The following is a 144179-nucleotide window of genomic DNA, read 5'->3' on the forward strand; positions in this document are numbered from 1 at the left end:
GAATCAAACAAAGGAGAAATAATAGAAAGATGCTTTTTTTTTTAAAGAGCCGAAATCCCACTTGAGGGACAATTCCAACAACCCATTTAGTGGAACTACGTGATACTATAGGACGCACAGGGACCCACTACTAGGACACGGTGGCTAGCTGGGTGGACAAGCGAAGAAACAAGGATGTTTGAGACTCACCAAGGACGAGAATGTGCCGTTCCAGGAATGCTGGGCTGCAAAGGGCTTGTTCAGCCTTTAGGATACCAATCTGTAGAGAGGGGCTACAGCCCATGCAGTAACGTTTGACATTTCCTTTGGCTTTTGGGGACTCATTTCTGTTTCTTAGTTTCCTTATTATTGTTATATAAATAAGGGGCAACAGGGCTTAGAACATTAAACGAGATCACAGGATCACAGAAACAAAACTACATGCTGTCTCTGATGCACGGAGCCTAGTCTATGACACACGTACATGTATAAACAAGTATAGAGCTGGGCACAGAACAGCACTACAGAATAGAGCACGAGACGGAGCATATTAGGGAGCGAGGAAGGACTGAAGGCTGGAGGTAATGAGCTCAGGCTGTGAAAGAGGTTGTAAAGCTGATGGGCTTTCTAGTTCTAACTCGGTCCTGGATTTCTTGCTTTGGGTGGTGGATAAGTACATAAAAATGTATCCAATCGCAAAGGTATAAAATCCAATATTCGGCTCCGCAGCTTCTGTTCCAAGCAGTTGCTCTAACTGTGTAGGAGCTGATTGAGGTGCATCGTCTTGGGCCTGGTTAATTTCTCGGTATGTGATTTTCTTTCCCCACTTGCAATGCTTTTTTATAATAAAGCCCAAAATAAAAATAAAAATAAAATAAAATAAAAACCGGATTAGTAATAGCCCCTGACTTATTCCCTCAACCCACTTCGGAGCATTTACCAGCTATTAACTGAGGAACAGCACGAGCTACTATTCTCGTGAGGTTGCCTTCCAACAGTGGGCACCTGTGTTAACTATTTGAGATAATTCAAAATACGTACACCAAATGTAGCTAGTCTCTTTTCATCAGGCATGGGAAACATGGTAAGTTTGGAAACAGGAAAAAAAAAAGAGTGCGATGCTTTAGAAAAATGTATTTGTTGGAATTTTTTTTTTAATTATCTAAAGTGATTGTGATCAGAGAAAACGGACCAGTTATGACTTTGGTCATTCGTATGGCCTCCTATTATTCTGCCCAAATTAAGCACAATTTTAAAATCCTATCTTTGGATTGCCTGGGATTCTGATGGCTTGCTTTTGTGTGATCTACCAATGCTGTAAAAGAATCTTACAGTGAACTTCCGCTTGGCAGTGCAGGCAGAATAGATGATAAGTATTGTAAGGGCCACATTATATCTCACCAATCACCTCAGCTCTATCTACTCATAGATACCTAGAATCCAGTGTGGTCTGGGCATTGCTCCTCAAGCGAAATCATTTTTCAAATCTGAGAGTTCACAGCTACTAGTCGGGAAGAAAAAAAACAATGTACAAGCATGTTCTTGGAAAGCGGCAGGCAACCTAATATGGACGTTCTACGGAGAAACAGCTAACTGTTCAAAAGACTCCGAGCCAGGGACAAGGGGTTGACGTTCACGAACGGGGGGAGAAATTTGCTGTATGTGGAAGGAAGGAGGAACGGTGGTGTTATTTACTAATAGTAACAGCAACTTCTTCACCGCGGGCGCTTTCCGCGTGTCAGTCTCTGTACCATTCTACGAGGGTTAACTGGTAATCCTAACAACAGGACAAGGAAAGGGTATGGCTGCAGCCCTTGCTTTGTAGACGAGGCAATCAGTGGCCAGTTATTAAGTCACTTGCCAACGGCAGCCTGGCCTCAGAGTAACGAGAAGTTATCCCAGCGCTGCTCTCACGGCCGGCCATGCTATCTGCCTGCAGCATACACTTGTTTCTCTTAGCACCATTTAGAACGAATGCCGTTTACCACAAAATCAAAGGAAAGGTAGGGGCTCACAGAGACTGAGGCACAAACCAAAGAGCATGCATGGACCGCACCTAGGGCCACAACACATGTAACTGATGGGCAGCTTGGTCTTCATGTGGGTCTCCTAGCCAGTGGGGCGGGAGGTGGGGGGCGGGCTGTCCCTGATATGGACTCTGTTACCTGCGTTTGGATCACTTGTCGCAACCTGGGCTGCTTTGTCTGGCCTCAGTGGGTTGCAGGGAGGTGGGGGGGGGGCCCACCTTTCTGAAGAGAAGGGGATGGGGGAAAGGTAAAGAGGGAGAGAGGGGCACTGGGAGGAGAGGGAGGGGGGCTACAATCGGGATGTAAAAATGAATAAATAAATACATTTAACAAAATTTTAAAACAGAAAAAAAAAACACAAACAACTTTCCACCCTGTTCCTATCTATTGAGGTTGCTCAGGCACTGTCTCCTGAGTGTTGTGAGCACAAAGGGTATAATATCTTTACTTCCACCTTTGGTCATGAGTCAGGGAGGTAAAAAGCTTTGTTGCTAAATTCACAAATCTCAGGAAGTTCCTGAAACATTTATGATTTACAAGGTCTCTCCTCAGGCAGCAAACACGTTCTGAGAAAAAGGGGACTCTATAAACCAGCCAAGTTGCCTGCAAGTCTGTTCGCTCATGTCCCTCCAGAAAACGTCACACAACAGATAGAAAATGAGGAATGCACCTGTGTGATTACTTAACCATTGAGGAAGTAATGACCTCGTGATTTTCAGTTACTTGCTTATTGACAATCATCCTTTCTGAAAGACAAAGGTCACAAAAATCAGTGTTCACCATATTCAGTATCTATGTGTCTTTTATTTGTATTATTTGAAATACAAGATAAGCCACAAACACTGCTGGGGCCCTGGGCATCTTTCATTTCTGACTTTAGCCTCTGCAATCACCTCTGCAATGAAGGAAGACAGCTGTCTCCTTTGAAGCCGCTTCATTTACGTTCATTTGCGATGTCAGCCATATGAATCTAACGTGTGTTTTATTCACCTCATCCCTTACAGCAACACAGAGGAAAGGAATTGCGGTCTCACTGGGGCCCAACTAAGGTTAGGAGTCTTGGCCAACGTCACAGGGCAGAAATAGAATTATCTGAAGGTTTGAGTGTTCCTTGGAATCCTGTCCCTTCCACAGGCTGCACTGGTATGAAAACATCACAGTTCCCACTCAGTTCCTGCCCATTCCAGAGCTGTCCAGACTCCAGGCACCATCTCTGATGAGCCGATATATCTATGAGCTTCCAATTTAGTAAGAAAGGAAAGATCCAGGAGCAGAACTCAAGTGCACCAGACAATAGCATCCTTTCATTCTGGCTCAGAGCCTACTCCCACTTCCTGGGCAGCTGCATCCTCGCTCTTTCTCTGTGTTTAATCTGAAGTGAGGTATTTTATTTTCTGAGTTGTGGTTTGTTTGGGAATAGAAAGCAATGGAAAGGTCTATCTGAAAAACTTTCCATAGAGAGACCAAAGGAGCTTGTACGAATAAACATTCTTAGTTGTTAACTTAAAACTTCAGGTATGGGGGACTCTGGGCAGGCAGTTTGAAGCCATTTATTTTCATCAAACCGCTGATCCAAATATTCTGTAAGTCTTTGCTACATCTTTAAACAGATCTTTCTCAACCACACGTAGAGAAAGCGACAGGAAAAAAAAAATCATGGATGAGCTTCGGAGGAACCGTGATGGAGACTGACAGGCCCCCTCACACACGTGGCTCTCATCTGGCCACTCGTCTCCTTCACTGACAGACGCCTTTGACATGAGAGATGTCTTGGCTGGTGGCGAGCAGCTGCCAGGCAAGCTTCCAAGTGGTTACCTGCCTTGCTCCAGTGAGCACTTTGAAATATTTACATCTATACGCTAATAAAACTAGACAGGGCAACGCACCCAGGCACATTATAAAGCCATGGGAATACTGTCATTGTACTCAGAGAATAGCAACAGTGTGCTGCTGAGCACATCTTCTCCTCAGCAGTCATGCTGCACGGATGCTCATGGGTATCAGGTTTGTCCCTGGAGCTTCACCTTAAGATGGTCTCGATGCCCTGTAACGTCACGCACACAGGCCCATGTGGGAGAGAAACTGAGTCTCTGTGAGAAGTGCCTCGATTGATTACCAGGATGATCAAGGACCTTCAAGAAGCCCTGGCCTAGAGATGACTCACTTTGGGCTTCTATTTCTCCCATCATCTATTGGACCGGCTCTTGGTGTCTTGAGTCTCTGTGGTAGACTAGGATTATCCAAGGACCAAACAAGAAGGCAGGCGGTAAATAGGAAAAACGTTGGCTTCAAAGTCAAATTCCATGTCCACTGGTTGTGTTGCCCCTAGCGTCTTGCCTGTGGGTGGCCTCACATGAGCTGCGCGGGTTGTAGTAGGTGTCTGTCCAGTCAGACTATGGAGATCCCCTCACTAGCTAAACATTTGTTTCTTCCTTCTCCTCTCAGGGAAGTCTTACACTCCCCTTTTGATGGTAATTTAGATTTGATTAGGGGTATTGTACTCCCTAAGTCTCTCTGTATTGGGAGCCCACCAAGAACAGTAATCAGACCCTTGCTTCCGGTCCCTGAGGTAAATGGCTGTTTTCATTTCCTTTGCCTGGAGCATAAAGAGGCTGTCTCTGGAAATGGCTGGCTGTACAGTGCTTGAATATTGCCATGGCACACTTAGGGTTTAGTCCCTCACTGTGGAGGTTTGAAGAGTCACTGAGGGAATTAAACCAGCTTTATGTTTAAGGACCACCGTCTTGAACGAGGCAGGGTGAGGAGAGTAAGAAACGATTCGAGGAGGCCTTTGCACTAGGTCAGCTGAAATTACAGAACTCCTTAACAGGAGGAGGGGTGGATATTAACGCCAAGAAGAGTAGGCAAGGTCATTTAAAATGTAAATAAATATTGAATCAGAGATTGATTAAACAGAAAGCAGAGAGAGAAAAAGAGAAATCAATGGTGTATCCATAATGGACAGGCGCTTGGGTTATTTGTCAGTTAATGAGCATCTCGTACATGCTAGTGTATCGGATTGGCTTTTGTTTTTATTATAGTCACTAGCCAGTGTATTGAAATAGTCTCAAATTACACATGAACTTGATTTCATTTGTACAAAGGTAGCAGAGGATTCTTTGGGCGTAATTTTGCTCCTAAAATCTTTTGTCTAGTCATATCACTGAACTCACAGATGGTAACTTTTATGGCAATCATCCTGCAGACTCAAGAATTACTACAAAAAGGGAAGCTTAAATTACGATTGTTTCCAAACATCACAAACCGTTATGAATACCAATTTTAAGAAGTAATGAAGTTGGCTTAATATTATGTTCATAGATATTTAAAGATTCATCAGCATTAATCTTGCAGTGGTTTTATTTATTTTATTTTATTTTATTTTATTTTTTGGTAGCATATGGTCTGTTTCCAAGCTCTCAAAAGGCCTTAAAAACCTGATAGACCTGCACTGTCAGCCATGTCTGGCCTGACACACCAGACCTGACAGAAGGACCACTGAGAAAGAATAAATGGAAATACGGTGTGGCGGTTTGAGTAGCTTTGGGCCCCACAGATTTGTGTGTTAGAATGCTTGATCATAGGGAGTGGCTCTAGTAAGAGGTGTGGCCTTGATGGAGGAGGTGAATCACTATGTAGGCGGGCTTTGAGGTCTCCTGTGCTCAGGCTCCGCCCACTGAGGAAGGGAGTCTCCTCCTGGCTGCCTTTGGATCAAGATGTAGACCCCCTCAGCTCCTTCTCCAGCCATGTCTGCCTACAGGCTGCCATGCGTCCTGCCATGCTGATAACTGGCTGAACTTTTGAAACTGTAAGGGAGCCACAATTAAAATGTTTTCTTTTATAAGAGTTGCTGTGGTCATGGTGTCTCTTCACAGCAATGAAATCCTAACTAAGACCCTGGGGTCATGGCATATATGATACTGTGGACAAGAGATGGCAGTTTCCTCAGTATCTACAGCTTGCCTCCCAGCCTCTCTCAGCCTCAACCAGGATAATTTATAAGACAACAACATATATAGTAAATTTCATAACATCACTCTGTTCTCCTTACTTGTAGGTAAATTTGAACTGTGTTGTGTCTCACTGTTTTGGATGAAAGGCTCTGTGCATTAATGACTATCCTATGGGGGAAACGGCAATATTTCAAAAAGTCTGTAAACATTGCCCTTTTAGGGTAGTATATTTTGATCCAGAAAAGACATTAAATTCATATAATTGAAATAACAAAAATGAAAGAGAATTGGCATGTCCAAAGTCACACATCAGCTATGAACATCACCAAGGGATCACTTTCAGGAATGTTCTAACTCTGAATGACGCTGGTGGCTGCATGTGACAGGTGATGGGATAGGTGAGTGACATTTAGTCATGTGGCCTAGAATCTTGCTGAAAGCTCAAACAGCATTCAGAGGGTCATACTCTGATCTCACTTGTAAAGGCAAAGCCTTCAGAACTCCAAGAGCAAGTCAGAAAGACAAATGCCCAAAACAATCTAACAAACACTTGGTTAACTACTACCAGTGCTGCCCCACACTCTGCTGCATCAAGAATTTGGATGAGGGATGCTGCTTAGGGCTGGTGGGCACTTTTTCACCATGGCTGTTGGCATGGTCTCTACTCAGTATCAACGTTATGGCTCTGTCGATTTTTTTAGTACAAAGATGCCCACTACGCCATTAAGATTATGAACTAGTTCAAACTCTGTGGGAAGCTAATATACCTATTTACCTCCATAGCAAAACAAAACACCAAACCATAGATGCAGAGGCCAACATCTCCACTGGGATTCTGGATCCAAATACTGATGAAAAAAGCTCCTTTCAGATGGTTCAAGTTTATCATTTATTCATTTGTGTGATGATTTGGGATCATCTTATAAGGGCTCAAGATCATGTGGGATCCTAGCACTGCGACACCAAAGGTTATGCCTGTTGTAATTGTGTTATAGCTGATGCCTCGAATACAGCTGTTGAGGCAGGGGTAGGTAGTACTTCTATAACCAACCTACCACTGCATCTTACATTCTCAAGGACGCTAAGGGTGAGTATCTGGACTTAGCAGCTGATTAGCTTTTGGAAGTCCAGCACCAGTTGTCCCATACTCACCAATTTCATCCGCTGTTTGCAGATGCGTTTTCTGCCCCAGCCTCAAACCGATGGTATCACTGTTAGGATCTGAGCTTTCTCCACCAAGTATTGTAGTAAATTTAAAAAGTCTAAAAGTGTTTATTGTAAAATTAGCCTGTAACGGTTACAGTGGTATTATCTAACCTGCTATTATAATCAATAAAGACACAGGCACCTGTTGTGTTTTAGAATAGTCTTATTTAACTTGGGAGTGGGCAGAATTAACCCTGTAAACCATCCTACTCGCTTCCCATCCCCCACCCCTGGCCATCTGCTTTAACCGTTCCTATCTGGGCAACTTCCCATCCATAATGCTAAATACATGTTTACGTTATTCATCTGAGCCACTTCTTTCCATGAGTTCCTCCTCCTGGCTCTTTCCCATCCCACCGCGAATCTGTTCCTTCTCTGACCCCTCCCCCACCCAGGTGTGTAGGCATTTATTCAGCCGTTAAGGGATAACTCAGAGGCAAGGATGACAAACATCATTTTGGGGTATGTGAGTGTCTGCTCCTTAAAGACACTCAGTGGGGGGAAAATAATTAGCAACCAAATACAAAGCGTCAGACCATGCTGCTACAAAGTATACTTACTTCCTCACTCGTCACTTTCAGTACTGCCCCCTGGAGGCCTCTCAGCAGAGATACCCTGAGTCATGCCCCCACCATCTATTCCTTCTGGGCTAGAGGACATGGTCTCTAGCAGCAGGAACCCCAGGCACTGGGCGGGCATCCTTGTCATAGACATCAACACACTTGCTCATTTCAACCAAGAGGCATGGCCCATTCAGAATGTCTCAGATGCAACTGGTCTACCCTGGTCCTCATGGCTTAGATAACCTCATGCCTCTGGGTTCTAAGAAGCAGTCTCCACTATATCCACTACCCTCAGAAATGCCTCGTCCAATTGGACCTACTCCAATACGCACTCCACCAGGGCCTCCATTTGCATCTTCTTGGGTCATCCAAGTCTCTTGCCTCCACATGGTGTGCTTGGGCTTCCTGCGTTGAAACGCCCTCTGGGAAATACTGGACCTTCGCAATTCTATTCGTACAGTTAGAGTGGGGCTCACTCTTCATCCCACCTAGCCATCCCTCTTCATGACCCACTATGGGACCCTCTTTCCTAATCAATTGTCACCTGATGCTCTATCATCTCTATTTCATCGGCCAATCTGAGTTTCTGTAGTTTCTTGGAGCTAATGTTATCAACTTCTCTCAGATCCTCCTACACATTTTGATAATTTTTTTCCGGAGTATATTTTCTTTCTGTCTCTCTTTTTGTCTCTCCCTCTGTCTCTTTCTCTCTGTCTCTCTGTCTTTCTCTGTCTCTGTCTCTCTCTGTTTCTCTCTCTCTCTCTTTCTCTTTGTCTCTCTTTCTGTCTCTGTCTCTCTCTTTCTCTCTGTCTCTGTCTCTCTGTCTGTCTCTGTCTGTCTGTCTGTCTGTCTGTCTGTCTGTCTGTCTCTCTCTCTGTCTCTCTCTCTCTCTCTCTCTCTCTCTCTCTCTCTCTCTCTCTCTCCCTCCCTCCTGCCAAAAAGGACACACAAAACTCACAGCTTTGGAATGATGGGCTGCAGCTCCTTCCAATTCCCCGGGTGCTAACATCAACACAAAACCAAAGCTTTGAGGGATGCTTCTGGAATGTTGCTGAGCTCTACAGAAATCTGCAGCTTGTGCAAGCAAGATCCCACGGGCAACTCCAGGTGTGAGCAGGCTATCCCTCTGGCAACACGGGTTAGGAGGTGGTGAATAACACACACGTTTGTCCTGGGATGATCTCATGACCGTCTGATTTGTTTCTCTCAGTGTTGAAATTGTGCACGAAGCAATAGCCTGAGTGCCTCACAGTCCCACGCTAATTACGTGATTTCAGGTCCAGATGCCAAGCTTTTCTCAGCCAGTTAGCAGCTAGACGCAGCAGGCAGGACAGCAGGCAGCAGCAATGAATTGTACGGCCATTCTTTATTGTTTTTATCTGGGTGAATGAGATGACAATGCCAAAGAGCAGTGGCTATGTGGACTAAAGGAGTCCAACATAAAAGAGAAAAATACCAACTAAAGCAGACCAAGTTAGGTAACAAATATCATCCCATAAATTATACCTTTGATTGCTTCATTTTCAACTGTTAAAAAATTGTGTTCAGGCCAGCCTTTAATCCCAGCACTCAGGAGGCAGGGGCAGGCGGATTGTTATGAGTTTCAGGACAGCCAAGGCTACACAGAGAAACCCTGTCTCGAAAAAAAAAAATGTGTTCAGGTCATATTCTCGAAACATTAAAAGATTATATAGCTTGGCATTTATTCTTTTAAATGGGAAAATTTAAAGGTTGTATAAGAATCATTTATTTGTTTTATGTTTTAAATAAGCTAGTTTCCACCAAGGCCAAGATGTTCAAAATTTTCACAGAAAATTTCACTCTTGCATTGACTGGAGGTTGGGGTAGGGGTGGGGGTGGGGGTAGCATATTATTCACCAATCTGCCCTACACACTTCATAAGTCAAAGCCTCACACTGTGTTAAGTTAGAAAGAAAGAAAAAAAGGAGGAAGGAAAGGAAGGAAGGAAGGAAGGAAGGAAGGAAGGAAGGAAAGAAAGAAAGGAAGAAAGAAAGAAAGAAAGAAAGAAAGAAAGAAAGAAAGAAAGTCCAAATGTACTTTGGCATTTTTCTTTTTTTACTACCCCATATCTGACAGATGTCAGAGTGCATAATGTAGACATGTTGCTGAGTATCTGGGCTTATCCATTTCAATTAGGTCAGAATTATTAATATTTAAATCAGTTTCTGTCTATGAAGAATCATATAAGGAAAAAGTATGTGAATAATAACTCATGTATACACACACACAGAAAAAAAATGAGAATATTTTATCCCTTCTACCATAGTTTACACGGAAACTCGGCTTTATCAGTGCCTGCTATTTTCTTATTTAAAATCAGCTAGAAATATAGACTTTGTAGAAATATAAGAACTTTTTTTATGTGTGCTGACTTTATGTACCTCTTAAAGACTAGGAATATAACATTGATGAATGCAGTTATGCATGAAGAATTCCACATGAGTAGACAGACTATACCTAAGAACTGACTACCGTGGTGAGGAAGTACTGCCAGGAGATCCATCAGTCTAGTGTAGACTTGTGTTACTGTTTGCTTCTCTCTCTCTCTCTCTCTCTCTCTCTCTCTCTCTCTCTCTCTCTCTCTCTCTCCCTGCTCTAAGGCACATGTAATTATCTACGTGGAGTAGAAGACTGATGACAAGTGTCAACCGACCTCCTTTTACCTGAGCAGCTAGTGAGTAACATCTTGGCAGGAAAAGAAGTGGCATGTCTCCATTCTCGTCTTTGTCGCCTGTACCTTGGCTGTCCTCAGACGCTGGGTCCCCAGGCTCCTTCCAGACTTTGTCCTTTAATTTCAGTGCTTTCCTCTGATTTGTTCCAACCAAAGCTGTCTTTAGAACTTCTCTCTCGAGGACGAGCCTGTTGCAACAACCCCCCACCTCCCCCACCCCCGCCAAAGAAAATCATCCTCCACTACATTTTTATTGTGATTATTTATTTGAAAATTGACCACGTTTTAATACCACACAGAGCCGAACCTAATGGGTTGCACATTACATATTTTAGGGTTCCAGAAATTATTACAGTAGTTTCTAGATAGTTTGTTCTAGTTCTAGTTTGTTAAATGGAACACACACACACACACACACACACACACACACACACACACACACACTATGCCTATCCATAACATGCTGTGTGGTCTGTCTCTAATCGCTTTTATTACAATTTGCAAAATGAATTAATTAATAAGTATAGCCTGAGAAATATTTTAGCTACACAAATATTTGAAAAATTCATTGATATTTAATATATTTGAGGAAAGGGTACTTCGGAGAAATTTTGAATCTCTAAAACTCTACTATGCCCATCCCTTTGCTGAATAACTTTTGAGCACTAAGATAGAGGGATCAGTTCTCTCGTAAATTACAGAGCATCCCTAAGCTCTATAAACCACGATAATTAATATTACCTGTGATTAACATGATAATGATGGTAATAATAAGGCGTATGGCACTTAGTCTCTTCAAAAAGTGACCCTGATAATTAATTATGGCTAGATATCTACCATTAACACAAAGAAGAGCTCTGCACTATAGAACGGTTTCAAAAAGAGTCCTGATTGTAACAATATCCGGTAAATATAATTTAAATGTATTGCTTAAAATGAGTTAGTGCCATGCAAAGGCTTGTAAAGTCCTAAAACATTCACTTTTTACATATGCGTCTCACACTTTAGTTTTAGTCCTTCCCACTTCAAAAGTCCTTCACATATTGGTTAGAAAAAAACGTTAAGATAAATAAATAAATAAACAAACAAACAAAACGTGCCTTCCTCAAGAAGCTGGCTGTAACACATGACCAAAACCAGGCATTGAAAATAAAAAGGCCTCAAACTTGGAGCTTGAAAAGCATAGGCAGAATGGTCTTAAAACTTCTCTTTCCTTGAAATTACAGAAGGCACAGCTTTCCCTCCTCCCCCCTTTCCTTTCCCCCCTCCTCCCCTCCCCTCCTCCTCCTCCTGCTCCTTTTTAACCTGCAGACCATCAGCTTGATTTACAGCAATGACTTTAAGCACAGGTCTTTCTCATGCATGCAGTTCAGAATTTTCAGAGCTCAAAAGTATCCTTCATCTTTGCTCTCCTTTTTCTGTACCGACTTCCATCTCTCTTTTGTTCCTTCCTCTAGGTTTGACCTGGCATGTTCAATCAAGGCCACTTCTAAGTGTTTCCTAGTTGGCTTAGGTAAAAGAAAAGGCATCCCCGCTTGTGTGCCCAAGATTTACTCCGATGGGCCACACTGCTACAGTTCAGGGGGGGCCCTAGTAAAGTCTCGGCAGCAACTGCCAACACCCTTGAAATATCAATACAGTAAACTAGCAGGCATCAAAGGGATCCCTAAATCACACCGAGGACAGTTTTACTACCCATAAAGTAGAAAACCCACGAAGAAGAGAGGCAGCCTGGCTTTGCTGTTTATTGGCCAGGTGGAACTGATTAAAGATGTGAGAATCTGCGGCACCAATAATCATTGGCTTCTTATGTTCAACACAGAAAGGGTTTCACATAGCCTGGCAACAGCAGAGCATCGGGACGCAAGAGACGCAAGCTAGCGGCCATCTACACTCAGAACTGGGCTAGACAGCCTGGCTCAGAGAAAATAATATTAGAGCAGGGAATGGAGCAGACAGAAATCCGCTCTCAGAAACCACAGCCCAAGATCACAGCTTCTTTGCAAGCAGACGCCGAGATGACCCCGAGTGAATTTGGCAAGTGCCGTATTAAAATAGACCTGGGAAGCTTATGGCCAGGTCTGGATCTATTTGAAGTCCTCTTTATGACGGAGGTCAAAATATTGCCTTCCCTGCAGGAGATGGTTTCGTCTATGGCTCCTGCACCAGATGTCGGAGGGAAAAGACACTGCTGAAGAGTAACGCGCAGAGAAGTTTGACCCGGAGACACTCTGTCTCCAATCTCTGATCAGAGGGAAATAACTCTACCTTAAAATCCCGAAGTTGCTGCGATTCAGGAAGATGTAACATATGGTTAGGATTTATGACATGAATATTTATGACCTTGAAGGAGATACTGAGGCAGTATGGCTTTACATGTGTTTGCAGCATATTTTTGAATAGTCTAGCAGGGAGATGATGGTTTAATCCCAGGCCTTGCAAAGCAGAAGAAGCAGGTAGATCTCTGAATTCAAGGCCAGCCTGGTCTACATAGTGAGTTGAAAAATAGCCAGAGCTGCACAGAGAAACCAAAAACCAAATCAAACTATACAGATAGTCTAAGTAACAGTTACCTGCTCTGTTCCCTGTCATCCATTGTGCAATTCAGAAACACCAAGGGAAAGTGATGCCAAACCCCCACATCTTTACCATAAATTCATAGTTGCTGAAGGCTGATAATTCCAATAAGCTTTCCAGAGAACTTAGTATCTTTTCATAAAATAATAAGGAAATTAATATATGGGAAAAATAAGACAAATTTATAAAAATCAGAGTTTGCTTTTAATTAAATAGTTCAGCCTCTTTTTTGATTAAAAAGCTTTCCCCAAGATGTTTTATTATACACTTTTCAAAACTCAGTTAATTTCAAATGATAATCTATTAAAAACTTTAGACTATAGATCATTAATTATAAGTGATTATCAAAGGAAGTCATCTTTGGCCTTGAATATATAAAGCATAATTTAGTTTTTAAAATGTGCTACTTTTACTAAGAGAAACCACACTGCAATTTTTAAAAAAGAGAAATATGAACAAATAATAAGTATAGAGAAAAGCACACACTTGTAAATTACACATCAGACACCAATAAGATAACTATAAGGAACACAGCAAGAAAGACGTAGCGCTTAGATTTAACCTATTATTATAAATAGATACTGCACAAAAATGAAAAAAATTAAAGCCAAATTAAAGGTATTAGTGAATATGAGAGCTGTTTCTCCTCCAGTGCTTCCATGATTGCTTAGACCACACAGGGTGCCAGTAACCCAGGATAGCTGAGAATAGGGTCCAGTGAGAAATCATTAACTGATATCGCGAGGGAGCATTTTGTGAGACTTCTTCTTTTAAGTTTTATAGTTTAAGTTATATAGTTTTTGAGTGTGAACTTTGTAGCAGACAACAGTGTGTCACGATGTCAAAACTTTGGACACGACCCGTTAGAGTAACTCTTCGTAATTCTGGGCATCGAAGGAATGCTATACAGGAAAGCCAGAGAGTCTGGGCATTGGGCTTAGTCTCAATGATAAAAGTGGGTGTGGTTTGAGTAAGAATGGCCCCCATAGGCTTGAATGTTTGGTCGTTAGGGAGCGGCACTACTTGGAGGGATTAGAGGTGGCATCTTGCTGAAGTAGGTGTGGCCTTGTTGGAGAAGACATAAGGTAGACCCGGTGTCTCTCTCTCTCTCTCTCTTCTTGCTGCCTATGGATCAGGATGTAGAACTCTCAGGTACTTTTCCAGTACCATGTCTGCTTACGTGCTGCCATGTTTCCTGCCATGAGGATAATGGAATAATCCTCTGACACTGTAAGCCAGCCTCAAGTAAATGTTTTCCCGTGGAAGAGTTGCCATGGTTACAATGTCTCTTCACAGCAAGAGAACACTGACTGAGACAGAAGTTGGTGCCAGGAGGCGGGTATTTTATTGACAGGCCTGACCATGTTTTTGTTTTTGCTTTTTGGTGGTATGTGGATTTTGGATTTTTTTTTTTTTTTTGCATTAGCAAGGCAATTGAATGCTTTAAAGTGGGGTTTAGTGAGCAATTCCCCTAGAAGCAGGGAAGACAGTAGTGCTGAGAGCAAGTAGAATGAAAAAATGATGGCCTGGCTCAAGAGGTTTCAGAGAAGATCTGTAAATGGCAAAGAAATCATTCTTATATTATTTTGGCAAAGAATGTGGCTGGTTGGGTTTTTTTTTTTTGTTGTTCGTCTGTTTTTTTGTTTTTTGTTTTTGCCCTTGTCTGAAAAGTCTGCCTGAGGCTACATGGAATAGCTTTGGATTAATGGTGTTGGCAGAGGAGATTTCAAACTGCTTTGTATTGACTGTGTCATATGGTTATTAGTGGTTTACTCTTATGCAGATCTATACTGAAAATCACACTGAAAAAATATGCTGATCAAGGTAAAATATGAAATGTACAGTGTGAGAAGTAAAGGCACACCAGGAAGTGTAGTGGGGCTAAGTCCAGTGCTCAAGGAGATAAAACCTTTAAAGAAGAACCTGATGCTAAATGGTATAAAGGGAGTGTTAGCCTCACAGCAAGACCCCACCCAAATAAGCTTCCAACTTATGCAGAAGAATTAAAAAAAACGTATGTCAGTGTATGATGACCTTTAATCCTTTAATCGTCACTGCACTCAGGAGGCAGAGGCAGGTGGATCTCTGAGTTCAAGACCAGCCTGGTCTACAGAAGAAGTTTCAGAACAGCTAAGCTTAGGCAGTGAAGGAAATCATCAACCCCAGAAAGCTGGTGAAAATGTATTTGAATGAGGGGGCTATGCTCTAGTCCCGGCAAGCAGAAGAACTTGGCAGTTTTGACCACATAGTTCTGGCTTTAGAGTCAAGGATACAAGAAAGGGGTTGTGAAATCCTCCATCCACCGCCAAGGACAGCTACTGAGGCCAGGTGTACGTCCGCATGGAGGCCCAAGGGTGAAACCTGAATTAAGCTTGTGAAGTTGTGGAGATTAACCCTGGATTGCCCTGGAGATGCCAAGATGTTGGAGATACCAGAGTTGTGGGATATCTATCAAGAGTTGCTGCTAACGGGGAATGAAATCAGCCCAAGAAAGAGACATGTGTTAGGGTCAACAAAGCTGGAGGCAGTTGGAGATCTGAAGAGCACTTGGACATCAGACATAGAGATACATCGTTTGGCTGGATCAATATTTCCTCCCTATGTTTTATTTATTTAGTTTGGAACGGTAATGTATATACCCTGTGCCATGATATGTTGGAAGTATGTGATCTGCTCTTTCATTCTGATTTTATGGCTGATTACAGTTACGAGATTGCCATGAGTCTCAGAAAAGACTTTGGGCTTTTAAACAGGGTTGAGACTGTGATAGACTTTTGAAATTGGACAGGATGTACTTTTTTTTTTTTTTTTGAGACTCAACGATGTTGTTTTGGGGATAATTGTGGAAGGAATTTGAAATGTTGGCCAAGAAAAGCCATTGAGTTTTGAAAGCTCAGTGAGTTCTCTAAAAGCTGAGAATATAAGAATGTTGAGAGCAGAGTAGAGAGAACAGAGGCCTGGCTGGTGATGCTCCAGAGAGACGCAAAGGCTCTACCAGGCCTTTTCTATGAGAAGGATGTGGTTCTTATTAGCTGGAGCTGAAGAATCAGCTGTGGCTTAAAACAAAACAAAAAACAAACAATCAAACAAACAAAAGACAAAAACAAAAGGAAAAACCAAAGAAAAACAAAAATCAGATCCACTGAAGTTCCTTTGTTGGGACATTTGATGCCGAGGTGAAATCTTCTAGGAAGTGTTAGCACTAGAGGCCAAACTAGTTAGCGCTATGTTCCAGAGCTAGTCAAGGTTGTAAGGTTGGGACCTCATGCTGGCATCTGAACGTGGTAGTGCAAAAGGCACCTAGGAAGTTTTGAAGACACGAAGTGATCATGAAAAGAACAGCTGAGGCTTGGCACCATGAGAGGCCAAGACAGGCCCCTGGAGAAGATGCGGCTTCAGCCCAAGTTGAAACCGCAGGATTGAAGAAGTCGTAGAGAGAAGTTGAAAGGAGCCTAGGAGAGGCTATTAGTGACCATGCCGCCCAGCTGCAGCAGCTACCCCAGCATTTCGGAGATGCCAGTACCATGGGACAAGCGCCAACAAGAGCAGCAGCGGTGGAGCGGGGCCCGTGGGCTGAGAAGACAAACTGCATGCTGTAGAAGAAGCCAGAGAAGTAACCCAGTCGCTCTGGAGGGACACACAGATTCATGAGTGAATCCCAGACATTGGACAGACTTATTTACACTGCCGGAGTTCGCTTTTGCTTTATTCGGATTGTGGCTATGCCCTTGAAGGGTGTATTTAAAGGAAGTTGAAAGCATTTAGCTTACTTTTGTTTTTTTTTTTTACAGTGGCACACAGCTGAGAGACTTTGAACTTTTAAAAGGAGTTTTGATTTTTGAAAACTATGGAATATTTTAAAGAGACTGAATTTTTAATGTGTTTGAATTGGTAAAGACTGTGAGACTTTTAAAGTAAACATGGTTTTAATGGAGGTCTTCGGGATGACTGAGAAAGGAAAGGTTGTGGTTTAACAATGGTTGTGCTGGCGTGTCAAATTTAGGAGGGGGTCATTTGTGCTGGGTAGTTTTACATCAACTTGACACAAACAAATCACCTGAGAGGTGGAACCTCAATTAAGAAATGCCCCCATGAATAGGGCTTCCTCAAGACCCAGCTATTCCACTCCTTGGAATATACCCAGAGGATGTACTACTACACAACAGGGACATATGCTCAACCATGTTCATAGCTGCCTTATTCATAATAGCCAGAACTTGGAAACAACCTACGTGCCCCTCTATAGAAGAATGGATAAAGAAACTGTGGTACATTTACACTATGGAATACTACTCAGCTATTAAAAACAAGGAATTTCCAAAATTTGTGGACAAATGGATTGAACTAGAAATTGTCATAATGAGTGAGTTCACACAGAAGCAAAAAGAGCTAAATGGTATATACTCACTTATATCGAGACACTAGTCCAAGGTGTACGTCCCCATGAAAAACTGTACCTACCAGAATAGTGGGTAAGAGGGGAGGATATCCTATTGAAACTTTAGGTGTGAGAAGCCTGGGAGAAAGAGGAAATGGAAGGACCCAGTGGGTCCTGGAAAACTACAGGCGAGTCTGGGCCCTGGGGCCCTCCGCAAACTGGGGCAACAGCCAAGGAAAAAATAGGCAGTAAAAACCTTGAACCCCTACCCGGACTAGCCGATGGACATTCTCCACTGTTGAGTGGAGAAGGAGATCTAACTTTCACACAAACTCTGGTGCCCCATATTTGAACATGTCCCTTGGACGGAGATGCCTGGTGGCACTCAGAGGAAAGATAAGAGGTCACCAAGGAGAGACTTGATACCGTATGAGCATATTCAGGGGGAGGAGGTCCCCCTCAGACACAGACTTAGGGGAGGGGAGGGGAGTAGGGGGGAAGTGGGAGGAAGGGAGGAGTGGGAGGATACATGGGATGGGCTAACAACTGAGATGTAATATGTATAAATTAATAAAAATGTATTTAAAAAAAAAGAAAAAAAAAGAAATGCCCCCATAAGATCAGACTATAGGGAACTTCTTAGTTAGGGATTCATGGGAGTGTGCCCAGCCCATGGTGGGTGGGGCCATCTCTGAGATGATGATCCTGGGTTCTATAAAAATGCTGCCTAAGCAAGCCATGTGGAGCAAGCCAATGAGCAGCACCCCTCCATGGCCTCTGCATCAGCTCCTGCCTCCAGGTCCCTGTACTGCTTGAATTCCTGCCCTCACTACTTTTGATGATGAGCTGTTACAACAGAACTGTGAGCAAAATAAACCCTTTCCTCCCCAGATTGCTTTTGGTTATGGTGTCTCATCCGAGCAATAGTAACCCTAACTAACAAAAGCCCTAAATCTGGCTTAATGTTTAGAGTAAAGTTTCACAATGCCTAAATCTGTCTGCTTGATGAGCATGCTCACCCTGAAGGACTAAGACATTTCTAGAAGACAGTGGCTTCTGGTCATATTTTATTTTCTCACTCTCTACACATACACAAAATTAGGTGGAGATGTGTCCATTATGCTGTGGTCTTCAGGAAATGCAGGGATGAGTTGGCCATCGACAAATAGTGTCAAACTGTCTTCCATGGCAGCCTGATGGCTTCTAAGGCATATTTAAACTTGAAAATGGTGTTGGAGGGAAGTCACTTCTCAGAGTATCTTATGGATTTTATTCATGCCTTAGAACAGTAAACAAGTTGGGTTTTTTTTTTTAAGGTTTTAAAAATATCTTTCCATCCTGGGGCTAAGACTATAACTCAGTGTTAGAACACATCTTTAGGACTGTAAGGCCCTGTTCAATTCCCAGTGCAAGCAAGCAAACAAGAAAAGATTTCTCAGCTGGTATAGTGAGACTGATCCAAATGTCACGGTTCTTAGGAGATTGTGTCAGGAAGGTTGTAAGTTTGAAGCCAGCCTATGCTACACAAGTTCCATGCCAGCTGAGTAACAGAGAGACTTTATCTCAAAACAAAACAAAAACCCCATAACTCTTTCTCTATGTTGTAATTTTTCAATTATCTCATAACCCCAAAACTTCATTCTCAGTTACTGAGTTTAGAAAGAAAACTTTCTGTATGTGTCAAGCAAATTATAAACCTCCAAGAGTCATGGATCATGAGGCCAAACAACAGCACAGGAGCCAATCTCCCATGGAAAAACAGAATAGTGTTTGCCATGTCAAAGTCTGCCTGGATTATGAATCCAAGCATGGACAAAGCCCTGCAGAGGCACACTGCCAGCACACAGAACTCTGAACACCTGACCACTTTGATCTCAATGAGGTCAGTTCCATGGTACCTGCCCAACAGTGACCCAGTGACCTCCAAGGAGTTGTGATTCTCAAGGCTCTGGCAGCTATCTGCTTGCAGATACATGTTCAGGCCCCAGATCCCTTCCCAGAGCACCTGGGTATGTTCCTAGCTTGTTTAATGAGCACAAGCCTTCAGGAGAGTCTCACCAAACAACAGGTGCATTTCTGCCTCCATGCGCAACCCAGTGTACTTTCTAGGAGATTCTAGAAGCTCCTCTGCCCCTTAAAAGGTTCAAATTCCTGAGTAGAGATGAGAGGATGTGGGGAAACCTAATTTTTCTAACCAAATGGTTAAATTAAAGTTAATTTTAATTTTGAAAAAGGTGAGGGGCAATCTCGTTGAAAAGTGGGTGGATGGCATGTGTTACTCTTGACTGCTAGTATTCATTTCTGCCCTACACAAGGTAACCTTGGAAATTAATATTTGCCCTAGGAAGTTAAAGGCCAGCAGCTGAAAGACTATATTTGCACATGTATAGTTGACATAAGGAACATGTTCTATTTTAGGTAAGCATGTACATACTTCAGCTTTTGGAAGATTTGAGACCGCTCCGGCCTTTGCTGTCGGTGCACACAGGACAACAGGGTTGCCCCACCCGCATTTGCAGCCACCAGAAATTGGCACAGAAACACCCTTGGTGAGCTGTGACTTAGGCAAATGAAGCCACTGGCCCTTCCACAGATCAGCCCTGGTGGTAAGAGCTCATGTCCCTGAGGCCCTTACACTAGTAAGAAACTTTAAAGGCACTGGCATCTCATAAGCACCGTTGCTCAGAGTCTTTACAAAGGCTAAAGACTCCAGACACTGAGCTGAGGCAGACCCTGATTGATTTTGGTGAGCCTTAAAGCTCAGCTTTTCTCCTCCTAATTGCACTTCATACTGAATTATTTTCTTTACACTCTCCCCTGTGCTCCCACCCTAAACCTTCTCTTTTAAAGACAAATCCACTTCCACACGCAGCATGGGAGCAGCACAGGAAGGACTTGAACTGTCCTCAGCATTGCTGTTTTCTCCTGATTGCTATGAACCAGCCCAGTGAACTTTGTTGCTCCCCAACCTTTGACTTCTTCCTGGTTGTGAAATGGGATGGTTACAGGTGTAGCAAGGCCGAGAGCTGGGCACTCAAATGACGGAGGCTATCTCCAGAGCAGCTCTCCTTATTTGACTTCTTTGTCATTTGACTGCTAGCCTCCCTCCCCTATGGCCAGACAGACATAACAAGGCAGCTAGTAGTCTTAAGGTTAAACACTGGCTTTGGATTTGTAAGGAAAGAAAATACAGTACAGCATCATGTTTTATTTTGAAAAGAAATTCATATATACTGGTAAACATAAGCAAACATTGCAACTTGAATCTTTAATCTTGTCCTTATATTTTAAAAAGGACTCAAGAATTCAATGAAACAAACTTTTTGAGGAGGCCTAATTTGTGCAAATCATCCCACTGGGTATCATGGAAAGAATGGGAAGATAGACAGAGCTCGCTTGATGCTTCTTAAAGATGGGGTACAACCACGAGGCCACGTGAGCACACCAGGGTACTATGTACTCCACTGAGGACACTGGTCCTTTACAGGGCACCACTGTACCATGAGCACAAGCACACAGAAGCACAGATGGACACACACACACACACACACAAACACACACACACACACACACAGAGGGACTATTAACCCGTGTGTAAAATTGCCCACAATTATCATAGTAAAGGCCTTGTGGCATATATTACTAAACAAGGAGGCTAAGTCATTTGGTCACAAAGCAAGTAAGCTAGGAGGTGACGGGTCAAGGCTTTGACGTTTAGACTTGGTGGGTGCCAAAGTCTGTGCTCTTTCTGTAGATCATACAGTCATTGGTACTGTGATCCAGAAGTCCAAGGCAGGTAAGGGAGATGGCGTTGCAGACTAAAACAGAAAGCAAAAGAGAAAGTAGCCACTTTCTGAAAATGGGAGAATTGGTGATATTTAGGATATTTCAAGGTACACGTTACCACATTTTAACCTCCTCTGATTCTGTCACAGATCTTAGAGACTAACGATCTGTGACTCCTCTGGGTCACACCTAAGAAAAGATGACCCTCCAAATTCTACAGATGCTCATCGGCCCCTCTCAATGGCTTAAATGATTTTTCAAACTCTAGTGTAATTAAGAAACCCTTCAAGGGGCTGGAGAGATGGTTCAGGGGTTAAGAGCACTGGCTGCTCCTCTAAAGGACCCGGGTTCGATTCCCAGCACCTACATGCATCTCACAGCTGTCTGTAACTCTAGTTTCGTGGGGATACGCATATGCATACAGACCAAATACCCATGCTGAAAAAGAAAATAAAGGATCTGGGACTTAAGTTTTGGTGGGTGGATGTATGTGATATTTCGTGTACAAAAATACTAAGTAGCACAGTGAGTAACCTGATCCTCATCAACCTCATAAGGGATTGACAGCCTCAGCCATTGAACGGAATCCTTTTTCACACTTTCAGTCTGGCCCTCGAATAAACAAGAGAGGCCCCCAACATTTTCTCCAACAAATCTAACTATAGGCTAACAGAGAAGTTAGGTGTTGAAGCAATTATCTGGACAATTCAGGGCACCCAGCTATGAAGAGGACACGGAGCCTAGACAGAGCTCAGTGTGGACCCTGGGTTCAAACACACCTAAGGATGTCATGTGTGGCTCAGCCACTCAAGCCTTCGTGTTTCTTCAGTGGAGACATCACAGCACGGCTGCTCACCTAGCTGCCCACAATTATTTCACCTGAATAACTAGTCATATGCAGACTCTTTCCAGTAATTGCAACTGCCTGATTAGCTTAATACCGGAATAAACACTAGGGCATTTAAGGTATCTGAGAGTTACTAAGGCCTGAGATCATTGTCTGCACTGATTAAAGCTATGAACTCTGACTCTTGGTCCCTTCACCCCCACCCCCACCCCGAGAGGTTGCCAAGCTAAAGGCACATTGATGTGCACCCACGTATGTGTCCTTCAGTAGCCCAGGACTCTGGGAATCACACTGGATGCTCCCAAAGTTCCATCTACCCACGAAGCACATAACACTGCCGGGAGTTTTTATGTGCAGGTGTGCTTTTTCCTTTCTGTCTTCCACCCTTCCTTTCCTTCTCCCTCTCTTCCTGTTTTGTTTATGGTTTATTTTAGAGTTAAGTTTCTATTGATTTTCCTATAAAGATGTATTAAAGATATTAGTTTATAACTTTGTTGCAACTTTTTCATGCCTTTTTTATAATGGTGGAAAGTACAAAAGCAAGCCAGTTTCATTTTTCAAAATAGAGCTCTACGACAACTTTTCAAATAATTTGAAAATGCTACATTTATTGGCGATCAAATTTTGACCTATGAGCGGGCCATTTCCAGAATAGTTTGTTACATGTTTTGATATCCAGTTAAGACATATGTCTCCTTTTCTTCTACATCTCTTAAAGATGGGCCATTTCTTGGATATTTCTATGGCATGATAGGTCCAGTTTGCCAGTTTGTCTCAAAGGCAATTTTGAAACTATAACATGGAAAGCATGATCTTAAGAACTAATTTTGGGAGAATTCAGAACCTTTTTATGACTGAGTCTTCAGAAACATGTGTCTCTGTTTATTTCAACAGGCTTTTCTATTCTTTTATAAAGCTTACTTTAATTACTATTCATTTATTTTTCCATATGAATACAATAACACTATTGAAACCTGGTAGACTATCTCCTGCTATTACCCATTACTACTTTTCAAACTCCTCCTGACTGCTTAATAAGTACTACTTGGTACAATTTTCTATAGCCCTAAAATAAGAAACCATAGAATACATGCTCAGCATGCTTGAGGCCTTGAGTTAAATCTCCAACACTCCAAATAAGTGAATATATACGATAAAAAGCATTTTGACAGAGTTTTTTTGAAAACTCCAAGTATATCAATAAGGAGGGGGAGAAGAATGTTCTAGCCAAAGAAAGACTGAGCAGAAGTCAAGAAGATAACTCTACTCAGTGCACATGAAGACCCAGCCATGCAGTCTGGACCACAGGTCTGGGGTGGGAGGTAGTGAAAGCCAGGTGGTCAGAGACTAGAGATGAAAGGTCAGGTCAACTCATAAGGAGTTTATATACACCACAGGGTCTGACCACGGTGTGTTTACTTACCTACATGGTGGGTACAAAGTTAATCTAGAATTTCACCATTATCATAAAGTCATCAAGCGTTACAGATGTGATTTCAGAAGTGGAAACCCATAGCATAGGCATGAGTTAGACATTTGCTGGTAGGTTGCCACTGCTCTGGGTTAAGAAAAATAGCCCAGGCAGGATGGGTAAAGTCAGATGGGAGCCACGTTGGATTAACAATGAATCTAGTTGTGTGCAGATGCTTTTCTTTTAATTGTAGAAAATTAGGAAATTAAATGCCCATGCTCACAAATAAATACCATTCAAAGCAGCAAATGCACGTTATTTTGAGAGAGGCAAGGACAAGTAAAGGAAGAGCCATGGATGTGTCGGGGACAGTGGCCAGTATCAAGTATGCCAAATAACACGCAGCCCTTATTTAGTTCACCTTTCTGGAAACTTGAGACTATTATTTCTCCCTAACCCTCCCCCCTCCCATCTCCTGCTGCCAGACGCACCTTGTCCTAAAGAACTGGACAGCAGCAGCAGTTGCAGTGTTAGGAACAGATGTCATGAAGGACACTCTCCTATCACAATGGGAGACAGAGAGTTCAGTATCACTAATGTCAATGATGCAGCAGAGACAGGTGGCAGTTTAAGGCCATTTTTCTTGTAAACCCAACCCAACGTGATATCTATCTATCTATCTATCTATCTATCTATCTATCATCTATCTATCATCTATCTATCTATCATCTATCTATCTATCCATCCATCCATCTATCATCTATCTGTATACCTGTCATTTATCTATCCATCCACTGATCTGTCATCAATCTATTTATCTAACATCTGCCTATCTATATATAATCTATTTATCGTCTATCATCTATACATGTTTATCTATTATCCATCTATCCATCTGTCTGTCTATCTATCTATCTGTCTACCTACCACCTACCTAGCCCACCTCACAGGTTTTAACACTGTAGCATCCCTTAGCCTTGAACTCATCATCCTGTCTCTGCCTGCCAAGTACTGGGTCCTTGCTGAAGACTGGGGACAGGCCAGTTGACCCGATATCAACAGGGGACGGTGGAGGAACAGAAGCCTAATTTTGTATTAAAGGTGATAAGATACAGAGCATGGGGGGAATCCCAGTAGCAGGACTCAACAGGACTCTTGCTAAACATGGGCTTTACACGGTGTATACATACGATCCGTGAAAGAAACTTAAAGCTAGTTAACGGTGGTTGTCACACACCTAAAACAAGGCCCCCTCCTTTGTTTTGAGAAGCCATAGGCACAGACTGGCCTCTGCTGGAAGGCAGTGCATGAAGGGTCCCTTCTGGGAGGAGGGAGGCACTTGTTGCTGCTGCCTCCTTGGCACGCTGTAGTACATCTCAGATCGCAGGCCTTCCAAGGTCCCCAGATAACAATGGTGGCCAGAGAAGAGTTTAGCCATCTTAGGCTTAGACTGGACCTTCCTTACGCAGGATGACTTTCTTGGGAACCTTCAAAGAGAACTGTTACCAAGAGCAGCAAAACAAACAAATAAACAAACCCAGCTGCAACCTGAGACACGGGTTTGCCTAACTCAGGACACCTGCCCACCTTCTGCTTACATGGTCAGTCCATCCGAGAAGCCCACAGCACAGCGTACTGCAGGCCAAGTCAGCTCTGCAACTGAAGCTTAGCTTTGGAATTTCCTGTATTTCTGTTTCAATTAGAATTCCTTTTCCTTTTTTTTTAAAAAAAAATTCTTTATAAAAAGAGCTGAAGTCGCAGCGGGGGGAGGTGGTGTTTGGGGATCAGAGAGGTATAAAGGAAAGAAGACAGTAAAAGAAAGCAGAGAAACTGAAGAAGTATTCAAAAAATAAATAAAAATAAAAAATAAAAACCCTGCTTCAGTTCCTGCCCTTGGCAGAGAGGGGAATGGATGGGCAGGTGAGGAAGTGAGTAGCTTCATTGGTTCACTGTGGAGATAACTTTACCAGGGGCTGGAGAGACGGTGGGTAGGCAGTCAGGAATGTTTCCTGCTCTGAGAACCAATACCTGGAGGCCACCACTCCAACTCCTAGACAGCTGATGGCCTCTGAGGGCACCCATACTCACTCACATGGAGGATAGCTGCTTCTCTCTCTCTCTCTCTCTCTCTCTCTCTCTCTCTCTCTCTCTCTCTCTCTGTTTCTCTCTCTCTCTCTCTCTCTCTCTCTCTCTCTCTCCCTCTCCCTCTCTCTCTCTCTCACACACACACACACACACACAGACACACAGACACACACACACAGACACACACACACACACACACACACACACACCACACACATACATACAAATAAACTACTATGTGCATATCCTGTGTTAAAGATGCGTATCTTTATGCTATCGAGTCACGTACCTTAAATATATACACTGAAGTTTGTTTTTCAAAGGAAGACTTTCAAAGCTCACCTAGAAATGAAGGGAATAAAGGCCTCACCCTGAGGATGAAATGTGTTAAGGACACACTGAAGCAACACCAGCATTCCGAGAAGGTATAAGCCCTGTATGCATGTAGCCAACAGGAGGAAACAAATGCTTTCATGGGGCTGTGTCACCATTCATCACGATTAACTTGTCAGGACGGCGGTCTTAGCCACTCTTTAGCTATGCTTGTGCTAATAAAGATCAATTGGATCCTACAAAAGCAAGAATTTGACTACGCTACATTTTTGCAAAGAACAAAAAGGGGCTGGAGCGATGGCTCAGTGATTAAGAGCACTGACTGTTCTTCCCGGGGTCCCAGGTTTGACCCCCCCCACCCCCACCCCAAACCCATCCGGTGGCTCATAATCTCCTGCGACTCCAGTCCCAGGGGATCTAATGCCCTCTTCTGATCTCCAAGGGTACTGCACACAGGTGGTGCACAGGCACTCATGTGGAGAAGACAGCCATACACACACAACAATAAAAGGACTTTTAAAAAGAAGAGAGAGATGGAGAGGGAAGGATGGAAGGAATGCTTTGGGTTACATCACACACACAGTCTATGAGCTCTGACTCCCATTTTATAGTTGATGGACAAACTTCTCCAAACTTCCTTCATTCGTGTGTGCGTTTTGTCTGCTGCTTTGGATTACCGAGCGGTCCATGAGTACCCTCCGACTCTGTGAAGGAGAACCCCTCATAGTGTAATTTCGGATTTAAAAAAAATGATACAACTCTTAAGGATCCATCTTTTTAAGCAATGACAAAGCCTTATTGAGAAGATGCTGCAATCTGACCGTAGCTTACTTTCTCTCCTTTGGAAGTTGTTTTTCACAATATCCAGGTAAAAAGAGGTATATCTGAAATCGCTGGCCACGCCTAGCCACACCTGGACAACAGGCATTTTCCTGTGTATGGCTCTGTGGTTTTAAGTTTGCCACTTGGTATATTAAGTTGCCTGGAACCAGCTCCTATGAGCCGATAGTGCGTATTTTGTCTCATTCCCAGTCTGCAACAATTGGCCTGATATAGGTGTGGTTGTATCATGGGCTTGGGCAGATGACACATACCAGAGCTCACACCTCCAGGTAGCAGTGGATAAGTACCTCCCATATAACTAGATATGGCTCATATGGACATTTGCTTTGTGGTGGTTAAGAAGTATTTTTTTTTAAACCTGTGTTTTTCTATTTCTGTGTTGATTAGCACCACTCTGACTTTGAAAGTAACCACAAGAAAAAAAATCCACATTTTTTTTGAACATGGATTATTACCAGTCATTAGAACTATTAACACCATATAGGAGGGGTTTTTTTAGCTATAATCTTTCTCCCCTGTCCCTTTTGAGATTAAAGTCTCACTTTGGTTTGCTTGTTTGTTTGTTGTTCTGTTTTGTTTCCCCCACCCCCCTTTGGTTTTCTCTGTGTAGCCCTGGCTATCCTGGAACTCACTCTATAGACCAGGCTGGGCTAGAGCTCAGAGATCCCCCTGCCTCTGCCTCCCATGTGCTGGGACTAAAGGTGTGCTCCACCACACTCAGCTTTGCATCCTCCATTTTTTTTTTTTAAGTACAATTAACTTTTAAATGGGATTGATCTCAGACTAGAACGCAATGTGAAATGACAGCTGTGTTTATTCAGGACACACCTGGCCCAGCGCGAAGTTCCACTGCACTCTCAGCAAAGTGGGACGCACGATGACCCTGCCATTAGTGACCTTGAAAGGGCATCTCATGCTGTACTTTCAGGGCTTAGTGAAAATCCAACAGGGGTCATGAGAAGCAGCAGGATGAAGGCCGTAAGAGGATGCTCTAGTCAGGGTGACATGCTGCTCCTCCTTCTCTGGTCAGCAAGGGTAACAAAGGTCCCAGTTCTGTTGAGCAGGTACCACCCACTCAGACCGAGTTGGTAGACTCTTCTTTAACTATAAGAGCAAAACTGTCAACAAACCTCCCTGAAGAAGCCGAGAGCTTGGAAAACCACAGATCATGGACCTGAGCCTGCTTCTGTGAAGAAATCCTTCCCAGACATTATGTCACTTTATTTTTCTTTCAATGCTGCTTATGAGCAGGTCTTCAGCTGCAGGAAACGTGTTGATTATACGTATCACAATGCAACTGCCTTTCAACGCGTTGTAACTTTCGTGCCAGCGAAATAGCTGAGAACATCTTGGGCAGGTAGAGAGTTTTAGTCATCTAATTACATACATATTCCTCTATGACGTCATTTTCTAGTACAAATAGAATCAGCTCCCATATTAAAACTATTCTTTCTCTTGGGATCAGAGGTGTGATTTTACTAAAAACAAACAAACAAACAAACAAACAAAAACCAAACACACACACACAACAAACAAACAAAAAAACCTCAACAACAACTAAAAAAAGTGTGAGCTTCCAAACAGCGATAAAACTTTTTAAGATTTTTATAAGCTACTTATACAAACTGGAAAAAAGATGGTCAAGCATTCTCTGAATTGTTAGCAAAATTATCAGAATATAGTTGTGAACTGTATGTTAGCAATACTTCACAGTTTTATTAACGGAAAGAATGAACTTTCTAAAAGACCTGTAAAACTTACGATCAGAAATGATGTGTAATGTTCGCAAGTAAGCCAGGCATGGTGACTTGGTCCTGTAATTCTAGCATGTGGGAGGTCGAAGTAAAAACCGTCAGAAGATCCAGGCCGGTCTGTATTACACAACGAACGCCAGACCAGCCTGGCTTACATAAAACCCTGTCTCAACTAAACAAACAAACAAAACCCAGCAAAATAATGAATAGCAATAAAGATTACTTGGACCATACACATGGTAAATCCCTGAAATTCTAGGATTAAACCAGGCATTCTAATTTTTAAAAGTACCTTCTGTCTCACCAGTCTTTCTGAGATGCATACTCAGCTTTTCAATATGGGACTTGTAGCATTCCACTTGTGCCTCCGTTTCACCCAAGGAATTTTAACACATCTCAGATGAGCTAGTGCGTTCACCATAATCATTGCTTATAATTTCATAACAACACAATTATTTTAAAAAAATATTTATGTTAAATCCAGAACTGGATTTTCTGGGCCTAGAGAAATGAAGGCAAAAATAAATTATTTCACATATTCAAATCTAAGTCCCCCGTTAGACTCAGGTTGATAGTTTCAAACTAGATTGCTTTCCACTTATCTACATGTCAATTTAATTTTTAGAAACAAGAGAAAACTGCAAGTGCAGCCCCGCTGCTTCAATTACCCGTTACAAACATTTGCTTATAGCTGCCCCTTCCCAGACCAAGACACTGGGGGACATCCCAGTACTACAGAGAGTTCACAGACTTGGAATTCAGCTCCTATCCAAGAAAGGTCTTTCTAAAGTGTGTGTGTGTGGGGGGGGGTTACCATTCAGAGAGTGGTTATAATAAGACTTTGGCAGCTCCCCAAATCCAGTATTCATCTTGGAAGGTGCACCACCTCTCTGTATTCTTTTCTACAGCTGATGATTAGTTTGAGCCTTTCAGAGTTGGAGGGTGTGTAGAAGATCTGGCCCTGGGCAGGGATGCTGCCAACATTTTATAGTCCTCAGCTCTTGCCACAGGAAATACGTCTCCAGGACTCATAGCTCTAGTCCAAACATAAAAAAATACATCAGCTAAACTGAAAATGGAAGAAACCCTACAAAACAGTAGATACTACTTTTGAAATGTGACAGGCTGGATGTGGTGGCTCATGCACGCCATTAATCTCAGAACTCAAGGAGGCAGAGGCAGGCGGATCGCTGTGAGTTCAAGGCCAGCCTGGTCTACAAAGTGAGTCTTGGACAGCCAGGGCTACACAGAGAAACCCTGTCTCAGGGAAAGAGAAAGAAAGAAAGAAAGAAAGAAAGAAAGAAAGAAAGAAGAGAAAGAAGGAGAGAGAGGGAGGGAGGAAGGGAGGGAGGGAGGGAGGGAGGGAGGAAGGGAGGGAGGGAGGGAGGGAAGGCTGATGGGCTCTGTCTGGATGTAGTTCCAAGGTGGAACACTTGCCTTGTTGATGTTCCCCAAATTCGTGATGGACCCTAGTGCTCCATGTAGCAGTATTAGGAGGCAGAGTATTTAGAGGATACTTAGATCTTGAAATTCCTTCAGAATAAGATTAGGGCTCGCACAGAACAAGCCCCCTCTCTGTCCACTCTGCGATGAACAGCCTTTACCTGGTGCCTTGATCTCCGACTTCCCACTCTCTCAAACCGTGACCAATAAATTTCCATTATTTTAAACTATCTAGTGAAAAGTACTTTGTTATAGCAACCTGAACAGACTGTGCTGGAAAATATGACAAAACCCAGTGTTTTCACTGTGATAAATATACCATAAAATATTCGCAAGTGTGAGTTTTCAACTTTAGTCTGTTCCACACCTATTTAGCACCTAATCATCATCATTTAGTTGAGAGGCCAGATAAGAATAGGGCTCTGACTCTTATTTTGATTCTACCTTCTGCTACTCAGAAACCAAGACAATTTTCTTCCCCTATGAAATGCCATGACAACAGCCACAGCATCTATGTACAGTAGCTGTTAGCTACCTATTGACTGTCCACAGAAGGCATAGAAACTAACTTAGCTAATGTCCCAGCAGCCACTTTAACAGCAGTCCACAAAGCTGGCTGAGGATCAAAATCAATTGGAGAGCTTTTGAGAAACATAAATTCCCAGGCCCTGATGCATTTTTTTACAAAGCTCCCTAGGGGATTTAGATGTGCAGCCATATTTGGAACCCATGGCTTTTTGGTATTCAGAGACTCGCCAGGGGGGAGTTCTTTCCACAATGTTCCTTGAAAGTCAAGAATTTAAGCTTCTGAATAAAGGACGAATAGATTCTTTATAACAGGTAACGTTACACAAGCTTTTGCCGTCCCTGAGGGAGCATTGGAAAAGGGGACATTTGAGTGTTATTTAAGGGAAGGTAGAGCTGCAGAAACTTAATCTCCTAGAAAATCCTGACCTCTATTATATATTTATATATTCTCATTGTAGTCACCAGGTCTTTAATCCCCTACTTTCATTTTTCAGTCTACTAGAGCCAGGAACATGCCCTTTCATTTAGCTTGAGTTTGCTCATTCAATTACTTAGCTGTCATTTTTTTTCAGAAAATAGTCATGGCAAATTTGAGCCCAGGTGAAAAGGCTGCCCAAGATTTTGCCCAGGTAGAAAAAGCTTCCCAAGACTGTGCCCAAGTGGGAAAAGCTTCCAAGACTGTGCCCAGGTGGGAAAGGCTGCCCAAGACTGTGCCCAGGTGGGAAAGGCTGCCCAAGAAAGGAGGCACTGAGAAAACACTAGGAGGAGACAAGGAATGCAGGCGGACATTACATAGTGTTTTAAAGTGTCATCCTAGGGTTAGACTTATTGTTTAATAAAATCTCTGTGCGTCTCTCTCTGTCTCTGTCTCTGTCTCTGTCTCTGTCTCTGTCTGTCTGTCTGTCTGTCTGTCTGTCTGTCTCTCTCTCTCTCTCTCTCTCTGTGTGTGTGTGTGTGTGTGTGTGTGTGTGTGTGTGTGTGTGTGTGTATAATTGCCTACCTTTTGAAGAACAGGAAAAGACATTGAACAAAATGGAGACTCTAAAAACTCTACCTGAGAAAGAGAAGAAAGTGTGTGTGTGTGTGTGTAGAACACCTCAGGGCAGGGCTTGAGGATGGGATTGCTGAGGACATCATGAAAGACAGAAGAGCAGCACTAAAGGCCAGCAAGATGGCTCAGCCAGGAAAAGCACTTTCTGCCAAGCGTGTTGACATGAGTCCCACCCCAGGACCCACATGATGGAAGGGAAGAACTGCATCCCTCTTATTACCTTCTCACCTCCATGTGTGTACTGTGACATATGTATATACATGTACACACACACACACTCACACACACACACACACACAGACACACACAGAGAAAGGAGAGAGACAGAGACAGAGACAGAGACACAGAGACACAGAGACACAGAGAGAACTAGTAAAAATGGTCCACTAAAATATTTTTTAAAAATTTTTTTTCAGTATCTGAGACGCCTGCCACCAAGATGTCAGGTGCGGTCCAGTCACATCTTCAGGGCTGGATTCTGCTTCCACAGCAAAAGCATTTGTGGTGGTTCGTCTTGACTTCACAACGCACCTGGACATTCCCATATTTGTAATAACTGCTCCTTAGGAGCCACACTTTATTTTCTGTTCTTTTATTGTTGGGTTACAAAGATGTCAATAAGAATTATGATTAAAAACAACATTTCACACAGAGCCTTGTAAGCACCTGCATGTGCTCTGCCATCCCTTGGCCCACTTTCTCTTCTCGCTGCGTTTCCCTAAAAGCTTCTCTGAGGACACAGCTTAGTCACAATCAATGGGCAACTCTGATGTGGATTAAGTCCAGGAGTTTCACACAAAGATAAGGCAGTAATCTATGAATGAGCAAAGGTCAGGCCTGAGTCAGAGAATGGCTTCCCCACGGCTGAGCCTGCTGCTGCCTCTCATCACATCATAAAAGCCTCGAGAATATAGGTACACCTTCCTGTTAGCTGACTTTTAAAGGCTTGGAGTTTCGTGTGTAGACACATTTTCTTCTCAAAGTGAATTGGTACTCATTTTAGTTGAGAAAAGTTTGACATTAAGATGTCCTTGGAGCAAACAGAAATTCTATCCCTAGAAAGCCACCCTGAGAAAGCGATACTGACATTTACATAAATCTAAATCTGCTATAGCAGTATTGTCCTCTCAAAAACCTACAATGAGTGTAAACATCTGACTTATGGTAGGAAATAGCCAAACTGCTTAAAAGGAATCACACTTACGATGAAGCATTGACGTGGGAGATCCTTACAAATTCGTGGAAAGGGAAGAAAGCTGCACTGCTTCTAAAGTATGATTTAAATATTAATGATGTGGCAGTGGATGTGGCAGTGGAAGATACATTGGCTTTTTACATGTAGGCGCTCCTGGGCTGGCTTCGTTCTGTGTCTTAGTCATTTGGACAGTAAGAGGGTCATGCATAATACTCTTTGCTGTGAATGCTTATATAAAGCACAATGTATTATTTCTGTCATGGTCCTTGGTAGGTGCTGGCTGCTTTCATAATTATTTCACCATTGTTTTACTACGCTGCTGTAGCTCCATGTTTATGTTGCTCTGATAGTACTGCCTTTTTAAAAGTAAGATTTACTTTGTTAATACTTGTTTCGATTATTTTATTCTTTTATGTAAATGGTGGTTTTGCCTGTATCTTTGTCTGAGCACCTCTTTTTTTGCTTAGTGCCATCGGAGGTCAGAAGAGGACTTGTCAGAACTGGAGTCACATCCAGTTCTGAGCTGCCACGTGGCTGCTGGGAATTGAACTCAGGTCCTCTGAACGAGCAGCCAGTATTCTTAACTCATGAATTATCTATCCAGCTCCAGTATGGACATTTTTTAAAACACAGAAGAAATGAAGTCCCAGGTGTTCACAGGAAGGAGTTACCTGTGCGAGGTGGGTTTGATATGAGACTGTTGCTTTCTGGTTGTACCTTTCCGTGTCTTTTAAGCAACTCAGCATTAGTACGAGCAGTACTTTTCAATTCAGTGAGAGAAAAAAAATAAAACCACCCAATGAAAACACAGGCTACGTCTCACAGTGACAACTTTCAAACCTTGAAACTCAAAACTTATTTGCAAGAGCATCATCCATCCACAGCAAATAAAAAGCACACGCCTCAGGCCAACCTCCACCCTATGCGTGTGACTTCTGAGACAGGGCTTCAACTGCTCAGAGTAAGAAAGGTCCCCCCCCCCAAAACTACTAAGCTATAGTCCAAGCCTACTCAGGCCCACTTACGTGTCCACTTCATTGACACACTTTATTTCAGCTGGGTACTGGATGCTTTATTCAGCTCTACTCTTGCATTAAAAAAAAAAATACCACTTACAAGAAAGAAAAGGATCTCCAGGATTGAATAGGACTGCTTGCTCTGAAACAGAATGCCATTGTCTCAGGCTTAACCCTGTAGGGTTATCACCACAGACAGGAGCTGGCAAAGCATCATGGGAGTCAGAGAGAGGCAGGGACACATCTTAATTTGTTTTACAAGCTGCCCCCCCCCCCAAGAGTGTAAATAAGACCCGATAAGAACTATAAGCTTTCCAAATCTCTGATTTTTTTTTTTTTAATGGTCCCCTCACTTCAACCACCTAACGCTCTCCAAAAAGCTCAAATTTCTACCCTGGGAATCCCATGCCATGTTTAATTGAACTGACACAGGCAGACCCTCCACTTCTAAAGGAAGCTTAGAGGTTCAATTTCAAAAGAATCTTCATATGTTTTATATTTAAATTTATAAAAACTAAAACTAGCCAGCCTCTGGGACAAATGACATACCAGTTCTGAACTGAGTTTGTTGGGGTTTGGTTTTGTTCCTCGTTGCTTTACGTGTTGCCCAGGACATGGTTTGTTGGTCCATGCAATGTAGAAGTTGAAGAAGCCCTTCAGACTAATTCTCTTGACAGAGGGGATAATTACAAAATGAGCCAATTACAGCTGGTTTAGAAGATGACAGTTGAGGCAGGCAGAAACGAGATTTCATTCGCTGGGCAGCCAGATCCCCTCACACAAGCAGATAGTAAGGCTTTAAGACAGCCCAGATTATATCACTCACGATCATGGAGCCCCGCTGCTGCTTGCTGCCAGATGACAAAGGATGCAGTGATTTTTAAAGAAAAAGAAGGGAAGGAAAGAAATGACATGTTTGTTTGCTGTACCTTGTCAGCTGCCTGCCATGTTATTCTGGGTCTGCCTAGGAGCCCACAGGCTCTCGCTCCATTGTGCTGTTCATGGTCCCCACGACCCTAAGTATGTTGCTTTAACACTCTGACCCTTATTTGTATTGCATTAAAAAAAATAGAATTATCAGCAGGATTTATACAGAATAATTTAAAATATGTCAATGAAATGAACTCTTTTCTCTATTGTTGTCTTACGGATTGAGATTAAAACGGCTAAATCATGGCCCACGCCACCCACCGAAAAGAAACAAAAGAGAGAAAATATACCTTAAATGGATTTTGTTGCCAAAGTCAGAGGATATCTCAGACGATCTGACTTAAAGTCTAAGCTCCATGGAATTTTACTCTGGGGGCCTCATGGCAAATGTCCAATAGTCTGCACTGCCAGAGGATAAAGAAAAAGTAGGCTGGATTTCAAAGCCAAGAGGGCAGGCAAGCCAACGCCGAGGAATCGATCTGCAAAGGCTACCCCACACATGGGTAACTCCCGGAGCTAGCTCACAGGCGAAAGGAGTAAGGATTTATTAATTCGAGGAATGCTAATTATTTTTGTGGACTAACGCCAGAGCAGTTAAAACACAGATTTAAGTTTGTAGAGGGGGTTGAGGGAGACTGCTTTAGTGGGTGTTTACAAAGCCCTTCTGTGAGGTCTCCACAGCACAGCCGGGTGCCCCCCCCAAAGTCTTCCTGAGGACCTGCTTTAACCGGTTAGCTACAGTGTGAGGTATTTTTAACCATCTTTCTTTTCTGTCTTGTTTTCCATGCTCTAAAGACACAGCATGAACCTGGTAAGTGAGATGCTGGTGGCCTTGAGACTGTCGTCTATATCGTTGCCAGTCCCTCAACTCTTTCAGCCTACTTCACTTTAGGTCCTATCTCTCTTCCAAGGACGCTCCCCTCAGGCAGATCAATGGCCACCTCTCAGTCCTTATTCAGGCCCTGGCTTGGCGTTTATGCTGTTTGACCTACTGTTTCCAAGACATAGGACCCCTGCCCCCACCACCCCACTACGGTCTCTACCGCATTGGTCTTACCACCTGATCTTACTAACGCATGAGCGCTTTTCACAGCCACCTTCCGCCTGACCATTTCTCTCCGGCTGAACCACAGGGACTTGACCTATAAAATCTAGGCCCAGAGATTTCCCTCAGCATGATTGTTCTCTGTATTCCATGAATAAACTTCATGAACTCACCACCCTCACCATTCTGACCACCGCCTGAAACCGGGGCCTCGCGTCTTTTACTTCCCTTATCCTGAAAAATGTCAGGCTTACACTTAAGTAGTTTTCACTTTTCATTTCAACATGCCTATATCATAACTATAGCATAAAGGTGCCATGGGCTGCATATGCCAGTTAATATTCCTGGTTTTTTTCCCCATGATACCACATGGATGTTACATTATTACTTCATGGCAGCAACAATGAACAATTTCCCTAAAATGAGTTATTTTAGGAAAACTTTGATGCCGAGTCCTTACTGAACCCCCAAGGCAACAGGGGAGGTAATAAGTACCCAGAAATTTCCATTTGGAATGTTAAAGGATAGTGCCATAGCTGTTCTAAACAGTAACGAGCAACACTTCCTATCACGTGCCCGTTATGCCGTGGGCCACTCAGAGGGCGCAGGCACTGTCAGAAGGCCTTTCACTCACCCTGACCAGCAACAAGATCAGCATCTGTGTACACGAGAGCCCGGGATCCAATCTCTCAACAGAATCCCCTCTACCTAGAGTCATTTAAAGTCTTCCCTCACCACAGAACCACACCAGAAAGGCTTAAAAGTTCCATTCTCAGGAGCTGATAAAGTGTTAGCCTAGCATGCACTAAGGCCCGGGCTTCATCTCCGATATGCTGTAAGTAAAATGTCATGATCCAACTCTGTACTCCCACAGCTTAGGCGGTGGAAATATATATATATATATAGTCTTTTTTCTCATTGTTTACTTAGATTGACATCAGAAACCTAAATAACAATGAATGAAAAAACTGTAACTGGAAGGAATCAAACTACTCCCTCTCCAGAAAGAGCAAAAAAGACTCACTGCATCTCAGAAAAGCTACACTTCATGTTCTGTGAAACGCAGTGTAGCCACGGGCAACAGGTGAGCTTGAGCGCTCATCAGTCACTATTATTGAAATGTTACAAAAATGGCACCCAACAGATAAGCTTCTTGATCAGCTTGAGAAAATATCCAAAGAGATTTTCTAAGTTTTCAGGGAGAAGAAAGGTCATTTTTGTTTCTTTTTAGATTTTTCTCTTGAGATATTTCTAAAGCCCATCTCTTACGGCAGCCATGTACAGCCCCAAGCATCAAACAGTAGAACTCAAAAGCCAAGTAAAACTGAGTTCGAGTCGCCATAAAATATAATCAGTAACTGAAAGCCAATATTTCAAGTTTCACCTTGAAGAGTCTATGTGTTTTTTATCCCAAGGCAAGGCATAGTTTAAAATAATCCCCACTCACATTGTTAAGATTTGGCTTTACCTTCTATCTAGTAAATGGGGCTGGAAGGTTTTGCCCTCTATAAAAAATAATTCAGGAAATTCAGCCATTCTCTATTCAGTTTGAAGCTGATAAGGCTGTTGTTGATTTAAATTACTCCCCCCTAAGCAAGAATGTTGCTATTTCTTTCTTTCTTTTTCAGGAGCTCTTGATTTCCTTCCTTTTGTTCATTCTGGTATTTCCCCCTCCCTAAGTTTTATACACACGGGGAGGGGAGAAGGTAGGGAGAGATTCACATTAAACGCACCCAACCTTTCAGCTTCAACCCCTTTTTCTGCTGCAGATGACTAAGCATAAGACATAGATATTCAATACTTACCTCTGCTGGGAACAGATGCCCAAACACAGGAGTGGGAGACACAGGAAGCAAAGAGAAGTTAGGCAGCTGACCACACTTCTACTTGTAAGAATGTTACCATCTGGTGAAGAAAATAGTCAAGAAAAGTCATAGTGTTTGTTTAAAGGTTAGTCATCTGCAAGCCTGTTAAATTGTTGTGGGTTTTGTTACCTCTGTGTGTGCTAAGCAACATTGTAAGCATGTTGAAGCCATTGAGTACCAGGGAGACCCTTAGCTTGGTGGATGGGATGCTTCAAAAAGTCCATACCAGGCTGCTTCTTCTTCTTCTTCTCCTTCTCCTTCTCCTTCTCCTTCTCCTTCTCCTTCTCCTTCTCCTTCTCCTTCTCCTTCTCCTTCTCCTTCTTCTTCTTCTTCTTCTTCTTCTTCTTCTCCTTCTGCTTCTCCTCCTCCTCCTCCTTTTTCTTTTTCCTGCTACCTGTAGATCAGGATGTAGAACTCTCAGCTCCTTCTCAAGCACCATGTTGGCCTGCACGCTGCCATGCTTCCCACTATGATAACAACTGGCTAAACCATGGAAACTGTAAGCCAGCCCCAATTTAAATGTTTACTTTCATAAGAGTTGACTTGGTCATGGTATCGCTTCACAGCAATAGAACTAAGACATGCCCACTGCAAAGACTGGGAGGTGAGCCTTGGCAACAATTGCCAAGTTGCTGAAGGTGATCTGGGACTTGAAAGCAAGCTCTTATGTGCCACTGATGCATTCTCCCTACCTTTCCTTGCTCTAGGCAGCTTCTAAATGCACGACAACAGACATTTTGTCAATATTTGCCAAATAATGGGAGTAGGATCTATTCTTTCATAATTTCTTTACAGTAAAATATACTGTCCAGTTCTCCTTTGTGATTTCTATGACAGAATTTAGTTTTTTTCTTCCATTTTGTATTTGTTTCACTAAATATGAACACAATGTTGATCGCTGGATCTAAAAAGTGTCATGTGGCTCTGGACCATGGAGCATACTCCCTTGTTTCTTTTTCGGATATCAAAGAAATGGGAATCACACCAACTTCAAGCTAATAATTTCTTTAGCACAAACAGAACACATATCAGAAAAGAAAACACAGACGCAGAACAACAGTCTGTGAAGTGGTCCAGCTATGCCACTCCTAAGTAAATGCTTGAAGGACTCTTCAGCCAGCACAGCAAAGACATAGGTGCACACCACGTTTATTGCCGTACTAGTCAGGATATCTGAGATAAGGTGTCGGCATAGATATCCTACTTCTTAGGTTAAGAATCTGTGCATGTTTCTGAAAATACCCACACATCACATTTCAGATATGACATTCAGGCTGATGGTTACCCTCTCAGGGATTTCTGCCCCCCCCCCTTGTCTCGTTTTGTTCATTTCAAACACGCACCCACACATAGCCCTTGAGCGGGCAAGGCGTGCTGGGCACTTAGGTTCATTGACTGTAGGTTCGGCTTTAGAGCTGTAGATAATCAGCTTGGAAAGAGCCTCTGTGTTGTCTCAAAATTAGCAGGGAAGAGACAGCAAATGCCTCATCCACATGAGCTCTCAAGCCATCAGCCACTGTGGGTAACTGCTTTCTCCCCATGTTCCTTCCTGACCCAAGGGGGTCCACACTGCCATAAGTCCAGCAGGCACTCGGGGGGGAAGTGCGGCCAAGCAGGACCCAGAGAGATGCCCGGCGCGCAGCCTGCAGGAGCTACATCTGCACATGATGGCTGAAAGATTCAGACTAGAAGAAGTGATTTCATAGCGTGCTGAACACAGCTCTTTACTTCCTGGTGCCAATTGCTGTTGTCTTTCCCCTGCCTGGGAAAATTTCTCTCTTCAGTGAAAATTCAACAGTGACTCATGAAGACCCCACAAGGAGAGAACTGAGCTCCATGGTGGAGAACACCTGGGAAGAAGGCCACCCGGGGCTGTTCTCCTGCAGAGTGGGTCTGCTGGGCACGCAGCCATTCGCTCCACCCGGCCATCTCTGACCCAGGTTACTGTAAAGCTAATGATTTGCTTTAATCCAACCCAAATAAGAGCAGGCAATGTTTTAAAACTTTTAATGAAAAAAAAATGTATTCCTACCTTTGACCCGGGCTATTTTTTCTTCAAATATTTAAAAGTCAAACACACAGTAAGCCCATGCTTTTATTTCAAACCAGGAAACCACCCTCACTGTATTTGATCACCAACACACCCCGCCCCCTTAGTTTAATTTTCAGGCTGGCTTATCATACATCATGCATTGGACTTGCAACCAGATGTGATGGTAACAGGCAAGAATTCAGGATTTATTTGTTAACTGGAAAACACATAAAGTCTTGGCTTTGTGGGTCAATGGCTTTTCTGTATCCATTTTTCAAGAAGAGTTAAAGTTTTAGCAGGGCTGATAAAAGCGGGAGTCGTCTTTGTGAAACACATTGCCCACAGCTGTGATGAAGCAGCCATCACGGAACAGTCACAGCCCTGTGTACTACACCTCTGCGACATCGTTGCTGCAGTTTAAATAGAATTCACATGTGGGAAGCAGTGGCTTCCAAATTAAAAGTAACCTCCAACTGATGTTGAAGGTAAGGAAGGAAGGAAAGCGGCGGTCACACAATTGTGTGTGTGTGTGTGTGTGTGTGTGTGTGTGTCTATGAAGTCACTCTCTAAGATGGTCTGTGTGATGCCAGGCTTTGCCTCTGTGCTGTCCTGAAAACAGTACTCAAATCGATGGTCGTTTGCTCAGGTTTCTTTTCCTCCCTGTCTTTTTGTATATTTCAGAGCACGTGCCCATACACAGGTAAGTCCACAGCTCTTGAGCAAGCAGGACTTGTCGGACATGAGGTATTAATAAGAAGACACTTTCCCTAGAGTCCAAAGCACCTTTGCTTTTCTGAGGCAAGAGGTCTTGTTCTGTGAGGCCGTTTTCACTGGGAATGGTAGTGCGCTCCGGCAGTGCCAGCACACACAAGGCTGAGACAGGGACTGTGACCTTGGGGTCACGGGCTGTGTAGTGAGAGTATGTATCAAAACAGGAAGAAAAAGGTTTTCTGGGCGCTGGAGAGATGGCTCACAGGTTAAGAGCACTAGCTGCTCTTCCAGGGCCCTGAGTTCAATTCCCAGCAACCACATGGTGGCTCACGGCCATCTATAATGAGATCTGGTGCCCTCTTCTTGTGATCAGGTGTACATGCAGACACAACATTGTATACATAATAAATACATCTTAAAAAAAAAAAAGGTTTCCTGCTTGAAAATATGAGAGTAAGAAGCACCTGGGCCTTCCATCCTTGGCTGCTGTCCACTGAGTATATGGTGGAGTTATAAAGACAGAGCCCAGAACGCGGGTGGCCGCAGACCAGAGGTGCTCAATCGGTAAGAAGGACGGTGGAGTTGGAAACAGGTACAGGATGCCTGTTGGATGCCTGTTGTTTTCCCTCTGGTATCGATTTGTCCCGTGACAACCTGCAAGTTACCGCGTGGTGCATCCTTCTGTAGGACAGAATTAACTTTCTGTTTATTTTCAGGATAAAATAAACCCCAAGCTGATTTTCAATGAATCAGAACAAGATTGTATTTGCCTTCCTTCTTCAAACCGAAAGGCAGAGTTTTGTTTGGATGTGAGACTATGGCTAAAGAAAAGATGAGGTCTGGGCAAGACCACCCGTGCTTTAGAGCACCCACGCATGCCTGCGGGACTGGCCCGCCTTGATTTGAGGCCAGAACTCCTGTGTTCACCAAGACATTCACTAAAGACCTGCGGAGTTGGGCCTGTTGGCTGTTGGGATCCAGGCGTTATGTAAAGTTCTGCCCATTAGAGGAGCCGACTTCATTCTGGAAATAGAGTTTCAATAGAAGACAGGACCAAATGCCTTCTCCTCGGAGAAGATGCCGGCTGCCCTGTGAAGCGGGTTTACCGGGATTCCACAGCCGCACCGGCAGCATCAAGAGGCTCACATAATCACATAGTAGACAATTAGATGGAGTGGCTGATTGAGATAGCAATACTTTGGTGTTGACTGATGACACAAGTTAGTTTGTAACACAGCAATTTCCTTACAGTTGTATACTGTTATATACAGTCCATATACAGTAAGTATATGATAGAGGATTCTCCTTGTTCATATGAACATATTGGAAAGTAACACTCCATATGCTTTTCCCCACAAATACCCACTTGGTCCAGGCTACTACAGTTAAGATAAAATGGCTGGTGAGTGGGGTAAAGTGAATAAATAAATTAATTTAAAAAAAAAATAGAATGCCTGCATGTTTTTTCTTTACTTCTGAGCATTCATCTACGTTCTTTGATGGAGCTGGGTGTGAAGACAGAGGAGCTTCATGAGCTCACAGTTGAGACCATTATCACCCATAGAAACAGACCTTAAGAGCCACACGCGGTGGTGCACGCAGCACCCAGGAGGCAGAGGCAGGCAGATCACTGTGAGTTCAAAGCCAGCCTGATCTACAAAGTGAGTCTAGGACAACCAAGGCTACACAGAGAAACCTTGTCTTGAAAAAACATTAAAAGAAAGGAAGAAAGAAAGAGAGAGGGTGGGGGGCAGGCAGGCCTTATGATTACATAAAAGGAGATGCCATGCCTCAGATTTTCCACGTCCCTGAACTCCACACATGGAATTTGTCACAGCAGATGGGAGGAGTCAAATGGTGTTTGGATTTGAGACACCTCCCCTACCTGATGCTAAAAGTACCCAGATGCCCACTGGAAATGCTGTCAGCTGCAAAGACCCTCAGTCTTATCCTGTGTTCTCTGTGCCCTTTGGGCTGTTATTTGGTGGGAGCCCTGTAAGCATTTCTGATGGGAGACAGTGCCCTGAGCCTTTCATCCTTTTAAATACTGGAGTTTTCAGGAGTCCAGGACTCTTAATCTTGCATTCAGACATACAAAGCCTCTCTCAAAAATACAACCCTAGTGACCAAATATGGAGTGCTTTAGGATAGTTAAGCCATTTTATAAGCAGACAGACTACATTTGAATGGCTTTATTAAAAGCTGTTTTCCTAAACACCTCTGGGAAAAAACTTTTTAAAGTGCCTTGGTAGCCGCAATAACGGTCATTTATCATATTTATTATTCGCTTAGGTACGACAGCTGGGCATTGCTCAGGTATTCTAACCCGAGACACTGGCCTGTTCCATGTCCCGCCATGTGGCTTGTTACTCTGCGTTCTTAGTCAGTTAGTCCTGGAGTGCCGGGCTGGCAACTATCCTGCCTGAGAGTTCTTCCCAGAATCCCTCTCTCTGCTAGTATGAAAATCAGTACAATAAGACAATCTTTACCCAGCCGCACAATAATATTATCCCAACGGAGACCCCGCCTCCCATGCTCACCTTGAGACAGCTCTCATGTACTCTCGCTGGCATTAGAAGGAATGATCCAAGCCTGCGAGGGAGACCCAGAGCGCCTTGGTGGTTCCTAAGCGTCGGTCATCGCAGACATCAGGGAAACACCCGCTCCTACCAATGCTCTTGAAATCTTTGGGGACAGTGCCATGGGCGTTTGATCTAATTAATCACTCACATCTCATTTAATTTCCCACAGTATACTTTCATCACTACAAATAAATATCTCTTTCAAATTCAAGTTGGGAAAGGGTCCCCTGGCTTTTAAAAACAGGCTCACTGGGACTTGAGTAGTGTGGCATTGGTAGAACATATTTTTAGCCGAGTAAAACCCTGAATTTAATCCTACCACTACAGCTATCCAAACCACATAATTTATATGCCAGGACAAAATGCTCAAATAAGCTTTACTTTTAATAGCGCATTTTTTAAAACATCTGAAAAATTCAATATACTTTCATATGAAGTCCTTCGGCACATAGATTGGAATCATACAGGAGAACCCATAATATTAGACAATAAAAATAAATTTACGACCTTTAACCCAGTGTGGGTGTGTCTCTAGTACTTTCTCTTATAGGATTAGAACATGTATATCTGGGTGTATTAGAATTCTAGAAGGCTCTGGGGCTGGACAGATGGCTCACTGGCTAAGAGCATTCACTGCTCTTTCAAAGGTCCCGAGTTCAGTTCCCAGCGCCCACATGGCAGCTCACAACTGTCTGATGCCATTTTCTGATGTGTAGACGTAATGAAGACGAAGTATCCATATATATTAAATAAATAAATAAATAAATCTTAAAAAACTCTAGAAGTCTCAATGTCATGACTGTATTGTATATTGTAGCAAACATTTGTCGTGGTACCAAATAATTTAAGTATAGAGAAAAAAACAAAAATGTTAGCAGTACAAATTGAATCAGGTAACTGATTCCTTTTTTTAATGGTGCTGGTTACCGGATGCCAGGGTTGGCTGTTTTACAGGACTAGGATTGAACCTAAGGCCTCATGCATGCTAAACATGTGCCAAAACACTGAGCCATACTCCCAGCCCTCGGCTTGAATTTGAGCAACAATTAACTCCTAATATCGCTTAATTATCAATTAATTAGGGAGAGTCTCCCAATTAAGGGAAGCCTCTTGGATGTTTCTGAGGCAACAGCTTGAAGGACAGCCTCAAACAAATGCTGATTGGGAAACTGAGCCAATTTGAGACTCTTGTTTGTTTCACGACCTCTCTTTATATGTACAAGAGTCAGAAAGTACAAAGATTAGCACTGATCCCTAAACCGAAGGAAAAGCAATGCCGTTACAACATGTAAGACTCTCAACAGTTGGAGTATGACTCTAGCACTATTATCATAGCTCTGGGCTTCTTGGACCAGTTTCCTAAGTGTAAGGCCACAACAAAATTATACAGAAAGGGAAGTATCCGCTTTTAGCGTTGTTGTTGTTGTTGTTGTTGTTGTTGTTTTTCTAACTCTAATAACACTGCCCAGGTGCCTAGCCAAGGTTCACGTCGGAGCAGGGATGGTTAGTTAAGCTATCCTGACACGCCAGCATCACTTCTAGAGCTGTGGTGCGCTCACACAGTGGAAGAAACCATTTGGAAGACAGGTCTGTCCTCCAGTAGACCTTGAGCCTTGTTCTGATACCGAGGCGAGGGCATCAACCGGCACCCTTCACAGACCAGGCTCTAAAGCGATGAGGCACGCATCTATCTGTACCTACCAACCTCCCCACCGTTAATCGTGTCAGAAAGATGGGAAGCAAGCGGGACAACATTTGCAATGCTCCGCCTGTTGCCCGCAGGCTGCAGGTGATCCTCTTTGCAGCCCTAAGGGAGACATTGGAAACCCACTTCTTCCAACTCTACAGTGAAAGGGTGTGGTCTTAGTGTCCCATACCATGGTCTCCCTACCCTACCATAGGAGGGTACCCTGTGTCGAGGCTGTAGGAAATAAATGCTTTACTACCCACTAGACATTTGGAGACTATTAAGAAGCCAGGCATGGTGGTAAATATCTGAATTCCCTGCACTAGAATGCTGAGGCAGGAGGATCAAAACTTTGGGCCCTGCCTGGGAAACTTAGTAAGACGCTGGCTCAAGACTCAATAGACAACACTAGGGAGATAGTTCAGTGACAGAGCACCTGTACTGCACACGTGACACCCTCCGCCCAGTCCCCAGCACTGCAGGACAAATAGTGGCGATAATGAATTGTGGGAGTTTGCAAATGCTGACTGCTAATGTGTGAGGTGCTGCAAAGGACTCTCACTGGCACGTTTGCACGTCTGTAAAACATAAAAGCTGAAAAGAACTATTCCATGTCCCGAGGAGTGAGTCAGAAAATAAAACGAGTACTGCTTATGAGACCCTGTTAGAAATGACTGCAGTTCTTTAAACCGCGTAGAAAAGATTTTAAAGTACTGCTGCCTCAACACTTCAGTTTTCCTCTGGGAGTTGGGGGTGGGAACAGAAAAGCTCAAATGACAGAAAACAGCGGTCGGGATTCATTTCTGGGAACTGAAAAGGTGAATGCCCCCCCCCCGCCCCCGCAACCCCCAAAGCCACTCAAGTCTGACGGAAGTAAGTGCAAGGACCTTGCTTGCAGCAGACAGGTGTGCTGGGCGAGCTTTGAGATAGCCAGCTTCCTCCAGCGGCTTCACCCTCCAGCCAGTAATATCTCAATGGGAATCTTTTGTATTAGCCGTCTAAGAGCCATAGATGTTTCGTAAGACCTTTAGCTAAAATGGTTTATAAAGTCTTTTGTTTTCTGTTTTCAAATACTCAGTCACACTGACAGTGTGCTAGTGTGTGTCTTCTTGTTTAGGGATGGGGGGCTGAGTTTGTTAATGCAGACACCCAGGAGCAGCAGGGCAGCAGCACCTGGTTCATTTCCTGGGTATCCACTTCTATCCACCAGTATGAGTCTCCTTCAGAGGGTTACAAACGTAAAGCGGCATGTATTTAATCTGTGGCTAAGTCAAAGCTCAGATAACAGTGTTTGCTTTTAATTCAAGTAATACCAGAGTGTTGGCCAAGCGGGGGGGGGGGGGGGACGGATGGATGGCCATCTCTTTCTAGGCACAGATATTTGTAGAGCAAGACTCTGCTTTGTGTTAGAAACTGCATTCTGTGTATGCCTGGGTGTGAGGGAAGAGGGTGATCAAAATCTGCTCTAATGCCCTAATGCTCAGGTTAGGTTACAGGGCGCGGGTGCGTTTCCTTCTGGCAACACCTGGCGGGGACTTTTGCACTTTTCTTTCTCCATTGCCTTATCTTTCCCCCCTTTTCACAGTTCACAGGTACACAAACCGCGTCGTTCACTGTGATGATAAGGCAAGGACGGGGAGCCATTCAGCTTCAGTCTTGTCCTTGGATGTTAAAACCGACAACCTAGCACCTCTATTACTTCTTATCTCTGAGTCATTGGCCTTGCCAGCACTCAAGATAAGAAAGTCTCTCACTTGCCAGCAGAGTGTGGGGTGGGGGATGGGGTGGGGGGAGGGGGGGAAGGGAGCTAGTGTGCAATGAGCTTGCAAAGCAAATCACACACTTGCCAGGGGCAAAAGAAAAACAACAACAACAATAAAACAACAACAAAACCCACCCTAGTAAAGCACTGGGTCTGGAATGTACTCACCACAAAATAAGCAATAGCAGGCATTTTGGAAAAGAGTCAGGACTTACCATTCACCAGAGAAAAAGTAACAAGTGAGAAACTGCTGTGACTTAGGCATTTTCCACCAGGAAGTCAATTTTCACTCTTAAGTACCTGTGACTCTCAGGAGGAAGAAGAAACCGAATAGGCCATCTCATTTTAATTGAAGTGTTAAGTGACTCTCAGTCAAAATGAGCCCTTATGATTACCTCATACTACGATACTCTATTGATTAGGGCTTAGCCCCAACAACTCAGTCAGCCACAGGTGTAGTATGCACAGATCAGAGAGGGAAAGCAAGCAATTCACTAAGCCTGTTTCAAGAATCTCTGTGGTTTACTAACAAATTCTGGGAAATTGACAGAATTCTTAGTTTTGTTTGTTTGTTTGTTTTGTTTTGCCACTGTAACAGAATCCCCAAGACTTAGTAGTTTATTTATTTGTTTATTTATTTATTATTTTCCTTTTTTGGTTTTTCGAGACAGGGTTTCTCTGTGTATCCTTGGTTGTCCTAGACTCACTTTGCAGACCAGGCTGTCCTTGAACTCACAGGGATCCACCTGCCTCTGCCTCTGCCTCCCGAGTGCTGGGATTAAAGGTGTGTGCCACCACCCCCGGTTGACTTATTAATTTATAAAGAACAAAAGATGCATCTTTTACAGTGCTTGAGGCTGAAAAGTCCAAGGTCAAGGCACCCATATCTGGAGGGACTTTCTGTTGTATCACCCACCCCATAGCAGAAGGCAGAAAGCAAAGAGCACAGGAGAGGAAGAGAGAGAAAGAGGGGCCAAACTCAACTTTACCAGAGCAGGAAATGCATTCCACTGTGGTGGCAGCACTGCCAGCCTCCTTAGAAAAGCCAAGCCTCTGTGACATAACTGCTCCTTGGGGTTCCCTTTCACCCTTATCATGTTAGGAACAGATGTTCTAACATGGACATTGGCAAACATTTTTAAAAAACAAGAACAAAAAAACCAAACACGGTGCATTTCTTTATCCCTTTCCTGGGACTTCTCTTTCTGCTTTATTTCCTACAAGATCTAAAGGAATACATACAGAGTTGTGGGGAACACGAGTGGAAGTTTTGGTGTCTTTAAAAACTCAGTTATGTTATATAAACAAGTTTTTGTTTTAATCCCAGGTGTGGGATATGGGTCTGCTTAAGACTGTCCACAGCAGCAGACTATTTGCCTTCTGCGGTCTCTGAGAGGGGCAAGATCTTTGCCAGGGGAAGATAGTTTAATTCTGAGGACTCTGGAAAGGGAATAAACGCCTGAGCCTGGAAAGAGACTGGTGACTCCACGAAAGAAGGTGGCTGCTGCTTCCCCCATGTGGCTCCTGCTTGCTGTAGATGGAGTTTGACAAGAAGTTGGCAGTATCCTGAAATGAAAATCGGACTTGCCCCAAGGAACCAGATGACCCTAACCAGCAGGAAGTAGCTAAAGAGACATCCACCCCCTTCTCCCCACTAACCTTTCTCTCCTACCTGGTGTTGGGGTGTTAGAAGGAATTAGGGTGAAGGTAGGTAGAGGTATAAGAAACTCAAATAAAATAGACTAAATAAAGATGCCAACAGGGAGCTTCAAATCATTCTTTGGTCCCTGTCACCCTAGACAGATATGTAATATACCCAGTAGAACTTCTCTCTGGCCTTTGCTTGATGAAGGCATCAGGGAGTTTGTAAAAAGAAACCACTCTCTTTACATTTCTATGTAGGATAGCTGCACTTTGTACTGATTGTATGGTTAAAGGACATACTGAGATGGGCAATATTCCAAATCTTTTCCATGCTAAGTCTTCTACTCTCAGTGGTCATGTGACTTTCCTGCTGCTGCTGCTGCTGCTACCACAGCCGCCACTGCCGCCGCCATTGCTGGGTTCCCACCGACCACTTCCAAGCACAACAGGATCTTATGTAGGCCCACGAAACAAATCTGTGTGAGACTTTTCCTAGAGATCCAGAATTGCCCTCCCCGTAGGTGGAGTGACTCTCTGTGTTCATGTCCAGTGGGCTCAGCCCCAAAGCCAATGCTATTGACTTTGACGGCATCAGCAAGGCAGGCTCTGGCTTCATGAATGGCTTCGTGACACTCGGGCCACAGCAGGTTCCTGATATAAAGGATGAACACTGCCTTTCTCACATCCTCTCTTCTCTCCCTTTTCCTCTCTTGCATGCCTTCTTCCATGGGATGGTGCAGCAGGAAGGTCCTCATCAGGTGTGTACCCCTAGTCTTGCACTCGCCAACCTTACTTGTTCTGATTGTCCCAGCACCAGGTGTCCTGTTACGGGAGCACACAGTGAACTAATAGCCTGTTCTTCTGTTGTGCTGTGTTCCCCTAATCTCACTTGATAACACAGCTTCTTTGGTGGCTACCTCTAAAGGGCGTTTCCCACGCTCCCAATTCTCATGAGTGTGTCTCATCCTGAAGTGCTCATCTTTATCTGGTTGACAATGCTTAATTTAATTCGCCATTATAAAGACACACCAGTAGGCCTGGACCTACTGAGGATTGGCCCTAACTGTTGGGGGCCCACACATAGAGAGGGCTGTAAGAGTAAAGAGCTGGTGGTATCCAGTGGAGGCGTAGGCCACACTCAGGAGGCATTACAGAGAGGACAGAGGGTGACAGGGACTATTCAAGGACCTGACAGAGGAAAGCCTGGTTTAAAAGCAAAAAACAAAAACCCAACAAAAACCTGGCTGATTAAGAAACTCAAGCCAGTAGCGCACTGTGGGGAGAGTTAAGCGGGGCTTAGAGAAGCCTGTTTAGGAGGAATCACTAGAGCAGGGGTGTAAATGAACCAGGCTGAGGGGGGAACAAAATGACCTGGACAGCGAAGGAGCAGAAAGTGGAAGGAGCAAAATACACAGCTCTGCAGTGAATTGTGGGAGTCTGTAGGTTATGGGGTGGGGTGGGGTACAGGGAATTAAAGAGGTCATCAGGGGCCAAATGCAGAATTCCAAACTCTACTTCCAAGACCATGCAACCCACGAGAGGAAGTGGGCTGAGGGATCATGGGCCCGGGTGTGAGCTTCCTGGAGCACTCTGTGTGAGGAGAGCACTGGAGCACCAGATAGGAAGGATGAGGGTGACCTAAGCAGGAGTGAATGGAGGATGAGTTTGCACAATGTCTGTCCAAGGAGATGGTGACAAGGGACTCACACTCTAGGTTGGCTTCAGCAGAACGTGCTGGTTGGTTATTGGAGTTGGTGCTCAGGATGCAGGTTGACTCTCTAGGGTCTGGGGTTTTCAGCCGGATGGAGTGAAGAAGCATCCTTCTTGGAGACAGTGAACACAGGATGAAAATGAGTGAGGTTCAAGGATGCTAAAACATGATTATAGACATCATATTTGAATGTGTTGTTGTTGTTGTTGTTGTTGTTGTGTGTGTGTGTGTGTTTAGGAGAAAGGTCTCAAGTGGAAGTCAGGGTGATGTAAATATAAGCACATAAGTGTAAACTTAATTCATGAAGAAAGTGAAATTGAGTGCGCACGGTGAAAGTGAGCTCAGCGTTGACGAAAACGACAGCCGACTTCTGATCATCTCTGCCATCTCAGGAGCAAGTCAGGGCACTCACTCCTGTCACATAACATCATGAGCACGCGTGTACCGACGTCCCTCTTCTTTAAAAAAAAAAAAAAGTCAGAGCAGCAAACCTGGTTTCCTTATGTGAATTAGCTGAGCAAAACTCACTTGAAAAAATCCATAGCCTGACTAAAGAATCACAATTCAAAACCGAGGACCCATAATTATAACTATGTCTTGTCCATTGTTCTAAAACGTGGTGGAGCTACTGGCAGACTGAAAGGGAGGGAGGGGACAGCTTACCTGAGCTAGGCTCTGCCAACTTCAACTTCAAAGCTCCCCTTTCCCCCAGGAATGGCAGCGCTTCCACAGGTGATTGGCTACAGTGGGAATCGCTTAAGCGTGGGGTTTAAAGTCTCAAGTCCGCTAGCTATCTCATTCCACACCGTCTAGCTTGTCACGCAGCCCCAGCCACAGGCATGCGTGGGCGGACGCCATGCACCAAGCAGCCTATAGAAATGCGGCCTTAAAAAAATTAGTTTATGCCGCCCCACAAAATACTATGTATCTCCTTTGGGCCCATTTTCCCTCCAAGGAGGGGTCAGCAGGGCATCTTTGAGGTCCCTATTTCTAACACCTTGCTGCCCGGGGTTACCTGCAGAGAAAGTCCAGACAGACATCACTGGGAGTCGTCTTGAAGTTTGAATCTATCTCCTCCCTCAGTATACCCCACAGACAGGCAAGATCTATAGTCACCCAAAAGCCAGGTAGAAGAACAAGGTACGTGCGATTTTGTCTTTCTTTCAAGGTCTCACTAGGTATTATTGACTGCTTTTATTACTCTTAGCTGTTGCTTGGAATCTGATTGCCAACCTGGGTTTATTAAAAGATCGGTTCCCTCTGACTCCACCCACTGTAAAAACCAAGCTACCATACTCAAAAGTCATGTCTGTCTATCTTGTCTGTCTGTCCATCCTTCCATACACACACACACACACACACACGCATACATACATTTGAGACAGTCTCACTGTGCTGTCCTGAAACTCATAGAGCCGCCTACCTCACTCTGTCTTCCAGTGCTGGGCTTCCAGGCTATATGAATTACATCATATACATATACCATCCATATACATTTTATATCCAACTTAGAGTCATAAGAAACCCCACTGGCACGGATATTAAAACTTTTCATCAAAGCCACAGTTTCATCCGCGAATAATAATCTACAAGTTCCCTCGCTTGCAATCGAAAGGCCTCGGAACACCAAAACTGAACTCCCTAAATTTTCGTCCCCCCCATCCTCGCTCCCAGTAACTTTGAGCTGGCTTTGAGCACCAGCCGGCTCAGTCCTTCGCTGGCTTGCTCTTGCCCTTCCTTTCCATCTGATCTATGGTTCTCAGGACATAGCGGAGACTTCTGGCTGCAGACTCTGGAAAATGTAACTCGGAATTTCCTACAATCTCAGCTCCACTTTCTCCTGGGCGCCGGCCCCCGGGCTGGAGCCTTGTTATTGTCACGTGGCCGCGGGCGCCAGGCGGGCCAATGGGCGCGCGCCCGCCTCCGCGCTCCGCCTCGCCGCTCCACCGCGCCTGGACTTCGCGCTCCGCCGCCCGCCGCAGGCGGAAAAGTTTCTCTGCGGGTGATCGTGCTCGCGGACGCCGCTCGGGCTGCCCGCGCCGCTGCTGGCCGTCCTTAGCTGCTGGCTCTCCCGCTGCGCGCGGGCATGCGAGGCCTTCGGTGCCAGGACTGAGCGGCGAGGAACACGCGGCCGAGATTGGCGTGTCCAGCCTCGTCTGGGAGTCGGTGCTCGTCGTGGGGCGCGAGGCAGCGGAGCTCTAGGCCGAGTCGGAGGCGGCGGGGCGCGCGGCGATGGGTGCTCCCGGGCTCCGAGTGGCCGCGGCGGCGCTGGGGCTGCTGCTGTGCGCGGGGTTGGGGCGTGCGGACCCGGCGGGGCGCGGAGGCCACGGGGCGCCGGGACAGCTCTCGGAGGAATCTGCTCGGCGCCCGTGCCCAGCCGCCTGCCACTGCCTCGGGGACCTGCTAGATTGCAGCCGCCGCCGGCTGGTTCGCCTTCCCGATCCTCTCCCGGCCTGGGTCGCACGGCTGTGAGTATCAGTATCATTCCGGTGGGGTGGAGGGGAACGGCGGGCGAGGCTTGCGCGAGGAGAAGCGCCCACGGGGCTTAGGGCGCAGTGTACGGCGCCCAGGCCAGAAGTGGAGCCTTGTGGGGCAACTCTGTCTCCCTCTTCCTCCGCGCAGGTGGGCGCTTGGCTCGCCGCAGGAGACGGTCTGTGAGACTCTGGACTTTGCAGCTTTTCTTCTTACTTTATGTAGAATCTGGCCCAACTGTAGCTTCTCAGTGGTTATGGTCTCTGCTTGTCCCCAGACGGCCATTGCATGCGTGCTTTTCACTTAGAACCCCTTGCTCAAGCTATAGTGCACCGACACCCCCCTCCCCCCAGCCCCTGTGCTTAATTTCACTTTAGCGGACTACTAGCCTCCTTCCCGGGGCCACTTTGTAATGCGTCTTGGTTCGGGTGAGAGGTTTGGGTGCGAAGGCTGATCCGGCAGATACGCGAAGGAGGAAGTAGGTTCTCAGAACCGAGATCTGTAGTGCCCAGCGCTGGGTACTGTTTGGCAAAATTTTAGCTGGGGAGTCTGAAAACCCGAAGCTACTGCCAACTGTGTGGAAGAACACGGAAGAAAATGTAATTTACTTGGAAATGGGAGTCCTTACAAGTGTCAACTCTCTCTATTCTTTCCCAACTCCTAATTTTGTGAAAATTGGAGGGGTGTTTAAGCCATAAACAAAGGAGCAAATGTTGTGTGTGTGTGTGTGTGTGTGTGTGTGTGTGTGTGTGTGTGTGTTTTAAATTAGTTGTTCCGTTTAAAAGAAATCAAATTGCACTTCATACTTAAGATTGTTAAGTTTGGGCCTAGCAGAAATTCTCAGCTCTTAAACAATCATAGGTCTTCACAATAGTGGCTGAAACTTTTTTTTTCAGGCGGCTTAAGAAATCGCCCTTTTGAACCAGGATCCCAACCTAAATTCCTTAATCAGTTATAAACTGTTGACCACCAAACAACACGCTCGTTTTGAAAGGCGGTTTAATAAGGAAATAGAATTAACGAGAATTGGATTGATATTTAATGGCTGCTTATGGGAATGCCTGATGTAGCAGCTTTTATTACTCGCGAAGGGGGAGATAAAGACTTGAGCCTAAAGCAAGACTTTCAATTAGTTGTGGCTAATTCCGTTCAATTGCCTCCTGGGGGACGGGGGTCACGCTGCTGCATCCGTGAAAGCAGAATGGCTCCATTGACAACATATGGAACTGAACACGTGAGTGCCTAGAGGTGAACGCCTATGGATAATATAGGGATGGGAGAGGAAACCAAGACTGTGGTCCCCTGGAGTGCCTTTAAACGCTTAGTAAGGCTAACTTTATGTGGCAGTTTCTCCGTGACAGGTGGCTCATTGAACGCTGTCAGAGCACAGTATCGTGCTATTGTCAAGACCCACGGATCTTACTTAGATGGAGCTCAGAAAACTTGTGTGGACCTTGATCGGAGGTTGCGTCGAATCAAAAGGGGGAATTCAATACCTATTTAAACTTTCTTAAAGGGAGCTGACTTAATTAGGATTTTGTTTTGCAGATTAATTTGGTGGCACACTAAAAACAAATTACAGTTTATTTGGTTAGCACAGTCCTTAATTACATTTCCGCCAGTAGTAAATTGTCTCAATACAAGTCTACATTCCTTAGACGGATGTGAAAATCTATCCCACTTGTATAAATAAGCGCCCGGTCGGTTGTCAGAAGCCCCGCTGTGATTGCTCATCAAACAGCTTCTCCATTCTTGTACTTGTGTGGCTTCTGACCATCTTTGTAGGTGTCACCAAAAACATGTGGTCTTAAGTTCTTTTATTGTCAATGTTTCCTTTGTTTGTGCTCAAAGATCTAGAGGCCTGTTCCCCCACCTCAGAGAAGAGAAAAAGAAAAAAAAACAGAAAAAAAAACATGCAATTGCTCCCCACCCCCTGTTATTTGAGGTACTGCAAGAGGAGGTGTGAGTTGCTGCTAGATAAACCTTACATAATTACAAAAGCTCTTAAGTAGATGCCTCCAAGATCAGGGGGTGAGTAGCAAATGTGTGGTGTTCACCGCGGCTCTCCTTTCCTTGACTCATTAAACAGAGCTAAAGTTTGTCTTTGGGGTAGTTTAATGAGAAAGTTGAGGAAAGTATGCTGTGTGTCTTTTGTTTCCTTTGTTGAATTTGCAAGTTAGGAATGTCTGTGGTGCTGCCTGTGTGTGTGTGTGTGTGTGTGTGTGTGTGTGTGTGTGTGTGTCTCCCTGTCTATTCAGTTTGTCTTTATTGCCACGGGAGCGCCTTGTATGGAAAGCTAAATAGTTGGGCTAAACAATAATAATGCCATACTTGTTTCCGCTTTCAGAAGGAACCTGCAGTTCTTTAATGAAAGTGGCTGTTAAAAAAAAAAAAAAAGTAACTGCTGAAAGCTCACTCAAAGAGCCCTGTGCCTGTCTCCAGAGCTCTGAAGCTAAAGAGGGGGGCTTGTTAGCCAAATCAGGCGGGGGGGGGGACGTTGTTTGATGCCAACGGGAACCTCAAGTGTTATTAAATTCTAGCTGGAACTTCAGATGATTTATCTTATCACAGAAGCGTTTGAGCTGCTCTTCACAGGGCTGAGGCGAAAGTCCGAGAAGGTGCCTTGTGCTGGTGTGACTGTGTTGGTGTTGGCCTGTTGTGAATCTTTGGGGACAGAGTACCATGGGGGGGGGTTGGGGGTAGGGGGTGGGGCGGTGGGAAAGGAACAGTCCCCCTTATGGTTTCCACAGCTGTTTCTCTATATTTTCCAGACCAAAACTCGAGCATAGCAGGCTGATTTACGAGTCAGGGTTTTAAAACAGCTACAGCCTGCCTTTTTGTTTTTTCGGCTTTCCATATTTCTGCTGAGTTAGCAGCTTGGCAGGCCCCCATGGGATTGATTAAGAAGCTACGCCGTATTTGTGTTTTCAGATTTGAGATGGAAGTCAGATTTCCAAATGCTTAAAAAGAAGAAAATGATGGCCAGAACCAAATGTGGTAAAATTCGATAATTTTCACATATGCTCATTGGCTTGATAAAACTCAGGGTGACTCTACCATATACAGGGGGCTTGCTTTTTTTTTTCCCCCCAAGCCTTTGCCTGGTGGCTTTCTGGATAAATAGTTAGCATCTCACCACCTTTCCCATCTGCCCACTTCATCACACCGAATCTTTTAAAGCAGCTTCCTGGGGGGGAAGCTATTCTTTCATGGACCTTAAGATAATGGTGAACCTGCCCTGCCTATGGAGTGGTTTCTGTGCTGGGCTCATGGCAGCCATGTCAGTGTATCTCTCAGCCATAAGGACAATATAGGGAAGATGCAGGAATATGAGGCACCTTCTAAAAGGAAGGTAATTATTTCTGAAATGTGTATTACTTTAAAATCTAAATTTAAGTGAATTAAAAGTCCCATGGCTTTAAGTATTTAGCAGTCAAAGTCACTTCAGAAGTAAAAAGTGTTTTGTTTTGTTTTGTTTTTCCCTTCCCACATAGAATGTGGTTTTTAATAGTATACAAAGCTCAGGATGGAAGCATTTGTAACAACTGAAATATGTACGGCTGCCAGCTCCTGCTGGAGGACCATGAAATCAGTGTCCCCTCAATGTGCACCGGGCTGAAGGCCCAGTCCCTGTTTAACGTCTTTTGTTGGGGGGAATCTCATACCATGACTGGTGGAAAACTTTGAGCACTCAGATCTCATTTCTCCCAAGATCTCCCAGTGAAATAATCCTTCCAGTGTGCAGAGAGCAGTTCTTAGCTCTTCTTTTCTTTCTTTTAATTTAAAAGAAAATAGACTGCATTAAATGTAAATACCAGATTGCCGCCCTCCCCCCCCCACCCCCCTGTGCTTTCAAACACAGGAAACAATGGTAGGCTGGGGGCAGGCTCAGCATTCTTCAGTTAAGTAGGTCCAAATGGCTGTCTGTAGAGTGAGGCTAAAGTCCCAGGTGGAGGATTCCCTTTTGGTTGTGTTTTAAGGGCAATCTGTGACTGTCTGGGGGTGCTAAAGCACACAGGTTTAGTTCGCCTGCTAAACGTGAGTTGTTGGGCTCACAGCTTCCTTGATGAACTCCAGATGGACTTAGGCTGGCCTGTGAGGGAAAGTGTCTGGCTCCAGCCAGCGTGGTGAGCATGCACAGCAGTGGTTGTAATTGCAGGATTTTTATAGTTTAAAACTGAGCCAGATTCCGCCCCCCCCCCCTCATGCTATAACTCTACCAGGACAAACCTACTCGTGTCTGTTACTGTCTGGTAGGTCTTTAGGTAAACAGAGCTTGAATAAAATCTTTGCAAGTCCTTTTTAATTTTGTTTTAAGGTGAAATTCAGACACCACCGGAGCTTAAAGCTCGGAGAAATGACAGTATCTTTAATTTTGAATTGCCAGTTAAGCAAGAAGCAACACTTTCTCTGGGTGTGACTTCTGTTTTTCTGTTGTTTGGGGGGAGCACATTCTGCTGTGTATAACATGGCTGATGCTTGTCAGCAGCTGACATCGGTTACTTAAAAACCTTCCTTTTAAACACTGAAAATTTAACTTAGGGATCAGCTTGCCTCTTGCAGGGGGGAGCTTCCAGCTACACTGTGCTTGAGCCTGGTTACTGGTGGCGATTTTGCCCATTTCATCTCCGTTATACTAGTTGGGCTGCATGTAGGCAGGGTGTTGAAACAGTTGTTGGATTTTTGTTTTGTTTTGGTTTTTTTGTTCCTCATTTCAAATCTTGATGCTGGGTAGACTTCTTAGCCCAGGACACTGTATCCACCAGGGTTTGTTACTTTTAGCACTTTGATGTCTGAGGGAATTGTTAACAACCTGTGATTGAGCCTTTGAGTAAAGAGCACATTTCTTTTAGTGTCTAAAATCTGTTCACATGGTGCTCGTAGCATTTGACCTGCATTTTTAGATGGTCGGTGCGGTTTAAATGGTGTGTTACATTGCTGGATATTGAAATTCAAGGAGTTCTTGAGAGAGAAGATTCAGGCTGTCAAATACCCTTTTGAACCTGTACATTTAGGGATGTGTTTGCAGACACACACACACACACACACACACACACACACACACACACACACACACACACACACCATACTAGGAATCTAGCCTTTTAGCAAATAAATACCCATGGATGTCCACCCCTGTCCTCTTTGCACAGTAAGGACATTGGTACTTAATTTTGTGATAATAAACTGTTTCTTCGGAGTCCTTGTTTCAGTAACCTGCCTAATTAGACACTTTTCATAGTCTATGATGTCACTGTATCAAGTTGGGAGTGGGGAGATGAGGGGGTGAAGCAAACTGCAGTTCACAAAGATCTGTTCACCATGTGCCAAAAAACATCTCTTAAAATGCTTGTGGGCTTCAAGTATTTGAGTCTGCCAGCCTCTTAAACCAACTTTGTCCTCAGAGTTTGTCGTTGTGAGTTTGGCATTTGTTGCCATTTAGTTTTTGGACAGAATGGTCCAATTATTTCTTTGCTTGTCACTGGTGTTGAGGGGGGGGGCGAGAATTCAAACCCCCTGCTCTACCTAGTAGGTCATTAAGTAATATTAGTGACATTTAAGAAACTACTTGTAACATTACTTTTGTTTTCTTACAGGGACCTTAGTCACAACAGATTATCTTTTATCCAGACGAGTTCTCTGAGCCACCTTCGAAGCCTCCGAGAAGTGTGAGTCCTACTTATTTCCCTTGGGAGGGTTGCATAAAATTTGTCCCCCTTGGGACCATTTCCCAGGATGAGCCTTTGGATTATAAGAACTTCCTTTAGACTTTGAACTTGAGTGATGCCTTTAAATAATGCACAGTGTTTCCGTGTCTTCGGATTTCAGATGGCCTAAATAGCCTTTTCTGTTCTTTTTGGCATTCACAGGAAGCTGAACAACAATGAATTGGAGACCATTCCAAACCTGGGGACAGTCTCTGCAAGTATTAGACAACTGTCCTTGTAAGTGAATACCAGCATCAGTTCCATGTATGCTTGTAGGAGTGAGAGGTCCTAGCTATATCCAGGTTCTCAACCTATGGGTCTCTAACCCTTTGGGGTGGGGGGGAGGTGGGGTGGGGGGCTGGGGTGGTGGTGTCACATGTCAGATAATTACTTTCGATTCATAACAGTAGCAAAATTACAGTTATAAAGTAGCAATGAGATATAATTTTATGGCTTGGGGTCACCACAACATGAGGAACTGTATCAAGGGTTGCAACATTAGGAAGGTTGAGAGTCACTGGTCTATATGGACTAGCATGTAGTTCTTTATATGAATACCCTTCCCACGGCGTAATAAAGAAGGCCAAGAGGCCTAATCTCGAGATAGATTAACTTGCTTTCACTTCTATGTCTCGTGTGTGTGTGTGTGTGTGTGTGTGTGTGTGTGTGTGTGTGTGTGTGTGTTGGTGCCGGGATGGAACCCAGAGCTTGCTTCCTAGGCAATCTATTAAACTACAACTCCCTCAAACATCCTACAACAAGCATGCTTTACACTCCGCTGTCTTTGCTACCTTGGCATCCAGGATCCAAAGAAACTACTTTGAGCTTTTGGTTATATTCTGTAGACCAGAACTTAAATTCTGGCATTGCCCAGTGGTTGTCATGGGAACTGTGGGCGGTGCTAATATTATGGCAGTGTTTGTGGAAAATGATCAGACTTACGTGTGAGGTTAATGGGAGCTGGCAGTTTGCCACTGAGGCATGGTCTTGAGTTTTAGCTATGTGTGTATGCGGATTTGTGCGCATGTGAGTGAGTACAGGTGCCCTTAGCATCCAGAAGAGGGCACTGGATCCTGAGGAGCAGTCATCAGCTGCTGGATGCAGGTGCTGAGAATTGAATAGGGTCTGATCAATAGCGGTGTCTGCCTTTCACATGAGCTATCTCCCTCGTACGTATGGCTCCTGGTATGGGAATCAGAGCTAGAAACTCCAACTGAAAATGTTCACTTAGGTAACTGAAGTAGTAAGTGAAGTCAAAATGTTAGTCTGCAAAGTTTTTGGATACAATTAAAACTGTCAGTTTTCCTGTATTTTCAGTGCAGATAATGTTTATATTCGTGTATTTGAGATCAGTATTGGGACCATCTTGTCCTTGCAGTATTTAAAAATAGCATTTCATATGCTTCAGGATTAATTTCTAAAGTTAAGCCATATCCCATTTTGATCTTGAGTAATTAAATTTTTTACTTGTCTCTAAAGTTAAAACATGTCCTTTAAACAACTTGATAAAAAGCCCACCATTGTTTCTTTCTTTCTTTCTTTCTTTTTCTTTTCCTTTCTTTCTTTTTTTTTTTTTTCTAGTAAGGGTGTTGGGAGGGTTGAAGTTACACAGTAAATTTCAGGCAAGCTGGTCAATTAATTAAAGTGATCGCTCTCCAATTGCTTACATCTGGTGATTTATAGTGGTTTGTTTTTACTGAAGGCCCAGGTCAGCCGAGTCACCCTGCAGCCGCCGTGTCTGCTTTCTTCTGTCTGAATAAGAACTAAGTGGCATTTGATAGGATGTCGTTTCTCCACAGATCAAAACCAGAGGCGAATGAAAGAAAAGGCTCTTGGTATTTGTCAAATAAACACTGATTTTTTTTTTAAGTTTTTATATTAGTATTAATACCTATTTTCTTCATGTTTTATTGGCATCTGGGTGGAAGGCGTCTTGCAGCATCGAGAGTTATTTTTGACTAACCAAGAGGGCTCTTTAAAACCTCTCTTTAGCCTGTCGTCTTTGTCCTGTGTTTTGGCAGATTCTATCAACATGCTTAGGAGCCTGGAACCCTGGCGGCTGTGGGGCTGCACTGTGGTTTTCGCTCTGTGTAGGGTGGGGTAGCAGCCTGAAGTAGAGTCGAAAGCCTGAGAGCGCGCAACGCAAGGAAGTTATGAAATTCCCTTTGGAACTAAATAGCTGTGGTCACACCTCTGAATGCTATCACTTGTAGCTAGAAAGCTAAAGGCTGGGACGGCACAGGAGACGTTATGAGTCTTGCACATGCTGTGTCAGTATGTGTTTGGCTGTAGTGAGGCTGTGGGTCAAATTAGCCTCAATAATCTCACTTCCTTTCCCTTTCATCCATCAGAGTACATCTGGGCAGTCGCTGTTTTGTTCTTCTCACATAACAAGAGGCCCAGTAATTGCTTAGGAAACCCCTGTGGGTGGTGGTTTATGTGAGGAGCCTGCTATGCAATATAGAGGAGGGTGAAAAATAGTTTTGAATGTCTATGGATGGTCTTGAACATTTTACCTCTCTGGCAGTTTCTTTCTACAAAGGTTTGATTTTCTCCTGAGGGCCCTTCTGAGTATTGCAATATGTAGTCATTTCTAAAGCATCTGTGCCTTCTCTATCATAGTGTGTAGAGAGAACATTTTCCTTTGTAGAGAAGCCCTTGAAAGTAATCTCCACTAAATATCAGTATTTTTAAATACATCTCTGAAATTTAAAAGAATGTCTTAAACCACAGGAACTCAGTTTTGATTGCTCCTTCACATGATATCTAAAATGCATTCTAAAATTGTTTGACATTTGTTACCAGGGATTTTTGCTTTTTTTAAAATTCTAAATTGTTTGGAAGAAAACAACCCCACCCCCACCCCTCACCCCTCACCCCCGGCTATTTATATGATATAAAACAAACAAACAAAAACTTCGTTGGAGTCTTGCTAAGACATATTTAAGGCTCTCACAATCTATAAAATCATATCTGTGATATATATACACACATATATATCCACTGTGTTTAGTATGCGTTGTAAGAACACAGATTCAACACACCAGCTTCATGCTGTCCTTCTGTGCCGTGGGGCCTGCCCAGTTGGAGTAGCTTCAGAAATGACTGACTGTAGTTGTCGGAGGCAAGAGCTGGGCCAAATGGCATCCTGTGTCCAAAGAGGAATACAGACAGGCTCTTCTGAAGCCTGGTAAAACATGAGTGGCCTGGCATGCTGGCTGGAGAGACCTGAACATCCTCTTCACAGTGTTCATCTCAGACATGACAGCGGATCTTTTAGTATGTGAAAGACCTGAATAGGTCACTCAGAGCTCACTGACATGCTGCTGGTGCAAGGTATGGTGTGTGTGTGTGTGTGTGTGCCTTTAAAAAAAAGGATTTATTTATTCATTATGTATATAGTAGTCTGCCTGCATATAATATTTGCACACCAGAACAGGGTACCAGACTCACCAAAGATGGCCATGAGCAACCATGTGGGTGCTGGGAATTGAACTCAGGACCTTTGGAAGAGCAGCCAGTGCTCTTAACCTGTGAGCTCTCTCTCCAGTGTCTGTCTGTCTCTCTCTCTCTCTCTCTCTCTCTCTCTCTCTCTCTCTCTCTCTCTGTGTGTGTGTTTTATTTCTTGATTTTTTTCTCTCTCTTCAAACATTGTGTAGCTGTGGCTAGATTGGTTTTGTTTTGTTTTTAGAAATGGAATAATTCTCAGGATGATTCCATCTCAAAGTAAAAGTCATGGCCACGTCTTGCCTCTGCTTTAGGGAACTTTGGTTTGTGAAACATGGTGGATAAATAAAGCTGCTCAGGTCTTGGTCTTGATACTGGTAGTTTAAATGGTACTGCCTGACCTGGAGACATTTGCCAGGTGTCCTAGAGATGAAAAGGGTTAAGTCAAGCAGTTGTCAGAGGTGGCCCTGGAGTTAAAATGAACGTGCTGTGACTTCATTCCTAGGAGTCCCAATTGGTGGGTTGGGGCAAGACCAGGAGCGTCTGTTGTAACACATCTGTCCTCTGGGTTCTGATCAATTCTGACATAAATATTTCTGAAATAACAGTCAGGTCAGTATCACAGTCAAGATGGCATAGTCACCTTTTTACAAGTTCTTATGTGCAGGTGCATGTGGAAGCCAGAGGGCAATGTTGGGTGTCTTTCTCAACTCTATCATCATCATCATCATCATCATCATCTGAGATGGAGTCTGTCAGTGAGCATAGAGTTCGCTAATTTACCTAGACAGGCTGGCTAGAAAGCCTCAAAGTCTTCCTGTCTAGCACTTTACGGACTGACCCACCTCCCAGCAATGTTTTTTATAGCTACTGCCTAACTTTGCTTCAAAACATGAGCTTCAGTAAGAAGCCATCAAAGAGCTCTGTAAAAGTATGATGACCAAATGTAATATTTGAAAACATCAGTCTAGCATCAGTGTAGAGAGATGGGCGACAGCTACCCCTTCTGCAGGACAGAAAGGTGGTGACTGCCCTGGTCTGTGGGCCGCCGTGCCATGAGAAAGGTTGTTAAAAGCAAAGCTCGAGGCTGAGTGTATAGGCCAGCAGTAGAGTGCTGGCTGGCTGGGTGTGTATGCAAGGCATCCTCAGCCTCACTGAGGAAAAAAAAAACAAAAAACAAAAAACAAAGCTCAAATCAAGTGGTCCCAGATTCATTACTGCCCCCTACCCCCCCCCCCAGCGGGAGGCCCCGCCCCCAGTGCATCTTTCTGTGTGGGTTCTCTTCTTTAAAATGAGAATGATAGCTGTGTCTGCCTTCCAGAGTCATTGTGAGGATTTGTGGAGAGTCGGCAAGGAAAGCCATCTGTCTAGTACACACCAGGTGAAGGCCTATGGGGGAGGGGGGAGATGATTCGTTCACCTAGAATGTGGTGAAGACATGTTATATGTGAGAGTCTGTTTCATGGAAGAGGCCACAAACAGCCCCTGACGGAACCTGGGGGGGGGGGGGACGACAACACACGACACCGATAGGTAAGCCAACTTCAAAGGCAAAGGTGGCTTTGCTCCTGATAAAGGTGTGACCATTGAGCCCAGGCAGCTGACCTTTGATGTGGTCGGGAAAGGCCAATATTGACAGAGTCCTACTATGTGTCAAGCTGTAGTTCTCTTAAGGGCCAGAGGTCAGCAATGAGCAAAACAGACAGAAATCCTTGCCACAAAGCAGGAATGTCTCACCTTCTCATGGAAGCAGGAAAGGGCAATACAATAAGAGTTGTCCAAGGTGGGGGGGGGGCAGAGGGATGGGGGAATGGGGAGGAGGGGGGGGCAGGTCCTAGAGAGAAAAATAAAGTAGGGAAGAAGGTCTGAGGGGGGTGGGCATGGTCAAAGAAGGCCGGTGAGGTTGATCAGGGGCATTCGCTCGCTGCCAAGCCTGAGGACTTGAGTTCGTTTCCCACAACCCATGTGGTAGAGAGAGAACCGATGGCCACAAATCATCCTATGGCTTCCATAAGTGCACTGTCGCTCGCTGTGGCACCTCTCACCACAATAAACAAATAAAAATGTAAAGGAGTTGGGGGGGGGGGGTGCAGAGAGAGCAGGGTTCACTGAGCAGGTGAGGTTCAGCGAGGGCCTCACAGTCCATGCTAGAGCCTGGAGCTCATCTCGGCCTGCTCTGCCTCACGCGCCTTGCCTCTTACACCCAGCTGTCACCCAGTGATCAAATCACCTCGTTTCCACCGCTCTGCTCTATATCTGGAGACTTCTGTGGCTCGGTATATAGTGTATGGTTAGCTTAATTAGCGTATGAATTAGGGGCTATTTACAGAAAGCCATGTGCACTAGAATAATTCAGACAGATCTTGTATACACATAGTCTAAACCTGTGGCTAAATATTTACAGTGTTCAACTGTGCACACTTGGTAAAGTAATAATAATAAATTATACCAACAGCAATAACACTAATTAAAAAGACCAAATTAAAAAGAATAAGAGAAGCAATTTAAGTAGCTCAGGATTCATTATATGACTCTAAAGTGAGAGCCTGTCACAGAGTAAGCAGCAAGAGGGAACTCCATGGTCTCCTTCTCTTTTGCCTTTGTCAGTCACCCAGAGTGTTGGTGTTGGGCAACACACACACACACACACACACACACACACACACACACACACACACACACACACACTCACCCCACAAAACTGAGCTGTCTTGTATTGTTTTATAAAATTATCTGTATTATCTATATTATCTGTAGGCCTGGCTAGCCATCAATCAAGACACAGATACTTGTTATATTTTAAAATAGCCTTAGTTAACCTGGGGCAGGGCAGATATCAATCCTCTAAACTACTTTCCATTGTAGGGCGTCAGGCATGGGATCCCTGCCTCAATCCCATGCCATCTGCTTCCAATAACTTCTTTCAAGCTACCTCCCATCCATAATCCCAAATAGTTGCTCATGTTCTTCATCTGGGCTGCATTCTCCACCCACACCTCCGGTCATGTGCTTCTCCTCCAGCCAACCCATGGCGGCCTTCCTCTCTTCTCCTCAGGTCTCTCTCCTTTCTCCTCATGGCAGTCCTTCTACTTCCCAGAATTCCTTCCTTTCCTAGCCCCACCTATCTCCTCTGCCTTGCCCAGGTGGGATGGCTTTTTATTAAGCAAAAGGTGGGTCACACAGACAGCGAGCGATAATCAAGCCATGCCCCAACATTCTTGCTCTGAAAAAAACCTAGCCATATTGGATTCCCGAGGTGCTGAAGGATGACTGATGGTGCATGCGTCTCCCCACTGCTGGCCTCTTAACCTACTGTGGGCAATGTGGGGGTCCATTGCGTCTTCAATGGCCTGTTGTACCTGAGATGTGTTGGAGGCACACTCTTCCCTTGGTGTGAGGTCGTAGGCCACAGAGACACTACAAAAGCTAGCACTGTGTGGCAGGAGTGTGGGTCCTTGGTGTGGGGGTCAGGGACTTTTGCCTTGAGTGGCGATAGCCAGTCTCTTTTGTCCCTGTAACAGACTACCCAGAAGCAAGGAAGGAAGGCTCACCTATGACTCAGATTTTGGGGTTTGAGTCCGTCATGTCAGGGAGAGCCTGGTGGAGCAGCAAGCAGTTTCCGTTTTGTTCCACATGACATGGTACATGCCTTCATACATGGCCAAGTTCTCCTCCTCAGTTAACCCTGTCTGCAGACATCCTCTCAGATGGTCTTCCCCTCAGGAGGTGTTTGTTCTTCACTAACCTCCTGGGCACCTATAGTTGACTGAAGCTATCCACCACAGAGACCTCTTTTTTTTTTTTTTTTTTAAATTTCAGTTTTGAAACTCTTACAGGTTTAGGGTGTGTAGCCTATAGTAAGCACTGGCCACATGTTATAGCAACGTGGGTTGGTTCCATTTGTGTAGAAAGCGTTCCTGAAGCATCTGAGTGTGTCAGAGGCACCTGGAGCCCTCTGGAGTAGGAGAGACTAGGGCTGCACCTGGGGACACAGGCCTGGATCTGGCTTACAGGAATGGCGTGTCTGACCTTAGGCAGACTTAATTAATTCTCCTTGGTTTATCTGTACCAATGGTCAGAGATGCCTGACCATCTATCTCCTCTGTTCTGGCAAAGGATCAAATGGCGCTCTACACTTGAAAGGGCCCAAGGAGCTCCAGCAGCCACAGCTGCAGCAGTTACAGTGCGCTGCAGGCTTAGCTCAGGGCCACAGGCCTAGGGCAGGGGGCCAATGTAGAGTCTTGAACATGAGGGTCACAGGAAAGAGGTGGAAATTAAAACCTAGCTTGGCAACAGTAAATGTGGGAGAGATAGTGCATTTTATATTCAGAGTGAATTAACAGTAAAACTCGAGCTTACTGTCAATGGCCAAAAAACAAACAAACAAACAAACAAACAAACAAACAAAAAACCCACAAAAAAACCAAAACAAAACACAAAGCACAAGACAGTAATAACTCAACATTTATAGCCTAAATTTGTGTTTATATGATGAATTTTGACCCCAATAACAAAGTCAGTCCTATGCTAAGTGACAGAGAGCAAAGAAAAAGAGGGTTTGATGTGTGCTCTACGGGACTCTGAACAGTGGAAAGGATACCTGGTAAAGCCCATCGGAGAGAGGCGATGGCTGCAGGGTTATAGGTATCCCAGGCTTCAGATGCAGACACTGCTACCTAGACAGGACATTAATCCCAGGGACAAAATGTGGATAACTTGGTAGGATGAACTGATGGACGTTCTTCCTTATTGGCTAGCTTGGACAAGCTCTTAACTTTTTGTTTTTGTAAGGAGCAGAATGACTGGATAGAGTGCAGAACCTGCCCCCCCCCCCCCCCCGTGTGTGTGTGTGTGTGTGTGTGTGTGTGTGTGTGTGTGTGTGTGTCTTGTCTGTCTGTCTCTCTGTATGACTATATCTCAAAATCAAGTGTCATATGTGGCTTTGCAAACCAACAGTTGTGACATACCTGCCATCCACAGATCCTATGGCCATTTTGTATTCTGAGTCCCCGGGTATGTTTGAGCCACATAAGGAGGTTGTTTATCTCTGGGAATGGCACAAGTGTTGGCTTCTGGGCTGTGCATGGGGTGGAACAAAACAATCAATTTATAGAGTTCCACCTCAGTATTTAGGCTAAACAGTGTTTTAAGAGCGTACCGCTACAAAGACCCGGCTTCCTGCTTTCAGTATATACAGTAAGTTACATGAGACGCCACCTAATTGTAAAATGGGCTTTCTGGGAATGGTTTTATCTGTCTATAGGTGAATATAGGTTTGACCCTGTTTAAGGTAGGCTCAGACTGAGCTTGGATGGCCATTAGTTTATGTTTGCTATTAAATGCATTTTAACTTAAAGTATTTCCACCTTTGATGTTTTTGCTGAGATGTCACCCTATCTTACGTCTGGAGAAATAAATATGTGCTCTGTTATTTAGTGACTACAACCCCATATTAATTACACAGTTCTCATGCATTCCAAAACCAGAGCCTTGGATTAGTTGGGATTCACTGAAGGTGCGCTTGCTGGGTTGTGTGATACTGACTGTATGTGAAGACGTCATCATGCTTAATGTGTAGCATTTAGATATGGTGTCGGTGGTTTTAGTAGGTTTGTAGCTCAGAAATTAAGTTGCATACGGGAAGACAAGCATTATGAAAAATTCAAGTAGTAAGGTACCTCAATAATTTTATAACTAGGTGGTAAAGGCACAAATACTTGTCCTAACCAGAACCTTCATAAGTCAATATTTGAAAAGAAATCACCAGTTTGTCATATTAATTAAGAAACTTGAGGGTCAACTTTAGCCAAAAGTGAAACATAGGTCTCTAAGGGGAATCAACAAGCTTTGTTTGGTTAAGTGGGCACAAACCATCCCTGGTGCCTTCCCACATCTGGCTGTGGAGGAGACGATGGAATTTGACAGACTTAACTGCAAAATTCTTCTCCAAGCACATGCTGTCCTAGTGATGGATGAATGAGCTAGTGTCTTCTTGCATGCTTAGAGGCTCTATCCTTCTCCCATGCATGGAAACCAGACACTGTTGCGTTCATGGAGTGAAAGTCCCACAAAATAAACACATAAGCATCTTAATACCTTACGTGGTATTCTTTTATTGGACTTTAAAGTGTCTGTATACAGCTTGAACATAAAACGAATTTGCTATGCACGGAGATGTATCTCTGTCACATTGTGAGTTTACGGTCGTGTTTACTCATTAACTAGCCTGTCCCCAGAATACAGACTTACTGGGTTTTCAGTTCTCTGCTTAGAATGGCTGAGTTTGAAATACGTATTCATCATCGTCATGGCTTTTAAGAGCTTTCAGTTCTTTATGTGGCTCATTCGGTCAAAAGTGGAATTTTTGTCTAGATGCACAGGGCTTAGCAACCTTTCTTCAAGCTGGACAGTCTCTGGGGTCCTTTTATGGATCCAGGGATAGGCGTGTTGTTCCGTCCCGGTCTCTTCATGTTTGTCTTACCTGTATAGCATGATTACTCTGTTCTCTGCTCTTCCTGTGCCTCCGCTTAGGCTCCACTTGTTTTGGATTTTGTTTGTTTGATCAGTTGGTTGATTTGCTTGTTTGTTTGTTTGTTTGACAGAGGGTCTCACTACATAGTCTTGGAAATGTAGACCATGCTAGCCAAGAACTCATAGAGGTCTGTCTGCTTCTGCCTCTTGAAGGCTGGGAGAAAGGCCTGATCCACGAGACCCAGCCACGGTAACATTCTGAAGTGTATCTGTCTGAGTCTTCTAGTTGTATTTGTGATTTTAAATGTGTCTGTTTTCCTCTTCAAAGTGGAACCTCCCCAAACTGATACCATTTCTATTTTTATATCCATTATGACACGCTTGCGTGACAGTGTTTGGTACGCCGGAAGTACTCGGTATGCGTTTGCTGGGTGGATAGAGACAAGAACGGATGGCCCGCTCCTAGATAATCACACAGCCTTTCTGTCCTTCCATCTGGTAAAGTTTGTTTTTACCTCTTAACCTTGGGGATTTTTTTTCTCCCTTCAAAATAAGAGTTTTAGATTTGAAAGGAGTGACCTATTGGACAGTCTTTCCCCAGTGGTCTTTCCTGAAGACCCTAAAATCCTCTTCCATTGCCTTGAGTTTGTCCTACCAGAATCTCTGCCGACTCCTCCCCACTGCGAGGCACTGAGACAGTTTCTACCAGGAAGCATCTCTATGCCAAGGGAGGCTCGTTCTGCCAAGACAGACAAAACAAAGTCCCAGCCAGTTAGCTTTCCACGACCGACCGGGGAGGCAAGATGCAACACGCGCTTCTATTCTGGTCTAGTCACTTTTGCCTCTTCTTTTCCTTACTTAAGTTTCTCTGATGGCTTCTGAAGGCCAGAGGTTCAGGACTCTTCGTTTGGTGAACAAAACAATGAAGCCGTGTTGTAACACCAACAGGGCCTCTTCTCTCTTTGCATGAAAGTTGCTTAAGTACTAAATTCGAAACATGAAAGGGAAGGCAATTATAAATACAAATACCTTTCTAGCCTTAATACCACCTGCCTGGCTGTCTCATTTCCTTGTGGGTAGCTTCAGCCGGAAGATAGAGTGCCCTGTAGAGTAAAATAGGCACCATACAGCAAAGGATAAATTTGGTATTTATTTGTGAACTGTCAGTTTTATTGTGTTTGAGCAATTTAAATTTTTATAGCAAAGAAATATAATGTAGAATAGCCAAAATGAATACTTATAAATATGTGTATGTCTGGAGAGATGGGGTGGGGGAGAATCCTTTGAATTTGGTCACTTTTTTCTTTGTAATCCCACACATGACGCTGGCCTAGAATAGATGGTAGAATTCTTCCCCCCCCCCCCAAAATGCTTACAGATTTGGGCACAGAGAAAATACATTGAAGGAATCTGTCTTTTCTCTTACCACACCATGTAGTTATCAAAGAGAATTTGCAAACAATTAGAATCCAGTTTGATATGTTATATAGATATGATATGATATGATATGTAATTTTTCATTTATCATTAATGCCTGTGCATAATTGAAGAGGCATTTTCCTCTATGGAAACAAACAAACAAACAAACAAACAAACAGAATCCCTGAAAGTGATCCTTGTGTCTCTCCATGAAGCACATCTGGGGCAGCAGCTCATTCTGGCGAGCTCCCTTTCCAGGGAGATGATCTCTGTGGTTGTCACTGCTAGAACTTACCGCCCTGTGGTGGGGAGGAAACACCCAGTAAGCTGTTGGGTTTTTTTTTTGTTGTTTGTTTTTGTTTTTGTTGTTTTGTTTTGTTTTAAGTAGAGCCTTCTATCCATCATTTGTCATTTGTTATTGTTTATTGGTTGGGACAGGCTCTCCCTCTGTATGCCTAGCTCTCAGCAGCGGCTTCTCAGTGCTGCACTACAGGCATGTCCCGCCATTCACGGCTCCTTCTATCTTTAGTCCAACATTCTCTTGCCCCTTTCTTGTATGACATGAGGCTTGACTATCCTACTCAGTAGTGCCTCTGTGATGATAAGAATCTCTAAGCTCAATGTCAGTGTGCACACAGAGAGCAGGGGTGTGAGCGCACTTGCCTGTAGGAGCATAACTGCCTCATTCCACAGGGACCAGGGAGACCAAGATACTCTGTGTGATGTTCTCTGCCTGTGGCTCTGTGAACTAAACAAAATAGAATTAATTTAGCCTGGTGTACACATATGCACAATTAATCCCTCTGTGACATCTGGTTGTTTACTTGTGGTTTCGAGTAGCGGCGCTCTCTCGCTTTTATTATTAAGTGACAGTTCCTTGTATGGACCAATAAAACAGTTTACTCATATGGGGGAAGCAGAGTTAATGGTAAATATTTTGCTCACTGTTAAGGAAAACGTAAATGTGGTGTTACTGATTGAATGACCGCAGAAGTCATGTGTTAAGCATGTTACATTGGGCACATTCATTCTTCATGTCCTCTCTGTTGAAGATAGCTACCTTAAAATGAAAGGAATAAGACAAAGAAAAAGAAAACGACCAATGTAAATACCATCAGGACCAAAAAAGAAGATAACAGGCCAAATGAAAACCTCATAAAAAAAGGTTGCAAGCAAATGGATAAATCATAAACTTAAGTAAGGAGAAATTGGAGGAGATTCCCCACCGCCCCCACCCCCCAGCAAAGGGAAGGCTACAGTGTGTGTGCCTATGTGTGTATACACATGTGCATATGCTGCCCATCCTCAAGATATTCCAGGAATTCAAAACCTATAAAGGTGAAGGTGCCCCAGAGGACTTAAAAAAAAGAAAAAGCTAACACACAGGAGTGCAAGTTTCTTTGCAAGACAACGTGAGCGGAGTCTTTGGAGTTTGGGCAGGATGGAGGGCTTTGTCACTGAGTCAGGGAAACTGAGTCAAACATTATTGCTGAGGTTACATCGTCTCCTCTCAGGAGACAACCATGCTTAAGCCCGTATGCTGGAGCCTGAGGGTTTGCAAGGAGACCCTCCCCGAGGGCCATCCTAGCATCGCCCCTCTGTCACCTCTGTGGCTGGTTATCACTCAGCGACGTGACAACCTGTCTGTGTACCTGAAGTCTTTAGTAAGCGTATGTATGTTCCCTGTTTTCTCTGTGAGACAAGGTTTCCTGCGGCCCTGGATGCCCTCGTTATAGATGTGAGGGTGATATTGGACTCACGCTCATCCTGGTTTCATCTCCCGAGCACATGAGGCAAGAATTCCACCACCCTAGCTAGCTACAGCCATCCCTTTCACCATTTCTGATGTTTTTTGTCTGTTTGTTTGTTTGTTTGTCTTAGTTTGGTTGGTTTGGTATGGTTTTTGGTTTTTGAGATTAAAGCCTTACTGCAAAGCTCAGAATGGCTTTTGAACTCAGTGTCTTCCTGCCTCAGCCTCCCGAATGCCAGTAAGATTGTTTTTTTAAAGAACTTATTTAGGAAATATGAATGAATACCTGCTGCTTTTGAAGGCAGAGACTGAAACAAATGAAAGTAAGGGACCTGGAGACACTAGACAGAGAAATAGATCTGCTCTCGTTGGGGCCAAAAGATGATTTGCTCAAGCTAAAGAAACAGAAGAGCCTGGTGAAAACATACACAGGGAATATTTGGAAAGTTGAAAATGAAAATATCTGGTGTCTGCTTTTCAGTCTTCCCCCTGGTGGGGCTGCCTGACTGGAGCCACAGGGGAAGAGGATGCGCTCGGCCCTGACTCGACATGATGAGCTGGTGTGGGTGGTGGGGTGCTCCCCCTTTCTGAGGAACAGGGGAGAGGGATGGGGGGGGGAGGGAGGGTGGGACAGGAGGAGGGGAGGGAGGGGGCTACACTCTGAATGCAGAGTGAATAAATAAGTAAATTAATTATATAAAAAAGAAAATGCAAGTATTTATCAATCTGTAAAATGGAATATAAGAACTCAGAAGGAGTCATTTCAATGGGAGGCAGAGGCAGGCGGATCTCTGTGAGTTTGAGGCCAGCCAGGTCTACAAAGTGAGTCCAGGGGAGCCAAGGCTACACAGAGAAACCCTGTCTCAAAACAAAAACAAAAAACCAACAACAACAAAAAAACAAAACAAAAAGAGAGAGAGAAAGGAAAGAAAAAAGAAAGAAGGAAGAAATGTGGGTTATTTTTAACAAAGAAATAAATGTGCTGGGAGAAAGTTGAAAAATTCTCCCAGAACAAATGAAAGGACAAAGGGATGGAGAGCAGAACAGGAGATGGTGAAAAAATGGGAATATTGCTCTAGGAAGCAAGTTCCTCTGTGAGTTGAGTTCCATCAAAAGACACCGACAGAAGTTGAAGGGAAGGGATTTCCAAAGATACAGGGAAAAAAAATTATGAAAACTGAGAAGGAACATAGTTCTTTTGAAAGAGCCTACTGTGTGCCAGCACAGTGAAAAAGACAAAAGGCGTCCAGTTACTGCGAAACCTCAACATGTTGGAACTATGACAAGAAAACTGAATGCAGGCCTCTCAGGATGGTTGACAGTGACTTCCTGCAGTGCTCCCAGCTGCAGGGCACTCCTGAGAACTTAGTAGATGGCCCACCTTCCTGTACACACACACACACACACACACACACACACACAATGAATAGAGCACCATTGGTGTCGTGCCCTAAAACCCTGCCTCAGAACTGTCCCCTTCTAGCTTTGATGTTGGCTCAGGTTTGAGCAGCACCGGGGTGAAGAGTTGCAACAGCGCCTGGCTTCTAAACCTCTGTCTGTGCGGACTGAGCCTTACCGAGTCCTAAAGGACAACCGCTTCTTGTCTGAACACTGTGCAGTGCACACCCAAACTGCCTGACTCACAGTATCATTTGCAAACACAGAGAAGTGAATGGGAGATGAGGTCCAGGGAAATGAGAGCATAAACCGAGACCAGTTAACAGTCAGGGGTACAGGGGCACATTGTGCAAGTTGTCTCTCAGAACCAGGCAAGATGCTGGGGAATGCTGCGATTCTCTTCTGAAGCCTCTCCGGCAGATCTGGTCATTGGTAGTGGTCCATCGTCAAATCTTGAGTCCCTGCTGGTGGTGGGGGGCAGGACTGGGCAAGATCCTTCTATTCCATTTACTGTCTGGGTTCACCAAGTCCAGCAGAGTGATAGACTGAACCAGGAAGGGATTAAAGTCCTCAAGGAACCACAGTTCGAATTATATCAAAGAGCCTTAACTTGGAGCAGGTTGCTCTGTATAAGTAGTCACCTGTGTTTGTTTTCCTGTCCTCCTGGGAAGCTGGTGTGTGTGTGTGTGTGTGTGTGTGTGTGTGTGTGTGTGTGTGTGTGTGTGTTTCGGAGGTGGCAAGGGGTGCGTTGTACCATTTTCTGGTGCACCGAGGCATCTTGGGTCATCATGCCCATGAATGCCTCATATATGTGGACATTGGATGGTTAGTCCCATGAATGCTTACAGCATGTGTGTGGACGAGAACAACCGGGGACTGGAGATCCGCCATGTGGGTCCTAGAGTTCAAAGTCAGGTTGGTCAGGCCTGGCGGGGCAAGTGCCTTCACCTGTCGAGACAGCAATTGGCTTTGCTGTACACAAGTTATTTCACATTAAAATAAGTTTTTGGCAACTTCCGAATATCATCCCCTTCTCTTAGAATTTGTTGTCAATTTCTTTGTCAATTTCCAGAGGACCAACTTGCACTTCTACCTGGGATCAAAGAAGGGTTGTGTTGTATGTGGTATAAATGGGCTTTTGAGTGACGTGTTTTGTTTTTCATTTTTAACATGTGTTATAACTGGCAGATATACAGAGCCCTGATTGTTGCAGAACTGCTGTTAAAATGCTGTGTTGCAGCCATCCTTGTCCTGCTTGCCATCCAAAAGATAATTACCCTTTGTGTCGACCCGGGCTCTAGCTGAAAAGAACGGACACTGTCCTCTTTACGCCGTGGCTCCTCTGTTGGTCAGCACCGTTAGTTCCTAATCAAGGCTCTGCTTTCCTTCTGAAGCGCCCACGGTTGCCTTCCGTACTCGATGGCACAGCGCTCGTGGGCCAGTCTGAGCATGCACGCTCTCATAATGAAGTTCCCTCGTTAGTTTGTTCACAGAGGTGAGCAGAGGCTGTTGCTTATTTTTATCCATATGGGAGATACAGATTTCGCCTGCCAAATCTTTCTTTTAAAAGAAGTCTGATTCTGTGGGAAGTTAGCTGATTCAGCCAAAGTAGTTTTTAAGATGGCTCAAGGGAAATTTTTTGGGGGGCTGGGGTGGGGGCTCTGTGTGTGTGTGTGTGTGTGCGTGTGTGTGTGTGTGTGTGTGTGTTCGCGCGCACGTGACAGATACCGGAAATAAATGCCCTTTTAGTGTGCTTGTGCATGCAGTGTTGTGTTTTCATTAATAACTTTTCATTAATAACTTGTGATTATATATCGTGCTAAGCGGGTTGCTCATAAGTTTATATAGAAATCAGCATTTTCCCTATGGCCAGGCCAGACTGTACCAGTCCATACAGTTAATGTGCTCGCATGGTGGTGTTTGCATGGGATGGTCCCAGATTCAGCAGTTGTTAGTGGCAGCAGAAGAATAGAATTGGCGGGATACAAGTGGGGCGAGACAGTCCAAGTAGAGCGGCCTCTGCAGTAGCTCAAACATGGCTTCCCAGCCTCTGGAAAGGAGAGAGCCTCCTGTACATGGCATCCTTAAGTAGCCAAGACTGCATGCCCTTACACATCACGCCTGCAAGGCCTTGAGTTGCCTTTCATCTGGCGCAGTAGGTAAGGGCGCACAGTTGAAATTATTGGCAGACGTGTCTTACTCATCAAGGAGCAAGAGTTTGATTGGGTCAGGAATTCCAGTGTGGTGGTGGTGGGGGAAAAAAAACCTGCTATTCCGGCTTCTCGCCAACAGAGACTACTCCATTCTGAACGTCCCATTTCTCACCCTGGAAGTAAATTGTCACCATTTAAATCCACTTAGCAGTGTGCGCCGAGTGTTTTCGAAACACCTGGACATTCTGGGGATCGCAGCGAGTTGAAAGCGGAAGCAGTCAGAACCGTGTCAAGCGGCCCCCCTCGCCTCAGCTGCGTTTTGCGCTCAGAAATTCCCACTCAGGGTTACGTTCAGAGCTGGTGTGCCCAGTATAGGACCAAAGAATCACGTTACTAGTATGTGGAGGTTTGTGCATTCAGCCATTTTCTGAGGAGCTGCAGAAGTTGTTTTCATCTGTAATGTTCCGTACCTGCCAAGCAAGATGGAACCCCTATGCCTTAGAAAACGCCTTGCATCTAACACTAACCCTGAAAATATCAGACCGAACGGAAACTCCTCTGGAGTTAAACTTGGTCCCAAGGCCAGAGCTGTAGAGCAGGGACCCCATCTTGTGTGTAGGAGACGACAAAGCCTTGTCTACACTCTGGAAGTCAGAAGAACCCCCCCAAAGATAACGTGACCCCCAAACATAACATCTAAGCAGGTTGTTGCCATGGAAACCAGAATATCATCTTCTGTCTTCTGCATCTGTTCTTGCCTGTCCTTTGGCTGGGTTTTCTCACCCACTCCTGCCAGAGCATCTATTGTACATGGCACCTCATCACTCAGAAGCCTCAGGCCTCTCCCCACAGATGATCCCGATAGGAAAGCCGTTGCTTAACGTGATTTTCAGGGGCTGACTTGACATACTCTCATTTCAGCTACCTTACTCTTTCAGTTGTTTTAAGATTTATCTATTTGTTTTTATTTATTTATTTTTGGTTTTTCAAGACAGGGTTTCTCTGTATAGCCTTGGCTGTCCTGGACTCACTTTGTAGACCAGGCTGGCCTCGAACTCACAGTGATCCGCCTGCCTCTGCCTCCCGAGTGCTGGGATCAAAGGTATGCGCCACCACGCCTGGCCAAGATTTATTATTTTTATTCATGTACACATGCAAATGTGTGTATGTTATATGTATGCAGGGGCCCTCCGGATAGGTGTTGGATCCATGGGCCCCCCAGTAACAGGTGATTTGTGACCCCTTCATTGTGGGAACTCGGATCCGAACTCCGAGCCACTGGAGGAATAGCAAGTGTTCTTCTTCGCCTGTGACTCATCTCTTTAGTCTCTGCCAGCTCACACTGGAAGGTCAACCTCTCTATCTGTGTCTGTGAACACTGTCTCCCGGCCAGCCAAGCACACTTCCAGTTCCTCGGGAAGACACTCAGCTTCATTCTCTCTTGTTTGAGTGGCTGGCATGCGGCTCCACTTTGCTGAGCTAAGTCTTCATCCCTGGAGTCTCATCGGTATCATCGGTAGCTTTATTAGCAAGTTTTGCTGACCTTTCTTTGCTTTTCCCACTGCCCTGGAGGTGTCAGGCCCTTCTGCTTTTCACTGCTCTTCCTTCCTTCTCACAGCACAAACCCTGCTGCATCTGGTGGTGTGGTGTGGTGTGGTGTGTGTGTGTGTGTGTGTGTGTGTGTGTGTGTGTGTGTGTGTGTGTATCTGTCTGTCTGTTCATCCCACTCCCCTCTTCCCAGGACTTGAGGATCCAGGGATGTCGAGCACACCTTGATCTTGTTACGGCTAGGTCTCCCTCCAGCATTCTTAGAATAAATATCATCGGAGAAAATTGGTGTGCCGTGTTTGCCTCTGCATTTCATGGTATCTGGCAAAGTTCAATGAAAAATGACATTGGCAACAAAGTGAAGGCATTATTTTTGGACCTACCTGGGGCTCCTGTTTTTCCTGTGGCCACTGGAAGCTGGAAGGAAGCAACTGTCCGTCTGCCCTCCACCAGCCATGCCCCGAAGGTCTGTTTGTCTTGAAGGGACTAATTACAAGTCACCTCAGCAATGATTTGACCACGGAACTCTCTGGACCATCAACAAACAGAAGACCAAATATTCCTAGTCTCCGATGGGATGGGTTGGTGCAGGGCTTAACCATGGGGCAGGGGAAAGAAGCCATGTGTGTATGTGTTTAGCCTGGTCGATGGATAAGGAATCTGATTTTAATCAAGCACTGCACACATTCTGCCTCAGCACAAATCAGCTGTGGGGCTTTTGAATGTGTTGATGAATTTGGGCATTTATCCGTATTTGGAGAAAAGCTGAAGTTGAAACTGAATGAGATCTTTGTCTTTGGCAAGCGGCTGTTTAGAGTGCAATCGCTGAAATACATTTGAGTTTCAGGTGATAAGAGATTTTTTTTTCCATTAAAAAAATGTAGTTACTTCTCTCTCTCTTTTTTAAACCCCTCTTTCATAACGTAAAGCAAGGGTTTTTTATTTGTTTGTTTTTGTTTTAAACTGGTACCTATCAGGTGGTAGTTTGCCAGTTAGTCTAAGGTAATAAGAAACTCGAATTTGGATTTGATTCGGTTCCATTAGGGCAGATTTCAATTTTTGTGATACAGGGGCTATTCTCCTGGCGCTTGTAAGGGATTTTTGTGTTGGGCAGTGAGGCTGACAAAGACCACACTGTGCATGCTCCATCTAGAACGGAGCACTTTCACACTGCAATTTAGGAGCTGTGCAGTTCAGGAAATTGCTGGCTTTGGCTGGGCCGTGCTTTTACTGCAAGGAAAATTTTATTCGTCACTCAAGTAATTGGCAGTTTTAATACCTTGTTCATAATTACCTTATAAACAAATGAATATATAAACCAAAGATTGTGTGGCTTGTTATCTAACTTGTAGCCTTATTTGACCAACACGATAGGTACCTGTGGGCCTCCTCCTCCCTCGAAAAACCCATTTGCCTCATTTATTATTAAAAAAAAAACCCTAATAATAACAAACCAAACACTACAGCTATTGTTTTCTTTTTGTTGTTCAAAAACACTATTTAAGTTTAGGTAGTCTAGCCCCAGGCAACTTGGACCCAAACCAGGTACAGACTTGAAGGGAGATGTGGGACAGACAGGAGGGCCTGGGCATCTCAGGGCGCCATGCAGCTGGTGGAGGGCATCCTGGTGATAGAAACACTGGGCTATGTAATTTAAAAGAAAAATTCTGTCGCCCAAATTGTGCTTTCGTTCAGCCCCTATACCCTGACCCTAAGGCCTCTTGGCTTGGCTTGGACAGCCTCCGTCTCCAGGACCTAGAAACTAATTGTCTCACTTGCTTTAGCCTGTACCTCACAGCTAGATCAAGGAGTTTGTACTCTGGCAAATCCAGATGTGGGAAATGCTCAAAAATCAAAGGTCATGGCTGATATGACTCTAAACAAAGCCCATGGACTTGGTAATTGGCGACTTGTACGTAGAACTGCTGATTTTATTCCTTTTTTTTTTTTTTTTTTTTTCTTTTCGAACTTGACTGTCATCTTAGCTTTTAAGATGTACACTGTCAGCTTGGTACCCTGTGAGGAAATGCTGGAGTTACATTCTCTGATGACTTGGACCTTAAAAGATCAAACACACAACACCCCAAAGTCCTTAAAAGGAAGAGACTGGGAGGTTTTAACTGCAGTTTGAGAAGCTTTCCCAGTCTGGGTTTCTCTTTCTATTATTTGCTGTGAAGAAAGCAGCACCTGGCATTTGCTGCATCATCGGGGGCTCAGCCTTCTAACTTCAAGTGGGTGCTGAGCACACACCCCCCTGGACGCCTGTCTCTATGAGGAGAGGAGTGCAGGCACAGACTGAAATGGGCCCTGGCTACTGCTGTGAGGATGTACCAGCGAGCCGGTTGGATTTCCACATCAGTTGGAAAGTAGACGTTGGGAATTGTTTTTGTCAAGGGTGTGAGAGGTAGCAGACCTTTCTGAAGAAGCATGTACAAGTGAGAATTCGGTTGCCAAAATGTCAGTGTGCGTTCTGTGAAAGAAACCAAGGATTGATTGGGGACCGACCTAGAATTACTGTGTGAGGTGATTCAGAAGTGGTTGGACCGGTTACTCAAAAGAGCCTGGGTTTCCCAACTTTAGATTCTCTATTGTATTTGGAAGAGAGAAATTAGTTTATGATTGAATGACATAATCTATGAGACTCGTTTAGCGTAGGGCTTGACACCTATTGTGTGTTCACCATTGTTCCTGGTTTCATCACACTCCCAACACAGAGGCATGACCATGAATTCTCTCCCGCCTCAGAGGAGTTTGCAGTATGGCAGAGACCAGTGATGTGCGTGCTATAATGAGATGCAGTGTAAGGTTTGGGAGCCCACGTTAGAGGGCTGCCTAACCTCTGAGGTGAAGAGGATGTCCCTGAGTTATTAATAAAAGGGTAATAAATCCAAAGTACTACAGAAATCCAGCTTTTGGTAAGCAACATACACACATAGGGGCTATTTTCCGACTAAGGAGAAAACACATACAAAATACATTTTCTAATTTCCTTGTGAAGAGTTACTGCAAACTGCAGAACGACTGGGGTGATGTGGTCGTAAGACGCAGCTCCCCGTGTGCCACGTTCAGATCTCCTGGCTGTTCCTTAGGTTGTGAAGGGAAACCCTTGCTAAGGTTGTTCCCAGCTTTTTTACTTAAAATGTTTCCCCCTGAAATGTCCATGCTACTCTAACTTATGTGACAGTTGAGCTGGCTTGTCTGCCCAGTTCACTCCTGCTTTCTAACAAAACTGTCACTTGGTGCTAAGTAGTGACAGTACTGAATAGCTATAGTACCTTTGTCCATTTGTAAGAGTTTGACTAGGCTTCCCCCTCCCCCATTTGAAACGCAGTAGAAAGGTGGTGGGAATGTTCCACCTCATTTGATGCCTTGGCTGTTGCTCTCTTGAAATACAGATGCTGTGATAAAAGGAACACTTTCTTGTTTGAGACACAGTTTTCTCACATACCATATTTTTTGGACCATAAGACTCACTTTTTTACCCCTAAAAGTGTGTGTGTGTGGGGGGGATTAGGTGTACCTTATGGTCCGATTGCTGTTTGTATTGTTTTTCTTGTTTTACTGCTTTAAAAACTGGGTGCATCTTATGGTCAGTTGAGTCTTATGGTCTGAAAAATATAGTAGTTTGGCCTTACCCAGTACTTCCGCCTCTGCCTCCTGAGTGCTAGCATTAGAAGTGTGCCCTCCAGGGATATGTACGCGTGCGCGTGCACGCGCGTGAACGTGTGTGTGTGTGTGTGTGTGTGTGTGTACATTATATTTAAAGAGCTATATGTAACCAGTGACTACCATTGTGGTCTACTTTGGTCTGTTGTTGAGACTGATAATGTCAAGTATCTACCTGTATCTAGAGGTTTTTCAGGCTGGTGACTCTTCTGGGATACCTTTGTAACACAGAAAGAGAATGTAGCTCATTTGCTGGCAACTTAGTAACTTGCTGTAAAGCAGGGGATCTTTCTAGCAAGGCACTAAAGCAGCCACAGGGTGATGAGTATTGGTACTGTGGTGTGAGAGCACTGTTTAAAAAAAAAAGCATCAGATTAGGAATCAAGGAATAAGGCTGGCTAGATGGTTCTGAAGGTAAATGTGCCCACTGTGCAAACCTACATAGCTGACTGGGATCCCCAGATCCTGTGGAAACACACCAAAATGGATATAGAAAACTTGACTCCACATGTGTAGCCCTCTTTCACTAATAGTAATAAATACAATAAGTTTAAATACATGTGTCTATAAATAATATGTATTATATTATATATAGAAAGAATGGGGATCAAGGATATGTATGTATATATGAATGTATGTGTGTATATATATCATATATATATATATATATATATATATATATATATATATAATGGGGAGTGACAGCAGTGTAGCTTGGTGTGCCTACTCGGTGCTAGACACTTCATTTACTATCTCATAAAACAGGAGGACTTAGAAAAATAGTCTGAAAGAAAAATGATCAAGCAGTTTGGGTTTAAGATCATGACACCTGGATACGCCAACTGTCCTTTCAGAGTAGTGTAGGGACAGTCCTCACATACTCCGGTATGACCTCAGAGAACACAGGGCCATGGGGTTGCTGCTTGCCTTTAAGAAGTACTGTTTGGATCAACTAATTCCTAATTCTTCATACTTCCGAAGAACAAATCAGGGGTAGTTGACACCCTTGCTCTTCCCCCTTTGGTCTGTACTCCTCACCCGTTGCCTGTACTGTGTTTTAATGGTAGGGCTGGGAACAGCATTGACGAAATCCTCCCTGAACAGCTGGAAGCCTTCCAGTCCCTTGAGGCTTTGGACCTGAGCAACAACAATATTTCAGAGCTTAGAACTGCATTTCCACCCTTACAACTCAAGTATCTGTGAGTACAAATTACCAAAGTCCTTCGCCCACCATGAGAATATTGTTATAATGGGGGGAGGGTGTGCTTCGAGATACAGCAAACTCAATTTTGCCGCTGTTGGTTTAAAGTGTAATTTTCTTATTGACTTGAAATTAGCAATAACCCTAAATAGGTATGATCTTCTTTCTTACAATTTTGTATCACAATTTTTAAAAAATCCCAAACTAGAACATTGCTGTGTTTATTGGTAACAAGTTCCAAACAAAGTATATATATAAAACAAATATTTGTCTCCTTCAAAGATCTGTCAGTGTATTTGTATTAGCTGTAACTCAATCCTAACAAGAAGCCATATAATAAGGGAGGTCTTATTTTGACTGACAGTTTGAGGGAACAGTTCATGGCATGATGGGAGAAGTGGCAGACAGCCTTGTCACATTGAGGTCAGGAAGTTAGGCCAGATTATAAAACTCCAAGTCCCACCCTCTCTAGTGTATTTCCTTTAGCTAGGCCCCACCTCCCAAAGGTTCTACGACCTCCTAAAACAGTGCCACCTGCTGGAGAATAGGAGTTTCAGCTCATGAGTCCGCACAGGACATTTTATATTAAAGCTACAGTGTGTGAATCTCTTTATTTTTATTTTTCTTTATTTTTTCTGGGCACTGGATATGGCATCCAGGGCATCTAAACACGTACCAGGTGAGCACCCTGCCAGTGAGCCATCTCCCAGCCCATGTATGTAAACCTTAATTCGTTCCACAGGGATCTCAGTATTATCGATTTTAAGTGCGCGCTGATGGTTTTCTGCAGAGTCTGTGCAATGGGGAGACTGAAAGCATTTTAACTTCCCAGAGAAGCCTGACCAAGCCTCTGACCTTCAAACTCCCGACAGGTGTATCAACGGCAACCGGGTTATGTCTATGGAACCCGGGTATTTTGACAACTTGGCAAGCACGCTCCTGGTGCTAAAGCTGAACAGGAACCGGATCTCAGCCATCCCCCCGAAGATGTTCAAACTGCCTCAGCTACAGCACCTGTAAGTGAATATGGCCCCTTGGGCATCATGGTCTCACCCCGACCTCTTTGCTGTCTGTATTCTGATGCCCATGGTGTGGCAGAAGTCTAGAGGCAAGCAGGTGACTACCTTCCCTTTCGTGGCGAGCGTGGTGGGAATCTCCAGATGGGGAAAAGGCTTCCCTATTACCTCACGCCAGCTGCTGCCTGACAAGACATGCTAGACAGTTGCTGGAGAGGCAAACCGTGTGACCACTGAGCTGCCCCTTCACAAAGGTGCCATTGTGGACCAGGAGAAACCGCACAGTCAATAGCTGTGGTTTATGAGAATATAATACCAACAACTCCAGGACGCTTTGATAGCCTAAGCGGCTGTAAAGAACTGTCTTGTTAAGAATCGTAGAATGGCTTGTGAACAGGCTCCCGCGATGGCACTTTTCAACCTTGGCTGCACATTACAGAGACTTGGGGAATTTTTCAAAACCCCCAGTGCCCAGACTGCACCCAAGACCAATTATACTAAAACCTTTGGGGATTGCAGTTCCAGCTTCAGGGACTTTTAAGGCTCCCTAGGTGGTTCCTAGTGTTCAGCAGAAATAGAGAGCTGCAGCCTGCAGGAAAGTACCAAACTGAACATTTAATTGGGAATGGTGGTAAAACCAGCTTCGTGCGCCACCCCGGAGTAGGCACCCTCCTTTCCCGGGAGGTTAGCACCCTCCTTCTATATCAACAAAAGACAAATATCTACTTGTTTGCTGCTACCCCTGAGTGGACAACAGTTTAGAAATGAAAGCCTAATGTCGTTTCTGTATTATTCCAAATATGTATCATGCGTTTTATACAGACACTCACTCCCTGTAATAAATTGAGGGAGAAAAATGAAATTCTTGTCAGTGAATTGTCTGGAAATTGTCAGCTATTCTGTGTAGTTTATGACTGACTGGGTTAAATATACTGTAGTGTAGGACACATGTTAGAATTTAATTGTCCTATGAACTAACTGCTTAATTGTGATACTCCTATGCAGCGAACTGAACCGAAACAAAATTAAGAACGTGGATGGACTCACATTCCAAGGGCTTGGTGCACTGAAGTCTCTGAAGATGCAAAGAAATGGAGTAACAAAGCTCATGGATGGAGCTTTCTGGGGGCTGAGCAACATGGAGATCCTGTAAGTATAGGGTTATCACAGTCCCCACTCAGCTACAATGACCCCAGCACACTCAGTGGACGCTCATTAAATCCTCATAATATACAAGCATGGTTACGATTGACTCAGTGATGTTTCAGACGAACTGAGAATTTAGAAGGATAGAAGAAATCTTTTGCTGATGTCTCTGTATTTCAAAGCCAAGTGTCTAGGCACATCAGGGATACGTCATAAGTTGCAGCCAGCCATGCATGCCTTTGAAGAGACTAGATCATGAACTCTGGGTCTCAATGTACACATAGGCAGCTGGACCATAACAACCTAACCGAGATTACCAAAGGCTGGCTCTACGGCTTGCTGATGCTGCGGGAGCTCCATCTGAGCCAGAATGCCATCAACAGGATCAGCCCGGATGCCTGGGAGTTCTGCCAGAAACTCAGTGAGCTGTAAGTTGCCTTTTATTCCCCCATAGGTTGGAGAGCAGGGATCTTGCTGGAGCTTGACTTTCTTACCGCTGGTCTGTGAAATTTTCGTAACAAAGTTGCCAAGGCGACAGCAGCTTTGCTGCGTGCCCTGGTCGCTGCATTTCTGGCGGTGATAAGTTGAAGCCAGCTCAGTTCTCTGGCGCGTTGACAAAAGCAGTCATTGTTTCATGAACTATTTATTTAATTTTAATTACTGGGATTAGAAGTAATATTTACCTGGATACTGTTAGGGTAGAATGTTAAAACAGGATTACCGTAGTTACATCTATTACCCTCTCTTTTAGAAAACAGATTATTGTGTTGAATGGAAAGATAAAAGCTTTGTTGTTGTTATTGTTTGTTGTTGTTCTTTTCAGAGACCTAACTTTCAACCACTTATCAAGGCTAGATGACTCCAGCTTCCTTGGCCTAAGCCTACTAAATGCCCTCCACATTGGGAACAACAAAGTCAGCTACATCGCTGATTGTGCCTTCCGGGGGCTTTCCAGTTTAAAGACTTTGTAAGTTACACATTTTGCTCTCAGTACACGAGCCTAATTGGTTCCTAAATGTGCCCACTTTTCTCCCAGCAGATTCCCTTTGTTGTTGAGGAAATGTGTACAGCCTCCAAAGCGGGGTCTTAATCTTTCCCAGAGCAGTTTGATTAGAATAGAACCAATTCGTCCATGTGTGTTTCTTAAAGGGATTTTAAAAAAGGACACTGATCAGACTGCCCGGTGATTGCACACAGGACCACTAGGAAGTTCAAAAGTGCTGAACAGAAAAACAATTTGAAGTTTACTAATTGTTTTCCTTATGAAATATAGATTAAAAATAACCCAGAGCAAAAAGGACTGTAGGGAGGGCTTGAAGGAAAGGTGAATGTTTACTCTTCAAGTTACCCATCCCCTGCTTTCTGTCCTAAAGAAGAAAAGTATTGAATTAACTGACCTTTTGAAAAATCTCTCCACTGTTAATTTAATGCCGTGCAGTGAGCTCCAGGGTTTTGCACTCTCAGAAATCTGCACCATCCTGCATGTGAACCATCACATAGTAGAAAGACGAGTCGTGTGCTTTGGCACAGTGTCTGTGTGATGGGAACTTCGTTTTAAAATTTAATGTATTTTGTTGTTTGAGACTTTAGAGTTTAGCCATCTTCATGGAAGGCTTAACAGGGCTGCGGCTGTTGTCTTAGTTTAGGGGCAATTTTTTTAAATGTTGGATTCAGGATGTGAGGGCACCTGGGAGAACTGAGTTTCTTATTCTGAAGTGGGTAAAGAAGGTGGGGAGGATTAGGAAGACTTCCTTACAAATGGCACACCACGTAGGTGGTGACCTGAGGTTTCTGCAAAGTGTCTCTAAAGAGAATACTGTGTGTTCCTTAGGGATCTGAAGAACAATGAAATTTCATGGACCATCGAAGACATGAATGGAGCCTTCTCCGGGCTAGACAAACTGAGGCGCCTGTGAGTATACTTCTGCCTGCCCCGTGACTTACAATGGTCGTCTTCATTGACGTCAGACCCATAGCTGATGTCACAGAGAGTTAGAAGTAGATATGCCGTCAGGTTGCACCCTTGATCCTTGTCCTACCTGAGTACTGTTGCCTATGATGTGTGAATATTTGAAAGGTAGAAAATTCAATCCTGGAGTTTCACTAACCACTCCCTTTGATACCTAGTTAAGAACTTGAAAACTATTTTGGCTGTTACCCATTAGGAACAGTCACTGTGTGGGAAGCAAGTACGCTTGCGCCAGCATTTAGAAGGTGTCCTTGTTGTGCTATAGTTACGAGATTGTCCACTGCCCACAAATCACGCTGCATCAGAGTCCAAAAAGGGTGCGAACACATCACATTTTGCCATGAAAAGGTCTTGTATATTGTTCTGTTTTCAATAGGTGGAGGAAGGGCCCAGAGAGGAGGGGAGAAGCTCCTCTGAGGGGCAGCGCGATTCCCCAGGGAAACTTACGCAGCACCTGTATTGATTACTTTTCTATTTGCTGTGAGAAAATATGACCAAAAGTAACGTAACAGCTTATTCTGGCTTACAGTTCTAGACAGCTAGATGTCCACAGCCATAGGGAAGGCTTGGCGGTGGCAGCAGGAAGCTGAAAGACCACGCCTTTGCCACACGAATGAAACGGAGTGACCTGGGAGTGGGGCCAGGCTGTACCCTTGCAGAGCCCAACCCCGGCGGTGGCGTGCTTCCTCCAGCAAGGCCTCACACTCTACAAGGGCTCTAGCAGTCAGGCCAGCTGGGGACCACATGTCCAAATACACGAGCTCATGGGGGAGCATTTCCTATCAAAGCTCCTGCGCGGAGGCCGTCTGTTGAAGGCTTTGAAACCCACATAAGTCATGTTATTGAACAAGATACCAGGAGTCCAGGATTTCGAGTCACATTGTTTAATTGAAGAAGCCAGTATTGTTCATAAGTGTAAATAGGCTTTTAAAGTAAGAGTTCTGCTCCTAAAAGGACTTTTTAAAATTAACTACAATGTGATTGTACCCTCTCCCCCTCCCCGCCCCTTCCCCAACCCCCAGAATACTCCAAGGAAACCGGATTCGCTCTATTACCAAAAAGGCCTTCACTGGTTTGGACGCATTGGAACACCTGTGAGTAACTGGAATTTAGTTCCCCTAAGAGTGGCCCAAGAGGGTTTCTGTTTATGAAATGCTTGTGCCAGTGTTCTCGCCGTGTAAAAAACCCATTTACACATCGACCTGTCACCTATCAATCTTGCCTCCTATTTACCTGTAGTCGATTCCTTTTTATCTGTGCGCTTTCCTGGTGTATGGTCCGGATGCATACATATACACACGTATACATGTAGTACTTAACAAGAATGCTGCCCAGTCACCGTTGCTACCGTTTTAAAAAGTTAAATAGAATCCCCAAAGATTCATGGATCCCGTTTGACAGTTAAGATGCCTTGAATTTTAAAGATCAAGAAGATGTCCTTGAGAGTGACACGGTGGAGGAGACTTGAGGGTGGGTGGCGGTGTCTTGAGAACCTTTGTGTTTCCGTTGCTTGTGTGAAATGGACCAGCCTAGCCCACTCTGTTACTTCCTTCTGTTCCCCTGCACATCAGTTGGGAACCGCCAGAAAAACACAAAGTCAGTCTTTCTCTGACTCCACTGAGCGTCTGCATCCCTTTAGCCCTTGGCTCATCAGTCCCATGCCCTGCCTTGGGAGCCTTTGGCACACATGCCTGAAATGGGAGTTCAGTGTGGAGGGTTGTCAGCTACTTAAAGAAGACACTTAGTCTTCTGAAAACTGACCCAGCCGACTGTTAGTGCAAGAATTCACATTTGGGTAGTCAAATCACATTATAGCTTTAGAGTGTGTTTACTCTGTTGAGGAATGCTTGTAGGGCAAAAAATTGTCCTCCATGTTAACTTGGACGAATGTTATCCTTTCAATGCACATTTGGGTTGGGCCCTCACTGGGATGTTGTCTACCTGTGACCTAACCTTTTGGGTAAATCCTGGCTGCACCAGTTGTTCTGAGAGAGATGCCGCCATTTGCCGGCCCCGCCCGGCGGTGCAGCAGTGGGAAGGTGCAGAGCAGCGAGTCTGCAAAACCAAGCACTGCAGTGTCAAGCCAGGATTGCTGTTATTGAAACAGATTATTTTCAAAGGAAAACTAGCCAAAGGGTTTGTCAACTGGCCCATTCCGTTTCTGGGAAAGTGGAATTAGTGGATCAGCGGAGTATTAACCTCTACTTCAATTTTCTTTAACCTTCCCTGACTCTCCCAGACTCTTTTCCCTACCCAAGTCTGGCACTTTCTTTCTTTGTTTTCTGTTGCTACGGCCTGTCTCATTCAAAATCCCCTTTGTATGCTGTGAACTGTGTGTGTGTGGGGGGGGAAGGTGGGGGGGGTGGTTGGGATGTAACCAAGGTGGCTGCTAGTTTAACTCAAACTGCTTTAAAGTGCTGGTTAAAAATAGAGCCAACACAGAATAGCCCCTCGGTTTTATGGATGTCCCTGCCTGGGGCGTTGTTGGCTTTAATGAATACAGTCTCTGCTGACCGTTGCTGTCTTTGCACTGGTGAGCTGTGTGTGACAGAATTAGGCTGGAGTAGAAAATAAAGGGCTCAATAAACTCCTTCCCCCCTTTTCACGCCAAGCTCCAGAGTAGCCATCTTTGGCTGTGTTGATTTAGGAACACTTACAGTAACGTATGTCTAAATCAATTGAGCCAGCTCATATCACAGAAAGTGAGCTAGGGCAGATCTTTCCTAAAACACACGAAATCATGAAACAGTAGGTTGTTATACCCTTAATTAATAGAAAATTTGAATAATGAGAAATAGAATAAATAATACAACAGGCGGATCAGCCCAAGCCCCGAGGAGTCGACGCCCAGGGAGTGGTGACAGAAATGACACCCTCACCCTGGAACAGAACCCATCTCTGGGTCCCTCTGTCAGGGCTTCCTCTGCCGCTGTCCCAGGCATGCATTTCAGCGTGGAGGGAGTACTTGGGAGTATCTGGTTGCTGAATGGGGGTGGGTAGTGGGGTGTGGCCCGGAACCTTAATGACACACGCTGGCCGGAGTTCACTCTGACTCGTTTTGACTTGGCTGTTTTCCAGTGACCTGAGTGACAACGCAATCATGTCTTTGCAAAGCAATGCGTTTTCCCAAATGAAGAAACTTCAGCAGCTGTAAGTTTCCCCCGTTTCCCCCTTTTCCCTCCCCAGTTTCAAATAAAGCCCAGGAGGGCATCTGTCATGCGGTTTGTCACCTACAAAATATATCTAGCTCATTTTTTGCATTATTAATGTTTACACCAGGAAACAAGGGCAGCGGCTATCTGTCCCCTCGGTTGCATCTGGAATTTCTTTTTCTGTTTTGAATTTGTAGCTTAAGTTTGTGGGCCCATATTTAGTATGCTTCCTAAATTTAGTTCTCGTGTCCCATTAGTTCGGCATTTTTGCTGTATCAGCGTCCCTTCCTCAGTAAGAACAAGAAGGACCACAGGCCCTGCTAGCTCAGTTTCTTGCACTTTAAGGTAGACGATAGAATATTTACAGCACCATGCATTTGGTTCCCAAATTCCTCACTTTGGTTAATATTTATTTAAGCTTGGCTAACTTTTTAGAAAATCTGCATTTTGTACAAAAACACATGGAATGTGATTCCTCTCCTCAGGCATTTAAATACATCGAGCCTGTTGTGCGACTGCCAGCTGAAATGGCTCCCACAGTGGGTGGCAGACAAGAACTTCCAGACCTTCATCAATGCCAGTTGCGCCCACCCTCAGCTGCTGAAAGGGAGGAGTATTTTCACTGTCAGCCCGGATGGCTTCGTGTGTGGTGAGTGAAAGCATCGCTCGTGATTTTTGCTGACTCTTTTTGCCACTCGTTTGTCCAAACAGTGGTTTTGAAGAGATCTGGGTTCGTAATAAAGCATTTCACTTCTGCTGGGGTAGGTGTGGACCTGGGGTTTGCTGCTTGTTAAAGTTCTATGGGCGCAGGTAGAGTTTCCATGTTTGTTTTAGCAGCAGCAGGGTTTGGTGGCAGGAATGAAGTCGGATCTTGAGAGAGCAGAGCCGAGGTGGCTCTTCCTTCTCCTTCACCTCACTTTCCCCCAGCCTTCCTGTGGAGACCGGTCCTGGCTTTGATGCTAGTTCTGTAAGTGGCATAGCCACAGTTGTCTGGGCTGAGAGTACATTGAGGCTGGTTCTCTTGACTTCACTGCATATTACTTTTAGAGACCATGGGGGAAAATAATAGTTCCCAGCAGTAGCTTTTGAAGATGGTCCACGAAATATAATTTCTTCCCCCATCCATCCCTTCTCAGTCCTTTCTCCTCCCTCCGAGAACCCAGCTCCGACCTTCGTGCCTTTGCCGTGGCCCACTGTGTGTCATCAGTGTCGTCTGCATAAGCATGAGTGGGAGAAAGGGCAATGCTCTGTAGCTGCCTGATTCTCCCTCCCTCATCCACCGTTAACTGCTTATTGCGCAGAAAGGAGGGGTGGGGCCAGCAATAAGCTCCTCCCATACACAAGGGGGCTTTGGGTGCTTTGGGGCAGTTTGCTTTCTGTTCTTTCTGAGTGGCTTGTAGGGGGAAAAAGTAGGTAAGGAATTAGGGCTGCTGAGACGTTAATTGTTGATGTTGAAGCATTAGGAGGAATGGCAAGTCGAATTTATTGCAAACTTTAAGATCATTGTTGTAGCAACCACAAATCTCCGTACTTGAGATCTCCCAGAGTAACTGTAGCTGGTTAGGACCAGAAGAGGGTTTAAAAATACAATGGCCTTCTCTGTTACAGTTTTCTGCCATATACACCAGACTGCTCCTTACTCTTAGCTGCCAGGGAAACTTACAAAAATAAATGTGTGCATAAAATACAAAGTTAAAATTGGCTTAATTTAAGCAAGTGTGAGAAAATACTGTAGACCCTCATTTTATACTGACATCTAAACCCAACTAACACTGCTTTCCCTATGTGTCTATATAATATTGTGTGTATATAATATCATATATTACATACAATATAATGCTTTATATGTTAATATATAATATGTTCTCATATATTAATATATTATATATATGTATATATATATATTTTAGGTTGCAGAATTTAATGGTGTCAGCAATTTTGGGGAAATAAAACCTGATGTAGATTTCATATCCAAATAAGTTTTTGGCAGTCATCCGCAGGGGCCTAAGCTACTCCTTCTTCATACTTTTTCTTTTTCTTTTTTTGGTTTTCCAAGACAGGATGTCTCTTGTGTAGCCTTGGTTGTGCTGGGCTCACTTTGTAGAGTAGGCTGGCCTCAAACTCACAGAGATCTGTGTGCTTCTCTATTCTTTTTTTTTTTTTTTTCTTCTCCATTGTGAATCAGAACATTGAATTATGGGATGGAAATTTCAAAGAATCACACTGCCCTATTTAATGCCCCACAGGCATAGGGTAAGAAAGCTGCACCGTGGTCAGAGTAGCACCCCGCTCCCGCTCGTGGCCCCGAAAGCCTGTGTTTTCAGATTAGCCGTTGTCTAAAAGTCCGTGTTGGGAGATCTGTAGTTTCCTCGGGGGTTTTATTTAGACCATCTCTGAGAAACTGACGTTCCAAAAAAGGTAACTCTTCCAAAAAGTAACAGAGAACTAAAAATAACTGCGTGGAATGAGAGAGTTGCCCGGCTCTAATTATAATGTAGCCCTGGCAGGCTGTGCAGCAGCGTGATTGATGGATTGTCCCACTTCAGTCCCCAGCCAGGGCGCTAACTTGCATGTGCCTTTTCATTCCCTTCAATTTATCTCTGGCTCTTTTTGTTTGTTTGCTTTTTGTCCATTACTGTCTTTTCTTAATTTGTTTACGGATGTGTGTGCCTGTTTGTCTGTGTTGCGCAGCATGTATGCAGGTGCCCGTGGGGCCAGGAGAGGAATTAGAACCGCAGGGACTGGAGTTGCTGGGAACCAACCCCAGGTCCTCTGAAAGAACAGCAGGGTCTCTCCAACCACTTGGTGCTGTCTGGATGCTATGGGTTGGGAATATTTGCCGTTGATGTTTGCTTGCTATGGTTGACTTTATCTTTTTCATGGAGAGCCTGGGCAGAAGGTTGCAGCTGTTGAGGATAACATTCAAAGGTCATCTGGGAGCCTGGAAGCTCTTTGTTTGTTTTGTTTTTGTTTTCGTTTGTTTGTTTCAAGACAGGATTTCTCTGTGTAGCCTTGGCTGTCCTAGACTCACTTTGTAGGCCTCGAACTCACAGAGATCCACCTGCCTCGACACCCACCCCTCCACCCCCAAGCTAGGATTATAGGCGTGTGCCACCAGACCCGGCTCAGCCTGGAAGTTTTTAAGCTGTTTTTCCCCCTCTTTAAAAAAGTATTCCTGCCAGATGGTGGTGAAACCTGCCTTTAACGGCAGCACTTTAGTGGTGGAGGGAGGTGGATCTCTGTGAGTCTCAAGCCCGTGTACTCTACTGAGTGAGTTCCAGGAGAACCAGAGCTACATAGTGTAATCCTGTCTTGAAAAAAACAAATATGTGCGTGCGTGCATGCATGCGTGCATGTGTGTGTGTGTGCATGATGTGTATATATGTGTGTGCATTATATATACATTATATAATGTGTGTATATGTGTAATATGTATGTACATATATGTAATATATACCTTATACACTGTAATGCACATATAACGCATCTGTGTGAATACATAGGTGTATGTCTATTTTTTATTGTGCTTAATGGTAATTATACATGGGCACAGGATGTACTGTGCCCTTTCAGTACATGAAGATGTAGTGTGAGCACATCAGGCTACCCAATGGATTTGTCACCTCAAACTTAAATCATTTCCTCGTGCTGGAAATATTGCAAATCCTCTTTACAGGCCCCTCTGGAATAATCACTTAATTGCTGTCAGCCAGTGTCACCCCACTGCATCACTCAGTTTTAAATATGGCCTAATTTCCCTGTGGCTTCTTAACTGCTCCTCTTACGCTTATATAAAGCGCCAGGCATGTGGCATAAACTTTTATGATCGTTTCAAGGTAACACTTATCTCAGGTAAATAATGATGGAGCCTCCGTCTCCACTGGACTCAAGCAGGCTACCTAGAAGCATCCTCCCAGCTTGTCCCTCAACCCTGGGGTCGCTGGTGTGTCTGTAAAACACAGGCAGGGTCAACCCTAGCTGTCCTCTACCTTGTTTCCTGGTGTTGGGATTTGAGTGGCGGTGTGCTCTCAGGCCTTCATGTCATTTTTTCCGCCCCCCTCCCTCTCCATTTTAAACAGATGATTTTCCCAAACCTCAGATCACAGTCCAGCCAGAAACGCAGTCAGCAATAAAAGGCTCCAACGTGAGCTTCACCTGCTCCGCTGCCAGCAGCAGTGACTCCCCTATGACTTTTGCCTGGAAAAAAGATAACGAGCTACTTCAGGATGCTGAGATGGAGAACTACGCCCACCTCCGGGCCCAGGGGGGCGAGGTGATGGAGTACACCACCATCCTGAGGCTGCGCGGCGTGGATTTCGCCAGCGAAGGGAAATACCAGTGTGTCATCTCCAACCACTTCGGGTCCTCATACTCCGTCAAAGCCAAGCTCACCGTGAACAGTGCGTGACCCACTTTCCTCCAGTGTTTAAACACAACCTCTAGAAACGGCTGTAGTGCTTGTCTGCTCCCCTTTCTCTCTCTCTCTCCCTCCTCCCCACCCGGCCCCACCCCTGCTTTTCTTTCTCATAGTTTGCCGCCTAGCTCATTCTCCACCTCTCACTACACAAGATCACTGATCTTGATTATTTATTTCTAAAGCAACGATTATACTGAATTCGCCTCACTTAACTCTGACAGGTTGGGGCAGAATTAAAATGAACCGGACGCTTTTGTTCTCTCGCCCATAGAGAACACTATGATGTGAAGGGCCATAGAGTGTAATTTTTTTTTTTTTAAAGCACATGGCCTTTAGCTGAGCTCTGGGTGTGAATCCTGCCTCTCCTGATACATAGTTATGTGACTCTTAGCAAGTGATTCACCTCCTTCCCCGTATCTTTCAATTAGAGAAGAAGCTGGAGAGATGGCTCAGCGGTTAAGAGCACTTAACCCGGGTTCAGAGGACATGAGTTCAATTCCCAGCACCCACACAGCAGCTTACAACTTCCTGTAACTCCAGTTCCAGCAGACCCTGACACCCTCACGCAGACATAAATGCACATAAAAAAAAAAAGAGAGAGATAACAAATGTCACTTCATAGAAATGCCATGATTCCTACATATGATAATGTGTGTGTCAGGAGCTTGGTGGAAGTCCTTGAAATTTGGGTGGTGCTCAGTAAGCGCATTCATAGCAGCCCCCGTTAATAAACAGCATGATTGTAGCATCGTTTGCACGGCAGGCATACGGTCCTACAACTCTTAAGATTGTATTTTGGACGTTCATCATGTCATCATTTTTAACTGTTAATGTCTGCCTGGTAGAAGATTTAGGGTATTATTCATTAATGAATTCATTCAGCAAGCAATTGCCAAGGCTTGACACATTGGAAAATTTAGAGTATAGAATGGGATAAAGTCACAAGACGTTTGGTCCTGCAAGACTGGGAAAAAAATAAAATAAAATAAAATAAATGAAGCACATGGTCACACTACAGAGAGATTTATTGATTTTTTTTTCCCCAAGATCTCACACTTAGTTATTGAGAAAACTAAAATGTGGCTAGAGAGACTGCCAGGAGGATCTTCCATTTGAGGGTCCTGTGATCCTTGTGTCATCCTGACTCCATCACCTCTGTACCTCTGCACCTCTGTACACCTGCACCTCTGTAACCCTGAGCAAACTATCTCATTTCTCCAGCTCAAGTTCAGCTTCTCTGTCTTTGAGTTAGAAAGAACCCCCGCCTTACCTGAGCCAGCCATCTCTGCGGGCACCCAGAAAGAGGAGCAATGTCACACGTGCATCCATTTGTGATTACAGTGCTGCCTTCATTTACCAAGACCCCCATGGACCTCACCATCCGCGCTGGGGCCATGGCCCGCCTGGAGTGTGCAGCCGTGGGACACCCGGCCCCACAGATAGCCTGGCAGAAGGACGGAGGCACAGACTTCCCAGCTGCCCGCGAGAGACGTATGCACGTGATGCCGGAGGACGATGTCTTCTTCATAGTAGATGTGAAGATTGAGGACATCGGGGTGTACAGCTGCACGGCTCAGAACAGTGCGGGGAGCGTCTCCGCCAACGCAACCCTGACTGTGTTAGGTGAGGGAGTTAAGACTCTGAGTCCCTCTTGATTGCCCCAGCTCACCCAGAGACCTTCCAGGCTTAGAAGCTGCTGAGGGATGGGTGGCTGAGGGATGTGGGGGTGAGGCAGGAGGATGACGTGGATGGGGATGGGGGTGGGGTAGTTGAAGACTCAGAGAACCCTACCCCCCCCCCAAAAAAATACACACACACACACACACACACACCAAACAGCCTCTGGATCCAGGGATACATCATACATTCAGGCCAGGGAGAGGCTTCTGCCCCCTTCACTCCAAGTACAATGTCCAGGGTTGTCCTTGTGTGCGTAGACTACTCATGAGAACTGGTCATCTTAGTGCCGTAAAGAACATGTAAGAAAGCAGCTATAGCTAGATCAGGAGGACCCATTCTCTTTCCTTCCCCCATCCTGCATCTCTGTGGAAGTCCCCGCTTCTTACTTCTCACCTGTTGGCCAGATGGAGAACAACTTCATGATTCACGTGTCTTTGAGTGAGTTAAAAATAACCACACCGCCAAGATGCCAGATACTGGAAACAGGTCCAGAATTTTCCTACAGACCTATGTATCTGGCGTGATAAACTTGATTTTAAAAGAGTAAGTGTGGGGCTGGAGAGATGGCTCAGCAGTTAAGAGTGCAGGCTGCTTCAAGCGACCCGAGTTTGGTCCCAGCACCCACAAGGCCCAGTTCACACCTGCCATTAACTCCAGCTCTGGGGAACCCACCATGGCTGGACCCCACAGGCATCTCTCTCGCGTGCACATTTTCACATGCAGACACGTCATACATGTAAGTAAAGGTAATAAAGAGAAATCTCTAAAAAGTGTTAGAGACGCATACACAGTCTTGTGCATGAAATTATTTTCTACCACTTAACTAACGTTGGCACAATTGAGGGAGGTCGAGATATATAAAGTAGTACATTTTACCCTTAACTGGTGGCACATTGCTGTGGTCCCAGGTCACCATGCTGAGGGGGGTGGGGTGGGCTCTTTAATACGCTTATCCAGTGAGCTGTAGGAGGAGTGCAGTTTACATAGAACGCAGTTCTCATTTAGGAAATTAAAACCTTGTAATTTCAGAGACGCCATCGTTTTTGCGGCCTCTGTTAGACAGAACAGTCACCAAGGGAGAAACGGCGGTTCTCCAGTGCATCGCTGGCGGGAGCCCACCCCCGAGGCTGAACTGGACGAAAGACGACAGCCCATTGGTGGTGACCGAGAGGCACTTTTTCGCGGCGGCCAATCAGCTGCTGATTATCGTGGACTCGGATGTCGGCGATGCTGGGAAGTACACGTGTGAGATGTCCAATACCCTCGGCACCGAGAGAGGCAACGTTCGCCTCAGTGTGATCCCCACTCCTACCTGTGACTCCCCTCACATGACTGCCCCAGCCCTGGACGATGACGGTTGGGCCACCGTGGGCGTCGTGATCATAGCCGTGGTTTGCTGTGTGGTGGGCACATCTCTCGTGTGGGTGGTCATCATATACCACACAAGGCGAAGGCACGAAGACTGCAGCATTACCAACACAGGTGTGTAAACACAAGCTTTGGCCGAAACCTAAGTCATGTGTATTTGTGGTTTCATAGACACTCCCTTCTAGAATGTCTCTCCCAGACTGGGTCTGTTTCAGAGAGCTGACTCATTGGCTGTGAGCTGCAGGAATATGCTTAACTAAAAATTACACCCCAAGCCTGAAATAGTACTGATGCACAAAGATTAATCTTTGTTTTAAAACCTCATCAGGCTATCCTGAAGGCTGAGATAAAAATCCAAGCATAGAGTGAAATAGTCCTTCTCCCGGATGGACCTAGGGAGGCCAGAGCCTCCTGTGCGCTGCCTCACTCTCCGTTGTGTGTATGCGGATTGACTGCAAAGTCTGCTAATGACGAAATGGAGAGGGGCCAAGGGCCTGGATTCATGTTTTAGAGTCATTGACTACTGAAAATCTGGTTTTGAAATTTGGGTAGGGGGTGTGCGTTTCCTGGCAAATACTGTAAAAAAACTAACTAGTGTTCCAGAGCTGAAAAGCCATCATGTGCCCTTCCTGGCTTTTCCAGAGCAGATCTTCCCTTACTGATGTTACAGACATCAGAACCGTCTGCACCGTACTGCGTGTGCCAGAAGCCGTGGGGGCAAGGCTGCTGACAGAAATGCTGTTGTTTGGTTACAGATGAGACCAATTTGCCAGCCGATATCCCTAGTTATTTGTCATCTCAGGGAACATTAGCTGACAGACAGGATGGGTACGTCTCCTCAGAAAGCGGAAGCCACCACCAGTTCGTTACTTCTTCAGGAGGCGGATTTTTCTTACCACAACATGAGGGAGCTGGTGAGTGCCTGAGATGTCCTGTTGTTTTGCTGTCACAGGGGAGTCCTGGGTATAATACTGACTCACAGGAGAAATTGAAAATAGTGGTGGGGACCTGGCCCAAAATCACTAGCAAAGCTACAATCCTCCCTCCCCCTCTCTCACTCCCTCCATGTCTGCTTTTCCAGAGTGGATAGTAAAGTTTTATTAAAGATTAGATGCTTTGGACAGACACTCAGTGAGTGGATTGTCAGAGAAAGAGGATCGCCCCTCAGAGAATAAATCTTAAACAAGAAAGCAAAAGACCAACACAAGTAAAACTTTAGAAACACAGCAAAGAGACTGTAGAAAATGGAAAGATCTCCCGTGCTTATTGACTGGAAGAGTTAATACCGAGGACAGTTGGCTGTGCTGTCAGAAGCAAACTACAGTTCCATGGCAAGCCCCATAGAATTCCAGGATCCGTGGCCTAGAGAGATGGCTCAGCTGTTAAGAGCACTTACGCCTGCAGAAGACTTTGGTTTGGTTCCCAGTGGCTCAGAACTGCCTGTAATTTCACCTGAAGGGGGGGATCTGATCTTTTATTTTTACACACACACACACACACACACACACACACACACACACACACACACACACACACACTTACTTTATATCCTTTCTTAAATTCTTTTTTAAAAAGATTTATTTATTTATAATTTATACAGTAGTCTGCCCAAATGTGCACCTGCACACGAGAAGAAAGCACCAGATCTCATTGTAGATGGTTGTGAGCCACCATGTGGTTGCTGGGAATTGAACTCAGGACCTTTGGAAGAGCAGACACTGCTTTTAACCTCTGAGCCTTTCTTAAATTCTTGAAAAGCACCCCTTTTTATTGATAAAAGTTGATAAGCAAATTAGATCGAACTTTGTTTCTCTGAGGATTGTCACACCTCCCTTACATTGTGCATGCTCCTTGGCGAGGCATGTCCTCTGTTGGCATTGCTTGCGTAGGGTCAGAGGCCGGATGGCTTACAGGCTAGGCAGGGAGCTGATGTTACCTCTGCGGCAGGTGTCTTATGTACCCGAGGCTGGGGATGGAGGAACATCTCCACCCAGACCCTTTCCTGGGGTACACAGGCACTTATGGCACTTCCCAGCTAGGTGGTTTACGGTGAAGATAGAGAGCTACATACATAGCATTTGGCACTTACCATGGACTCTGCGTGTGACACACTGCTGGGGCCATTCACGCCGGTCATTTTATCTTTTACCACAAGCTTTCACTAAGCGTTTGTATTTGCTCTGTACCAGACTGAGTAAGGCCTGCTTGTTTTCAGCTTCAGAGTTTAGTCATGGGTGAGACAAATACTTACAGGAGGGAGGGAGGGAGGAAGGAAAGAAGGAAGAAGGCAGGCAGGCTATGAAGACATGCTTGGCAGGACAGTAAGATCAGGTACAGAGAGAGAAGATCCTAGCATGAAGTGAGTGTGAATGTTGGCAAACAGAGACCCAACCTCAGTGTGGTGTAACGAGGCTAGTTGAGAACTCTCGAGTAGGAACCTGAAAGGTCAGAACTGGGTTTCTCCCCTAGGCCACACCCTCTGCCTCCATAACAACTCCAACAAGGCCCTCTCCTCTCACAGCCGGGTCCGCTGCTGTTGGATCAATCCATGGTGTTTAATCGAACTACCCTGAGATAGTTTGGTTTGCTTTGGTTTTTGACTCAGCTTTGAGGTAGGACACCAAGAGATTACTAGCCAAATGTCAATGCTTGGTTCTGGTCAACCATGATGTTTAACAGGAAAGCAATAGTTCTAAGAGGTCGAACCATGGCTGCAGATATAGATCCCTTTCCCTGAAAACAACAAACGGGCTGGCAACAAGGTTGGCACAGCTGGCTCAATGGCTGCCCAAGCCTCTCTCCAGCTGCCCTGAAGTGGTGGACCCCAATTTGAAACATTTATAGCCCTGGCTGTAAATGGACCATTTTAAGTCCAGTTGCTTCCCCCTCCCCCCCCCTCTCTTAAATTACATCGTAACCAAGTTTTCATCTCTAAATATGGAAAATACAGAACCAGAGAATGCTGAATGACATTTGAGACATCTGCCTCACTGACTGAGGTTTGTGTTTTTAAAGGGCCCTGCCATATTGACAACAGCAGTGAAGCTGATGGGGAAGCTACACCCGACCCGTTTCTCTGCCCGTTTGTGGCCTCCACGGGCCCCGTGTACTTGAAGGGGAACTTTTACAGCCCAGACCCGTTTGAAGTTTATCTTCCAGGTACGGTTTTCTTGCTCAAATGCAGTTCTGTTTCCTGCATCTTCTCAAGGTGCCAACTAACTCCTTCCTTTCTGTTGCGGATCCCAACTCGAAAAGGTTGCAGCTCTGACCCAAGGATGGCTTTGATGGACCACTGTGAGGCCAGCTACCTGAAGAAGGACTGCTTCCCCTGTGTTCATCCTTCAGAGGAGCCCTGCGAACGGAGCCTCGGCAGCATCCCGTGGCCACACTCGAGAAAGCCCGTGAGCCCCACCTACTCTCAGAACGAGGGACCCACAATGCAGGCTCTGTGTCTAAACAAGTCCTCTTTGGATTTTAGTTCAAATCTGGAACCAGGATCAGTCACTTCAAGTAACTCTTTCATGGGTACGTTTATCATGCTGGGAATTAATTACCTTACCTCTTGGACTCAAACTCTCAGCTCGGGACTCTGGTTTGATTCCTAATGTTACTTTGATACCCTCTGAGATGCAGGCGTTTCCAAAATGCATTCAGGGGTGGGGATTGTGTGTGGGTATGCGTTTAATCTGTGTCTAAGCCCAGGAGATTTCTGGATTATGCTGTGTGTGGCATGTAGGAGACAAGAGTTTGGGAAATGTCTTAGGAGCTGAGCTTGTCAGCCATGTGGAAAAAAGTAGTTTTGGGTCCCAGCAGCCTAAGGGGGTGGAGCTGTATACTCTGCATGGTTGTGGTTTCGTGTGTCTGACGACTCCTAGCTGAACTCACAATGCAAACTGGGAAAGTGGTGTCCTACCTAGCCAGCTTCAGACGGGCGAGACCGTCTTCAGCAGAGCAGGCCTGCGGTGCCCGCAGCACAAGTCAGTGCCTTCAGACAGCAGCCAGCACCATGGGTAGAGTGTGAATTTTTTTGTCTCGTATGTGGGAGCAGTCGGAGGGAAGAACAGGGAGTGGGCGCTCTTTCTACTGAGCCGAAGCAATCAGGAAAAACAACCCTCTACCTGCCCTGGTGCTGGTTTTTGTGTGTGTGTGTGTGTGTGTGTGTGTGTGTGTTCTTGGTTTGTTTTTAAAAGAGAATTCCGAAGCATTTTACTTAAGTGTTTAAGAAGTTTTTCCCTTTGTCCCAATATGATTATTTACATATCTTCCTGAAGGAAAAAAAAAAAAAAAGAAAGTGTATTTTGTAGAACTAGGGAATTTATTTGGAAGGTGTTTTGTTGCAGTTGGAGAAAGGGCAGGCCAAAAAGAGTCTGTTGAAAAACCACTGGCTGTACTCGGGTGGGACTGATTCTATATTATGGAAAACCAGAGGCTCACCAATCCACCAGCAAGGGCCCCAGGAGCAGTTCTCAAGTGACAGACTTGAGGAGCCTCGCTGTTCAGTGGTGAATGTTACTAATGGCTGTGAGAAAAGATGACAAAGGATGCATTTACCTGGCGGTTTTAACTAAGCGTCGTGCAGGTGTTCTGTGCAGCGCTCTGTAAACAGTCTCCTCACAGCGCAGACCTGCACCTGCTGAGGGACTTAGGGAGAAGCTTCTCCGTGTTATTAGGAACATGCTCGCCCCTTTCTGTGTTCATTTACGTGCTAGCGAAAGGAGCCATGTGCTCATGGAGTTCGCTCATGGAGTTCTCTTCTCTCCCAGGTACCTTTGGAAAACCTCTGAGGAGACCGCACCAGGACGCCTTTCCGAGCTTTGCACAAACACCAGACCGTCAGCTGAGGCCCTCTCACAAGAAATCACTTTCCTCCACAGAGTTGGACTCTGAGTCGGAGGAAGAGGAGAGACAAAGGACAGAGTTTCTGGAAGGGAATCACAGGTGTACTTACCGACAGACGTTAGACACTTACAGGACTCCAGAGTGCCAGCCTTGTGACCTGGACACATAAGACTGGAAGGGACCCAAGAAAAGATCTCATAATACTACCTCAACTGGGCTTCTGTCTTAAAGAGACAGAACCCTGTGTTTTTCAATGGACTTACAAAGTTTAAAAAGAAAAAAAAAAGCTTTATTTATATAGATAAACCAAAATTACAAAAATTTATAAAAATTTTATACTGGGAATAACTTTCATATAAAAATGTGTTTTAAAAAATATTTTATAACTTTGTTTTATATGAAAAATATCTTATGTAAATTAATGGTATAAATCCATGACTATTTTATGTATTTTTTATAAAGCCAGATTTCTTTTTATTGAAAATGAGTACTAAAGCCTTTTAAATAATCCCGTCTTATACCTTTTTTGAATAGAGCTCACTTCATTCTATTTTGCACACTACATTTAATAAAACATGTCATTTGGTGCCAAGCCCCATTTATACAATAATAGATTTTCCTGTTTTCAATGCATTCTAGGCCTACTTCATTGATATCATCACATCTCAATGAATTAAAGCTATATTTAGCATAGTAAAGTACCGCCAAAGGGCCCATCCAGCCCACCTTCCCGGATGCTGTGCTAGCAGACTGCTATCATGTGGTTCCCAGCCAATCATAGTCCATGAGGAGTCACTCACGGCCGGCCACCAGAAGCGCGTGTCTAACTTCACGAACAGGAAGAGTTCTGTTGCTACCGTCTGGTCACGATTGCAGCTTAAATGATTCCACAGTCTGTGTTTCCTTAATGATGCGTATGTCTCTGTAGTCTAGTACCCAGTGTGTGTACCAGGAGTTTCCCATCCACCATGGTAGCTCAAGGGCTCTTCATTGCAGGTCTCTGAGGTGGAAAGGGCCACAGTGAAGGACAATTTTCATCCACAATTGCTGTGTGGGAGGCTATCTGGCTCTTCCCAGTGCTTACTGGTCTTCACTGGATGTGGTGGGCGTGGTGACGTAATGTGGTGGGCGTGGTGACGTAATGTGGTGGGCGTGGTGGCATGGTAGGCATGCGCACAGTGCTTTGAAGGTATTCTGAAGTATTTTTTTTATGAACATATTTCCTGTCATGCCAGCTCTTACTTGGTTGAAATTTAAGGCAGTGAACCTGTTATTCCAACAACCATAGTCGTTTGTTTTAAACAGTGTTAAGGGAGAATATTATATGCCCGGCTCATGCACACATGAGTGGACAGAAGATTCCCAACACTGTAACATGGCTTCGAGCAACAGAAGAGATAACTTTCTCCATTTGAAAACTCTGGTGATAAGACTAGACAAACATGACAACTAGGTAAACAAGGAAACTCTTGTGTGTGTCATGTAAAGAAAACACTCTGGCCCAAGGTAAATTGCCGTGACAAGAGTTAGTGCAGTATACTAACTTTAAAAATTTAAAGTGTGGGCTGGAGAGATGGCTCAGAGGTTAAACACACTGACTTCCGAAGGTCCCGAGTTCAATTCCCAGCAACCACATGGTGGCTCACAGCCATCTATAATATGATCTGATGCCCTCTTCTGGCCTGCAGATGTATATGAGACAGAGCATGATAATAGTAAATAAATCTTTAAAAAAAAAATTCAAAGCTTGAGGGTGTGGACTGCAGCCCTGTGCAGTTTTTTGTTTTGGTTTTGTTTTGTTTGTTTGTTTTGTTTTGTTTGTTTGTTTGTTTGTTTTTTGAGATAATAAGATCTAGCAATGTTTAATAAAGAAACATGATGAAAAAGACTACAAACTTGAATGAATATGACATCTATTTTAGTTACAATCATCTAATATTAAATTCAATATAAATTTATTTTTATTTATTTTTTTATTTTTTATTTTTTATAAATTAATTTATTCATATTACATCTCAGTTGTTAGCCCATCCCATGTATCCTCCCATTCCTCCCTTCCTCCCACTTCCCCCCTACTCCCCTTTCCTCCCCTATGTCTGTGTCTGAGGGGGACCTCCTCCCCCTGTATATGCTCATACGGTATCAAGTCTCTCCTTGGTGACCTATTATCTTTCCTCTGAGTGCCACCAGGCATCTCCATCCAAGGGACATGTTCAAATATGGGGCACCAGAGTTTGTGTGAAAGTTAGATCTCCTTCTCCACTCAACAGTGGAGAATGTCCTGTCCATCGGCAAGTCTGGGTAGGGGTTTGAGGTTTACTGCCTATTTTTTCTTGGCTGTTGCCATAGTTTGTGGAGGACCCCAGGGCCCAGACTCGCCTGTAGTTTTCCAGGACCCGCTGGATCCTTCTATTTCCTCTTTCTCCCAGGCTTCTCACACCTAAAGTCTCAATAGGATGTCCTCCCCTCTTACCCACTATCCTGGTAGGTACAGTTTTTCATGGGGACGTACCCCTTGGACTAGTGTCTCAATGTAAGTGAGTATATACCATTGTTTTGTTTTGAAGCAAACTGAAAACAGCACTTAGAGAAGCTGAACCGTCTAAGAGGACGTGCTGGAGGTAAGCTGTTCCTGCTCTGTGTCCTCTGATGAGAGCCAGGGGCCTAAACCTGGACCACAGGAAGTTTCCCCCCTTTTATTTAGACCCTGGAGTCGAACACAGTAAGGTCATCCCTTCCTCAGATGACCAGTGACAAGGAAAAGTGTGTTCCCATGTTTTGGCTCTATCAAACTGTCATATTTTTTAAATCTTACTGTGATTTTTGTCTACGCTGTTGCCTGAAGTACTGCAAACAAGGACATCTTAACTATGAGCTTTTTTTTAAGGAGTTATTTTTTCCTAACTTGAGCACAGACGTTTAAGTCAGCCCGCTTTAGCTGAAACACTAGATTCCAGGCCTGGAACGATGACTCAGCCGTGAAGAATCAACCTTTCCTGATCTCACAGAAGGCCTGCGGTCGATTTCCAACACCCACATGGTGGCTCACAACTGTGTAACAACAGTGCCAGGGGGTTCTGACGACCTCTTCTGGTGCTATGGGCACCAGGTGCACCCATGGTGCACAGACATACTTGTAGGCAAACTCCCACATAAACTAAAAATAAATCTTTCTTAACAAAAGAAATCATTGGTTTCGTCAACATGACTTTACTATGCTGGGTGATCAAACTCCCGGATAAGATACAAATCTTGCCTGTCTAGAAAAAGTATGGGAACCCAATTTCTGTGACACCAGCAAGGAAAGAATATGCAATGTGTTGGTGCTTCCTATCGCACGAACAGCAAATATGTAGATATTAAATTCTTCTAACATGACATAAAGAGACAGCTAATGTAGATGCATGTTAAATCACTTGGTCTGTCCGTTTTCTTCTGTTTTTGTGATGTTGGGTGTTGAGCTCAGGGCTTTAAGCCAGTGTGTTATCACTGAGCTATACTTACCCCCTAAGATTTGGTTTACTTTTATCTAAAACACTTAACTCTCAGCATAACTTTCTTTTTTTCCAAAGATAGTCATTATGTGCAATCAAGATTGCACATATGATCTTGGAACAGCCCCAAGTACTAGGCATCCATGGCTACATGCACGGTGTTCCTTGCCTCTGTACCTTATTGGCAATGTCAGGGAAATAACATGTAGAGTGTTAACAGCAGATGTGCTGTGCTGCCATTTTTTTCTTTTTTCAGAAGACTGAGAACCAAGTGTCACTGCCGACTGTTCTGTCTCCCCTGATTCTGGCATCTGAAACAATTACACTAGGGCAATAGGACCATTTGGAAATTTTACTTTTTTTTTAAAAGACAACATTCTGTTAACACATCGAATAATACAACGGTGAGTCCATCTTCAAAGAAATGACCGGTCCTTCATGAATAAACTATTTCAATACTCTGGAAATATCTAGTGACTGGGAATTCTCTTTATTCATAGGCCTTTTTAAAATCTGTGTAAGACAAAAAGGATGGCAGCAGGCTCTGAGAGACTTTAAGTGTGACCTAAAAACAGCCCAGACATACTTCAGTTGGTACAGTCTTTTAATACCCGGGAGGGCTTGTACGCATGCATTTACAGAATTATCCCAGTATCTGGGTCATTTGTCTCTTTGTGTTTATGTGTGGTTGTTTTTTGTTGTTGTTTTCTTCATGAAATTTATTATTGGATAGAGCATCTTTTGATTTTAAAAAGTTTTGTTTTTACATAATTGATTAAATTCATCCTTAGTGTAAAAACTTCAAGTTTATTTTCTTTTCTACTCACTTCACTTAATTCCGAGAATCTGAGTGCCTGATCCTAAATCCCATATCATGCATTAGATATCCACGAATGAAGAAAAGGGTTAGCCAATACTCATGCAGCCGTTTGTTGCGTTTACATTATTAAAGATTTTTTTTTAAAGAATGAAAGCAGTTCACAACTGTTACAAGTTAATTCTTAGATTTTTTTTTGCCTGCAGTCCTGCTCTCCATTTCATGTGCCTTTATTGGGCTTCATAAGTGACTGTTTTATAGTCCAGTTTGAAGACAACATCGAATATCATCATGAGGTTATTCTCGTGGTTTTTATGAAGTTGGTTTATTTTGTTGTTTTTCATGTTTTTGTTTTATTTTCTGGGTTTGTTGTTGCTGCTTATTTGGTTTTGGGTGTGTGTGTTTGTTTTGTTTTGTTTTGTTTTTTTGAGGTGCAGAACTGAGCTAGGTGAGAGCTTCTTAGGAGCTACATCCCCAAGCCCATTGGCGGTTGGTTCTTTTTCTATATATGGCCTTTTTGGCCTAGCCGGAGTTGAAATTTGGCAGCTGGCTCCCTCAGTTGCTCAACTTCCTGTGGGAGCAGAGTTGTGTACTTCCCCCAGGTTATTTAAAAATGAGCTGAAGAATCAATGGTGGGTGGCAGTTTCTCGCTTAGGTGACTGGCATGGCCACATGTCAATACTCTTGCCCGGTCAGCCTCTGTGGCCGGCACTGATTGTGTACCTCAAACCTTTGCTTTCTCACCCACCAACCTGGAAGTGTCACATGACCCGCGAGCAGCGTGGCAGCCTACGCTGCTTATCTGTGTTCTCCACCTGAGTCGCAGAACAACCCCAGCCCCGGTTCTCCCCTGTTTAACCATCAGTCACCGCCAATCCTGTTGCGTTTTCTCAAGGTTTTTTTCCTGACTGCCCTGGCATCCCATGGTGGCAGCTGGAGTTCGGACTCTTATCTGTCTCTCGCAGCAGAGACTTAGCAGGTCTTATTTACCTTACACAGTGCTCTGTCTTCACTGTTACGAGAAATATCTTTCTGAAGTAGATGTCAATGGATCAAGTCCCTGTTAAAACCCTCCGGGAGATAAACTTTAAGTTCTAGTTACAGGATAACTAGGTGGTCCCCGACCTCACCCCATCCCCACAGCTTGCCCAGCCTTTCAGCTCTGCACAGTGCCTGCTCACTAATTAACTGCCTTCCTGCAGGTCTAGCATTTTATGCTTGTCCCGGAAAACACATACTGAGTAGCTAGGACCTGTTTTTATATGCTATGGCTGTAATATTTATTCTTTTTATATTTACATGTGTGGCTGTGTGTGTGTGTGTACATGTGAGTATATGTGTACGTGTGCGTATGCGTGTGTACACATGTGTGTGCTTGCACTCCCGCTTACAGAATAGGAGTGCATCTCATAGTACAACTTACGGTAGCTGGTTCTGTCCTTCCACAGGCTTGGTGGGACATTCCTGTATAGAATGTCAGCTCAGCTTTGGGCAGATTCAGGAGTTCTAAGTGACAGTCAACTGGAAATGTCAGGGTGTCAGTCAAGTATATAAATCCAGGAGGGATTTATGAGCCCTGGAGCCATTAACATGGAGATGCTATTGAAAAGACTGTGAATCAACTTATTCACTAAGGGAGTAATCAGAGAGAGAAAGGAAAAGAAGTCCAAGGCTGGGCTCTGGGGTTCTCCACCAAAAGCATATGGCCCATAAAGACTCCATCTGAGATGACTGAGAAGGAGCTGGTAGCTAGGCAGGAGGGGAAACGCCTCTGAAAACCACCACCACCAACAACAACACAAATGTGTCAATGGATGTCATGGAATGACCACTGACCATGTGCAATCTTCTAAGAGGTCAAGAAAATAAGCCTGCAAATCTGTGAGCCTAGGTTAGTCTCATGGAAGTCATAAATGGCTGGAGTCATGAGGAGAACAGACGCCAGGGAGAGTGAGAGGATCAAAGCCGGATACAGAAGCTCAGAAACAACCACCTGGAGGCATCCTATGTGACAAGAGAAATAGGGAAGTACTGCAGAGCAGGTAGCCACAGGGGAGTTTGCTTCTTCGTTCTGTAAGATGAAAGATAAAAGCCCAGCAAATCTTAATGACAACAACTTCTGGAACTGGAGTGCAGTGCAGAAGGCTGCAGAGAACAGTGCTTTGTCTAAGCCGGCAACTTGGGTAGAGTGAAAGATGCTGTTTTAGTCGGTGCTCTCTCGAGGAACAGGATTGATAGAATGAATGAACACACGCATACACAAACACATACACACACTTATACACACTCATGTATGCACACGTACTCACATACACCACATGTGCACACATGTACACACATACACATATACACACATACATATACACACATGTACACACACACATGACTTACTATACCATGTGGTTTTAGTAATCCAACAATCGCTCTCTCATACCAGAGAGGCTCAAAACCCAGGAGTGTCTCAGTAGCTCTGATCTGACACTGAAGGCCTGGCGGCTGGCTGATGAGGTAGGTATTGATCCCAGACATAAAGCGCAGGTCATTGGGTGTTTAGCTTTCATGTTTATCTACTTTATTTGGTTTCTGATGCTACTTCCTCCCTTCTCCACCCCAATCCCTTCCAACAGCCCAGCAACAGGTAGGAGAGCAAGAAGGTTAGTGGGGAGAGCGGGGCGTGGTTCTCTTGACAGTAGCTCCTGCTGGTTAGGGTTCCTTGGGGCAACCAATCTTCCTAGTCAGGAGACCTCCAACTTCTCCTCAAAACGCAACAAGAGCAGCCAGGAACAGCAGCGGGGAGCAGTCACCACTGCCTTCTTTAGAGCGCCCCTTTCTCTCTCTGGGCTCTGGCAATCACACCAGCTCAGAGTCCCCAGAATTAAACTATCAGCAGCTGTCAAAGATCACGTTCTGCTGCTGTGGACAATCTGAAGCAGCCCCATACCACACACCTGGGATTAAAACAAAAACATGTTTACATAACTGAATTTTTAAAGAAACCAAAACTTCCACTACCATCAGGCTTGGTGGAAGGCACTTTTACCCAATGAAGCATCTCACCAGCCCAGGCGGGGGAAAAATGCTTTTAGAGAGGCTACTCCACTCCCACCTCACTGTAGTCCCTGTGAATGGCAGTGTCTAGAAGTCAGAAGTAAGTGACTCTTGCAGCAAACTACCTGGCAAAGTTTTCCAGGATTAGCTCAGTTGGTACAGTGCTTGTCTAGAATGCCCAAAGCCTTAGGATTCCAGCACCACAGAAACGCCGTGTGGCGGTGCGCACCTGCAAACCCAGGACTTGAGAAGTGAAAGGTCAGAAGCCTAAACTCATCCTTGTCTAGAGTAAGTTTGGAGCCATTTTGGGATAAATGAGATGCTGACTCTTTGGTTTAAAATTAAAAAATGTGCCCAAGGGTTACATGGATGTGGGTTGCGAACAACAAAAGGATTTGACATTTTAAAATGATTACAAAACCTTTAAGTGAAACAGTATAAACACTAAAAGATAAAGCATAAAAAGGAACACTCTAGAAAAAAAAAAACTACCGGCTAACAAGTTTGAAGTTTGTATTCTTCGGTTATGGTCTTTGTATACAGATTTCCAAAGTGTTAATATTGTGGGGCACTCATTTACTTTGCTATGCTGTTGGACTGGCTGGTTTTGTGTGTCAATTTGACACAAGCTAGAGTCATCAGAGAGGAAAGGGCCTCGGTGGAGAAAAATGCCTCCATGAGATCCAGCTGTAAGGCATCTTCTCAATTAGTGATCCCTGGGGGAGGGCCCAGGCCATGGTGGGTGGTGCCATCCCTGGGCTGGCAGGCCTGGGCTCTATAGGAAAGCAGGCTGGGTAAGCCATGGGAGGCAAGCCAGTAAGCAGCACCCTCCATGGCCTCTGCATCAGCTCCTGCCTCCAGGTTCCTGCTCTGTTTGAGTTCCTGTCCTGACTTGCTTTGCTGATGAACAGCAATGTGGAAGTGTGAGGTGAATAGACCCTTTCCTCCCCGGCTTGCTTTTAGGTCAAGGTGTTTCTTTGCAGTAATAGAAACCCTAAGACAAACTGACACCAGGAGAGTGGGATACGGCTTTGCCAGACCTGACCATGTTTTGCGGAGGACTGTGGAAGGACTTTGGAACTCTGGGCTTGAAGAACCATTGAGTGGTGAGAGCTCAGTGGGAAGGTTCTGTGGGAGCTTGGAGGATGAGAACGTTGAGAGCAGTGCAGAGGATGGAGCCCTGGCTTGGGAAATTTCAGAGGGAAGTTTAAAGACTCTATCGGGGCCATTTGCTATTTTGATTTAAGATTCTGTGATTCTGTTTTGCTGGGGATGGACAATCAGCTGTGATTAACAAGAGACCAGAACTGCTAGAGTCAAAGTTTTCGGTTACTGGGACAATTGATGCTGGTCAGCTGGAGCTGAGAAATCAGCGGTGATTAAGAAGAGACCAGCAAGCCAGGCAGGCGGTGGTGGTGCTCACCTTTAATCCCAGCACTCGAGAGGCAGAGGCAGGCAGATCTCTGTGAGTTCAAGGCCAGCCCAGTCTACAAAGTGAGTCCAGGACAGTCAAGGCTACACAGAGAAACCCTGTCTCGAAAAACAAAAACAAACAAACAAACAAAAAAAAAAAAAAAAAGAAGAAGAAGAGATCAGCATCACTGAGGTGAAATCTGGTGTTCCCTAAGAGCACAGAGGAGTTATGCTCCAGAACTGGCCGAGGTTTTATCTCGTGCTAGCAGTTGGACCTGGTCATGTGTAAGAGTCAGCCAGGTAGTACAAGCTTTGGAAGGCACGAAGGAGTCATGGAGAACAGCTAAGGCTCGGCACTGTGAGAGGCCAGGAGAGGCCATTGGTGAAGGTGCAGCCTCAGTGGCAGCTGGAGGCCCAGGTCTGAAAGTTCATGAAGAGAAGATGAGGCTTTGCACTTTGAAAGGCACCTGTGAGAGCCTATCGGCGAAAGTGCAGCCTGGTTGCCACAGAAGCCCCCATTATTTTAGAGATGCCAGTCCTGTCAGATGACCACCAGGAACAGCAGCAGCAGTGGAGTGGAGCCAGCCAGAGCCTAGAAGACAAGCTGTGAGCGCTACAGAGCTGGAGAGGTGACCCAAGTCCTTTGGAGGAGCCCATAAAATCGTGAGTGAGTCCCAGATAGTGGGCATCTTGAGTTATTTACACTGTTGGAGTTTAGCTTTGCCTGGTTCAGGTTGTGACTGTGCCCTGGTTCTTTCAATTAATTTTTATTTTTATAGGTGCCCACAGCTGAAAGACCTTGAACTTTTTAAAAGAAATTTTTGATTTTTAGAGAGAGTGGATATTTTAAAGAGATTGAAAATTTAATGTTTGAATTTGCAAAGACTGTGAGTTATTTGTTTTCAGTGTGAGATCTTAGGGATGAACAAGAAGGGAAGGGCTATGGGTTAATAGAGGTGTGTTTGTATGTTAGGTTGACGAAGGGTCGGTTGGACTGGCTGGTTTTGTGTGTCAACTTGACACAAGCTAGAGTCATCAGAGAGGAAGGAGCCTCAGTGGAGAAAAAGCCTCCATGAGATCCAGCCGAGAGGCCTTTTCTCAATTAGCAATCAATGGAGGAAGGCCCAAGCCATGGTGAGTGGTACCATCTCTGGGCTGGTGGTCCTGGGCTCTGTAAGAAAGCTGACTGAGAAAACCATGAGCAAGACACTAAGCTGCACTCCTCCATGGCCCAGCATCAGCTCCTAGCTCCAGGTTCCTTCCCTGACTAACTTCCTGTCCTGACTTCCTTTGGTGATGAACAGCAATGTGGTAGTGAAGGCTGAATAAACCCTTTCCAACCCGGCTTGTTTTGTTTTGTTAGTTTTGTTTATTTGTTTGGTTTGGGTTTTTGAGGGGTCACGGTGTTTCATTGCAGCAATAGAAACCGTAACTAAGACAGTTATGTTAGTCAGACTCCTAGTGCCATGATAAAAATACCTGGAAAAAAATAATTAAAACTCAAATTAAAAAGAGGAAAGCAAGATAAAAAGATCACCAAGCTTTCTATTTTGACTTTGGGGGCTAGGTGGTTACCCCATGGTGGTCAGCACCTGGTAGCTGAATGCTGTTCACTTCATGATGGCTAGGAACAAGGAGAGGTAAAGGGATTGAAGCTCCAGTCTTTAAGAGCACACCCCAGTGATGTAACATTAAGCTCTACCTCTTTCTTTTTTGTTTTTTGCTTTGTTTTTTAATTTATCATAATTTATTCATATTACATCCCGATTGTTATTCCCTCAGTTGTATCTTCCCATTCCTGCCTTCCTCCCTCTTCCACCCTATTCCCCTCCCCTAGATCTCTGACAGAAGGGGACCTCCTCCCCCACTGCCTGACCACAACCTATCAGGACTCATCCGGAAAGCCTGCTTCCTGTTCCTCTGTGTGCCACCAGGCCTCCCCACCAAGGGGAAGCAATCAAATCAGGGTCACCAGAGTTCCTGTCAGAGGCCATCTCTGCTCCCCCCCCCCACAACCTTGGAGGATGAACTGTCCATTAGCTATATCTGAACAGCGAGTCAAGGTTCACTGTATGCATTGTCCTTGGTTGGTGCAACAGTTTGTATGGGAATCCCTGGGTCCAGATCCACCTGGCTCTGGGTCCTTCCATTCCCCAGATCCTAAACCCTCTTGGCCTGCCATTCCCCATTCTTCCATACAACTGTCCGCACTCTGCCCAGAGTCCAGCTGCAAGTCCCAGTATCTGTCCTGTTCCTCCACTGCTGGGTGGATCTCTGAGGACATCTATGTTAGTGAGTATATACCATGCATGTCTTTCTGAGTCTGGGTTACCTCACTCAAGATGATGGTTTCGAGTTCTCTCCATTTGCCTGCAAGTTTCAAGGTTTCATTGTTTTTAATAGCTGAGTAGTATTCCATTGTGTAGATGTACCACAGTTTCTTTCTCCATTCTTCAGTTGAGGGACATCTGGGTTGTTTCCAGATTCTGGCTATTGAGAATAAATCTTCTATGAATATAGTTAAGCAAATGTCATTGTTGTGTGGTGGACCATCTTTCAGGTATATGGCCAGGAGTGGTATAGCTGGGTCTTGAAGTAAAGCTAGTCCCAATTTTCTGAGAAAGCACCAGATTGATTTCCAAAGTGGCTGTAGAAGTTTGTGCTCCCCTATGGAATACTACTCAACTATTAAAAACAAAGAAATCCTGAAATTTGTGGACAAATGGATGGCACTAGAAATGATCATAGTGAGTGAGTTAACCCAGAAGCAGAAAGACTCACATGGTATATACTCACTTATAATTGGGCACTAGCCCAAAAGGCATGTCCCACAAAAGTCTTCACTTACCAAGAGATTGGGATAGGTGTATGGACATCTTACTGAGACTCTAGGTATGAGAAATATAGGAGATGGGGAAATAGAAGGACATTGTGATGCATGGATCAGGGCCCAGGGGGCAGCTATTGCACTAGCCAAGGCCAATACAAGTAGTAAACATCGAACCCCTGCTCTGATCTACCCAATGGACAGGACATTCTCCACAGTTATGTGGAGAGTGGGGATTGACTCTGACATGAACTCTGGTGCCCCATATTTGACCACTTCCCCTTGGTGGGGAGGCCTGGTGGCACTCAAAAAAAGAATAAGCAGGCTACCAAGATGAGACTTGATAGCCTATGACCATATAGGCTTGGTCATAGTCCAAGGGGAGGGGAATAGGGTGAACACAGAAGGGAGGGAGGAATGGGAGGATACAAGTGATGGGATAACAACTGAGTTGTAATCTGAATAAATTAATAAAATTAAACATTAAAAAAAGAATCAAAACAAGGCCAAGTAGGATAAAATAAAAGCTCTATCCTCCCCCCCAAAAGTTTGTGCTTCAACCAGCAATGGAGAAGTGTTTCCTTTGCTCCACATCCTCGCCACCATGTGCTGACACTTGAGTTTTTGGTCTTAAGTGGTATATGGGTGTGTATATATATATATATATATATATATATATATATACACACCCACACACACACACACACCCATATAAGATGGGTATAAGATGGAATCTCAGAGTTGTTTTAATTTGCATTTCCCTAATGACTAAGGACATTGAGCATTTCTTTAAGTATTTCTCAGCCATTCAATGTTCCTTTGTTGAAAATTCTCTGCTTAGCTCTGTATCCCATTTTTTTAATTGGATTATTTGGTTTGGTGGTGTTTCATTTCTTGATTTCTAGATATTTTGGATATTAGTCCTTTCTCAGATGTAAGGTTGGTAAAGATCTCTTCCGAGTCTGTAGGCTCTTGTTTGGTTTTGTTGACAGTGTCCTTTGCCTTACAGAAGACGCTTTTCAGTTTCATGAGGTCCCATTTATTAATTGTTGATCTTACAGCCTGAGCTATTGGTGTTCTGTTTAGGAAGTTGTCTCCTGTGCTAATGAGCTCAAGGCTCTTTCTTACTTTTTTCTTCTAACAGATTTAGTGTATCTGGCTTTATGTTGAGGTCTTTAATCTACTTGGGCTTGAGTTTTGTGCAAGGTGATAAATATGGATCTATTTGCATTTTTCTACATGTAGACATCCAGTTAGACTAGTACCATTTGTTGACAATGCTATCTTTTTTCCACTGTGTGGATTTGGCTTCTTTGTCAGAGATTAGGTGTCTGTAGGTGTGTGGTTGTTTTGTTTTATTTTTTTCTGGTCTTCAGTTCAATTCCATTGATCAACCTGCTTAGTTCTATGCCAGTATTATGCCATTTTTTATTACTGTTGCTCTATAGTACAGCTTAAGATCAGGGATGGAGATTCCTCTGAAAGTTCTTTTATTGTACAGGATTATTTTAGCTATTCTGGGTTTTTTGTTTGTTTTTTTTTCCATATGAAGTTGAGAATTGTTATTTCAAGGTCTGTAAAGAATTGTACAGGCTTTTTTTTTTTTAAATAGGGATCACATTGAATCTGTAAATTGCTTTTTGGTAATGACCATTTTTACTATGTTAATCCTCCTGCTCCACAAGCATAGGAGATCTTTTCATTTTCTGCTGTCTTCCTCAGTTTCTTTCTTTAGAGACTTGAAGGTTTTTTTTCCCCCATACAAGTTTTTCACTTGCTTGGTTAGAATTTACACCAAGAGACTTTATATTATTGGTGGCTATTGTGATTTCTTAGTCCTATTGTAATTTGTATATAGGAGGGCTACTGATTTTTTAAAAAAATCTTTTATCTGGCCACTTTGCTGAAGGTGTTTATCAGCTATAGGAGTTCTCTGTGGAATTTTGCGGGTCACTTATGTACACTATCATATCATCTCTGAATAGTGATACTCTTTTTTTGTTTGTTTTTGAATAGTGATACTTTGACTTCATTCTTTCTGTTTAAGATTCACTACCTCCAGGTTGTACCACACCCTGAGAACTAAGCCCTTAACACTTAGTTCCTTTGGGAACATTTAACATATAATATCTAGCATGTGTACATTAACATGACTTTAAGCACAGGTGCTACTAGCAATTTATCTCTCTTAGGTCACTTCTCGAATCCTCTACTTCCAGAGAACTCCCAAATTCCAAAAGATTGTTTCCAATTACCACTGTTTTTCAAACAGAAGTTACATTGTAACCAAATCCATATGAACCAAGATCCCCATACACAGTGACCCATAGTAGCCAGGTACATCGTGGCAACCAATAAAAGCATTGGTCCAGTACATGCAGTTACTCCTGGTGGTGGTTGCCTTCTAGCCAGAGGTTTAGGTACACCCATGTATTTCCTTTCTTAAATTTGCCAATACCCACTCCACCCTATAAAAGTCTACCCTCACTCAGGCCCAGCACCTCCTACAGAAGCTGCAGGATGGTTGTGTGGAAATCATTGCACACGCATGCGTCAGCAGAGGCCAGATCCACAACCTGAGATGCCAACAGGTACAATCACATTGCCAACACACTCGTACATAAAAAAAATTGTGTCAAGACTCCAAACTCTAGTGAATGAAGGTCTTGTTCCCCCCTTTTGCTGAATCCCCTAGCTCCCTCAACTTGGAGCTCACCTCAGACCAGGTGTTCCCGGAGAAGTAATGTAGATCGATAATTCTAATCCAGCAGGGGTCTAGGTATAAAAACAAGCTATTAAAGTCAATGACCATTGTTTTAAATGAAAGCCATAGAAGAGAAATGTTGAAGGGGTTTCTTTGGTATCACTACCCGGTGCCCCCACCCCAGGGAAAATGAAGCCCATCTTTTAGAGACAGATTTTTATTTTTTATTTTTTAGAATTTAGTAGTAATGGCAAGGAGGGGTAAGCTCATGTTTTAAAAAAAATAGAAGTTTATGGGGGCTTTGTTAGCATTTATATAATTTTAGACATGTTACATAAAAAGAAAGAAAGAGAGAGAGAGAGAGACAAAGACAGAGAGACAGAGAGAGAGAGAGAGAGAGAGAGAGAGAGAGAGAGAGAGAGAGAGAGAATATATGAGAAAAAGAGAGAAAGAAAAGTACAGTGTCTAAGAAACCTGCAGTGTCTCCAGAAGACTCAAGAGGTCAGACCTGGGGGCCCAGGCTCCCCTCCCTTCCCCCACTTTGTTGTACAGATGCTAATATAAATCCATTAGGGGCTGACATAATTGGCTGCCTGACAAATGTTCCATAGTAATGCAGCTCAGGAGAGTGTGGAATGTCTGAGGTACGGGCGACCACGCTTTCAGTGTAACTTGAAATTCCACGCCATGCCAGCACAGGTGGGTAGGTGAGTTGCAAATCAAATGTTTCGCCGGTTCCTAAACCACTCCCTGGATGATTGACCAAAGCAAGCTGTGGTTTAATTCCACCACTTAAAACCTTGAAGGAGTAAAAACCAGACCTTTATCAAGTTCAGACGCCCCCTCCCCCATCCCCCGTCGCCATGGGGTGGGGGGGAAGATGGGGATTGTTTAGATGTGGGAGGGTTGTGGGCAGAATGGGGGGAAGAATAAAGAAAAAAAAACTACTGTGGCCGAGGGTTCCAGCAGAAGCAATTAGAGGGCTCATTATTAGGAAAATTGTAAAAGAAAAGTCGGTGGCTAGACATGCACTCAGTTCCTTGGGAGTAATTAAAAGAGACGCGGCACACCCCCTCCACTTGTGGGCTGCAGTGTGCCCAGCACACTGTGACTTATATTTTCCACTGTTAATGGCCGAGGGTGGAAATACTCAGGATCCAAGTTGTTCTCCCAGACCCCTTTCTATTTGAGAAAGCAAATGGAATCAAGCCAGTTGCCCTCTTTGTGTGGGGATTTGAGGGGGGGGGCAAATTGTAATTTTTAAATACATTAAAAAAAATCTCCCGCGTAGAAACCATAATACTTTCTATGTTCTCTGGAACTTTACTGGAACTCTGAGAACAGAGCGAATATTCTAATTCTATGCTGGAGAATGAATGAAATCTTAGAGGTGTCCTCAAAGATGCCCAAACAGAGCGGTGCTGACATGCTGAGACAAAAATCTAAAATTTGACTATGTCCTGTGTGACCTTTTAAAATAAAGTACAATTACTTCATCTAATTTGCTTATAATTCGCTATAATTTTCTCTGTCGGTATGTGTATGTGCATTTTGATTACCTGTGGGAAGGATAAAAACCTTTCAGTGCAGTTGTATGCACGCCTGGTACACATGGAGGTGAGGTGAGGGCTTCAGGTACCTTGGAATCAGAGTGTCAGCAGCTGTGAGCCTTTCTGTGGGTGCTGGGAACCGAGCCTGGGTCCTCTGCAAGAGCAAAAAGTGCTCTTTTTTCATTTATTTATTTTTTATATACTTAATATTAATTTATTCTCTTTACAACCTGATTGTAGTGCTCTCCCTCTTCCCTCTCCCTCCTCCCCTAGTCCTCAGAAGTGGGAGCCCTCCTCCCCTACCATCTGATCCCACCCTATCAAGTCTCATCTGGACTGCCCGCATTCTCTTCCTCTTTGGCCTGGCAAGGCCAACCCACCAGGAAGAAGAGATCAATAAGTGAGCACCGGAGTCCATGTCAGAGGCAGCCCCCCTACTCCCCATATTAGGGGACCCACAAGGAGTCTGTGCTGCTTATCAACTACATATGAACAATGTAATGGTTTATTACGTTGATGAATTTATGTATATTAAACCACTTCTGCATGCCTGGAATGAAGCCTACTTGGTCATGGTGGATGATATTTTGATGTGTTCTTGGATTCATTTTTTGAGTACTTTATTGAGTATTTGTCCATCTATGTTCATAAGGGAAATTGGTTTGAAATTCTCTTTCTTTTGGGTCTTTGTGTGGTTTAGGTATCTAGGTGACTATGGGTTCATAGAATGAGTTTGGTAATGTTCCTTCTGTTTCTATTTTGTGGAGTAGTTTGAAGAGTATTCGTATTAGCTCTTCTTTGATGGTCTGGTAGAATTATGTGCTGACTCTACCTGGCCCTGTTTTTTGTTGTTGTTGTTGTTTTGTTTTGTTTTTTGTTTTGGTTGGGAAACTTTTGATGACTACCTTTATTTCCCAAGGGGTTATAGGAATGTTTAAACTGTTTACGTAATCTTGATTCAGTTTTGGTACGTGGAATCTATCAAGAAAGTTATCCATATCGTTTAGATTTTCAAATTTTGTGGCATATAGGCTTTTGAAGTAAGACCTAATGATTGTTTGGATTTCCTCGGTACCTGTCCTCATGTCTCCCTTTTCATTTCTGATTGTGTTGATTTTGGACACTCTCCTTTTCCCTTTAGGTTAGTGTGTCAATCTTGTTAGTTTTCTCAAAGAACCAGCTTTTACTTTTGTTGATTCTTTGTACTGATTTCTTGCTCTTAATTTATTGATTTCAGCCCTGAGTTTGATTATTTCTAGCTGTCCACTCCTCTTGGGTGTGTCTCCTTTTCCCTCCTAGGGCTTTCATGTACTCCTTTGTCTTGCTTGTATGAGATGTCACCAATTTCTATATGAAGGTCATAGTGCTAGAAACTTTCCTCTTAGCACTGCTTTCATTGTATCCCATAGGTGTGGGTATGTTGTCCTTTCATTTTCATTGAATTCTAGGAAGTCTTTAATTTCTTAATTCCCCCCCCCCCCAACCCAGTTGTCATTGAGTAGAGAATTGTTCAGTTTACATGTAGGCTTTCTGTTATTTTTGCTGTTGTCGAAGTTCCGTTTCCATGGTGGTGTGAGAAAATACAAGGGATTGTTTCAATTTTCTTGTATCTGTTGAGGCTTGCTTTGTGATCAACTATAATGGCTAATCTTGGAGAAGGTTCCCTGAGGTGCTGAGAAGAAGGTATCTTCTTTTGTGTTTTGGGTGAAAAGTTCTATAGATGTCTGTGTTAGGTCCGTTTGACCCATGACATCTGTTTGTTTCATTATTTCTCTGTTTAGTTTCTGTCTCAACCTGTGCATCGGTGAGAGTGGAATGCTGAATGAAGTCTTTCACTATTAATGTGTGGAGTTCAATGTGTGACTTAAGCTTCAGTAATTTTTCTTCTATGAATGTGGGTGCCCTTGTATTTGAGGCATAAATGAGATGTAATCTTGGTGGAATTTTTCCTTTGAGTATGAAGTGTCCTTCTTCATCTCTTTTGACTAATTTTGGTTGAAAGTCTATTAGATATTAGAATGGCCACTTCAGCTTGCTTCTTGGGTCTGTTTTCTTGGAAAACTTTTTCCAGCCCTTTACTCTCGGATAATGTCTGTCTTTGTGGTTGACATGTGTTTCTTGTATGCAGCAGAACCAGGGGTCTTATTTATGCATACACTTTGTTATTCTATGCTTTTTTACTGAAGAGTTGAGTCCATTGATGTCAAGAGATATTAGATATTAGACTGTTAGAACCTTTCATTTTGGTGCTGGTTGTAGAACTGTGTTTGTGTGCTTGTGTGCTTTTGGTTTTTCTATGGTAAAGTTATATCCTGTATTTTTTGGGGGTGTAATTAACCTCCTTGGGTGGGAGTTTTCCTTCTAGTATCTTCTGTAGTGCTGGGGTTGAGTATAGATATTGTTTAAATTCTGTTCTGTTGTAAAACATCTTGTTTTCTCCATCTATGGTTTTTGAAAGTTTTGCTGGGTATAGTTGTCTGGAATAGCATCTGTGGTCTCTTAGGTTTCTATAATGTCTGCCCAGGCCCTTCTGGCTTTTACAGTCTCTGCTGAGAAGTCAGGTGTGATTTTGATAGGTTTTCCATTATGTGTTACTTGGCCTTTTTCCTTTGCAGCTTTTAATGTTTTTTTTGTTGTTGTTGTTGTTGTTGTTGTTGTTCTGTACATTTAGTTTTTTTTATTATTATGTGGTGGGAGCACCTTCTTTTCTGGTGTAATCCATTTGGTGTTCAAATAAGCCTCTTGTGTGCTTATAGGCATTTCTTAAGATTGGGGAATTTTTCTTCTACATTAAAAATTTTTTTTTCTGGGCCTTGGAGCCAGGATCTTGTATTTTTCTATTCCTATTATTCTTAGGTTTTATCTTTCATAGTGCTCTTGTTTTCTTGGATGTTTTGTGTCAGGAATTTTTTAGAGTTATCATTTTCCTTGATGGATTCATTGATTTCTTCCATTGTGTCTTCTAGACGTGAGATTCTTTTGATTTTGTTGATGATGCTTATAATGATGCATACTTCTGTAGTTCCTGCTTTCTTCCCCAAGCTCTCTCCAGGATTTCCTCAGTTTGTGCTTTCTTTATTGTTTCCATTTGCATCTTCAGATCATGAACCATTTTATTGATTTCCTTAATCTGTTTATATTTTCCACAATTTCTTTATATGATTTGTTCAATTCCTTCATCTCTTTGTGTGTATTTTCCTGTAATTATTTCAGTGATTTATTCATTTCCCCTCTAAAGGCTTCATACTGTTTGCCTGGACCTCCTTGTATTTCCTTAATGATTTTCTTCATTTCCTCCATTACCATTTTCATAATCATAGATTTAATGTCATTTACTTGTGTTTCAGTTGTGTTAGGGGATGCAGGGCTGCTTGCTATAGGATAGCTGGGTTCTGAAGACTACACAGCGCTCTGTTTTTTGTTGATTGTGTTTTTATGCTGGCCTTTAGCCATGTGGTTGTCTATGGTGTTTGTTGGTAGATCCTGTTGCCAGCTGGAGTTCTTGGGGGTGGGGCAGTATGCAGGAAGAGCCCTGGGCAGGAAGCTGGATGCTCCTGAAGGTGCCCTCCTCAGATTGTTGGGAATGGTCTCAGACTGGCCCGGTGATTCGCACTGACTTGTTGGAGGATCTCTTCAGATGTATGATTATGGAGGAGCAAGTAGGCTCCTCAGGAGCCCAGAGAACCTCCTCAAGCCAAGGGAAGACCTAGAGTTGGCCGCCCCATTACTTGTTTTTTTGCTCCAAGGTTAATGAGGTCCCAGTGCCCAGACACTCTACTCAGTGAGCACGGTGACTGAGTCGGGGGAGCGTCCTGCCCTTCTCCACAGGAAGGTCCAAGGATGGTATCCAGAAACTCTCCTCTTGGTAAGACTGGGTGCCTGTGTTGTCTGTCCCTCTATCCATCTGTCCCCTCCTTCCTCCCCCCCCACCCCCCGACACCCGAGAAGATTATCCCTCTTCTCCCCACCCCCGTACTGGAAGACCTGAAGCAGAGGCCACACTGCTGGAAGCCCTGAAGTTTTTCAAGGATTTAGGCAGGTGACCTGGGGTAGGGCCTCTAGTTTCCCACACTCTGGGGAAAATAGATATTTGGGATTTGGGGGTCCATCGCATGGCCCTGCTCTCACTGCTGTTCAGATATGCTGCATACTTGCCTCCTCCATCTTGGATCTCCTCACAACAAATGCTCGTATCACCTGAAACTGTCCTTTAAAAAAAAAATGTATCCCACTATGTCCAGTTTGAGGTGCCCATGTGTATATGACATTTCAGTTTCTCAAGTTTCAGTACAAGTATTCCCTGTGTATTTCTGATAACCTGAAATATGAAAGAATTCGCTGTCATTTTAATTTACTGAAGATTCTTCAGTGCTTGTGTCAGTTTTAAGTGCACTGAAAACGGATTACATCATTTGATCTACATAATAACCCTATGAAGTAGATACAGTGATGTAATTTCTACCGAGGCCATTATATTACAGCCAAGGAAAATGAAACATAATCTAAATACTTTTTCATCATCTAAGCTGTCAAACTAAACACTTATTCTAGGTTAAAACGTTAGCTTGTATTTGAGCCTGCTTTTTAACGTGTGTGTGTGTGTGTGTGTGTGTGTGTGTGTGTGTGTAGATACTATGCTTACATATGTGTATGTGCACCATGTGTGTGCCTGGTGCCCTTGGAGGATAGAAGAGAACACTGAATCCCCTGTAACTGTAGTTACAGATGATTGTGGGTCACCATGTAGGTGTTGGGAATCGAACCCTAGGTTTCTGGATGAGCAGACCATACTACCAAACACTGAGCCATTTCCACCTGTGCTAACTTGAAACCTAATTGCTTAAGCCTCATAATCTCATTGTCCTTTTTCGTTTTTTTTTTCTTTTGTTTTCTTTTTTTGGGGGGGGGGTTCTGTATGTGCATGGTATGCATTTGTGAGCATATGAGTATAGTGTGTGTGCGTCTGTATGTATGTATGTACATACATGTGGAGGCCCAAAGCTAATATTGAATATCTTTGTCAAACATTCGCTGTTGGAACATGGTTCAGGAATGGAGTCATGTGAGAATTCTGAATGCTTGTGAGAACGCTCCAAAACAACAAGATGAGTCTTGGTGACCTCAGTTTCTTCAAAACACAGAATTGTTCTCGGAATGTGGTTTTTTTTGTGTGTGTGTCCCTCCCAAGTGTAGCAGGTAGGAGTGAGTTTACATCAGATTATTCGTTGTAACTGGCTATTGTTATTTGTTTACATGCCTCTAGGGAAAAATATGTTTTGCCCCTTTGCAGCTTGTTCTTGTGATAGTATACAGCTTGAACTACGAGAGCTTTATCCCGGTGACCTTTCTCAACACTCAGGGTATGAACTGTCTGATGCTCTGGATTAAAGTTGGATGTTACATGAGATGTGAGTCCTCATTTACCAGCCCCGCCCTCCCACCTCTCACCACCTCTGGCGCCGAAAACAATACATGACCTTATATACTGAACTCCCTTGAGCCCAAAGCTTGTCAGTTAGGCTAGTTTAAGTCGACAGCTTGCTTTGAAGCCCCAGTCTCTGAGTAGGTGAGCCACACCTTCAGAGTCCAAGAGTTCAGACTCTTCCCATTCTCCTGAGAGTTCAAAATGTGCTTTAAGAGCATTGAAATCTCCCCACCGCCCCACCTGACACTGCATGTTTTCGTGCTTATTGGCTTTCTGTGTGTGTGTGTGTGTGTGTGTGTGTATGTGTGTGTGTGTGTGTGTGTTATTCAATATATTTCCCCTTGGTCTTTAAGAATGTTAATGTTTAGCCAAGCATGGTGGTGCACGCCTGTAGTCTCAGCACTCGGGAGGCAGAGGCAGGCAGATTGCTGTGAGTTTGAGGCCAGCCTGGTCTACAAAGTGAGTCCAGGACAGCCAAGGCAACACAGAGAAACCCTGTCTTGAAAAACTAAAAAACAAACAAACAAACATGAATGTTAATGTTTAATTGACATATAAACAGTATTTATATATCAACTATAAAAGGCTTTATAATAGAGTTTGAGGATGTTTCCAGGTGTGCCCTTTAACTTAACCCTGGGCAGTAATCTGGCACAGGCGGCTCCCCATCATTCTCAGGGAGGCATCTCAGTCACTTTGCCCATGGTTGTGGGGACAGGCGTTACGTCCTTCCTCCCCATGCCAGATGTTCTTTCAGTGGTTACTTTTTCAACTTAAGTACTAGCCTATCCTGAATTTGGGGAAGAGACAGCATTGTTTTTAGATGACTTAGCATTATTTTGAGAGCATCTATTAATTCACCCATGCCTTTTCTTCTGTTATGAAATGCTTCCTTGTCTTGCCTAAGTCTTTCTTTCTTAATTTTAAGAAAACATGTTTCAAAGTGACACACACACACACACACACACACACACACACACACACACACACACACGTCATTATAGCTAAGTGATTTCTTTGGTTCTCTTTCCTTTGGAAATCAGAGAATTGTCCAACCTATAATGTTATCATTCCTGATAAATCTAAAGAAAATGAATATTTTTTTCTTCCATTATTTTCTTTTTAATAAAGAAGATACAAGCTCGCTCAGCATGTGATATTGTAAAATTATAAAATGTAAGACGCTTGTTTGCCCTGCCTACCCAGAGGCTTCTCCCAGTTCTCGTTACTGCTGGCCTCAGGAGTTCCACCCTAGTTCCCAGAATAGCTACATGCGAGCTCCCGAATATCAGAGGTCCCATACAGTTTCCAGTAACCGCCCTAGGGACCCACACCCAAGTCCCCACAAGAGGTCTCCCAACGCCAGATGTCCTAATGTCCATATGGTCTAACTTGATAAGCAACCCCACCTGTTTTGTGGTTTTAGCCTTTAAAACTAGCCTGTAACAGTCACTGGGGGTCCTTAGCCTCTCGAGTGCTGAGGGACCCTGGCGCGTCAGCAATAAACCTTTGCTTTTGCATCAGTGCGTTGTGCCTCGTGTGGTCTCTCACGGCGACCCTCTTCCCAAGTTGGGCGTGAGGGTCCAACAAGCACATGTAGGCCAGGCCTCAAGGGTTGCCTCAGATTTCTGCAACACACTGTTGTCAGTGAGCAGTTTAAGAATCCCTCACATTTCCGTCATACATCAGTATTTCTGTTCCGAAACATCTCTAAGGCTTTAGTTATAGAGCCAGCAGCATCACTCTCTTTTGACAGTTTTTTCCAGTTGTACAATCTGTGGAAGGTGCCGTTTCAGGCACTATGCACCAACACCCAACAAAACTAATTTCGGATGTTTGCGTGCTTGTGAACCAGCCTTCTTCTTGTCATTCACTTCTCCTTCCTTTTCTTTTTGGAACTGCCTGTGTACCCAGGGGCTGCTCAACAAATATTAACGGCTGTGATCTTCACTATCGGCAATTTGTAAAGTGGGTGATTATTGTCTATAAGCAACAGGGGAGACACTAGTCACTATTTATGCTAATGTGGGAAGACTTAGGAAGCTGTCCACACACACAGCAATGGCAAAACCGAACTCTCTAGTGCCCTTCAAAGCAAAGAGAGGCCAATTCAGGAGGAAGAGTGACATCTATTGTTCTAGACAGGATCACTGATGTTTCCTCCTGCACCAATTCCTGCCTGTGTCATAACGTCAGCTATAAATAAGACTGTCTAGCACACAGTCATACTCGCTTGCCCTTTGCAGCACAGGCAGCTGATTTCAGCAGCGTTTGATTGTCAGCTCTTTGGCTGTTTACACACATGGCAGTAGCTGTATTTTAATTCGTGCTCTGAAAAAGCAAGTCATTAAAGGTGTAGAGGAAATGTACGAAAACCCCCAGTGAGGCACATCTTTTTAAACCCCTGAGAAAAATGAGTTGGGAAGGAATAATTCCTTTAAGCATAAGTGGTAAATTCTGGCATCTCTGTATAAAATTTAGTTCTGTAATTTTTAAGGGTAAGGAATGAAAGCCTTAAGGTTTATGTTTTATGTGGCCCATGTTAAGACATAACTCCCCTTAAAAAGTCAATAGTCAAGACATTGACTTTTATGTGATCATTTCATGTTCCTTTGAACATTGACAATGGCCTGTGAGTAAAGCCTGCCATCTGGCCTCAACTCCCGCACCTCTAGCGACAAACATGTTTTTTTCTTGAAGCAGATATGTCAGTGTGCAGTAATCAACACTTGTCACACAACCTGTGGTAAAACATGTACAGATTTCTTGAAATATATTTTGTACCACTTTAAGGTATGATGTGTACACAGTGGTCACACTCATCTGGTGTGCTAGAGGAAGCATTTGCCCTGTATGACATAACTTTTAAAGTCTCACTAATGTTTTCACCATCACAAATACACATAACGAGCTGCTGGGACTTAGGGTTTATGAAGCAAAGATCCATCTTTAGAGTTGCTAAAAATAACTCCCCCCAAATAATTTAAGTTTGTATAAATAACTCATTGTAAGTGCTTCAATTTTTACTTTAAATAAATTGGAATACAGCACAAAATATTTTAATCTTATTCATGGGAGAGCTCTGAGGGGTATAGTATGACAGGCCTGGGAGACAAATATACTTTGTATAATGGTGGCACACGTGGCATGGGAGTAGCCAATCCCTTTCTGATCAGACTTAAGGCATGCTCAATACCGTGAAAATCAATGCTTGCACTGATACCTGAGCCAAGAACCTGTAGCTAGACAGGTCATGGGACTTAGGCTGGACCTATTAATACTATTCTGCTAACTGACCCTGACCCTGATGACTTATCGTTATGCCATAGATGAGGGCGTCTCAACCCTCACGAGAGAAGCTTCCTTTTACAGTAGATGGATGTTAACAGAGAGACAGCTCCTCAAGGTGCCGAGGACAAAACACTGCAGAGTGCTCAGTCTTAAAGCAGAATGCGTATCGAATGTCTGGTCAGCTTCTAGAATAGTCATCTTCTTTGTTTACTTTTGGAGGTTTTAGTGAGGCATGCTTCACAGATTATAAAAATTCACAGTTTTGGCATATAATTTAACACGTTGTTGCCAATGTATGTAATTTCGAGCATTGTGCTCACAGAACGTTTTTAAATCACCTGCGAATTTTCTGCAATGTGCCTTTGGAATTAGTCCTTGAGTCTCTCCTCTGAGTGCCCCCAAATCAACGCTCCGTTTCCTATGACTATAATTTTGGTTTCTCTAATATTTATTGTGGGACATGATGATGCATGCCTGTAATTTAAGTGCTTGGGAAGCAGAGACAGGAGGATCAGGGGGTCGGGATCACCCTCAGCCACATAGTGAGTTTGAGGCCAGGCTGGGCTATGTGAGACCCTGTTGCCAAAAGTATAAATAAAAAGCAGTAAGCAAATACGTTAAATCAGATTTCTTATAGAGATAGAACCACAGACTATACAACCCTTTATAAACTGTACTCTTGGTTCTTTCACTTGGGATTCACTTGTGCTATTACATCCGTTGTTATTGCTGAGTGTTTATGCCTCATATAAAGATACATGAGTAAAATGGCTTAAATAAGCACTCAAGACTAATATTTTAATTTAATTTACACAAATTCTTGTGATTCTTATATAAATACTATGAAGTGGAATGGTTGAACCAAATGATGGATATGTCTTTTTTTTTTATTAAAAATTTTATTTTATTTGAATGTGTCTGTGTGTTTTCATGCGTTTATGTGTGTCACATGTACCTGCATAGGTCAGTGGAGAGCATTGGATATCTTGGGAATGAAATTACATATGGTCACGCAGCATCATATAGGTACTTGGAGCCAAACCCAGGTCCTAGCAAGAGCAAATAATCTTAACACTGAGCCGTCTCTCCAGCTCCTGTGACTGATTTTAAGAAAAGCTTCCAAACATCCCCAGAGTGCCTTAGAGCAATGGAGAGAGCACTGTCTGCCTCCCATCCTCCCCAGGACCGACTACTAAAGTGTCAATGCTTTCAAATTTAGTTATTTTTGAGACAGTGGCAAATATCACTGCCTCTATTAAGATGGTTGTATGAGTGGGTCTGTTAATATGATAAGTTGTATTTCCTGACTTTCAAATGTTCAATAAACCTTGAGATCCTGGAAATAATCTCTGTTTAGTCATTATGTACGGCGCTTTACTGTATTGTTGGATTTAAATTCTAAATCTTCTCTTACAATGTTTATATCCATAAGCATTAGGGATATTGATCTGTAATCTTTCTTGCAATGACCTTGTCTGGTTTAATATTAGAGTGGTGCTGTTGCTGGCCTCATATAAGGAGTTAGGAAGTCTTCATGTTTCTGGATGGGTTTGTGTGCACTTGATATTTAAATATTGATGTACTGCACCTACGGGGTCATCTAAGCCTAAGGTTTTACTTTCTCCATGTTATGGGAAGTCCTACTAGTAAAGATTTAATTAGCTGCGTAGCTATTTAAATTACCTATTTCTTCTTAAATAGGCTTTAGCAGTTTGCTTCTATCAGTGAATTTATTTAATTGTTGAATTTACTGTAATAAAATTGATAACATTTCCTTAATGTTTTAGGACTTCTTTAGACTCTTTGATACTAGAATCTTAATCTGGACACAGGAAATTCCCCCTTCACTTGTTTTCTGCTAATTCTGGCTACTTGTCTTTCACTTTACTTAGCACTTAGAAAACAGATTCCAGTTTCATTACTTTTCTCTACTACTCCATGTCTGATTTAAAAAAAAAAAAACTGTTCCTAGATTCATTTACTATATAGAATGTTTTCCTGCACATATGTCATGTGTGGATCACATGTGTGCATGGTGCTCCTGAGGTTAGAAGAGGGGTCAGGTCCAGGTCCTGATTGTGAGCTGCCATGTGAGGCTTCTGGGAACTGATCTCAGGTCCTGTATAAGAGCCACAGGGGCCTTTAACCCCTGCTCCCCCCCTCTCCCCAAAGACAAAGTTTCTCTCTGTAACAGCTCTAGCTGTCCTGGAACTCGCTCTGTAGAACACGTTAACCTTGAACTCACAGAGATCCAACTGCTTCTGCCTCTCAAGTGCTAGGATTAAAAGCATGCACCACCACCACCTGGCTAAATTTTTCATTCATTTTTTTGCCCCTTTTCTTTCTTCTTTCCTTCCTCTCTCCCTTCCTCCCTCCCTCCCTTGCTCCCTCTCTCCCTCCCTCCTTCCCTCCCTCCCTCCTTTCCTCCTTCTCTCCCTCCCTCCTTTCCTTCCTTCCTCCCTCCTTCCCTCCCTCCCTTATTCCCTCCCTCCCTCCCTCCCTTCCTTCCTCCCTCCTTCCCTCCCTCTCTCCCTTCCTTCCTCCCTCCCTTCCTTCCTCCCTCCTTCCCTCCCTATCTCCCTTCCTTCCTCCCTCCTTCCTCCCTTCCTTCCTCCCTCCTTCCCTCCCTCCCTCCCTTCCTTCCTCCCTCCTTCCCTTCCCTCCCTCCCTTCCTTCCTCCCTCCTTCCCTCCCTCTCTCCTTTCCTTCCTTCCTCTCTCCCTCCTTTCCTCCCTCCTTCCCTCCCTTCCTTCCTCCCGCCTTCCCTCCCTCTCTCCCTTCCTTCCTCCCTCCTTCCCTCCCTCCCTTCCTTCCTCCCTCCCTCCCTCCCTTCCTTCCTCCCTCCTTCCCTTCCCTCCCTCCCTTCCTTCCTCCCTCCTTCCCTCCTTCTCTCTGTCCCTCCTTTCTTCCCTCCTTCCCTCCCTCCCTCCCTCCTTCCCTTCCCTCCCTCCCTTCCTTCCTCCCTCCTTCCCTCCTTCTCTCTGTCCCTCCTTTCTTCCCTCCTTCCCTCCCTCCCTCCCTCCCTACCTTCTAGCTCAAGCCAGTGATTCCTTCTGTTCTACCATCACTGTTTGGTGCTGTTATTGCCCCTGCAGACAGCACTTCAGCTACACCCAACTCACTTGTTAGTGCCTGTTCTTATTTCACTCAGTTCAGAATATTTATAATTTCCATGTGCTCTTTTTTTTTTATTACATCCAAGATACTTTTTAAGAGTCTTTAGATATTTTTATGCTGTTCATTTCTCATTTAGGTCCATTTTGGGCAGAGAATAGATCTATAGCTTGGCATTTGTGTAACTTGAGATATGGTTCTCAGTCTGAGTATGATCTCACTTGGGAATTACTGTGGGAATTGCCTAAAATGACATGTGTGGTAAAAAGTGTCTTGATCTAGCCGGAAGTGGCTATTGGTACTGCTCAGGCCTTCTCTCCTCTTCTTTTTGATATACTTTTTGTTGTTGTTGTTGTTGTTTTTGTCTTAGTCACTATTTTATTTCTTTTTTAAATTTTATTTTATTAATTTATTCATATTACATCTCAATGGTTATCCCCTCCCTTGTATCCTCCCATTCCTCCCTTCCTCCCTGCTCTCCACACAACTATGGAGAATGTCCTGTCCCTTGGCTAGATCTGATTCGATATTTACTACATGTATTGTCCTTGGTTTCACCAGTGTTTATAATGCCACAAGACACTATTGATGTTTTTGCTTTAAATCCTTAAATAGGAATTCAGATGATAATGAGAAAAGACGTTATATTAATTCCCAAGAGTTACAAGATGTATGCCATTCTGCTTTTATCTGAGTAGGTCTGGGTTTCCAGGTGACAGCCTGTTTTTGTTTTTTTGTTTTTTCTGCCTGAAGGACTTGCTTTTAGTACTTGGTCTCTTGGTGGCAGTCCATTTCAAGTTGGGGTTAATTGTTTCTTGCTCCTAAACCACCATCCTTAGTATGTTGGCCTTTGCATTGTACACTGGGAGATTCCTAACCTGGCTGTTTGTTAACTGGTGTCAGACCCTCACAATGCTCTGCGTGTGCCTTGCCTCTTGAGGTTCACGTGAAGGGAGTCTGATCTGTAATGCAGGAGTTCTGAAAGGTAGGAATTTTAAGGGGTGGTTAGGTCAGGCCAGGAGGCAGAGCTTTGGATCAATAGATCAATATTTGTAATGCATGCCAGGTCTTCCTCAGAAGATTGTATTTGTTATAAAAGGGAGTTTGATCTTCACTCTCAATCCTCTTGCCCTCTGTTGCCTTCCGGCCTTGTCCCACAGAGACCCTGACTGGGTAGTGGCCACTTGCTTTTGGACTTTCCGGCCTCTTGAGAACCATAAAAAAATTAATCTGCATTCTTTATATATTACCTGGTCCCGGGTGTTTTGTTACAGTAGAGTAAAACTGAATGAGTGCTGTTCTTTCTGATTGTTTTAGGTGGCTATTTCCTTAGTCTTAAGTAATTTCCACACATACATGTGTAGGTAAGCATTTAGCTGGATACGCCCAGTGGGAAGGTCTCTCAACTTCTAGGACCCTTCCTCTGTGCTTCGCTCCTTTCTCGCTCTGCCCCGTGAGTGCTGCTTCTCTTTGGACTGTGGAAATCTTAGTCTATCTTCAAGTCAGGGCCCATTTATCTTGCCTTGGTTTCTCCTGGCTGTACTAATTCCTGGAGCCTTCAAGCAGTAGTCTGAGGCAATGACCAGGATCACATTATTATTTTTCACCCCTCAGTATTCACTTTTCTTTTTTTTTTTTTTTGCCTGAGAATTGATGTTTTGGAAAAAAACACATTCATTTCAAATATTTTTCTAGCTCTTCAATTGTTCTAGTTGAAAGAATAAATCTGGTCCCTGTTACTCACACTTGTCTGGAAATTAAAGTGAACTGGGTATTTCATTGTATTTAATTTTAATTAATTTAAATTTTAAATAGTCACATGTGCTATTATTGAATGGGACAGAAGATGATGATTATAGAGGTATTCATATTGTGAAATTCTATTGAACTCAACTTAAGATTTACATATTTTGTGCATATGCAACACTCCAAGAAACAAGATGTTCAAAGAACTAAAATATTTTCCTAAAACTCACTCATCAGAAGCATTTTTTTTATTTGACAAAGTTGTGTTTGTTTAGCAGTAATATTTTAGCAAGGAAGAAACAACAAAATAATGTCAACAATTCTTTTCCAGAGTAAAGAAAATGAAAACAGCATCTAGTTTTAAGATGGATATACTGTATTTGCACTGCAAGATAAGGAGCCTTCTTTAGATGCCTGAGAAATTAAGCTGAGTAATCCAAGACCTCCTTGAAGACAGGTGTGCTAGCACAGACCTGCAATCCCAGCACTTGGGAGGTAGAGGGGGGAGGGTTAGGAACTAAAGGTTATTCTGGGCTACATAACAAGTTAGAGGTCAACCTGGACTACATGAAACCCTACACACACATGCACATGCACACACCCCTACACACCTGAAAGATAGAGTGGAAATCAGTCAGTCTGACCATTGGCTTGTGGTGAGGAAACTTACAGAAAATTACAGGAAAAGTAGAATATTAGTAAAGGTACAGAAGCATACATACTGACATTAGCTTCAATAGCTTTGGGAATTTGAGAGAACGTGACTGTGACTGTTCCTCAAGACTCTATAGAAAATGGAAGTGGTCTAAGGCCAGGTTGAACAAAGACGCAAATAAAATGATTCAGGTGTTGTTCATCTTGTGGGGCACTTTGGTCATGGCCACTAAAAATCAATGAGAGAAATCAGATGATAAAGGATTGTGACACAGTCAGGTTTGTGTGACACGGCCATCACTTTAGATGCCCAACTGAAGGGTAAACAAGGCCGAAGTATGTAAAAAGTGGGTTGGGATGGGTTGGGAGAAGGCTCAGTGGATAAAATGCTCACCGCATAAGCCCAGAACCAGAGGTCCCTGAAGCCCAGAGTTTAGTCAAAGCTGGGTGAGCATGAGAGTCCAACTGCAATTCCAGCCCAGGAGAGGCGAGCAAAGGGAATCTGCAGAGCCAACTGGCTACATGGACTAGCTGGAACAGCCAGCAGCGAGCTCAGAGAGAGGTCCTGGCTCAATACATAAGGAGAACAATCGAGAGAGACCAGACTTGAGGCCTCTGTACAATGTTTACCCTGTACACATGAGCATGCATACGCATACACACCACCACATAGTACAGAGGAATATAAGAGTGGATTCCAGAAAGACATTTTAGGCACCAAATAGACAAGAACTAAGTAGTCAAAATTATTAGAGATTCAAAGAGCCAAGTGAAATGGTTCTTAGCATTTAAAACCCCCCAGGGATGCTAAGAGAGAGCCGGTGAGAAGCTGTGTTCTTTCTGTCCCATTCTGAATATGTCCCCTGTCCCATCACAGTACATGTCTAGAATTACTGATCTGCTGAAGTTTGGACTCAACTGGGGAACTTATTTGTTGAGTTTTTTAATCTACATGCTCTGAAGTGTGTGTGTGTGTGTGTGTGTGTGTGTGTGTGTGTGTGTGTGTGTGTGTGCAGTGATCATGGAGGCCAGAAGAGGGCATCAAAGCCCTGAGTTTAGAGTAACAAATAGTTAGGTGCTGGAGCTGGGTGCTGGGTGCTGGGAACCCAACTTAACTCCTATGCCAAAATGGTATACACGCTTACCCACTGAGGCAGCTCTCCAAGCCAAGATATTAATCATAGTTAATGGTTGTTTTCAATTAGACAGGAAGATTAGTTGGAGGATCGGTTATGAATTCTTTCTTGAGATTCACTTTTTAAATGTTTTATAGACATTTCTAACGAATTGTTGTTGACAATGACCAATTCCCTAAATGTTTGCCCATAATTTTTTTCCTTAGAACTCGGGTGTCATATGGCTATTGTAGGGTGGTCACACAAATAATACTTCATAGAACTGTTATTCCTCTTCTGAACTAGGTTGCCTCAGACAGTTTTCTCCAAAAGTGTTTTTTTTTAATTTCCTGCAAGATAATGGTAATAATAACATAATACATTGGTGTTATTATTGTGTAGAATTTGTGTGTTTAATCTTGGGGGACAGTAGGAATGGGATATTGTAACTTCTGTTCTTCTGCTGCTAAAATGAGACTCAGAAATGGACAAAATTAGTATTCAAGTGAAATGATTTTTAAAAAGAACACTTTTCATGTAACAATATAACACATTTCTAAAAATGCTCATTACCACACATTTACCACCTGTTCAAAACCTCCTCCTAAAAATATGTCACTTTCTGTTTTTTTTTTCCCCAAGAAGCAAAAAGAAACTTCATAAAAGATTAAACAGACAAAATATAGTGGCGTAAACAATAAGACCCAAGTTTTTCTGTGTGCATTGGGAATTCCACTTTATTTTATGATTTTTGCTTCCAGTAGCATGGGCAATTTTCTCCTAACAAAATTAAAAGTACTCTCAGGACTATCACAATTACGTACTAGAACAGAATTTGTCAGCAAGACTTTTATTATAAAATGGGTTGCATTGAAAAAACACTTGTTTCAACTTCAAATGGGAAAATAGTTCCTCAATTAGTTCTCAGAGGAACCTTGATTTATGTAGATTAGTTGGTAAATCAAAGGAGTTTACGTTACTGGATTTGCTAAATTCAATTTAAGTCACTACTTAGGGATAGCACATAAAATGCTTCACTCAGTAAGTATTTATTAGTAAGGCAAAAATGAAATAATCACTTTACGCTTCTGGAAACCACCACAATTTAATGCTGTCACCTGCAGAGAAGAATAAAAGTTTTAAAACATATGTGTTATAAATTGAAATCCATAATTGTATTAAAGGCTTATATAAACTATAAAACCTGACATATCTGATATTTGCATTTAAACACAAACCCCTCTCTCTTTTTAAAATTCTTGTAGAAAGCAACTTAAGATATACCTTAAGGGATCTAGACAAACTTTCCCTGTCCCGCAATGACATAGACGTAGCTAGAAGATGGAGACAGAGATTGCAACTGACAGGATTCGATGCACAGTTTGGGGGCTGCCTTCCCTAAGCAGTAGCACAGAAGCAGGGTAGTAAAACTTCTCTCCACAGAGGGAGACAATGGAGGTGAAGTCTAGGCCTTCCACAGCGCTTAAGGCAGGGTAATGCTCCAGTTAGGGGGCACTTCCTCAAGAAACTTGAGACAGAAATAGAATTTTTGTCTGCTTCAACAAGGAGCATGCATTATCTTACAAAAGAGAAAGCCTGAAGGAAGAGCAACTCCCAAGTAGAATGGGTTAATGGTTCAAACACCAGCCAGGCCCTTCCCACACCCCCTGATGTCTTTGCCTCCAGACACAATATTCAGCCTGGGAAACAACATAGGGTGGTCCTCCTTAAGAGTGAAAACCTTCCCCCAAGCCCCACAGTAGTCTTTTCTACACATCTTGCTGGCAGTCATTGCTCACAGGCCTTTTCTCTTTGGCGGTAAGAATGGGCTTGCTCTCTTTGCCTTGGGCAGCTTTCCTTGACAAAGAGGTAGCTGGTGAAGTCATTAGGCTGCCTGAGCCGTGAGTGTCTCTACAACCACCCATCCTTCCTGCTAAAGTATAAAAGCATCTACTTGCAATACTTAAACAGATGGGTAAAATATTATTTAAAAATCTGGAGGGTAATTTGCCCCTTAGATCAGTTTGCTGATTCTCATGTTAGACCAAGAGAGGTTCACTTCTGATAACACCTTGACACACCTGAAAATTCAGTTTGGATAAAAACAACAACAGCAGCAACAACAAAACATCCATTTGCATTTCTTCTATAGTCATGTTTGAGAGTACCAGGATAACAAGTTAGATATGTATGGTGCCCAAATGGCCCGCTCAAAATATTTTTCTCAGTTTTCTTTTCCTTTATATAGATTATTTTTGTTATTTTAAATTTTACATATACATCTGCATGGAGATAGTTGTGTGCATGGAATACAGGAGTCCTCAGAGGAAAGAGGGATTGGATCCCTTGGAGCTGGCGTTACAGGTGATGGTGAGCCACACTATGTGGGTGCTGGGAATCAAACTCGAGTTTTGCAGAAGAGCGGAAAGTACTCTTGACCATTGAGCCATCTCTTCTGGTTCTCTTGTTTAGTGAAATTACAGAACAAAACATCAACTACCAATACTCGTCTGCCCTTTTCCTACTCCTAGGACTTACAAATAAAATGTTTTTTATTTACAGAAAAGCTTAATGTGTAATTTCCCAAAAATATCTGTAATCTGACTAATAAGGCAAATTCAGACCCAGAATAAAGGACAATACTTCTTAGTCAGAGCTTGAAGTATGTCCACTTACTTGCTTTTCTTGTCAAACCGTGGTGAGAGATGAGATAGAAGGTGTTGTCTTAGCTACCGTTCTACTGTTGTGATGAAACATCATGACCACAGCAGCTTGTAACAGAAAGCGTTTGGTTGGGGGCTTGTTTGACAGCTTCCGAGGGTGAGGCCATGGCCATCAGGGTAGAAGGCATGGTGGTGGGCATGGCGCTGGAGCAGTAGCTGAGAGCTTACTTCTAAGTCTTCAGATGGGGTCAGAGAGAGAGAGAGAGCAAGGCTTGTTATGACGTGGGATTTTGAGACCCCAAAGCCCACGCCCAGTGACTTAGCTCCTCCAAGAATGCCATACCTCCTGGTTCTTCCTAAACATCCACCACGGGAATCAATCTTTCAAATTCTGAATCTAGGGGGCCAGGCGCATTCAAACCGCCACAGATGCCATATAAAGATAAGAAAACAGCAGGTTGCTAAGGCGGCTCAGCCAGTGAAGCTATGTCACCGTGCAAGTCTGGTCATTAGAGTTCAGTACCTAGAAACCACAGTGGGAGGGGGAAGCCAACTCCACCAAGTTGTCCTCTGACCTTCACAGGGTGGGCAACGCCTGTGCCTGTGCACACTAATAACAAATGAATTAAAACAGAGAGTGACAGCAGACAGGAAGTAAGTAGTTTTTGGTTCACAAATGTGAATCAGACACACGTGGGTTTTTTGTCTCACTATTTTTTTGCGTCCTCCTTGCTACTGAATTAAACTTTGTGTTAATGGAATATCAGTATTATAACTCCTCAATAATGGAAGATAAAGGTGTGAAAATGTCTCCATAAGGCATATATTTATCTGATAGCAAGCAGAGGAAGTTGAACCCATAACAAATAGGCAATGAGAGGAGCTATAAGCAGGAGGAACCTTCCTGTGAGGCCAGCGTGCCCAGAGGCTGCACAGTGTGGTGTGATGAGACCAAGGGTACAGGAAAACAAAGAGCAATACGAGGCTAAAAGGAAGCATCTGTAGAGACCATACTTCAAGATCACTCTTTCTGGTTCTCTTTACTGGTCTCTGCGCTCATAATGGCTAACGTATGGTTAGGGGAGCCATTAATAACGACCCAGGGCTAGTGAGATAGAGCAGTCACAGATGTGAGGGAACCTACATCCTAGATAAGCACCATCCCTAACTTCATTCCAAAACGCATCCTTACACACACAAGTGAGTGCAGCTCTCACCCATACAGAAAATCACAAGCAGTCAAAATGCAGAGGTCAACAGAGCGTGGAGTTTCCAGATACACTCCTTTACACAAGGCTCAGGAACATCATACGCAGAAAGATGTAGAAGCCAGAGGACCAGGAAGTCAGCTGCGAGACGCTGTCTCCTAGAAATGCTGGGGGAAGCTCCGCCCACGATACTATGGCTGCCTTAACGGGGTCTGAACAATGAAAACACCAATACATATGCTAATGTGGTCCGGGAAATCTCTTGAGGCTCCACCCCTAGATAAACGGACTGCAGTGGCTGCTGGGAGGAGAATTAGTCTTTCCAGGTGTGGGCTCTCCAATTGGTTATCCAGCATAAAGTAGACAAGCCTGAAATTCATACACGCAAACACTAAACAGAGTCGGCAGATGGTATTTACATATTTATACATATATACTAAAAGAATAATAAATACTAGTAAATCTATAATTTTTTTTTAATTTTTAATTTGTTCACTTTACATCCTGATTGTTGCCCCTTCCTTAGTCGCCTCCTGATCCCACCCTCCTTGCCTCATACCCTCTCCCTCCCTCCCCTAACAACTGACCTCAGCCTATCAAGTCCCATCTGTACTCCCCGTTTCCTCTTCCCCTGTGGCCTGGCAAGGCTGCCCCACCAGGGGGAATAATCAACGTTGTGGGCGGGGGCAGAGTCCATGTCAGAAGTAGTCCTTACTCCCTATATTGTAGACCCTACAAGGAGACTGTGCTGCCTATCTGCTACATCTGAGAAGAGGGTCTAGGTCCTCACCATGCATGGTCCTTTGCTGGTGCATCAGTCTGTATTGTAGTGTAGTTATCCTGTATTAAGAGGCTAATGTCCACTTATGAATGAATATATACCATGCATATCTTCTTGAGTCTGGGTTTCATCACTCAGGATGATCTTTTCTAGTTCCATCCATTTGCCTGCAGATATCATAATTTCCTTGTTTTTAATAGCTGAGTAGTATTTATTTCATTGTGTAAATGTACCACAGTCTCTTTATCCATTCTTCGGTTGAGGGACATCAAGGTTGTTTCCAGATTCTGGCTATTATGAATAAAGCTGCTATGAACATAACTGAGCAAATGTCCTTGTTGGATGGTGGGACATCTTTCTGGTATATGGCCAGCAATGGTATAGCTGGGTCTTGAGGTAGAAGTAGTCCCAATTTTCTGAGAAAGTGCCAGATTGACTTCCAAAGTGGTTGTACAAGTTTGCACTCCCAACAGCAATGGAGAAGTGTTCCCTTTTCTACACATCCTCGCCACCATGTGTTGTCACTTGAGGTTTTGATCTTAGCTATTCTGATGGGTATAAGATGGAATCTCAGAGTCATTTTGATTTGCATTTTCCTGATGACTAGGGACCCTGAACATTCCTTTAAGTGTTTCTCAGCCATTTGATATTTCTCTGTTAAATTCTCTGTTTAGTTCTGTGCACCATTTTTTCTTTAGGTTATTTAGTTTGGTGGTGGTTAATTTCTTCAGTTCTTTATATATTTTGGATATTAGCCCTTGGTCAGATGTAGGGTTGATGAAGATCTTTTCCCAGCCTGTGGGCGGTCATTTTGCTCTATTGACAGTGTCCTTTGCCTTACCGAAGAGTTTTCAGTTTCATGAGGTCCCATTTATTAACTGTTGATCTTAGAGCCTGAGATGTTGGTGTTCTGTTCAGGAAGTTGTCTCCAGTGCCAATGAATTCAAGGCTCTTTTCTTCTAACAAATTTAGTGTGTCTGGTTTTATGTTGAGATCTTTAATTCACTTGGACTTTAAGCTGATAGACAGCATAAATTTAAACAATAAGTATCATTAGAATAATAATAAACAATAATAAAAATAAAAAGAGGCCATGAATCTGAGAGGAGGATTGGAGGGGAAGGAAGGAATGATGTAATCATATTTTAATTAAAATAAAAATGTGACAATAAAAACACAATGGAGGAATTAGGACCTTTTTCAGCAAACTATGCCAGAACAAGTGGATATCTACTTGTAAAAGTAATAAAAATCTAGACATATACCTATTCTCTCTGTAAACATTTACTCAAAATATATCATAGACCTAAATACAAAAATCGTGAGATGTAATGAAAGAAGACATTTAAAAGGCCTTGCGTTTTGGGGTATAATACCAAAGATAAGATCAATAACAGAGGAAATAATTAATTTGTTAAAAATTAAAACGTGCAGTTTTCGAGAGAATGAAAAGAAAAGCTGTAAACACAAAGACAACATTGGCTAATGACGTAGGGACAGTTACATGCATTAAATGGTTCAAACTCAACACAGACAATAGGCAAATAGCCAACAGGAACTAGAATTCAGAGACCATGAATATATGCAAATGCATATATTTTAATTAAGTTCTCTAACAATTTCATACATAAGGATGATACATTCTGGTTGGTCTCGCTATGACCTCTCTTAAGATTTTTTTTTAAAAAGAGGTAAGCCAATGAACTTGCAGCTTACTGTTTTCTGGCTGGCCAGTGAGCTCCTGAGTTCTTAATGTCCCCCTAATGCTGGGATTATAGGTACTTGAAGCCACTTCTGACTTTTACAAGGGCACTGGGGGTTCAACCTCTGGGACTTATGCTTGCATAGCAGGTGTTCTTACACCCCTGAGCTGTTTCCCCATCCCCACAGGCAACTACTTTCACGGAAAACATAAGGGGTAAGTTTGTCGCTCAGGCCTTAATCCTAACATATTTTGAGTCCACGTGGTATATATTAGTGGTATTTCATTTTAGTTTTGGCTGATTTTTTAAAAATGTATCATTACAAAAGTGTACATTTTAATTTTAAAGAATGCCCTTTACCATAGGTATACAGAATTTGGAAAGTTCTGTTTAGAGTATCATTCACAGGGACTCTGGCCTCAGGAGGACGTGGTCCTAGCTGTGCCCCTTTCCCACACTAGCCTGGGCAAGCCGACCCACTTCTCAGACTTCCTCACTGTCTCTTATAGGTTAGGGCATAGTCCATACCTTAGCACAGTGTTGAAGAAGAAGGAAGAAGAAGGAAGAAGAAGGAAGTAAAAGAGGAGGAGGAGGAGTAATAGTGGTCCCTGTGTAGAGGAACACTGCCTAGTGACCGGACCGCTGGACTTGTACTGACCCTGATTAAAAAGCTTCTACAGTTTCCACATGAATAACACTTCATAAAAATGTTTTTCTCCTCAATACATTTTAGGGTTCTTTTACAAAGTTTCTTACTCTGACATGGTGACACGTTTCATTTTGGGACAATTAAAGAGCACGGAACATTGCTTATGTTTGCTATCCCCCCCCCCCTTTTTTTAATCTTGCTGCTTACTGTCAGCTTGGACACCACGTCCGTCACCTTAGACACTTGTGGTTTGGACACCTACTGTTGCTCTCTTTCTGTGGTCTCTCTGTGGTTTTGTTGCATTTCTTGAGACAGGCTCTCTCATTGGCCTGGAACTTACCACATAGATTAGGCCTAGATAGTCAGCGAATATCAGGGATTGTTCTGTTTCCCAGGTCTGAGATTGCAAGTGAATGTCACCATATCTGCGTCTTTCCTTTTCAGTTGGTTGCTTGGTTGTATTTGTTTTTTTGGTGTTTTTTTTTGTTTTGCTTTTTTGTTTTTTGTTTTGTTTTTGTTTGTTTTCTGGTCTCTAGGGCTAAAATTAAATCTAAAAGATTGAAAGAAAAATCATCCCATGGATGCTGCCCTGGGACAGAACGGCAATGTAGGTGGCAGAGCTGTTGTGGTACTCTACACTTCATTTTGTTTCCACATCACTCCGCAGTTTCTGCCCATCTTCTGCATGGCGGACGGACCCGGCTCACCTTCAGAGACCCATCAGTCTTCCCAAGAGAGTGCAATGCCTTTACAGCCTCCTTTCTATTTTATTTTTAGATAATCATGCATTTTGGTAGCTGACTGAAATGGGATCCCAGCACGAGGGGGTTTGCAGAATTTGCATCCAATTAGCAAGGACTGCTCTAGAGTCTATGGTTGCATCTGCATTTTTTTTTTAATCCGAATGGCAAGTGTGTAAAATGTTTCCTCATTGTGGGCTCCTTTCAGGCTTTGTGCTCAGGGTAGAAATGGGTCTTTCCAGGAGGCTTTTCTGAGTTAGGTATAAATCTACAATATCGCAGCAGTAAAACAACCCCAGGGGGATAATTTCATGCAACCATTCCAATCTTGATACCAATTAAATTGCCCTGATCTATCTTACCGTGGTCACATGAAACAAGTTTCTGAGCTGTCTCCTCACCCATTGCTTAGAAAAACCACCATATTTATTTGTCCCCACGCAGATGCCGGATCATATTTCTTTTTCTCCCCATCTCAGAACTTTACAGCTCTAATACCAACAGAAAGAACTAGAACAAGCCACTTCTGGGCCTGCCTTTCGGTCTGTGTGTAACACGCTTTCTATTTTGTCTTCAACAAAAATGAACTTATTTGAAATCCCTGCCCTCTTTAATTATGCCACACAGCTGGGATTATGCTAGCATCTCCAAAGTAGGAAATTCTCGAGGTGGCATTGTTAAGAAGGCTTAGAAGAAAACTGTTCTGCAAGCCTATGACATAATTCCAGAACCGGTTTTATTGCCTTTCAAAAATACCAGCATCCTCCTGAGATTAAGAAATTGCTGTAATTGCTGTGTGGGAAAAAAAGCAGGCAGAAAGATAGTTTTTGCTGATAAACTTTAAAAGTGCTTCAGAGAAATGAGACAGGGTGGCTTTTAATCTATAACCTCTTTTCCTCACTCCTAATTGTTCAAATCCTATTCCTCCACGCCCTGGTGCCTCCCGGCCACCTCCCCGGGCTGGTTCGGTATTCTCGGTTCCTTATGATATTAACTAACCATCCCACCAAGCCAGCAACCTCACAGGAAAGGCTGAGTTCACTGTTTTGGAAGCCGTGCGTGCGTGCGTGCGTGCGTGCGTGCGTGCGTGCGTGCGCACACATGCATGTTTGTGGGGGGCGAGTTGCATGCTAACTTCTGGAGACAACAGAAATATTCACCGTGGCTCTAATTTGTGCCATGCCTCATAGCCCTTATCCTACATTTAAGGTTCAGTTCATTGCTTCTATCCGTGAAACTGTCTGGCAGCACTGGAGTCTTTTTTTAAGAGCAGCTCATTTTTCTACCCTTTCCATAGTTTTCCTTGACTGATGGATTTGACCCCTGCAAGAGAGAAAGAATGGAAGAAGGCTGGCGATGTAAATGCCAAGGAAGGACACAAGAATATTCAGGACCGTACTGGAGACCCCATCTTAGAAGTTGATACTTAGAAATGCTTTGGGGAACCACAATGCGGATATAGAAGGCAGGTTATTGGGAGGTCATTTTGTTTCTGTGACCTTCCGGAGTGTGAAGGTATTGGCTGTGGGTGGCAGAGGGGAGAAGAGCAATATGAATATGTGTGATAGAAAAGGAAGAACTTGCAGAGGGCTTTGGAGTGGCCAGGCCATGCAGTGGGAAAGAGAGGTGTCTTTCTTGTCTAGGGAGATGTGGTAGCTTCTAAGAGTGGATCGATGTCTATTTCCACGTTGGACAAGCATGCCTTGTGTCCTTGAGGCAGGAGGGCCTTCCTCAGCTTCATCGTTTCTTTTCTCTCTTTGAAAGGACACAGTGCTTGTGGCCAATACTACCTGGAACAGTACAAACGCACACACACACACACACACACACACACAGAAAAGGACTCTTCTCCCTATAGACCCAGGTCTCTGGTCCCGGGAAGCCATTCTGAATCTCAAAGTCTGCACTCCTACGTCATTAAAGAAGTGTTTTTGTTGAGTGCTGCGTGTTGTCTGGTAAGGAATACGCCCCGTGACGTCTCGGAAAGTTCGCTCTCACTGTGAGAGATGAAGTCCCATGCATGAGAAGGAAGCTGTCATTGGACGTGAGAGCTTCAGTCACAGCATTGAACTGGGTTTCCTCACGCTAAGTCTCACAGGCTGGGGGCAGTGTGGAAAAAAGTCTCTTTTCTGAGAAGAAGAGGGGAGGGGGAAAAGGAACAAAAGCGTGGGAGGGTGGGACAGGGAGGAAAGGAGGGAGGGGGGCTTCATTCAGGATATAAAGTGAATAAATACTTTAAAAAGAAAATCCATGCACTCGTGTTATGGATTTTGGTCAAATCTATTCCCTGCTCCCTCACTTCCAGGCCCTATCCTACCCTCCTGCCGTGTTTCTCTCCTAAATTCATGTCCTCTTTTTAAACACACCGAGTCCGTGTAATGGCACCAGTATAAACCGTCTGCTGGAGCAGGGACAGGCTGTCAGGGGCCGCATTCCTGAAGAAGACTGACTCTTTCTAAAGCACCTCTTCCTACTGTTGTTTCTGTGTATTCAATACACCCATTCGCAAAGGAAACGGAAGCCCAAAGGACAGGTCATTTCCCCGAGTGTAGTGCTAGTTTGTGTCAGTCCTTGAGCCTTATACATTTCTTGGCCATTTCTTTACCTCGTAATCCATATGTGTTAAATAATTGACACTACTTTTTGTGAACCGACCTCAGTTTATTTGGTTTGGTTCATCAGTTTGAAGCCGCCGTGCGTTGCCTTCTGTTGGCATGCACCGGGAGGCACCGGGAGGCAGCACTGTGCTCCTGCGTTGCTCTGGCTAACACGGTGGAGAGGTGCTGCTTAATAGCTGCTGGTCTCTAGGGTTCCACCAGGACCAGTTCCAAGCTGCTCAACATTTAACAGGCTGCAAGCCTGTAAGTCGTGCATGCAGTACACTCCTGCACGGCGGACGTGCCCATGCTTGCCGTGAAGCCTTGCACGCAGCTTTTGTGTCTTGGCTTTGCTTCCTATAGAAGAAAGTAAAGGCGTGTTTAGTGGCAAATGTTAGTAATGCATTAAGCTTCTTTAAATTATTACTAAAGACTTACGATCAGTTTTGTAGTGCTTACTGATATTTTAAATATATTTTAGGTCAGTTCACCTTAGCCCAATAATTAAATATTAGCACCATGTCTCTCCTCTCTCCTCTCTGCTACTACTCGACCTCTCCACCCTCCCCTCTCCACCTCCTCCTCCTCCTCCCCCCCACCTTCTCCCTATTTAGAGATTTAAAGACTTAATGAATCAAGGAAAATTACTGAAAATTACTTAAACACTGACCCTGAAAAGCTGTGCTCGGGACCTGAAGCAACATCAGTGTAGTAGAGCAACGCAGCATGAGGCTGTTCGCTCGTCCATAAAACAAAACCCACGCAGCTCGTTCCACCCGACAATTCTCGCGATGGTGGGATACGACACCGTCGCATGTAGGCAGATAGAAGACACGGCTCTCTGTTCCTTGTGGCTCCAAAGTAAAGTACAGAAAGGTATACTACGGAAAAGGCTAACAGCGAGCTTCTAGGGGCGACATCCATGTGGAAAGCAGGGCAGGGCTGGTTAGCTCGCTGTGGCTTGGCTAGCTTGAAGACTGCCTCAAGCTGTAGGGAGCATGTCCTCCTGCAGCTGCTCTGGTTGTGTGGCCCATGATCCCGTGTCCATCAGTCCTGGCTCACGGTGACCTGGAACAGTGGAATGTAAAAGGAGATCCTGTGTGTAGACTTAGTCACCTGTCCAGGAATAGGGGACTGACTCAACACCCTTGTCTCTAGCAGGAATATGAGCAATAGCTGCAGAGGCTGTAACATATTTAGCCTCTGTGGGGCTTTCTCTGTAAATTAGATGAGAGATGACAGTGGTTCTTAACAGCCTGGAGTCGAAGTCTTGCTGAGGCTTCTGAAGGCTAAGAACAGCCTCCCATGAGTGTGTAAGGCCTAGAGAAACTTAACTGTACACACCCAGCCCGAGAATCTAAACTCCAAAAATGCTCTAAATTACTTTTTTTAATGCCGAAATGACACCACAAATGGAAAATTCTACACCATGAAACTGAATCCCTGAGTTTTATGAAGATTTGACTTGTGTTCAGCGCCCAGCACGGCTTATTATATAGACATTCATATTAAAAGCGAAACCCAAACATTTGAAATGTGAGCCGCTCGGCTTCCAAGCGCTCCTAATTTGAGGTTCCGAGCCTTGATGTGAAACCTCTCTGGGTTGGCCTTGTTGCTATGGCACCCGCAGTTTACAGATGTATGTGTGCTGGTGTTCTGTAGCCATTTTCTGCATCAGTTCTGCCCAAAAGGGGTGCCAACTTTCAGGAGTTCCACACAAGATGCTGAAGAGTGCTGAGGCAGGCTTACCTAGTCAGCATGGCTGGTGACACACCAGAGAAATGGGTCATTGATGAGTCCTCCTCAGTCTAGCCGGTGTCTCACCCTCAATGGAAGACAAAGCCCCCCTTTAAGCTGAACTGAGGCCTTTAGGATTTCTTTCCTGGGAAACCATAGATGTTTATGTATATTAGAAAACAGAATTTTTACATTCTGTATGATTTGCCTCCGTGTGTGCATGTGCTCCGTGTGGTTACCTGGTATCTTCAGAAGCCAGAAGAGGACATTGGATCCCCTGAAAACGGGAGTTACAGATATGAGCCACCACGGTAGGTGCTGGAAACTGAACTTGAGCTCCCTGTAAGAGCAGCAAGTGCTCTTCACCGCTGAGCCGCCACCATCTAATTCCCCCCTCCAAATATTTTCATAACTTCCAGACATGTTGCCAACATTTTTTGATCACTAT

General features: G+C 43.9%; 1 protein-coding gene and 2 long non-coding RNA genes across 3 annotated transcripts; 2 read left to right on the top strand and 1 right to left on the bottom strand.

The window, feature by feature from the left end:
- The first annotated feature begins 36014 nt into the window (after positions 1-36014).
- Positions 36015-39624, top strand: LOC311584489. Its single transcript, XR_014774911.1, has 4 exons — positions 36015-36477; positions 36573-36726; positions 37412-37592; positions 39292-39624. It is a non-coding gene; the product is annotated as an uncharacterized lncRNA (long non-coding RNA).
- Positions 39625-49639: 10015 nt separating this feature from the next.
- Positions 49640-50858, bottom strand: LOC311584902. Its single transcript, XR_014775031.1, has 3 exons — positions 50300-50858; positions 49965-50094; positions 49640-49745 (listed from the first exon to the last, which is right to left on the bottom strand). It is a non-coding gene; the product is annotated as an uncharacterized lncRNA (long non-coding RNA).
- A 715-nt stretch (positions 50859-51573) lies between these two features.
- Positions 51574-102344, top strand: LRIG3 (leucine rich repeats and immunoglobulin like domains 3). The gene is made up of 19 exons (XM_084760419.1): positions 51574-52104; positions 57706-57777; positions 57979-58053; positions 80736-80867; positions 81742-81885; positions 82891-83034; positions 83316-83459; positions 83855-83998; positions 84863-84943; positions 86023-86094; positions 88079-88150; positions 88638-88801; positions 92232-92552; positions 93911-94192; positions 95279-95731; positions 96373-96531; positions 98633-98776; positions 98873-99142; positions 100381-102344. The coding sequence occupies exons 1-19, from the start codon at positions 51869-51871 to the stop codon at positions 100623-100625; spliced, it is 3354 nt and encodes a 1117-aa protein (XP_084616545.1). The 5' UTR covers positions 51574-51868; the 3' UTR covers positions 100626-102344.
- The last annotated feature ends 41835 nt before the right edge of the window (positions 102345-144179 follow it).

Source organism: Acomys minous (assembly GCF_964271855.1).
Source record: "Acomys minous genome assembly, chromosome: 15".
NCBI classification, from domain to species: domain Eukaryota; kingdom Metazoa; phylum Chordata; class Mammalia; order Rodentia; family Muridae; genus Acomys; species Acomys minous.

Coding starts and splice junctions, on each gene's coding strand:
- LRIG3 (XM_084760419.1), top strand. CDS start 51,869: ATGGGTGCTCCCGGGCTCCGAGTGGCCGCGGCGGCGCTGGGGCTGCTG. Junction 81,886..82,890: donor CTGCCTCAGCTACAGCACCT/GTAAGTGAATAT, acceptor ACTCCTATGCAG/CGAACTGAACCGAAACAAAA. Junction 83,999..84,862: donor CTTTCCAGTTTAAAGACTTT/GTAAGTTACACA, acceptor TGTGTTCCTTAG/GGATCTGAAGAACAATGAAA.